Source organism: Bombyx mandarina, chromosome 01 (assembly GCF_030267445.1).
Source record: "Bombyx mandarina strain Sakado chromosome 01, ASM3026744v2".
Taxonomy (NCBI): Eukaryota; Metazoa; Arthropoda; class Insecta; order Lepidoptera; family Bombycidae; genus Bombyx; species Bombyx mandarina.
The window spans coordinates 7,215,560-7,336,707 of record NC_143208.1 but is presented as its reverse complement, the minus strand read 5'-3'; the positions used below and the strand labels follow the sequence as shown (position 1 = coordinate 7,336,707).

At 35.3% G+C, this 121,148-nt stretch overlaps 4 protein-coding genes across 4 annotated transcripts; 1 reads left to right on the top strand and 3 right to left on the bottom strand.

Annotated features, from left to right (window-relative positions):
* Window positions 1–14,904: 14,904 nt before the first annotated feature.
* Window positions 14,905–23,308, bottom strand: LOC114244540 (UDP-N-acetylglucosamine--peptide N-acetylglucosaminyltransferase 110 kDa subunit). The gene is made up of 7 exons (XM_028176394.2): window positions 22,407–23,308; window positions 18,812–19,206; window positions 17,097–18,334; window positions 16,732–17,023; window positions 16,480–16,660; window positions 16,235–16,339; window positions 14,905–15,650 (listed from the first exon to the last, which is right to left on the bottom strand). Exons 1-7 carry the CDS (start codon window positions 22,523–22,525, stop codon window positions 15,491–15,493), a joined length of 2,490 nt encoding a protein of 829 aa, XP_028032195.2. The 5' UTR covers window positions 22,526–23,308; the 3' UTR covers window positions 14,905–15,490.
* A 5,747-nt stretch (window positions 23,309–29,055) lies between these two features.
* Window positions 29,056–41,101, bottom strand: Trhn (tryptophan hydroxylase). Its single transcript, XM_028176370.2, has 10 exons — window positions 40,547–41,101; window positions 39,837–39,990; window positions 37,787–37,952; window positions 34,948–34,998; window positions 34,188–34,305; window positions 33,261–33,424; window positions 32,286–32,412; window positions 31,941–32,173; window positions 31,123–31,339; window positions 29,056–29,402 (listed from the first exon to the last, which is right to left on the bottom strand). Exons 1-10 carry the CDS (start codon window positions 40,814–40,816, stop codon window positions 29,271–29,273), a joined length of 1,632 nt encoding a protein of 543 aa, XP_028032171.2. The 5' UTR covers window positions 40,817–41,101; the 3' UTR covers window positions 29,056–29,270.
* Window positions 41,102–47,504: 6,403 nt separating this feature from the next.
* Aplip1 (JNK-interacting protein Aplip1) lies at window positions 47,505–60,375 on the top strand. Its single transcript, XM_028176415.2, has 8 exons — window positions 47,505–47,965; window positions 48,150–48,388; window positions 53,112–53,366; window positions 53,448–53,648; window positions 53,773–53,890; window positions 54,224–54,386; window positions 56,187–56,368; window positions 57,109–60,375. Exons 1-8 carry the CDS (start codon window positions 47,844–47,846, stop codon window positions 57,179–57,181), a joined length of 1,353 nt encoding a protein of 450 aa, XP_028032216.2. The 5' UTR covers window positions 47,505–47,843; the 3' UTR covers window positions 57,182–60,375.
* A 9,410-nt stretch (window positions 60,376–69,785) lies between these two features.
* RDL2 (ionotropic GABA-aminobutyric acid receptor RDL2) lies at window positions 69,786–107,533 on the bottom strand. Its single transcript, XM_028176339.2, has 10 exons — window positions 107,365–107,533; window positions 80,461–80,561; window positions 79,682–79,749; window positions 77,726–77,952; window positions 77,571–77,653; window positions 77,123–77,260; window positions 76,580–76,864; window positions 76,043–76,224; window positions 75,816–75,965; window positions 69,786–75,635 (listed from the first exon to the last, which is right to left on the bottom strand). Exons 1-10 carry the CDS (start codon window positions 107,451–107,453, stop codon window positions 75,471–75,473), a joined length of 1,488 nt encoding a protein of 495 aa, XP_028032140.1. The 5' UTR covers window positions 107,454–107,533; the 3' UTR covers window positions 69,786–75,470.
* Between the last annotated feature and the right edge of the window lie 13,615 nt (window positions 107,534–121,148).

The following is a 121,148-nucleotide window of genomic DNA, read 5'->3' as shown; positions in this document are numbered from 1 at the left end:
TTTTTATCTTGACTAATTATAGACATCACTTTAGGACTAAGTGAAATAAGAAAAGCAAATTAGACGAATGTAAATAGTTTCGAGTTTTTAAGGAATGAAAAAAGCCAATGTGAGCTGATTTTAATGTAATGATGTTCAGTTTGATGAATATTCTATGCATTTATTTATTCATTAGTAATGTAGATTTTTTTTATCTGATTAAACGGAAGTATGGCTATTTCCTTTAGTAACACCTTTTATTAAATAGTCATTCCTGTTCCAATTATCAAAACTATCATTTCGCTTTCTTCTATTTTAGTCAATAGAAAATTTCTATGCAACAAGTATGTTTTAAGCATCAATGATGAAGCTTTACCGTTGAATTGTATCTTTATGCCATTTTATTAATCCTACAATAATCATTTTAAATTATTTCGCTTTTATGGTAAAATTATTCTACGGAGCTTCAGAATTTGATTCACTATTATTCACACTAATTATTTCACTTCCTCTCTCAAATGAATGTCGATGATATTCCAATAGTTTAAACTCTTCAATTTTGTATATTTCTCAGATAAGCTTATTAAATATAATCTTTATACATTAGGGATAAATAGATCTTAGCGAGCTAGATTACATTGTAGATACGAGCAAAATTGCTACAGAATAATATGAAGAATCTCGAAATACCAATAGATATATATGTAGATAATGTTAGACTTAAAATAGTTTAATCTATATCCACTAAGTATTAGGTACTTATAAGATTTCAGATAAAGTGTGACATACACAAAATATTAGTTTAAGATTTTGAATCCAAAGTAGGTATTCGCCATCTTATAAGCGTTTTAACTTACTCAAAATTAAATAACATGATGCAATATTCATATGATTTTGATTGTATATATAAATTATCGCATAGCCTGTAATATGTACTTGTAACTTTCAGATAAAGCATTGGATTTGAAAATTTCATAATTTATCGAGACAACAATTTGTAAATTTCATTTTCAAAAACTTTGGAACGATTGAAAAAATCTGATTTCATTTTTCTACTTTGGCATTTTTATTTGATTCATTTCGTCTGAGGTTTTGTGTGATTAGGATACTAGATTTTAAATTGAATAATAATCATTCAATCATCAATTTTATAATAGAAAGTTCTATAAAAACAAAACAATAAATTGAATTTTATGAATAACTCAATAAAAATAAATACGGGTATCTAGAATTAATTAATAATAATTTAATGAAGTTTAGAAAAATTAAATATTTCGATTAAATAAACTTTAAAATAAAGTACACACAACAAAAACTACAATTTTATAATCCTATAAGGAAATTTGAATGTTTTAACTTTTTAATTAATATTGAATTGAATTAAATTTACGGAATAGGTGAAACGATTTGTGAAGGATTTATAATAATTAAACAGTAGGTATTTTTATTTTTAGGAATATTTAAAGCATTATTAGCTCGAGAAAAATACTTATATTTCTTTTAAATATCACTATTTTAATTTCACATTCTGTATGTAACCTTGTCTCCAAAGGAATTCTATGCATTTGAATGTTTTCAATTTATATTTTACTATCAATCTTATTGTGCATGTGTATGCGTTCCTTAACTTCCCTCTCATTACATTTTTGAAATGAATTCCTAAAGTTTGTGTAATTATTTGGTCAACTTGATATCAAAAATAGTTTCTATTTGCCCTAAATAACCAAAATTAGTGTCTGTTTGGTTAATCGCCATTAAGTATAGCAATTAATATCCATATTATAAAATCAAATATTTTTAACTTGAAATTGAGCGAATAAACACTAATTGAAACACTTTAACCCCTAGTTATAGCGTTAAGGAGTACAAAATGATAAAAAAAAACAAAAAGTTCATTTTTACACAAACAAAGGTACAAAGTTAAAAAAAAACAAATAAGGCATATAACTTCTTTGCACTTCAAATTTTAATATTAAATGTATATTTAATAAAATGACTATTCCTAATTAAATATTTAATGTAAAAGTGACAAATTCTTATGTGACTACGTAGCATTTACCACGCATTTTTCTAATTATTCAAATATGTTTAGTAGTAGAGTTTGAGTGCGTTGGGGTTTGCTAAGATCAAAGATCTTTAGTTTAAAATAGTGCATAGCGATATTATAGTTGGTGCACGTAAAAATACATTCAGACTAGTCTATGAAATGCGCGTAATAGTCACACATAATAATAATATAAGGAATAATACACTGCAGTATTTCACCAAAACGTGTCTTTTGGAATGAACAAAATAGTTTATGTAAGATAATGATATTAATTCCGCTCACGGAATAACAAAACGCATTTAGAAGCCACAGAGTGCCTATGATGTACAGCTGAATAGCAAATCCATTTCCAAAATTGAATCTCTAACACTAAAGTAAAAGAAAACTTAAAATTAATATATCTTTACCAGTAACACAGTAAGTAGTGTTAAAGATGCAACGCTTTCCTCCATTGATTTAATTAGATGAAGTAGCTTTCTGCTCGCTAGCATTTCCATTTAAGCTCAAGTAGTTACAGAGCCTATTTACTTATTGAGCATTAGAATGAGTCTGTGGACTTGGGAAGCCCATCACTAGTCACATCACTCATGCAGGGTGTGTCTATATGATCATGTTTCCCATTTTAACAGAAATTAACACCCTCACTTATCTGACAAGCAGGACTCCTGTCTTCAGCTACGACATTCACATCGATTATAATCTATAATTTTTAATTAATAGCTTTAAGACTATTTAACCATACTACTTTCTAGTATATAAAATAATTTAGAAACCTATTTAGCCCAATTGATCAATATTCCTTAATTTCTGAGAACTGTGTAAATCCCGCCTCGAATTTTATTGCACTCGGAGATATTTTAAAGATGTATGTATATATTTATATACATATATATCCATCTTTATCTTATTTAAAATATGTATAGTAAAAAATGTAGTATGTAATGAATATCGCAAATTTGATGTGTATGTATTTAGAAGATAATATTATTGTAATGTGAAGCTGAAGGTATATAGTAGTATCACTATTTAAAAATATATATATTACATATAAAAAAATTATTAAATATCTGTATTTAAATAATATTAAGAAAAATACAGCGTATGCTGAAATATGTATCGTGAGGTGTTGCACTAATCTTCATATAGATAATGAATTTCTTCACCACCATTTAATACTTGAATTTAGTCTAGTGTTAAGAGTCTTAAGAATTATTATAGCAGCGTGTAGATTGTTTAGAAGTAGGAAAACGATGTAGGAGCGTATCTCCGAAACGAAATTCTAAACTATTTGTCTAGTTTTTAGATAATAGCGTAAATTTAGATTTATAAGGATGTCCTTAATCTAATAAATCAAATGCGTAACTTTTTATGTATCGTATCTGCATTCGTATGTGGTTTATCCGACTGAGTAAAATTTTGTATTTTCACGGGCCCTTTGAGAAATAGCTTTCACAGTAGACGTGCAGAAACTGACACGTGAATCTTTCCAACAAATTGGTGGATTTCAAAATTAAATATTTTATAGTAATAACGTAATTTTGTTGGGATTCACCAGAAATTAATATTTGTATGCACGTTATATTGATGAACACAATATAATCAGTCATTATAGTCATAGAATAATCCATAAATAGATGAAGAATGTTCACTACTATTCAGCACTGGTAATAAAAAATACCGCGATAAGTAAGTCTGAGTTTCTGTTGCAACATTCGAAATACCTTGTTACCACTCAAATTGATAATGAATACTTTGAATACGGATTATTGTATTTAAATAAAACTGAGTATGATGATAGTTGCTGTCTATAAAATTGTTTTTACTATTAATGGACTAATCGAAATTTCACTGTCAATTTTATAATCGAGAATATTCGTCTATTTTTCGGAAAGAATGTATCACCTGTTTACTATATTTAATAAAACCACATGTTGTTATTCGTTTATTTATAAACACTATTATAATGAAATAAATTTATGTAAATTTATTATTTTAATACTCATGCTTAAAATCTTAATCTACTTTTTTTTCACAAAGCACTCAATCTATTTAATGTATGTAGATCAATAAAAATAAACTAATAAACGTCTCGTCAATTCCTTTTTGGTTTTTGTTCGTAAAGGTCAAACATTTAAAACAATTGTACTTAGATGTTATGTAGTGTCATAAATCATTTGATTTTTCATAAGTTGATAGCATAATAGCAAAGATTGAGTTGCTAATCTAACCAGGATATTTCACTGGTTGTAGAACTTGTCGCGAATGTCGCAGGCACATCAGCTTAGTAGTTCTATGTTACTATTTTTAAAATGGAAAAAGCGCTATTTCTCGAAAGTTGGGACTCAGACCTTATATCTTAAGTTGGTATCTTATTGTGATATCACTACTAGCCTACAGTTTAATTTAATAAAAGGTGAACCGTGAGCGTCAAAGTATGAAAAATTTAAGTTTCAGTAAGCTTCACGTGTTCTCGAGTGCCGTGCAAGGTCAAAAGCTTATTGTCAGTGTATAGGCGTAATCTACGATATCTTAATACTAAAAAACTATTGCGTGATTTTTCGGAATCGTTTATTGTAAAATATGTAGGCTTTATTAGTGTTTTCATTTAATTTTTATTGCTCAGATATGTGGACGAGCTCCAGACTCCTCTGATGTTAATGGCTATTGGAGTCAATAGAGAGCAACTTAAATTGAGGTATGAGTTGTAAATCTCGGTTTCATAGTACAACAGAAGCCTCACCCTTCGAACCGAAAGGCACTACTGTTACATTGCAAAAATAGCCAGTAAATTACATTTGTTTATTAAAACAATATTTAGTAACAACGCCTCCAAGAATATACTAGGTTTATTTATTGCCGTGTAGACAAACGACCATATAGCCCATTGTACGGTGAGGGTTACAAGTCGCTCATGGACATTATCAATGCCAGGGGCACAGCAAGGCCGCTGCTTACTACTGAGGATTCTCCACAAGCTTGTATTCCAGAATGAAATGTCCTAGCGCTCGGGAAACATCAGGGAGTCATCTAGGAAACATTTTGAAGTCGTCATGGTACTACGACAATTTCTTGCATCAACCTTGGGAGTCCGCACGGGTAGGTACCACCACCCCGCTTATTTCCGTCGTGAAGCAGTAACGCGTTTCGGTTCGAAGGGTGGAGTAGCCGTTGTAACTAGTAACTATACTGAGACCTTAGAACTTATATCTCGAGGTGGGGGGCGCATTTACGTTGTAACCAGTAACCACTTAACACCAGGTGGGCTGTGAGTTCGTCCATCCATCTAAGCAAAAAAATAATAATAAAAAAAAGCCGATTTGGGTATTCATGCGCGCATGTGTCTAATGTCGATACGTTCAGGGCTTCGAGTAGCCGGACCTATTTCACTTGTGGCTGCGCGTAGACATGGAGGATATACTTGAATCTGCGCCTGCCGATACAGGTCCCATAGCAGTGATGCAGGGTCAACTCTATTTGAGCATGTGCAAGAGGGGACGGACCGCGTACTTAAGCAGTGTTCGGTCTACGGAAGGAGTGGTCCTTGAAAATCTTAACGCTCATTACCAAGAGTGGTGTCGGTCCAGAACGCTTTTTGGTCGCTGCCAAGGCTACAGAAGGTAATTTTGCTGGTTTAGTCTCCCATTACTGCGTAAGTCCGATGAAAGTCTGAGCCCTAGTGCAAAAGAAAGCTGACCACCCGTCAAACTATTGCCTTAAACTTAATTTACCACGTAACATCCGGATCTGAAATATTCTTCCGTCCTCAGTTGTTCCTGAGAGCTTTGATATGTTTTTCTTTCTACGAGATTTGTATCCTCAATAATAGGCAGTGGCTTCGATGTACCTCTGACGTTACTGATGTGCATGTGCGATGACAACCTCTCAGCGTCAAATAGAACGCACGCATATCTGCCTACTCGTACAAGGTCAATAAAAAACAAATTACGTCATTCCTTTTTACTTTGGTAACGTTGTTGAGAGGTGAAATCATCTGAAAATATTCAAATCTTTAATCACCGATGAGCGCACAGGAAGGAAGCCATAAATGTCACAAATTATAGACGATTTCTTAATTTAGATTAGGGACTTCGATCGAACCGCTCGATTTTCATAGGCAAAGATTTTTAACAATTGTGAAATCTTGCTCTTGCGTCTCGCTGGGCGCATTAGCGACGAGAAATAGTCACGAGACTAGCATAAATTTAAAATTGTTTGTATTAGAGTTATTATTTTCATTATTAAAACAGCAATGTCGGTGATAAAAATTCATCGAACTTTAATTAAAGAACGGGATTTTTTAAATCACCGGATAAGACCAATGTGAATAAAAATTACATTTTTAAGCTTGAATTTCGCTATTGGATTATTTTTAACAATTGTAAAAAAACATTAGCATTACAATATTTATTAGTAGTTATTTTTTTTAACGAACGTTGCTTAATTCTCCTAGGGTAAGGGGTTAAGAGAATCGTCACGTAAGAAAAATTGCCATTCCCTTCGCCCTTGACTTTACCATAAACCAGAAGATTCCTTAAATTTAGTCACAAAATTAAAATCAAAATTTAATTCAGTGCCTTTGAATTGACAATCCAATCTTTCATCAAAATTTTTGATAGATTAGACAAGTATGAAAAGTTAACCAGAAATTAAACAGCTAAAAGCAAATTGTAATACACAAGAATTTATGAGCTAGTTATTCTTGGTAGGTCAAAAGGACGCTCATCCACTGTTAGGCACCTACAAGTGTCGACTAACTAGTTTATATAAACTAATATACAACACGAAAATTATTTTTCGAACGCGCTGGAAAACAATGTGTGTACGCTGCTCCCATCTTATTACAGTTAAAGCATTTCCTTAGCGCCAAAAAGAATATCAATAGTAAGAAACTTCATTCTTGACGGGAATCCTCCTACTGCACACGTTTTATTCTTGTATTTACGAACGCAATTAAATTGTATCGAATTTATAACCGACTAGCTGTACCCGTCCTGTTCGCTGGGCATTTAAAATTAACATTATTATTTCTCACCCCCACAAAGATTCTCATCATTAACGCCCGCGCAACTGGTGTAAGGAGTCCAACACTCATATTAATATTAGCCTATCCATTAAGTACATGTATTCTCTACATGGATACCAAGTTTCAAGTCAATCGGATGCACGGTTCAGTAGTTATAACGGAACACCCGTAAAAACCACGAATAGATAAAGAAATAGATTTATATATTAGTATAAATTCGGAATGCAATTACACCGCTCGAAAGTACATAATACCAACAAATTAGTAGCTAAGTCTTTTTTAAATTAAGAACATTCCAAGCATTATATAAAACTAATACATAATACAGAAAATTGAGAACGTATTTTGAATCATATTACTGATATTTTATCCACCATGGCCTATATAGGTCCAAGCTTCTCTTGGTGTTAATTGTTTACACAGAAACTTGAAGTCAAAGACCAGAATTCTTTTGTAACAAATCATTGTACATCAAAACACGTGAGTGTTATCCGACCATAGTCGTCTAGACTTACAATAATGGTTACGTGGAAACATCGCTGCTTTTTATGAATATAAATCGTAAATACGAGTTAGGAAAGTAGATGGTTTCCCATAAGAAATTCTACTTGCACCAAGATCTGGATCGTACTAAATCCCATCCCTCGATACGAATGAGTAGGTACATTCTAATAAAATAACTACGGATAGTAATATGTTTTCAAATAACATAAAAACAGAATATATGTACTTATGTCATGTTCCATGTTAGTCCCATAAACTGGTCCGATCAGATTAAGACAACTTTGGAATCCAGCATCAATGTCGCTATCCACTGCGCGGAGGACAGAAGTGAATGGAGAAACATTGTCCTAACAAAAGTGCTCAGTAAAGATCACGACCCTCAGAACTGAGGAATACGACACACGGAGGATGTCATGTGATCTCATGTGAACTATTTCCACGAGCTGTTTCAATGTATTCTGGTCTCACCTGAAACCATTCGCCACAACATAATTCCCACAAGGCCTTCCATCGATTCAGCTGGCAACAAATCAAATACGAGCGTATCAGGTGTAAACAGTTTCTAATGAATATGCTAATTGTTCATTTATGCATTTTACTTTTTAGCTAGCATAGCATACATTAGCAATTTTCATACTAGCACTGATTAGTGCCAGCAGCGTCGATTATTTCGAGTAATTTTCGAGGAGATTTCAGTTTTGATTTCAATATATTTTTTTTCTTTTATTGCCTTTGCAGGCAAACGGGCATACGGCCCACCTGATGGTAAGTGGTCACCGTCGCTCATGGACGTCAGCAATGCCAGGGGCAGAGCCAAGCCGCTGCCTACCATAAAGTACTCTCCGCAAGCCTCGTTTGAAGAAGGACATGTCGTAGCGCTCGGAAAACACAGTGGAGGGGAGTTCATTCCAAAGCCGGATGGTACTTTTTCTAATCTTAATACTAAGCTAGAATTTACTCCTTTCATGATAATATGGGTACCTACATATGAGACAAGAACAAGTTCAGCCAGACTTCGAATACCAAATCTGCAACAGAAAAAATCACTGCGGCTGTAAACGGTACCCAGGATTTGCATCAAATATTTACCTATTATTTATTTAATCTCCAAGCCCATCATGACTCCGGGATCGGTTAAAAAAACCATTCAGGCTTGATGAAACTTTTAAATTAGCTGGCTCAACATTTAACGATTTACTTGAGATTAAGCAGAAGGGTTCGCGTGACGTTTGAGAAAAATGTGTCTAATTTTTCAGACTTCAGTTTTTTTTTTTACTTTATCACAGTTTCGATTTCTTCAGGAAATTCTTTCAAAGTTGTATATTTCAATAAGGTGACAGTGCCACATGTCATAACCTTGAAATTTCAATTATGTAATGAAACAGTTATGTTTGAAAAAAATACGCACGAGGTACATAATATGTTTTAGTCAAAAATCAAAGAGTTTTGCAACTGTTTGGAAATTGAATTTAAAGCAGGCCGTTCTTAATACCGCATAATAATATATTAACTGGAGAATTTTTGATAAGAATGTAAAGGTTTAACAAAAAATACCTTTATCTGTGATCACACGCGAAACATCGTCCAAAAATCTTTAGCAGTATTAAATGTTAACGTATTTGTAGACAGGTGTCCTGTCTATGTCAATATTAAGCAATTTATCAAAGACATGCATGAGATAATTGAATACATATTATTATAATAGGTTAACTGTTTATAATAATAATGTTCGAGTTAGCTTTGATGTCATTGATAAATATCTTATTTGCGTGATCTCGTATTTCTGTAGTGAACTTTGCTTCGAGCGTATTGCGAACGAATTCCAATGCTCGCGTAAGCCAATATTCAATTTTGCTCGGGTGTTGCTTCTGAACCTAGAGCTAGTAAACTAAATTAAGCACACTTATGTCAGACCAGAATATCAACTAGACTTTATCACATAGTTGTTTTATTTTATACAGATACTATGTATAGACCAGATAAATTTTATCAGTAAAGCGGAAAGCCAAAATCTAATATTTCGGTTTCCGCACTGTGCACCTAGCCTAGTAGTAGTAGATGCCTATTCGATTTCTTGTCATGGATTCTCCAATTACTATTTTTATAAACCTGACGTTTCTATGGTGCCAATACTTGGTCTGTAATTATAAAGGCTCTAAATTCTCTTATAGAGAGATTGTTCTGGTTTCATATTGCAGTGCGGTTTTTTTTTATTTATTGCTTAGATGGGCGGTCGAGCTCACGGTCCACCCGGTGTTTAGTGGTTAGCGAAGCCCATAGACAGACCCAGCTTGAGATATGAGTTCTAAGTCTCAGTTTTTACAGTACAACGGCCGCCCCACCCTTCGAACCGAAATGCATTGCTGCTTCACGGTAGAAGGTAGCTAGAGCGGTAGTACCTAATAAGACGTCCTACCATCAGTAATTTTCAGTAAAATTATCTAATCATTAATTTCGTGCTCCATTTATTTTGTATTCAACGTATGTAATTGATCAAATTCAGCCATTTTTGATAAAGTTATAAACAAACAGTTTTATAGAATGTACTGGAAGAATAATACATGCGTAGAAATAAAAAAGATTCAACCACAACATATTATTTTCTTCCACGAAATAAATGAAATGTTTGAAGCGATAGGCGAATAAGGAGATGTGTGTAAAGCTTACAGTAGAAACGATGATTCTAGGTTGATGATGTCGTAATTTATCTCCACTACAATAATATGTACACAATATGTTATATTTTGGCGAAAGCCTTAAGAATAAGGTACAGCCTGTAAGTTTTTTTCTTTCTGGGTATGTGTTTCCCTTCAAAATTACATACTCTTTAGTCACAAAATTTACTGGATATAACTAGAATTGTTGAAAACATATTCTTATCTTCCATCGTGGGTAGATTTTAGTATGATGTAAATAAAGCAGCTACAAATTATACTTTTTATTACTTTTCTTGAGCATAGTAGACCTATACTAAACCAAGAAAGAAAAGAGATTTTTCAGTCGTGGCGCGTTATGAAAAATTGATGAGAGTGAAATTTTACGATGCGCGCGCACCGTGACTCAAAATTAACAGAAATGAAGTTGCCCACTGAATCGCTCATTACAATACGACCGACGTAACTTGGCGAGTCTGAATATAGCCGCAGGTGAACTTTCGCGCATGTATACTCGTAAAAAATGCTACCAACAAAACAGAAATGGAACCTCTGTTAGTGGCGCATGTTGGCACGCACGCCGCCTCTGTTCACTGAGTATTTATATTTATAATATTTATCCACATGCTTTGAGTTTCTACATTTAAAACACGTGTTTTCATTTTGTTTTCATTATACGAATGCGAATTTTATATGTGCGTCTGAATTATAATCAGAAGTCATTTAAATTGAATATTTAAATCAATACTAATTAATATTAGAAAATATTTGTGAAAAAACTGTGCTCATCAACTTTCCTAAGTGCTCCAATACAATTGAGGTTAACTATCCGTATGTATTATTTAGTAATATAAATGACAAAATTATTATTTAATATAATTCATACGAAATATTATTAAATTATTAACGTTAAATATTTATTATTAATTATTTAATATTAAAAAAAAAAGAAATAAATTGAATAAAAATAAAGTATAACTTCTTACGCGCGTACATAAGTACACGCACCCTTTTTTTCTTAATTAGCCGATTCTCTGACAAGGCTTTATGTATTATACAAAATCTTTTAGAGAGGCCGTTAAAGTATGAAAATGGAAGGCAATGGTACGGTTGATTTTCTGATATGATAACACAAACTGTCAAAACTTGTCAGCCCCAACGATTTTATGTAATCATTGAATGTAATATTAAAACAATTATAATATATACGCACGCATTGAGTATCTATATATTAATACGTGAAGCAAAAACTTTGTATCGCTTTTTACGAAAATTGCGCGGACGGAGGAGTATGAAATTTTCCACACTTATAGAGAATATAGAGAAGAAGTGCACAATGCTAATATTTTTTTGAAATAATGCATAAAAGATACATTAAATCAATAAAGAAAACATTACACACACTACATACCATGTATTTGACACACACACGCATGCATACTATTTATTGTCAAACTTTTGTTCTTGATGTCTGTTGTCAAATTGAGAATAGATTAAATATTGTTTGTGTTTGTTAATATTTTTATAGTGTAGTCTTGGCAAAGTATAAAATATACAAAATAATAGTGTACAAACTTACAAGTCCAATTAATTATAGTCGAATTTCGACTAATGCGGGACCTCTACTAATATTATTATTTCATTAGAAGTGTTATTTAATTATTGTGATAGAATTATCAATAAATTAGAACTATTTGGGATTCCGATTGATCCCTTTATTTAATGTACATACATATATACCTATAGCAATCATAATTATTGTTTCGTAACAAGTATGTCTGAATCAGTAAAATACAGAGCGTGTAAATAGCTGTTAATAAGACTATAGAAATAATAAAATATTAAAATAACAATTTAATTTATAAGTAGTACAACAAAAGCACATGCTCTTTTTTCGGCGTTTCAGTGCTTTTTTATTTATTTTTTTATTGCTTAGATGGGCGGACGAGCTTACAGCCCACCTGGTGTTAAGTTGTTACTGGAGCCCATAGACATCCACAACGTAAATGCGCCACCCACCGTGAGATATAAGTTCTAAGGTCTCACTCAAGTATAGTTACAACGGCTGCCCCACCTTTCAAACCGAAGCACATTACTGCTTCTCAGCAGAAATAGGCAGGGTGGTGGTACCCACCCGCGCGGACTCACAAGAGGTCCTACCACCAGTAATTACGCAAATTATAATTTTGCGGGTTTCATTTTTATTACACGATGTAATTCCTTCACCGTGGAAGTCAATCGAGAACATTTATTGAGTACGTATTTCATTAGAAAAATTTATTCCCGCCTGAGATTCGAACACCGGTGCATCGCTCAACACGAATACATCGGACGTCTTATCCGTTAGGCCACGACAGACGTCGAAAATGAAAAGAATTAATGTGATGGTTGGCCCTAATCCCGAATATGGGATAATGCTATAATATTATATATATTATAAGGCGAAGATGAAAAACAATGAGATCGCAATGCTCGCGAAATTAAAATATATTATTATATATTTTTTTTACGCCAGAATTTTTGATACTTAAATGATATTAAGATATTTTATTCCTTAACGAACAAACAAAACGCACGATCTATATATAGCTAAAGCCTAACAGTTTCAGCAACTGGTGCAATTACGTTCGGAAATCAATCTTGTTCAGCATATCAACGATCGGCTGGATTCAACATCAAAGGTCGCTTTAATTATTGTACAGTTGCCACATGTTGTGCCATACGTCTGGTAAATTTCGCGTACAACGTATCGATCGTAAATATAAAATAGTGATTTCGTTGCTTTTATAATATTTTTATTGCGGTTGTGATAATTGGGGAACTTCAAAATGCTACACTGTGTAAGGTCAGCGCGCCCACTACCAATATGGAAGGAGGGTCGTCGTATCCGCTTGCAGGGGCACGGAGCGGGCCTCGGGGAAACCCCTCTGCCCGGACTAAATCTCCCTGCCTAATGAGGCAGGGGTGATGCGCTGCAGGCTGGTCTAATGCAGACTTGAGGTAGTGGTAGGTAGAACTTTTCTTTTTCTTCACCTTCTCCTCTTCTTTTCTTCTTTATTCTTCTTCTCTTCTTTCTTGGGGGAGGTCGCTGCTTTCCTCCATGTTTTTTTTTTTTTTTGGAAGGCTGAATGCAGTATTTATATCTATTTTGCACGATTTCCTATCCCATGCTTTTGCTTATCCATTGAAAACATCCATGGAAAAAGGGTCTCAAGGTGTGTATTTTAAACATTTTAATGTCATCATTTTTGATATTGCTATTGGTTATCAAATTGTGATTTTTTTCAGTGCAACAGAAAGAAATACAAAGAAAACTTGTATATTTTGCATTGTTTCTCTTTATCTAAACAAATGGGCAAGAGAAGTTACTGTTATTGTGGTTACACTTCAGTCGCAAATTGATTTTAAATGTTCTAATTGTGTTGAATCCATTATACGTAAGTAAAAAGTATAGTTTTTAAAAATCATTTTGAAACGTATATAATTGAATCACGCTAGCTACGATTTCTAGTCGTAGAATAGCGAAACGATTCGATCCAAAGCGCTGTTAGCGTGTAGATAAAGACGCATCGACGTCCGTTTTGACAGTGACCCGTTAGCAGTATTCAATGTTGAGCGTGTGGTGCAAGATAGGACTCGATCGATTCAGTAACTATTTCCACAGTTCGATCGATGTGTTTCAATTCTAATGTAGGAATCAAAAAGAGATAGTGTATTTCTATTGTTTTCGATATCAGAACAGACGGTGAATGGTTATCGTCACCCGTAGAATTCAGAAATGCTTGGGTGTACTATAACTGCTTTTACGGATTAATCTCCTGTTTTTTTTTTTAATTATTATTATGTTATTTTCGATGCTATTGGTTAACTTTCAAATAGTGAGCTAACAACAACCACCGTCTATTTTTCCATAATAAATATTTCTAGAGTTTCGTTTCATTTCATACCAAAACGATCTAACAGTATCTTGAAGCGTAGCTGTTTCTTTGACTTGGTTGTTCGTGTTCGCGATAGGAGGATTCCAGCTGTTAGTTAGATAAGCGCCAACCATAATCTCAATTACAGTTAGGGTCTTGTAGTTTTAAGTGTATGTATGATTCGCGAAACCCAAAAAAAATACTATAACTAAAGAATTACTATTTAACCTCCTTTATGGAAGGATAACGAAGCGTAGCGATTAGGAAATATTGCGGAGAGAAATTAAATTCACAGCAATCTTCTTTTTCTCTACCTTATCCCACTAAGTGGGATCGGCATAGCTAATTTTTCTCTTCCATTCTATTCTATCAATCGTTGTCTCAATACTCACTCCTCTCTCTCTCTCTCTCATAACGTCATTCACACACTCTATCCGTGTCTTCTTCGGTCGACCCCTTCCCCATCTACCAGATAGCAAATAGCTGTAGCAGTGCTGATAGCAAATAGTTATAGCTCTTGAGAACCACTATCAATGTTCCCAGGCTGTAGATTAATTAAAACAACCTCGACAAATACAAAAACCTAAATAGTACATTCAACACATGGCGGTGCAGCACATGCCTCGTAAATCTGTCCAAAAACTCATTTCGTATTCTCTACTAACAGTATTTATTCAACATGAAGTACGCTCGCAATAATAACTAACATTTCACAATTGAGTGAATTCATTAAATTAAAACCACAATTAAAGTAATAGGTCAAAAATTAAAACACAAATGTCGAATACATTTAGTTTACTCTTATCAACGTCATTTTATTATCAGGAATAATAATAACACAATTTAAGTATATATTCAACTTATTTGCATGCACGGATAGACCACAGTAAGCACTATCCAGTCGGGTTGCGTGAGATTAAATAATTGAAACATCTATTAATATGAACCTAGATTACAACGCTAGCTGCTACTGGCAAAAGCCGCAGCAAATACGGACACAGCATTTAATGAAAGTGTATCCAATTCCATTTATATTTTCGCGTCAAGAATCCAAATTTACAGTGACGGTTTCATTACCGCATACAAATAATGTTGTAATAGTTTTATATTGTATTTTGTATTCTATTCTATTTTTGAACTGCAGAATAATGGGATGTCACGCGGATTGCTTAGTTATGTTTAATTTTCGATAAATAGTTATCAATCAAGGAACCCAACCTAATATCAATACTTTTGAAATAAAAACACCCCAACTCTTCGAAAATGAATGAGAAAATTCTAAAATTATTTTTAAATAAAAATAATGTTCAAATATTTTTTTTAATTACCGAATTAAATGTATCTAACAACTAATTAAAATTATAAATCACTTCGAAGAAACAGCGATGTGGTCAGGCTTGTCTCCTCTTTGATATAGTTCCCACATTTTAGAGTAAAGGCTCTCCAAGCCTCTTGCATAATGCTCGCAGTCAAACAACGTGCTTTCTAAACGAGCTTTCGAAACTTTCGCACGAATATATCGCCGGCTGTGAAAGACAAAGTTTTAAATTTAGTTTCACGAACTGGATACCCGGAGTCTATTAAATATTTTGTACTTTAAAGTAATTCGAAATGCACAATGTTAAACACTATGCATAGACAGAGTCATTTAAATAAAAGCTACAAAAAAAGCTTTACAAAAATATTATTACAATATTTTTTTTGTTTTGCTTTGATGTTTGGACGAACTCACAGCCCACCTGATGTTAAGTGGTTACTGGAGCCCATAGATATCTATGACGTAGATGCGCCACCCACTTTGAGATATAAGTTCTAAGGTCTCAAGTATAGTTACAACTGCCTCACCCTTCAAACCGAAACGCATTACTGCTTCACGGCAGAAATAGGCGGGGTGTGGTACCTACCCGTGAGGACTCACAAGATGTCACAAGAGAAGGTTATTTTGTATAGAATTAAAATATCGATCTCAAGCTCTATCAAGATCTATAATAAGAAAGTCTATAGCTTAACCGCCACTTAAATAGCAGTATGTCTTGAAAATAATAAGTAGTTAAAACAATGTTTTTGTTACTACTAGTTTCAATTTCAGTTATCCACAAAAAACGCTTACTATGCAGAATCAGTTCCTAATTTGATGGCTATATCTTCGTAATGCTTTCTATTTTTAGCAATGAGCTCCGTACAATGAAGTGCTGTTAGCTGGGATGCAGCAACTCTGAAATTATGAAACGTAAACAATAATAAACTTGAGGCTTACGTTACGCACCGCACTAAACAAATTTTGATTTATCATTTTATTTTGTGAAGTGAACTGCCTATGTTTATCTGAGTTTATGTTAAACATTTTACGAATACCTTGAAGCGAGCGTATCTCCGGGCAGAGTAACCACTGGAGTGCCAGTCCAGAGGATGTCCATCGTCGTTGTGTGGCCGTTGCAAAGTGGTGTATCTAAGCAGATGTCTGCTAACTGTCCACGTCTTACGTGTTCTTCTTTACAAGCAATTTTAGAGAAAATAATACGTCCTGGTGTTAAACCTAAATGTGAAATAGTTATGTAAGAATGTCCATTCGCTAGTTATTTTTACATTCTGTTTGGGAGTCTTTACCTAAATTTAGCCCATATTTCTGAATATTAGGTTCTCCAGCAGCAGGAAAACTTAACAACCACAGTACGCTATTAGGGACCAGTTTCAGAATAGTTACCCAAGATTCCATTATTCTTGGATCTATTTTGTATAGCTGATTGAAATTGCAAAAAACAACTGCATCTTCAGGTAAGCCGTACTGCTTTCTGGACGTAAAAACAATGTTTTCAAAAGAAACTTCACCGGATGCAACTCTCTTACTGGAATAATTTATTGATATACCATTATCAATGACAGTACCGTTGACTAAGACCTGTAATACATATAATGGATAAATTACGATTTACGGTACCTCACAAAGCTGAAAGCAAATTTTAAAAAGTTACCTTTTCTTGCTTAGGATTAATTGTTGTATCGAGTACATAATTCGGAATGTTTACTTTTCTTATCATAAATTCAATTTCTTCGAGATTTTCGAAGGATTCAATTGTCTTATCACATCTTACGTTAAAAACTTCATCAATATTAATAAATTCAGACGAATTAATCAGTGCTACATTTTCATGAGCTATCGAATTATTATCAATCAGTACCTTGTACTTCGTTTTTAAGTGAGGAAACATTTTTTTGTGATCACCAACAAAATAAGTATGCGGCATATATGCAAATTTTTCACTAAAATCTTCTGATAACGACAAAGGTGCGGAGACTTCATCAGTTATCATATAATCTATGTAGCCCGCTCCACTTGTCCCCGGATATCCCAACCACATAACCTGAATAGGCGCTGGTTTTAAAGCAAAAATTTCGTTTCTAGCTCCCTTTGTATAACCGTTCATGTTAATTAAGATATGGATACCATCTCTGTGGATTCTTGTGGCCGCTTCCATATTGCAAGGGATACAAGATAAATCGATAAAATTTTCAGATTCTTCAACTATTTTTCTACGGAATGTTGTACCATCATCAGCGTTGAGTGCATAACAAAAAATTTCCACTTTGGAACGATCATGGCTACCCGGAATGGACTGCATTAAATGTGAGGTTGGATGATTACCGAAATCACTGCTTACGTAACCAATTCGTAATCGACCTTCCATAACTTTGGGGTGTTGAAACGTGACAGTATTTTGCAAAAAATGAAGTTTGTCTATATACAAATTTGCATGTCGAGTGGCAATTTCTCGCCTGGCTTCATTCGTAAGTGGATATAAAATGGAATGGTGTGGATGCACAGAAGAAAGTTTATCCATTTTTAATTGTTTATTGACTATTTCTATAATATTATGCATTCGTTCGTAGTAGTCATCCCAGTTGCAAACAATTTGTAAACAGTGCGCTAAATTGCAATAAGCATCGGGAAAATCAGGTTTAAAATACAGAGCGTTTTTGTATGACTCAATAGCTTCTTTGATGTTGCCAGTATCTTTGTAAATGCTGGCTAAATTGCAATGTGCATCAGAAAATGTAGGATTGATTTCGATAGCTTTTTTGAAACATGCAAGTGCTCCCGTCATGTCTTGCAGCTCTCTAAGAGTGTTACCCATATTACTGTAAGCATCTGCGAACTTAGGTTGTATACCGATAGCCTGTTTATAGTGAAATAGAGCCTGATGTAGTTTACCTGTAAAGCAAATATATTATTAATGCATCAATAAAAATTATAAATAAAACCGAATAAACAGAAAAAAAACATAAGAAATAATTTATATTACTTATATTTAGCAATTAGAGCATGTTTGAAGCTTGTATGCGTGGCTACCTTTTAACCTGTCTTCTTCTACTACAAAGCATTAATATGAATGAGCTTTAAAACTCAATTCACCGTTGTATTAATGCAAAGTGACACTTCACCTTTAGATCTCAAAGTGGCATCCATATTGTCAACGAGCTATAATAACCGATTAAAATCAGGTAAGCTATGAGCTCAGTAGCCGTTTTTTACTCAAATAAAATATTATGTAATTTACCTTATATTTCATTCGTGTTTCTACAATCGAGTATGATGATAAAAATATTTGATTCATTTAATCAATATGAAACTATGTATAACACGGGCTGCCTTCTGAGTTAAACTCAAATTAGATTCTTAAGAACATACCTTGTTGCTGTAAAAGGGATGCCAAATTGCTATGAGTTGCCGCAAAATTAGGGAACACCTCCAAGGCTTTCATGTATAAATTTGTAGCTTCATCAATTTTCCCTTGTTCCCTTTTGACGTTGCCAAGATTGTTGAGTGTATCTACATGTGTGGGACATAGACTTAGTGCTTTGAAATAGCACTCCTCTGCTTCGGTCACAAGGCCCTTCTCTTTGAGTGCATTAGCTAGATTGCAGTACGCGTCCGGAAAGTCAGGCTGTAGTTCTATAGCGCGCTTGTATGTATCGATGGCTAGGTCTATGAAGCCTTGTTTGTAATAGAGACACGCTAAGTTACCGTGCACGATTCCGTTGCTTGGATTTAATTTCAGAGAATGAAGATACACTGCAAGAGCTCTGTGAATATAAAAATAAACTTATCAGCTTTTGAAAAATCCATTATTTAAAAAAAAAAATGTAATATGAGCTATTGCACGTGGTTGGTTCATCCGTATAATTTGCAAATGGTTTATTGATCTTTGGATATTTTAATATTTTCTGGTATACAAATATTACAGTACGACAGGATTAATGTTCTAGGCAAAGCCGTTTCGCGAGTTATCAAATCAAAATCACGCGATGTGTACTTTTTGTAAAAAAAATATAAACTTGTAGTACATTGTATACAGAGAAAGAGGTGTTTATTTGGTTACTTTTAGTGAATATAAACACTATGGCTTTTAAGACATAAGCAGAAAAAAAAACTATAAACGAAATCACTGACGTAGAATACTGTACATTATCCGAAATGGTCTACCATTCGTGGGTAATAGACATCGTTTAGTCTAACTGTTTCCAGAGGCAAATCAGAATGTACATATAAACAATCGTATTAAAATTTCTCGCAACTAAAAGAACTCAATTATGTACTCATTACTAATTTAAAATCCGACGATTTATTTTAATACACAAAACCGCTTAATGATGACAAAAAAATGTCAAATATACTCGTAGTAGCTCGCTGCGTTCAATTATTAGTGCTTCGCTACCCACGTGTGTACTAACAGTTATCGATAAATTCAATATTGTTCGAAATAACGTTGTTTTACGCGTTTATCGAACGAGTAGTTAATATAGACCACGAGCTCGGGTTTATAAAAAGACGAGAGCCCTTGAAACGTTCATTGTCATTAAATAAACCTATTGGATGGATAAATTACTGAACAAACTGGTTTTTGACGTTCGTGACTACGAAAACTGTAAAGTTTTTTAGTTAGTAACTATACATACTTAAAATTTTATAAGAATTACAATACCTAATGTACAATATTTACTTTGTATTAGAACGTATTGTAAGTATGTATTGTATTGTACGCGTGCTACGGTACGCGTGTGAGCTTTTAATACGTTGTTGAAAAGTGAGACCTACCAATGATTGAGAGTTATACCTCATGTCTCAAGACAAGTCGTAGCATTCTGAATGTAATTTTTAAGGGCTTCGGTATCCATCAAATAAGAACATGAGCTCGCTAACCTGTATAAGCAATAAAAAACTGTTAAAGATATTTATCGATTTTAAAGACTCATTAATTTTAGTTGAAATAATAAATTATATTTTTTAAATGTACAGAAAAACTTGTAGTCTAACGGGTCAAGTCGCGTCACACAAAATGTTTCTTTCCGTGAGATAGAACAACCGTTGTTCTACCCTTAAAATTAAAACAATTTTTTAACTAATTAAACATTATTTTTTTAATTAATTATACAACTTTAAATTTCGTGAAGCCGTCGCTGGCCCCAAAAACTATAAAACTTTTGAAACGTCAGAAATAATATAATGACAATTTGAAGAATGCGAGATTAAGCCGCTTAATTCATTTTAATTATGATAATAATATAATAACCACAACAAACCAAAGGAGAACAGGGGTGATTGAAAATCAGAGTTGTTCCATGTACCCACTTTGCTGTAGTTATGCCACCTTTTTTTTCCTTTTCCCTTTTTTTTCTCTTTTCTTTTATATTAAAATTTATATTCGTTTAACCCGTCATATTCTAAATCTGTCTGAAAGGCATTAAATGATTTTATTATTATTTATCTATCTTTTTGTGCTGTTCGTTAGTCTCACTAAAACTCGAGAACGGCTGGACCGATTTGACTAATTTTGGACTTGAAATATTTGTGGAAGTCCAGAGAAGGTTTTTAATGGTAGATAAATATGAAAATGCTCGGATTTAAATAAAAATAACAATTTTGTTTTCCGTTTGATGTATCCCCGGCCGGTTATTTTATACAAAAGTTTAGGTATTTTATTTATACTAGAGGCACTACGAAATCTGGCGGATCAGCTAGTAATTAAATATAAAATTCATCTAAATTTCAGCAGTAATGGAGTGGTCAGAAATACCGATCCATTCCAATTTACATAGTGATAAGGCACTCTTTAATTCCATTCTATATGCTCATGCATATTTAGAATACAACGCACAGCAGTTGATTTGTGTGACTTTTGTTTTTATTCAAAATTCCCTGAGGCCCACAAGTTAAAAGCTTTCGTGCAACTTATGCTATAATTACATACGGTGTAAAAGGGTATTTAATTAAAACGAGACTGTTAATGAAAACGAATAACCCTTCGTCCCGGCAGCCTTTCCCGAAAAATGTTCACGTTTTGATAAAGCTTCCTCTTACGTTGAGGTTAAATACAATTCAATTAAGTTAATAACGTTCGTGGACGTCGAATAAGATCGACGATGATTTCATTTTATAAGATCGTTACTACGCCACCCGTCTTAATATAATGACGTGGTCTGTTGACAAAATGCTTGTAATAAAACTATGAGCCATATGTTAGGTTAGTGCTTCTTTTGTCAATGAGTTTTGAGGGTCGGGGTAGCCTTCTGCTAACGATCACCGCGTGTAACTAATTGTTCTCATTGTACACAGTATTAAGAACAGGCTTCAAGCGCTGTTAAGTCTCATCCAAAGTCTTATAAGGTTTGTGATTATATAAATTAATTAAGACTTATTAATTGTAAGTTTTTTTTAAAACATTTGAGATTTTATACGTCTCCAATTATTATGTACAAGAAAACAAATATGTATATTTAAATAATCGCTGTTGGATTGTTAGGTCTTATTTTTATTTTGAATACGCACTGGCCAGAATCAGATTTCAAATACGCTTCGGCTAAATATCGTATTGATTTGATATGTTCAAGAGTTAAAAAGTTGTATTAAAAGTTTTGTTTCGTGAAAATGCAATGCAACGTAAAGGCGACAGATTGCGAATGTGCCATTTGTCAGAGGAAATTACAGAGCTGAGTAGAGCGGAAACTAAGATGTGTTTTCGTTTCAGTTTCAGTTGTTATGCCGTAAAAATATTATTTTATTTTACATCTTTATCAAATCGAGTTTTTCAATAGATTTTATAAATGTAGCCAGTAACATTGAAATTCATGCAAATTTATTAAGGTAGACATACGAGTTATTAAGAACAAAAATATTTGGTTGAATTGTAATTATAAATAAATTTCTAGCGAATTGAATAAAATAAAAAATTTCCGAGTAAATTTTATTTTAAGCTTTTAGAGAGCTAGGATTGTTTAAAACTCACTTTTTAATTTTATTCTTGAACCAGCTGACACAGCCGTTTGAGAATTCGGAGGCTTGAGCTGTAAGACGCGGTGGAGCGATATTGATGACGGTGTAGACGACGATGCATTGATAATCCATAACGCAGGCATGTCCTCAACGCGTGCAGGGTTTAACTGAACACTGACGGATAGACGCGGGAGACATGGCGAGCCGGTTGCGTGACGCCGCGCCCGCGCACCTCACCAATGTCCCCCGAACAACGATGCCGCCTCGACGTAAGACCCGGCCTTCGCAGCACCGACCGCTAAGCGCTCAAAACGCAGTCGATCTATTACCAACTCCATACAATCCCGACATTTACCTATGCGTCACCAAATCGCCGCTCATAAAATTTCGAAACACCGCTCTGGGTTTCATCAACGTAGTTTCGATTTAAAATTAAATCAAACGCGACTCTTGATTTCTCGTTTTATTCTGGAATCGTAGAATTTTATCTACGAATCCGTTTTATTATAACGTATTGTTGTGCAAAAGACCGAATGTTATTCACGAAACGATCAGCCGCTCTCGCAAAGTATCAGCTGTTACGGGAGTTTATTTTCGCGGCGATTGTTTACATTGCGACTTTACATCGCGCCGATAAGCCGTCTCGAAGTCAACAGGGATGCGGCAAAATGCAGTAGCGAAGTCAAGCGCGGAGCAATAAAACTTTTTAAGCGATCGTAAAATGTTTACTTGTAATAAAGTGTGTACGTTAGGGATCACGGTAAATACGGTAATATTGATTTGCGGCGGGAGAAGCGAGCAGCGGCGACCGCGGCGTGCCGACGCGGCGGAATCTTGACGCGACTGCCGCCGGGCTTTCCCGCTGGAAGCTGACGCGATTTCACTCCTCCTGTCGTAACACGCTCAAAAAGTGGCAAAAACTTTTTAGCTGCAACTGGCAATGCCATGTGTATGGAATTCGTATCGTAAACAAATAAATCGGTTAATCGACAACATTAAACTCATTTATGTACCGTTTGTATAAATGACCAAAAATATTAAAGTTTTATTATTATTAATATTCAATTAGTGATATAGGCACTTTTGTAATGGTAATATGAATTCACTGTCATTTCTTCATGAGTCATTGAACGAACGACAATTTGATGTATCGATTAATTATTAATCAATTCATTATTACGCAGCTACCGAAACTTTTAAATCTTATTCGGTATTATAAACTCTTTTTTTTCGATTCAATACACACTTTTTTGAATATCGTCTCATATTTATAATATAGCCGGTTTCTTAACACAAAGTTGAACCAATAGAGTAGGTAAACTTAAAAAAAAATGATCATACGAAAGTGTGACAACGAAATTTTCAATGTTATATTCTAATTTTAGCCACAACTCTCGTCGGTCACTTGCCAACTTCCATACGATTTTGACAGATACGAGACTAGTTATAATTAAATTCAAGAAGCATTGCCAAGGACCCGGCTTTTAATGCACCTATGTGACGTGGCTTACCATCCGCATACTCATAATTGGAACGATCGCTACAGCGCGTGGAAACTCAATGAAGCCGAATTCACACTATATACCTAATCGATTGCAATCAACGACACAGCATACAGCATGCATACAAAATTTAGTTCTAAATTTAATTAACTAACAAATATACTGTTCTAGTTTTGGTCTAGTTGCAACGGAAGTGACGTAATATGTTTATTAGTGTCCGCATGTTTTGTTTCAAATGCATTCCGAAGCGTGCTTTCCTATTTGGTGTTACGGTTTTCTATTTTGGCTTCTTCTGCGAGTGGATTCTAAAAAATATAACTGAGCTTAATATTTTGCAATAAATGTTATTATACATTTGATAAAACATTATACTAAAAGATTCCATGAATAATTTAGATATTTATTGATCCCTACAAAGTACCTAATATTCAGTAGTTGAGTTCATGAATACTTTAATTTCTCGAAACAAAATAGTGATTTATAGTGGTTGCTTCTGTATGTACTAACCTACTCATTTCAAGATAATCGCGTTGTGAATGGAATGATTTGACAACTTTTATACAATGCGATAATCTGATTTTTCTATCCATCCTTATAACTAAACAGATCGCAGACTCCACTTAGTAATACAAAACTTCACTCAATTAATCAATTAATAGAAAAAAGAAAACCAATTTATCATAACCTAGAAGGTCTTCTTCGTAAAAGGTATTCATCGATATTTGAATCTAAACACGTAATATAGTAGACTAGAACTTCGTATGATTTTACCGATATTCCAGTTTTGTCGCCTTGGACACCGTCCAAGTTTAGATCAATATTTTAAAAGTGATTTTTGTAGTTTTATTCTTGATTGTTTCCACTGAGATCGCGAGTAACGCGTCTCTATGATTTCGAAAGGTTTTTTTGTTATTGTCCGTGTAGGCATGCATACGGCCCGCCTGATGGTGAGTGGTTCCCGTCGCCCATGGACTTTAGCAATGCCAGGGGCAGAGCCAAGCCGCTGCCTACCGTTAAGTACTCTCCACAAGCTTCGTTTGAAGAAGGATATGTCATAGCGCTCGGGAAACACCATGGAGGGAATGTATTAGTATCTGTGTATATTTGTTCGCTTACTGTGTTAATCATCCGTGTTATTGAGATAAAATTATATACGGCACAGGGTTTCTCATTATGAATTTATTAAAAATAGTTCATCTTTATATAGGAATATTAGGTATCAATATCATTAAGAAATTAATAAGATATGTAACTATATTTATTATTAAGTACATTGTACGTGTGACGCTTCATCATCTTTCCTCTCTAGTAATAATATTGTTAAGAGGATTAATAGGCGTATACTAAACTTTGTAATTAAAAATTGTTCAAAACAAGTTTTAATCTTAACTGAAAACAAAGACGCGTAGTCTTTAATTAAATTTGTTTTTAAGAGCATTGGTAGATTATTCAATATTTTTAGTCCATAATATTTATATCATAATTTCAATTTATTCGTTTAGCTAAGTATAGCAACCCACGGTTTATTAAAAAAATATTCTAAATGTGATAAATGTTATAGTTCTTAATAAATAGAATAAATTGATACAATGAAATGTAACCCTTTACGCGAACCAATACGTCTTTAAATTAAAGAACAATGAATTTTAAAACAGTTTCTTACATACGCTATAATAACAGCGATAGTAAAACTTTTCTATTTAAGACGAATAATATTATTGATTAACGACTCTGAAAATTATTATAATAGTAGCAATTCAGTTAAATCCGCTATTTATCAAATGTTTACTATTACAATAATCCTCGATACAATTATAGGTAATATCATGAGTGTAGGTTATCTCACCAGTTTTTTCACTGGTGTTAGGACCTCTTGGGAGTCCGCACGGGTAGGTACCACCACCCCGCCTATTTCCGCCGTGAAGCAGTAATGCGTTTCGGTTCGAAGGGTGCGGTAGCCGTTGTAACTATACTGAGATCTTAGAACTTATATCTCGAGGTGGGTGGCGCCTTTACGTTGTAGATGTCTATGAGCTCCAGTAACCACTTAACACCAGGTGGGCTGTGAGCTCGTCCATCCATCTAAGCAATAAAAAAAAAATAAAAAAAAAGGTTCATAGACACTTAAAACCACTGAATTGACACGTTACTTCTATTTTAGCTACGGACAACTAATCGTTTATGGGCAAATCTTAAACTTTGAATTTCCTTTTCTATTACGATCTTATTACTTTTACGATTTTTATTATGATCTTAGGTGGTTAAGCTAGTTCAGCTAGTCATACTTAACACTACAACGGGAGCCACTTCCTTAGATTATGTGGAAAATTGTAACATTGAAACCACTGTCAACCCGCTCTGCAAGACGGGGATTGTGTAGCTTCTACGCAGAGTTTTACGGTAAATATAGGCTCAACTGAAGCTTCAACAACAACACAACCAATAATAATAAACTAGTGGTCCCGCAGTAGTCGAAATTCGACTATAATTAATTGAAATTATAAGTTTGAACATTATTATGGTTCTATTGTCAAAGACTATTTCTTATACGTCTACAGTCACAGATTTCGCCAAGACTACACTATAGACAAATATTAACAAAGACAAACAATATTTAAACTATTCTCAATTCGACCATAGACTTTATGCAATAAGAAAAGTTTGACAATAAACAAATAATATGCATGCGTGTGTGTGTCAAAATTAAATACGTGATGGTAGTGTGTGTAATGTTTTCATTATTGATTTAATGTATCTTTTAAGCATTTTTTTTTAAATTTTAGCATTGTGCATGTGTGGGAAATTTCATACTCCTCCGTCCGCACAGTTTTCGTAACAAGGGGTACAAAGTTTTTGCTTCACGTATTAATATATAGATTTATTGACTACATATTATTATATACATATTGTAGCTACTTTTATGAAATGTAAATTTTGTGGTGTTCTTTGTATGAAATGTGAAAATAATCAATTAATAAATTATATTTTTCATTCATAGCTTTGTTCTAAAAAGAAAATCATACTTATTATATCTTTAAGTATCGTGGTTACCATACGATCGAAAATTACTTATAAAAAATATTTTATTTGCGTAGTTACTAGTGGTAGAGGGTCTTTCTTGTGAATCTCCACCGGTAAGTACACTGACCATTTCTGCCGTGAAACTGTAATGCGTTTCGGTTTAAAAAGTGGGACAGCCGTTGTATTGTAAAAACTGAAGCCTTAGAATTTATATCTCAAGGTGGGTGACGCGCTGCTTGGGCTGACGTCTAAGAGCTCCGTAGCCCGTTGAAAAAATAAAAATGAAACAGATAGCCCTAACCGATAGTATGAAAACAAAAATCTTACTTTAATACTGTCTTAAAGCATACTGTGTGTGCTAATTTCGCCTAATTCTGCCGTGAACCACTCATGGGTGCTACAATGAGATTGAGACTTCAACCAAAAGTCTCAAAGTGGATTGGTGGCATTCCGATAATATCTATTGGGTATCGAGTGGACCTTGAGATTTTTATTTTGTATTTTGATCTTTCGGGAATTAACAATTTCGATTCTAGGTAAAATATACTTCAAGAAAGTTCACCATTCATCATAACATTATTCTTTTTTATTTTATTTTCCGTTCACTGAACTTAGTTCAAGGCAACGAAATATAGTTTAACGAAATGCTCGTATAACTTCTTTTCTTGATCCGCTAGGTAGGGTTGGCAATATTCCCGTTCTTTTTTTACTCTAGATGTTGTAATTGGATTTACCAGTTTATGAACGGTTGCGTTTTTTTCTTTCTTTGCCAGACTTCGGTGCCCCACTTACGTATGGCTGAAGGTTGACAAATCGGCATAGGGATAAATGGAAGGCTAAGTTTATAAATCTATACTAATATTATAACGTTGAAGAGTTTGTTTGTTTAAACGCGCTAATCTCAGGAACTACTGGTCAGATTTGAAAAAAAAATTCATTGTTAGATAGCCTATTTATTGAAGAAGGCTATAGGGTATATAACATCACGCCAAGACCAATACAAGCGGAGCACCAATAAGGAATGTTTCAAAATCAGGTTTTGAGAGTTTCCGCTGCATGCGCTGTAGAAACGGTTAAAGTTTCGCTAAAATAATGTATGACACAATTGTTCCCCTTTAAAAGATCTAAAAAAAAGTCTACGACAGCATATGTCTAAATGTTAAGGTTGGCTCACTAAAACGTTTTTATGCTAACCAAATTTGGTCTAAAATAAAGCATTATTTGTGAACTATTCCACGCGGACGAAGTCGCGGGCAAAAGCTAGTAAATTAATAAACCTCTTTCATATGTAGGGCAGTAGTAATGGGGCTACATTCCTATAACCAGACGTACGATCCTCTAAAATAGCTAGATATTTCGTGTAAATCAGAGTGACTTTTTGGCTCTTATTGTATTTTTAAAGGATACCGGGGTTCAAAGTACGTGCTTCACGTGTCTTTTCATCGGTGCCGATAGTAAGTTCCGTTGGAAGTATTATCTTCAGAGCGGAAATAGAATCGAAATGCATTCGTGTGGAATCGCGTGCACAAAACGATTTCACAGTTGACATGGACTACTGATCTTCGTTGAAGTCAGAGTTCTTTTGTATTTTTTTGTCGAAATGTACCAAATATATTCGCCTATTGTTCGGTCGTTGGTAATTTTGCAATTCATTTGTTTTACTTTCCTTTTGTTTCTGGTCAAAGTTCGTATTTCTGTGTAGTAAGAATGTCACAAAGGCCTCGTTGGAAATGAAGTGATTAGTTTGAAAACAGTTGTTTTGAAAGTAAAAAAATAAATATAATATTTATTATAAGTACCATATACATATTTATTAGGTACTGACATATCGTCCGACAACCATTTAATACCGTTGTCGATTTTTGTCCGAGAATGTTGTTATATCTGAGAGTAATAGGAACAATAAAAACAAACGAATTTCGATGCTGAAACTTTAATAACAATAAATAGTATCTAACAATAATACTGTATATGATATTTATTACAGATTCTTACTCATTTTTAAACGTATACATCGATAGTTAACTCTTATCATATTCAAGAACATACACTACATCACATAACACGATATACTAGCAATAAATAGTTTACTACACATTTAAATTTTTTCTGTAGTACATTTTATCTACTTTATTTTAACTAAATTATTGAAAACACAGCATTTTTATTTAAATACAAAGTATATAGGATATTAGCACTAATTCATTCCATAACGTCAAATCGTAACATTTTGCTGCAAACTAAAATCTACTTTAATACTAAATGCAATACGAACTAATTGATTTTGCTTCACTACTTCTGACATTCTATAGAAGCGATACTCGTCAAAACGTTTCATGAGCGTAATTTCGATATTAGTTTTTCGTTGGCTTTTCTTCGTCGGTTTTAAGAGTTTCTTCGGTTTTCTCTAGCCTTGCTGGCGAAGTACCGCGTTCAGAATTAGGAGTGCTCGCTCCAGACGTGCTCTGTGGACTCCGATCGTGAACCTAATAGAATTGTTGTTCTATGAATCACGATAGTTAAAAATAGAACGGCCGTTTCGTCGCAGTTTAGTTCATTAGAATTTTTAAACTTCTCGTGCAACCGTTTTGAAAGATAAACTGTTGTGAAATTGTGATTAAAGTATATTATGGGTATGCAGCTATACGTTCCGACCTTAATAATCGGGTAAATATTTTTCTATTTTATTTGAACCTTCGAACTCATGCCCCATGGCTACTTAAAAAGAACAGAGCAATAAGGTTACCTGCTCTTCTACGGGAATCAAGAATATTTGATACAAAAAAAACTCCATTAGAGTAATATAAAAAAACAAATTACATTTTAATGATAAAATACCAAATATTTACTATTTACTTTACGCTTTGTACTTTATGGCTTCAAAAAATAAAAATAACAAAGACCATATAAAGTTGTGGAAACAATGTGAAAAATCTCGGATTCGTTCCTAAATATCCGCCTTGGTAGAACGAATTACATGTTAACGGATGTATTATTCCTCATGTAGAAAATGTTTTCTAGCAATGTATTAACCTCCCCACATACCGCCTACGCTATGAATGTCCTTTGTATTTCTCCTAAATGTCATAGCGCAATTACTTGTCTGATAAGTTCAATGCGGTGTATAAGTTTGTTTGTAAATGTAAACAATTTCACTCCGGCCTTACTATTTGCGTTTGTATGACAACGACTATAGACTGCGAGCAAATATGTATATAGTATACAATGACATGTATAATAACACATACTTCATTATTTTTTTAATAACTCAATTCAGTTTTCAGACTATGATTTGTTTATTTATTGGCCTATTTTTTTATGCGCCATTAAATCATTTTCACACCCACTGAAACACGATTTTTGTAATCCATTTAAACGGATTCGCAGCGAAAAATACGATAAAATATGTAGATTGTTTGGTCAAATGATCAAAGACTCGCACAATGTTATAACATACACAAAAATCGTACGCGCTCATAATATAAAAAAAAATATTGATTTATGTGAATTTAAAATGTAATATGGCAAGTTCAATGCGTTTATAAAGCTTATCAAAAGAGGCTCACTTGCTTTTACTGCTGTACTAATACTAAGATTCTCATGCGTGAGTACCCAATCTAACAGCACGTATTTACGTCATCAACGAACCAATATAATTTTGTACGCAAATTAATAAGAATGAAACATACATGTTCACGCCGGTTCAGTATGTAATTCTTCTTAAATTGTAATACATAATTGAAATAGAACGGTTGCCAATTCGAATGGCGAATTATTTTAGCTTTGTGCTTCGTGTGTTATGTCGGGCTAATATTATTATTTCTCGGTCATTCCTTACACGCCGGTATATATTTTATAAATATTACATCTACAAGTCTGTAGCAAAGCCGGTACGATATTAGGTAAGTGCCAGTTTCCGACACGCTTTGTTGCTTCGTGTGACGTTCTCCTACTGAAGATTTGTATTTATTTTTAGGGATAAATTCTGAGATTCGGCTACCAACAGACACAACAACAACAAATTATATGTAGATTACGTTCCAAAACTCAATGTCAACTTTTTAATTGGAGTTCGGAGAAAGGCGGTTAATGTGTCTGGTGTATGTATTATACCACAGAATACGTTAACTCAAAGAGTAATAATTGCTGCATACGACTATAATGGATAAGATGCCGAAAAAGGTCACATTTTTTATGAAATCTTACCTGAAGACCAGTATGAAGCATGTTAGCAATGGACTCTACATCTAATGTCGAATCCTGAGCTGATATTTTCTTTATAGCCGAAGACACAATGCACAAATCTCCTCGCAACTCAGAGACCAGAGCAGTAATCTTCTGTGCATTACTCAGTACCTCGACGCTTTGAGTGTATGGATTGTATCTGACTCCAAAAGGGCGTTGTATGCTTTCAGCAAATGCTCTGGAACAATTTAAATCGACGCTTATAGTGTTATCATTCCTCTTATATTTTTGTGTTTTACGCAGAACGTCTCAAGATTAGTATTATTATAAAGTTTTTATTAAGGATTTTTTTATTGATTGTCCTTTAAGGTAGACGAGAATACGGTCCACCTGATGATGAGAGGCTGCCAATGCTAGGCATAGCTAAGCCCCTCCATACAGAAAATGTGAAATTTTCACAAATATACTACGGAATCGTGAATGTAAAAATATTACCCGACCTGAATTCCGTATTCGTTCATGTAACTCGTAATGACGCGAAATATACAGTAGTACAGTATAATCTAAGAAATCTTAGGATAAGTTTAATTATTGTTTCGATTTGGAAATGAATCAATATTCATTATTGAAAAAACGCATACATAAAACTTCAATGAAAATGAATGCAATCCATCTGTCATATTCTGCTATTCTTTGCGAATGAATGACGAAATATTATTTTCGAAATAACGAATAAATAAGTGTAATGTTTCAAGTCGCTTATGAAAATTGGTATTCTGTTTGTACAGTCTCGTATTAATAGCGAGGTGCTCAATAATAATCTTTATTATATCACTGACCTCATTTTCTCCTTCGCCTCTTCAAAGGAATCGGTATAATAATAAGCGTTTTGGTATGAAGTGATGATGCATTCTTCATGTACAGTAATATCGGGGTCGAAACGCTTTATTTTTTCCGGCGTAGTGAGGGCATGTTGGAGTTCAGCCACAGACGAAAGCAGTCCAGCTCCGTAAACGCAAAAAGAGCCATCCGGTTGACGACACAGGCCAAATTCAACCGTGAAGAAATACAACTACAAAAATACAAGACATTATTTTAATTTTCATTACGAATATAGTAAAATAATTTCGTTTAAATTTTAAACGTCATCATTGAACTTTTAAAATATGCAGGCTAATACGTACGGTAGCCAATTTATCTATGTCTGCATCTGACGCGCCGAGAGACGCCAAGCCGAGTTCTTGAGAGAATTGCGCGAAACTTGGATTAGCTAGCAGCGGCATGTGCCCGAGAAGTTCATGGCAGCAATCACTGTGAAGATTAAATTATGTCTAGAATTTATATGGACCCTTCGGTTCAGGGAGTAAGAGCTTACAAAGCTGATGGACAAACAAACATAGATAAAACTAGCGACCCGCCCTCGCTTCGCTTCGGAAACATTAAAACACACATGAAACCAAAAAAAAAAAAAAAAAAATTAAAAAAAGTAGCCTGTGTTCATCAGGGACAATGTCGGCTTCTAATGGAAAAAGAATTTTTCAAATCGGTCCAGTAGTTTCGGAGCCTTTTCGAAACAAACAAACAAACAAATCTTTCCTCTTTATAATATTAGTATAGATAATGTTTACAAAAACATGAATGTATTACATTATGGTACTTCGTTCGGTTTTCACGCGAGATTATTGGAATGAACGGCTTACTGTCGCGTTTATTATTGTCAATATACTATTTCTGACGTTCCGAATACTTTAAAGTTTTGAAAATCACGGACAACGACTATTAAATTTTAATTTTAAGGAATCTACTAATTGTCATTAACGGAACTATATCGATTGCAAATTTTTTTTATTGCTTGGATAGATGGACGAGCTCACAGCCCACCTGGTGTTAAGTGGTTACTGGAGTCCACAGACATCTACAACGTAAATGCGCCACCCACCTTGAGATATGAGTTCTAAGGTCTCAAGCATAGTTACGACGGCTGCCCCACCCTTCAAGCCGAAACGCATTACTGCTTCACGGCTGAAATAGACGGGGTGGTGGTACCTAACCGTGCGGACTCACAAGAGGTCCTACCACCAGTAAAAATTAAATGCTGTTAGTGTGGGGCTTTCGAACAGTTTTTGAATTAGAGCTAATAGAATTACTTTGAAACTCACGGTTCCGGAGTGTAGAAAGGATCGGACGAGTGACGAATGTATTGGGTGCAGTGGAAAACACGGAAAGCAAGACCCGATAAAAAGTCCCTCGGCGAGAGATAACCGGCAACAGGGCGCAATTGAAAGCCAGTTTTTCGTTTCAAGAATGAACTCACATCTTCTAGCTGAAATATTTAATATAAATTACACAATTTCACGTGCAAGCATTTCGCTACCTAAAAACATTGGCTACGAGCCAAAGGTTGGGTAAGAACTACGTATTTTTATTAGTACTGGCTATGTTACAATGTTGGTGTTCATTAAAATAGCATCTGTACCTTACTCCCACAGAGTAACAATATTTTTTTTCCGCACGAGATAATTAGGAAGATAGCTTACGGTAGAGCTGCCAGAATCGCTTTTATATTCATCGTTAATTAATTCATATGAATAGAATGCAGGAATCTATATATATAAAAATGTATTGCTGTTCGTCAGTCTCACTAAAACTCGAGAACGGCTGGACCGATTTGGCTAATTTTGGTCTTGAATTATTTGTAGAAGTCCAGAGAAGGTTTAAAAGGTAGATAAATATGAAAATTCCTTTTGTTTGTTTTAAGTTTATTTTATACAAAAGTTTAGGTCTTTTATTTATCGATTGAGGCACTACGAAGTCTGCCGGATCAGCTAGTTTAAAATAAAAAAAGACTTTAAGATTTCTCACTCTTAAGGGTATTTTAGTTTATATTTGTTACCTACTGTAAAATTCAGTTCAGTACTACAGTGAAAGTTTTGGATAGCTTTAAATATTATAGACGTTAAATATAAGCATTTGTTTGTTTTTTGTACGACAGTGTAAAATAAATACAGAGGTGAAAGATTAATGTTTTGAGTTTTCATAACAATGCGTAGAGTACAAGTTTCGAGATGATGTTACAAAGTTATCACCTGAGGCAAGTTGTCCTCCCTGTAGCCGCAGTACTTGACAAGTTGGGGCCAGTTCTCTAAGTACTCAGGACAAGCGTGTTTCTGGTAAAGTTTGTGAAGCTCACGGAACACAATTCCCCTGGAAGGTCAGTTAAGTTTACAAACTAATAATGATCTCGTACACGCGAAATGAGTTTCCGAGAGCTCTCCGACACGGGTAATTGATATTGATCGATAAACGTTTCACAACAAGTGACTTTTTACCTTGCATCTCGACTGTACTGGCATCTCACAAATATAATAAGTCAAATATTTAAAATAAAGCGTCCTTCATTTTGTATTAAATAATGTTGCGAATTCAAAGTGTATAGCAAATTGAGCTTCCTGTTGAAATTCTAAAAATGTGATGCAAAATTTCAATATGCTTGTAATGATCTGAAATTAAAGTGTCCTTTTACATACCTACTTTAGTATGATTTTATTTTTACATCCATTATCGAGGTTACAAAAACACATAATTAACATTGTATTGACAGTAACGTTACAGTCATACCTAAAAAAAATTAATTTAAGCTAACCGGTCCCTACCAACGCCCAGTAGTTACTGAATATGAATGTAATAACAGAGTCTAATACGTTTTGTCGCAGAGCAAAAGTCTTTATCGTTGGGAGAGAGCTTTTGTTCGGTAAATTCGCCGTCGGCAAATCTTTTCATGTTCAAAACGTCGCTTGTGCCAGCAAATTGTGTTAGCTGTTTTGCGCCAATTGAATATAAACTTACCATGTTTTGATTTCTGTTTCAGTATACTGCACCTTCGGGATCGGATGGCCACTGTAAGAAAAATTGTTTCAATTTAATTGCTTCAATCTAATTTTCTGATTGTCGAGTTCACATTATTTACCTTTCATCGTATACATAATTATAATACTGTGAAATATACCAAAAAGTATAATTAGATAGTAGGAGCCATAAGTTATTAAATTTAAATTCGCCTCAACTCAAAAGAAGTAAAATATATTAAAACGAATTCACTGTAACTTGAATTTTTTTTTTGTATGTTCATTATAATGAAAAATAGTAGAGTGATTTCAATTTTGGTTCCATTATATTGAGGCTTAAACGTTATTAGGTCTTGTGTTTTGTCACTTAAGGCCCATGATTTATTTATTTATTTAATAAATAAGTTACAACAAAATACATTGTTATGGAATTTAGGAACTTATCAGATTTCATTTACAAGTGGAAAAAGTCAGTCTGTAAATCGAAGGAAATTTTGTGGAGAAGCGTAACGTTTCACCGTAAGAACCACACTTCCTCACAAGTCTTTCATTGCTTATCAATTAAAAATTATCAAATAACAATAATAGCTTCAAATCATAATGAAAATTTACTAATCGATAACATGACTTATCGATAACAGAATAGGTCTAGTAATTGCCTGAAGAATTAATGATTGAAGTTGAAGTAGGTCAACTTAGACATTGAAAGCAGCTTTATCATTATTTCTTTCCTTCGAATACCAATTAATAATGTATACACTCGTGACTCTAATCGATGCACGCATCGATGCTCAATCGTTAAGTTCAGGCAAGTGAGCTATGAGGTCATTAACGCTTAATCCATTTTGAGCTGAACTATAGCTATAGCACTATGTAAAAAGGTTTTGCTTTTAATCAGGCCAAGTTTTTGTTTTAGCTAATTTCTATAGAAGGAATTCACGGTACACCTAATGTAAAGATATTTCCACCTTTGAGGCAGAAAATCGAAATCTATGTTCCATGCTGCTACGCGGTACACGTCTGGGCCAACAACTTCTGTTTTTGGGTCAACAACAAAATCAGGTTACGGCTATTGTTTTGACAATTCGTTTGAATTAAGTTTTTGCAAAATATGAAACCTTACGTTCCAAATACAATACATTTATATATACAATGATTAACAACATTTCGAACAAGCCCGTAGGGTTGTTACCTGTATGTTTATTTACAAGTAATGTATTAGAACCTTCGAGCTATTGCGAATTTTCCATTGTAGCCTCAATGGCAGTTAGGAAGCCAAATAGAGGTTGTCAATTATTCCGATATTGGGCCAAGTGACCAATATAATTGAAGCTTTGGCCTCGTTTGTTAGCAATCGATAATTATAGGTGCGTTTCCTGTTGTTCTGGTCGAGTATGCTTTTAATGACTGGTTGACACACTATTGTTTTTCAGGAGTATTAGATTACATTTCTATTGCAATATTATTTTTTCGCAAACAATCATGTTAGAATTTTGTTTTGTTAAAGGTACCTAAATATAATGAAACAAAATTAACTATTTTTACGGTTTCGATGTTCAAATGATTCAAACCAAAAGAAAACAGTTTATGGTAGCTTTATAGGACACACAATGTACGAAATGATGCCAAGTACCGATCAGCATTACAAGTCGGTAATGATTATAAAATCATTGTTACAAAAAAGCACCTACTCGATTGAAAAACTTACGGTATAAATTTGATTTTTAATATAACGTTCAGATATTCAAATAACCTATGAATTTCTATGGAAGCACCTATTACTGAGACTCCGAAAAGCTGTGGCAAATAATTCTGAAAGAACTGCGTAATTCCTATGTCAAATTTGTGTAAAATGGTCTGTTCGAATTTTCCCTCAGTGATATTTTACATCAAAAGAAACGTTTCATCATAGAAACCTTATAAACTTATTAAGCGCTGCTGGCAGGTTTTCCTCGTCAAACAAAAACAAAAATTATTGTTATTGACCAAAAAAGCTTCACTGTAATTTTGTGAAATACGTTAAACAATAAAATGAAAGTATACCAAAAAGTACTTCATCGTTTCTTTTATTAAAGCATGTAAATGAAAGAATCGAAAATGTGTGATCGAGTTGAAATTTTCTAATTCGAATAAAGAAGTGCTAAGTCGCTTTGGTAACCGTAGAGCACACTTGTGGCGAGTTCTTCATTAAATAAACCACATAGAACCAGAAACACCTATATTTCAACCTATATGCAAGCTCAAGTAGAATCACATTCTATTTTTAAAAATAATTTAATGGTCTTTCATAATATTACGTTAGCGAGCATCTACACGTGTATCTATGCTTCTTCATGAGATTTTTGTATTTGAAAAAGTAATATGACCTGTTTCAACAACTAAAAAACAGTAAATAGATGATACTTAGATCAATTCAGTCTGAGTACAATAGAAAAGACGGTTTGAATTAGAGCTGACGACTAACGTAGCGGGGAGTAAAATTTACTATGAGCAGGTTTGTAAAATCTGTATCAAAGATTGAAGAAGATGTCCTTCTTCAAACGAGGCTTGCGGAGAGTACTTTATGGTAGGCAGCGGCTTGGCTCTGCCCCTGGCATTGCTTACGTCCATGAGTGACGGTGACCACTTACCATCAGGTGGGCCGTATGCTCGTCTGCCTACAAAGGCAATAAAAAAAAAAATAGTTTAAAAACATAATACCGGCCACATTGGAACATACTACATGACATTAAAATGATACAATCCAGTCGTCACCTGAATGTACTCCTAATTTAATTTTATTTGTAGGTATTGGTCTAAATTCTATATTTTTTATACGCTATCAGAAACATCATACTCACTACTTATAGTTATTGGCGATCGCCGCAAACTGTTCACGTCGTTTCCTATATATCGGGTCTTTGAAGCCAGGGTGATCGGCGTCCAGTTCCGAACCATACATGAGGACATTTTGGGCGCGGTCCAAGTCAGATATCTTTCGTGGAAACCAGGGCATCTCACCGAAATCTAAAATTAACAAAATTGCCAATATAATACACAGATTGCATTTTTGTCTCCTTCATTCCTTTCTGGTTACATTCAAGCAACTAATAATGTCCATTATTAATTCAGATTAAAAATAGTGTTTGGTATTATGGAGCATTTATATTTGAAGGTATTAAATTTACCGAAAGTAAAAGATATAAAGTCTATTCAAACTTTACAAATAGAAGTAACAAAAAGTCTGGGTAAAATCACAAGATTAACTGACCTCGAACGAAAATTCCTTCTACTATGGAACCAGAACATCAAAAAAAATATTATTTATATACTTCCAAAAAAATTGTATACAGTATACATCCAAATCAAGTAAAATGGGAATCAAACCTAAAATTCGTGCCGCAACAGTCCCTAACGGCCTGACGTTAACTACAATTCCACCAATTCAGCTAATTTTCAATTCACAATAATTTACATTTATCTAATAATAATAAACTGTAGGTAGTGTTGTCAAAAACAAATTAAAAAAAATCTAAATCTTTATCTTAGGAACCATTCCATATTATGTGTAAATATGTAAAATCGTTGAAATATTTTAACGATGATATTGCTTATCTATATCTAAATCTATATGTACCTAACTAAAATAAAATAATTCAAAAAACAAATGAAATCATCGAACTTAAAAGAGAATCTCGGGGTTTGATTGCATTAAAGCTTCTGTAAACGTCCCGGGGCGGTCAAAGTAAAGTAAATTCTTTTATTTCACAAAGTTGTCTCGTTACAAAGTCAACGACGTTTTAAATTTGCCGAGTTTGAACAAGATATTAAAAAAGGAAAATTTTAAAAGTGAAATTAAAAGTTTTAACGATATTGTGGACTCATGGTGTCGTTTTAAAGAACGCTTTTAAGTTTTCTTCTTTACAACAAAGTGCTGAAACTTGCAGGTCATCACGAAATTTCCGTTAACAGAATCTTACACAAAGAAACTGTTATAATAATAGGATATAGGAAAGCATTTTTACGAAACTGATAGGCGATCCGCAAATAATGAACACTGCTTTTTTTTAATTTAGTATTCCAAGGTTTATCCCTGAGATCATAATTTGAAAATCGTCAATAGTAGTAATATTACTATTACCTTAAAAGACAACTTTCCTTTCAACACTTTTAATAAAAATCTAGGGAAACAGAATCATTATCACGCAGCTGTGACTATCGCAAGCTGCAGAAAAATTTTATCATGGATAGAACACAGATCTCCTCTTGACAATTACCAACATAACGAAGGAGAAGCCAGATCGATCAAGTTAAATCTCATTTGTCATATGTATGTATCTATGTGATAGCTACTAGAATTTCAAAAGCACAAATTTAAAGCAATTTTTTGCAACCTTCCATTGAATTGGTGAAATCACTGCAACAATCGAGGATGGAATGGAATAAGTATTGTATTTTACTGTATTATGGTATCCCTTAGTGTAAATAAACAAAATAAGATTACCATATTATTATATAGTTTCGTAAACCACCTTAAAAAATTTGTATTTTATAAATATTTTTGACCTAATTTTACAAAATTCTGGCGTGTTAATAGAACAAATTGGCACAAAATAGAAATAAGAACAAATCTCCAATTCTTTAGTAGATATTTTAAAAATACTTTAGCAGCATCGAAAGTAATTTATCGAATGAATAATACTGTGTAGGTACAACAATAATCTATAGAAGTACTTAAACAGTCTCCAAGAACATCCGTCTCCATCATGCCACAGACAAATATTGATTGAGAGAGCTATTCGACCAGATGTACAGATAAAATAGTCGTTATCCTCAGCCATAAACGAACGATCAAGGAGAAAGAATATAGACGTCTTAAAGCACATTCGGCTTAGATAAGCTCAGGCTCACCGAAGCTTGCAGCAGCAGACATAGGCGTTGGAGGAGGAAACTCATCACCAGTCTGCGGTGGTACAACCTCGAAGTCTTGGACTTCACGTTTTAGCATCCTCTTCAGTTGCTCCATTCTTTGGGGATCACACTCCACGTCCACGAGGATGTCGGCCTAAACGAAAAATAAATAAAAAATAAAAATGTACAATTTACAAAAATATTCGAAATTGAGTTATACGAAATCATTTGGTATCACCAGTATTTTTCTCATGAATAGTGTTAAAAGAGTGTAGCTTAGTTTTAGTTTTTTTTTTTTTTGTTTACCTATGTTTTGACTACTATAACAAAATGAATACATAATTTAATCTTACTGTAAAAGACAGATACCGTAACTAGTAAAATATAAAAAATAAATGTTGCAAAGATGATTAATATTAAAAATATCACATGTTTTGAACCTTTAAAACACTCTCCTGTAAAATTAGTAAGTTTTGAGATTATACAGTTTTAATGCGAGAAGACGATATTGTGAGTCCGCATTAGTATGTATCATCCCCTGTCTTTTCGGCAATAACGGTAACTCAATTAAGACTTCGTATACGGTGTTAGGTGAGGTGAGTTACGGTAAGTAATTAATTCAACGCAAGATGTGCCCATCTCGTCTAAGCATTTCGTGAAACTACAAAAAACATAATCAAATCGCTTTAGCAGATTACGATACAACTTACAGATGAAACTTCAGTCATAGATTTTCTGGATTCAATGTGGAGAACGTTAATACCCAAGTCTTGGAAAACGGATAAGGCCCGAACTAGTCCGCCAACTTGGTTTTTCAATGTAAACATCACCGAAATACGTTCGCTTTCTGCTTGAGCCTGGACTCTTGCTGCATGAAGCTCTCCGAGCTTAGGATGGTGTGGAGATTCATTCTTTACTTGCCAATCAGAACCGTTTCTATAGAGCCAAAGACCTAGAAGACCTTTTCCCGAACCACTCATTGCGTCCAAATTTCTAAAGTTAGTAAGTTACTCCGAAATGTTCAATTTTTTCTAAAACTGGGCTATAAACTGATTGAGACTATTAAAATTTTAAGACCTATATAGGGGCAAATACTTAGTTCAAGGGTAGTTCTGTTGCAATGCCTGGAACATACTGTGCTTTTATCCGTCGCCTGTCCGCTTTATAAAGAGAAGAGGCGCGGGAGATTGTCGGAGGGTGGGTATATTTGATTGGCTGAATCAAGTGTTCGGAGTAACTTGGAAACGTTCTCTTTTCACACCGTAAAGCCGAGACTACACTGTTTATTTTTAAACAATAAAGTTAATTCACTGAAAATCGTCTGATTTTCGATGCTGGATTGTAAATGTCAACGTGACTTAATACAATTTTCGGGCTTCATTATATTTTATAGTTACATATTTTATTAGGTCAAGAGCATGCCCAAAACAGGTGTCGATTGAAATTTGGTACAAAAGCGTTATATGTCATTATAATGTGATATAATTACATCCCATCGTTTTGTTTTCTGTCGCATAAGTTTCAGAGTAGCCAGCATTGAGCATGACCAATGTCGGTAGAAGCACTTGTGTAGTCGCAGACCTACGTGGGTGGATCCATCCTCCGACCACCGGCTGACGGGTGTTAAGCGATCTAGTCACTGTATTTATTACCATTGTTTAGCAGAAAGAGCATCCCCTATCATTCATTATCTTGAGAGCGTTATTTATGGACATACTACAACTACGTTAGCGATACTTGGAACTTTCCTTTGTTGTAAAAGTGCGTTTTAGGCAATAGGGGTCTTGTATTAATTTAAAAAAAGACATTGAGTTTTTCAGAATATTTTTTTTGTACTTTAAGGAACTGGTTAGAACTGGTTAGAACTGGTTAGACTGGTTAGAACTTTAAGGAACTGGAATTTACTGGTGGTAGGACCTCTTGTGAGTCCGCGCGGGTAGGTACCACCGCTCTGCCTATTTCTGCCGTGAAGCAGTAATGCGTTTCGGTTTGAAGGGTGGGGCAGCCGTTGTAACTAAACTGAGATCTTAGAACTTATATCTCAAGGTGGGTGGCGCATTTACGTTGTAGATGTCCATGGGCTCCAGTAACCACTTAATGCCAGGTGGGCTGTGAGCTCGTCCACCGATCTAAGCAATAAAAAATAAAAACTTTAATAATTGACATCGGCTTTAAAATGTTAGCTTCGCTTATTCAGATATAACCCTCATGCTATGAACTGGGCATGACTCTCACAAAGGTTGGCGTCCCAAACTATCTCACGCGTCATTCACGCCTCGTTACGCTGGATTTAATATGAATACAGACCACATGTATGAACATCATTAACTTCGACCTTACCCATTAAAACGGTTTCCTTTTTTACAAGATAGCAAAACTGCTTACGAGAAAAGTCACGTTCAATGTGTATTATCGTTTTAATTTAGAATTAAAAGAGACATTAAAAGCGTGCTCGATCAATCTTTTTGTAATTTATCGTCATATTGTTGGCAATAAACTGTACCGTTTAATCTACGTTTACGTAGATATTCCCCTTCGACGCTTTTAATTTGATTTCCTGTGAGACTTCCCGGCGTTTTCGTCGATATTCCAGTTTTTATCCGATGCGTCCTAATTTTAAACGTACAGATTATAAATCTCTCTGCTTTTTCTCCGCCTTATCCCACTAGGTGGGGTCGGCAGAGCAAATTTTTCTGTTCCATTCTCTTCTATCCGTCATCTCAACACTCACTCCTCTCTCTCTCATATCGTCATTCACACACTCCTTCCATGTCTTCTTCGGTCGACCTCTTTCCCCTCTACTTTCCATACATTACAGATACAGATTATAAATATAGTATTTATATTATCTTAAAGGAATTTTTGTACCGAAAATCAGTACATGCCTTTTAGGTCGTTTTACTACTACCACAAATACTTAAAAAATTAATCAAAATATGACATTGAATATTTTTTTCAATGTCATATTTTGATTAATTTACTATTTACTAATTAATTAAACTTTTCTATTGAAAAGTTTTCGAAACTTTTCATGGTTTTAATTTGATTTTATTATGTTTGGTTTTAATGATATCTGTGAGGTGTAACTGTCTGCAATTATTTTTCTGAGCCACACTGTCTTTGGTAATTTTATTCTGTTGATACAGAGAGATCATCATGTTACAGAGTTACTCATCGTGGGATTGACGGTAATCAATTTTGTTAATGTAATGTATTTTTGGTCAATTTTAATGTATGTTACCAATAATCTATGCGGAAGAAGGCCCAGAGGCAGAAATCCAATGCGCTGGTCGGACCAAATACGCCCCACGCTCAATACCTCAGTCCACGTTGCTATCCACACAGCCGAGGACAGGCAGGAATGGCGCAAGATAATGCAGGAGAAAGTTATTAGAGGAGGCCACGACCCTCAGCACTGAGGATTATCGACGCAAGGAGGAGGGAAAAACGAAGTTTGTAAGGCTAGTTACTTAAATTATGCATCAAAATTTCTTTATTGACGTGACAACGTCATATAATTCGATGGAGCCGGCTGCACGTACGAAAAAACATGACTCATGAGGCGTTCTATTTAAGGCTTGAAGTGCAAGCGAGAGCGCGCAACGAGCGACAAAGAGGCACAATCGGCCTCCGCGTTCGGCGGCGTTCGACATCTGTCTCTCTCCTACTTCAGTGAGCGATGCATCCACGTGGACAGCTGCTATACAATAATACATTTAAATGTTTTCGTCAAGTATGAAGTTCAGTGAAAAGTGAATGTGGTGTCAATTGTTTATAGCAACGATGATTGCGATAATTGAAAAATTGAACAATTCCATCCGTATTTTCTTATGACGTTGTCACGTTCAACTATCGTCAGTAAACCGGCTTTACAGACAACCGATTTTTATTTTCAGAAATTAGCGAACGACTACACCACCCTTCTTGTGGAAAACAATTGTAACTCATACCTTTCGGGACATGCTCTACACACCATTGAGGTTAAAGGTTATTATTATGAGCTTATTATTTTGCTATTTGATGGGTAGTAAAGTATCCAAAAAAAAGTAAAGTTAATCGACGCAGGCGTCCGTAGGCACCAAAGTTATAACTATAAAATTAGTTTTAATAATATTTGTGGTTCATGAAGACCGCATCCGCAGTTGTTAACCTTTAAAAAGTACGATGCACACCGCCCTTAATTCTGCCTTCGATTTATAATTACTTAAAAATAATCTGAAAATACACGAGAACAATGACGTGAATCATTTTCTTTTTGCTAAAGAGGTCTTTCATCCTTCACATCGTGACTGAAGCACGTTCTTCGAGGAGAGTCAACAAGCAAAGCCTCTCCAGCAGCTATATTGACGTTGGCGACCTCATACTACTTGAGAAATTCTTCGACTGAAAACAGTGCGGAAGTACCTACAGTTTAGATGTCAATAAAATCGGCTTTTGAAGATTTATTTGTGAAAGACGACTACAAGTACAAGAATTTTAACATCAGAATCAGATAGAGAAGAGAAAATATTGTTATGGTTTTAAAATATTGCAGAGCTGTTATTATACGGGTAAATCAGTTTTTTTTTGTATTTGCTGTTAAACATTTTATTATCTATGTTCGTTCTGTATTTTGTATTTTAATGATAAGAGATCAGCTGAAAAAATATTTAATAATTGGTCAAAATTACATAGTCAATAGCAATAGGTAGAGTCAATAGCATCCGTGCTAAGATAATTTCCAATCGAATTTAAAGTATGGATTAATTAATTTACTTTTAATTAAAATGTTTAAAAAAGTAGCAATTTATATTATATATTGAAACAAAATGAAATGAAGGTATCTTAAATCTACACCTAAACAAAATCTAAAGAAAAAGCTTTCAAAAGAACATAATATGCATAATAGATATAGAATAGGTATAGAAATCATAAAATTTCAATGATTTTTTTTGCATTTCTCTTTGATGTAAAAACATAGTCATAGTACAGCCAATCTTAAAGATTCCTGTAAGTACGCTTAGTGATGTATTATAGTATTTATTTTTTACGCTATAAAGTTTTGAAATAAATATTCCAAAAAGCATTACCTATGTTGATTCAAAAGAACTGCAAGGCCAGATCAATTGCTACATAGAAATGTTACTTGCGTGGACTAGTTGAATTTACATGACATGTTATTCCTTCACCGTGGAAGTGAATCGTGAACAATTGTTGAGTACGTATTTAATTAATAAAATTGGTACCCGCCTGAGATTCGAACACCGGTGCATCGCTGAACACGAATGCACTGGACGTCCTATCCTTTAGGCCACGACGACTTATAAATTTCTGAATGTGTCTTGTATACATGTGTATGGAATATAATGATTGGCCAATGTTAATCATGGACATCAGCAATTCCAAGGGCTAAGTCAAGCCGCTGTCTACTGATGATTAGATGACAATAAAGCACTGACTAGAAAAGTGCTCTTGACCTTATAATAATATGTAGTTATTGCCGAAGTTCGATTACTGCAAAGAGGTACAATGCTTTTTATTTCTTTCTTCTTATTTGCATACATAATTGAATATTACATATAGTACATAGTACATATTTGAATTCGTCCATAGATATCCAGGAAATTCTACTATTAAAGAAAATTTTGCGGGTTACTTAATGTTGATTGTTAATTATCATCGGACTGCGTACTAATTTTAACTTGTAATATAATTTAATATAAACGTACATTCATTCTACAACGAAGAAAGACTATATAGAAAAATTGAAATTTGTAAATATAATTTTATATGTATATGTAAGGAAAAAACCTTTTAAAAAGATTTTTCTTAGACAAGTTCACTTACATGTCATTCAATGTCGAGAATAATTTAACCTTACATAATAATATTGAATATTATTGTGTTAAATATTAATTTACATAGAGATATTAAGGGCTTTAAATGTTGTTTTCATATTTATATTACAGGTGAGTAATTATTTTTTTACATAAAATTATTATAATATTAATATACTCTCTCTGTATTTATATTACAGAAAACGCAGTTCAGTCTATTATTTTCCGGAGTATTTGATGTCATTAAATACACAATTGAATATTAAAAGTAGGAGAATACGAAAATTTACTGATCTGACGGCGACATCTATTATTGAAGTAACTCAATTCTGTTAAGTTACGCTGATTTGTTTTAAAGTACAAGTATACCGCAATAGATGGCGTTGTAATATAATCTTCAATCCTTTCAATGAATTTATTTACTACTAGCTGACCCAACAGACTTTGTAGTGCCTCAATCGATAAATAAAATACATAAACTTTTGGGGGACACATTAAAGGAAAAACAAAATTGATATTTTTATTTAATTCCGAGCATTTTCATATTTATCTACCTTTTAAACCTTCTCTGGACTTCCACAAATAATTCAAAACCAAAATTAGCCAAATCGGTCCAGCCGTTCTCGAGTTTTAGCGAAAGTCGTCGTGGCCTAAAAGATAAGACGTTCGGTGCATTCGTGTTGAAGCGATGCACCGGTGTTCGAATCCCGCAGGCGGGTACCAATTTTTCTAATGAAATACGTACTCAACAAATGTTCACGATTGACTTCCACGGTGAAAGAATTTTATTTATTTATTTATCGTATGGCATTCGTTTACACTGCGTGGTTATAATTTAAATTTACAGTTTGTGAAATAATCTATAGCTTCCTCTGTTACGTTTTTGAGATCCTCCACTTGGCCTGCGAATCTCGTTAGTGGGCATTCCATGACAATGTGGCGTATAGTTTGCTCTGGGCATCCGCATTCACAGCTTTCGTTTTCCGTCCAGCCCCATCTCTGCCGCAGTTGGTTACAGTGACCAACTCCCGTTCTCAGGTGGTTAAGCATGGAATAACATCGTGTAATAAAAGTGAAACCCGCAAAATTATAATTTGCGTAATTACTGGTGGTAGGACCTGTTGTGAGTCCGCGCGGGTAGGTACCACCGCCCTGCCTATTTCTGCCGTGTAGCAGTAATGCGTTTCGGTTTGAAGGGTGGGGCAGCCGTTGTAACTATACTGATACCTTACAACTTATATCTCAAGATGGGGGGCGCATTTACGTTGTAGATGTTTATGGGCTCCAGTAACCACTTAACATCAGGTGGGCTGTGTGGGTCCACCCATCTAAGCAATAAAAATAAAAACTATCGAACAGCAATTCATTTATATATATATATATATATATATATATATATATACCTATATATAGATTAATATTTATTGCAAGTACATAGTCAATTTTCTATCCAACTGTTTTAAAATAGTGTGATGTTATTACGCCCTGATGTACTAACGCCGTGAAACTCCACTTCAAAAGAGAAAAGAGAAACTCCAAATGAGGTGCTCCTAATTTAATTTATTTCTAAGTGCACAGTGCTGTGGTTTCAGCAGCTTGAAATAACTTATTCTATTCTATGCATCTAAAGGATACCAAATTTATTTTTAGCACGTTATTATACAATTTTTTTTCTCTAACAAATACCCATTTTCGTTACAAATCCTACATTGATCGTGTTCTGTGATCGAAATAAAAAATAGCGTTATGACTAGTCTTTGCTATTCCTTCTCGTCTTTACAATTATATATTTACTAATGTAACATCTCTTATTCGCACACGCGCATAATTCACTCATTGATTTTAGTTTTTTTTTTCTATTATAGTACCTAATCTGTAAGCATGCTTCAGTAAGTAAATAATATTTGATTAACCACCGTGAAGTTCATTGCAGCTACGAATTTGTATTTTTAGTGCAACAGTACTAAAAAAACCTGCCATGACTGACTTGCATGTGGGCTCCGCTAATATTTACTCACACGCATAAGCATAAAATTCACACTCCCAAATCCTGTTTTGTATTAGGGTGACAAAAGCACGCTTGCGCTCTGGTCCCCAGCGATGCGCGCGCATTTCTACTGTTTGAAAGCTGTGTGCTATTACTGTCTAAGAGACATGTCTGGGTCGATAGAGTTGCAGGGAGCAGTCGCGCATGCGACATTCTCTCTGCTCAACAATCAGGTGTAGCGACATGGCCGATAGCGAGTTTGAAGAATTTCGACGAGTTTTTGATAGACTACCGCAACACATTAAGGCCCCAACGCCTTTTTACTCGTGAGTACAAATTCATTGTTATCATTGACATACAACACGGGCCGCCTTTCATTTTTACGCGTATCGCAAGTGATACACTAATTCGCGTCACGTGAGCTGCTATGTTATTTGGATTCCCTCTATAATTTGTCGCGCAACGGATTGTTTTAGATACATTAGTGATACACATGCTATCGTTGTATAGATTAGTGCCAAATGTTGGATTCGAAGATGAGTCACCTTCCTCGAAAAGTGAAGGTAGTCCCGAAGAAGACAGAGGATGTGTAGGCGAAACCGATGGTCGGTCATCTATTCCGGAAAATCCGGAGTCTCCACCGCCACCGGCAGACGCAGCAGACACACAACGTAGTCCTCGTCACCAGACGTTTACAAATGGCGAAAGGCGAAGGAGAAAACTCCCTGAGATCCCGAAACATAAAAAATGTAAGATCCATTATTGATGATATTTAATACATTTTCGTGTTCAATGCAACTGCGCGTAGCGATTGTGATCACTTTATTCTTTCAGGCCTAGCGATCGTTATTATCAGTAAAAACATTTATGTCGAGTCAATAAATCATTTTTAAGCGACTAAAGAGAATATAATCACTACGTTAAACATTGAAAGTCAAATAAGAATAGTTTATTTTTATAGGAATGGTCAACATAACAATCGTCTATGAACGCAAATTCCAAATCTGATTGTCTCGTTGTAACTCATATCCGGATTCAATGACCGAATTTGGTATCTAGGTGCATTTGTACTTGCCTTACGTCTTGGTCTGCTCCTGAAATTTTAGGTTGGTCGGTTAGGCTGTTTGGTCTTAGGCTGGATGGTTTAGGTCCTTATTTTTTAATTAGTTAGTCCTTAATCTTAGTTACTGGAAGACGTAGCGTGGGTAGGCCTCCCACAAGGTGGGCCGACGACCTATTGAGATTCGCGGGGATCCGCTGGATGCAGGCAGCACAGGACCGGTCTTTGTGGCGAGGCTTGGGGGAAGCCTATGTCCAGCAGTGGACGTCCATGGGCTGATAGAATAGAATAGAATAATCTTAGTTAGAACTAGCATTTCCTATACTATGATAACAATAGACCGATATACATACTTATTATATACGTATATACATTTAGATATTGAATACATAGACAGAGCGTACAAACATGTTGATCACACAAATGCTTACCCGATGTGGGAATTGAAGCCAAGACCCTTGACCTAGCCGACAAAGGCGCTAGCTACAGCACCACCGAGCTAATCACCTACTGATTTCTAAAATAGTTTTAATTAAAATGATGAACTATTTAGCTCAATTGGTTTTAGTAAATTACTTTATTGTTGGAAAACAAAGTTAAAAACCTATTAAAAACAACTGACATTTTGCTAATTAAATATGCGATTATTAACTAACAATGAAGACTTGACCTAAATTTTCTAAATTGAATCAGAAGCTTTTTTTATTTATTGCTTAGATGGGTGGACGCGCTCACAGCCCACCTGGTGTTAAGTGGAGCCCATAGACATCTACAACGTAGATGCGCCACCCTTTTTTTTTTCCGGTCCGAGGGCCGAACCTCCTACGAGGTCCCCGCGCCTAGGGGGCGCGCGGGGTATGTGAGACTCAACGATCTGCAGGTATTGAGAGCAGACCGCGGGCCCAAGGAATTTAGGGCCCACCCACTAAACGACTCCCTTGCGCTCTTACACCGGCGTCCGATCTCCGTCCGGGGTCAAAACCCGGTCAGAGTAGGGGGGTTCCCGCGGTCAACACTACAACCAGACACGCGGCGCCACCCCGAGGACGCCCGACCGACGGGTCGTCGAGGCGATAGTCGACGACCAACGACGTCAGTCTCCGCGGTACGGCGGCCCTTCAGGCCGCCCGGGCGATGCCGCTGGTGTTCCGGGATACCCCGCTGGGCCAGAACCAGCCTGCCGGGTCGGAACGCGATACACCGCCGACCGGGTTGCTCTTCCACAGTATGTTCGGCGACGACAGCGACGACGAAAATGCGGACCGCATCGCAGTCCGCAGCCGCCGACGCGTCGTTCCGTCCTCCTGGTGCCAGCGCGCTAGAGTGACGGTAGCGTGCGGCGCAGTCTCAGCCCCCTTAGGTCGCCCCGTGACCATCACCGGGAGGAGACTGCTCACAGCCCACCTGGTGTTAAGTGGTTACTGGAGATGGGCTCCAGTAATCACACCACAGACATCTACAACGTAAATGCGCCACCCACCTTGAGATATAAGTTCTAAGGTCTCTGTATAGTTACAAAGGCTGCCCCACACAGAAGCTTAGTTAAGATATTAGTTTTTGAAATTCATCGTTAACTAGAATTACATCGTAGTTGTAAAAAAATGTTCTGAATAACAGCAGCTTTAACAATTAGTTCAGAACGCGTTCTTCCTAACTACCTAATAAAATACCTAAAACTTATAACATTTTATGAAGTTTTATACAAGATATGCAATTTTCGATTTCATTCGATGAAATTTGCCACAACACTGGTTATTTTAAATTTAAAATGATTACCGACGATGAGTTCTTGTGAGTTTCAAAACTTAAAGTTTCAAAAACACGTGTAACGGTAGGCACGACCCAATTTCGAAAGAATGATCACTCGCGAACTCCGTATTCCTTCATGTCCATCTTAAGAGCATTATGGCATTGCTAGATAAATTTTAATTCCTTGTTTGTTTCTAATTTTTATAACTGCAAAAAGTTATATAAAAAAAAACGGAATGAAACTGATGTAAACAAAAGTCGTGTTCAGAGAGTTTTTGGTTCAAGATAAGGCGTTTTGTTAATATGACCACGAGATTTGAAATCTCCTATGTGTATAAACGTAGTTTTCGAGAAAATCTAATAAAACTACCTCATGAAAAATATATTATCCGAATATTTTTTTAGCACATAGGATACTTTGATCTACAATAAAATCAATCAATCAATCAATCAATTAAATCAATCAAATCAATCAATCAAATCAATCAAATCAATCAAATCAATCAAATCAATCAAATCAATCAAATCAATCAAATCAATCAAATCAATCAAATCAATCAAATCAATCAAATCAATCAAATCAATCAAATCAATCAAATCAATCAAATCAATCAAATCAATCAAATCAATCAAATCAATCAAATCAATCAAATCAAAAAAGTTTTATTCAACATAAATGAAAGTACATACTTGTTGAACGTCAAAAGAGCTACCGCCAATTCACAAGAATTAGCCTCCGTCCTGAGAAGAATTGGCAAGAAACTCAGCGGGCATGTCTTTTTTTTTTGAAATATTAGTTTTTTTTTTTTTAATATTAGATTTTTTTAAATATTCATTTTTACAATAAGTAATTATAACATAACAATTATTACAATATTGAAATGCCCGGAGCGAGCAACTCATTCCCACTTTGTGCAATCTTCTAAATGCAAACCGACACTTAGATTTTTTTTTAAGATTGACGCGTAATAAAGTGAAATATTGAGGTATGCACATTGCTTTTACTGAGTATAGGTATTCAAAATAACATTAATAATATATGAAAACATTATTTTGGCCCAAAATGTCACATAGGAGATTTCAAATTTTACTTATAACATCGATTCTTTTGAAGAGAGTCTTCGGTAATTTGTAGGTATATATTTCCAAAATATGGGTACCTAAACTTACAAAATAAAAATAAAACTACACAGTTAAAACACTATTGGTCCGCTTACAAAAGATAAAGCTTGCTAAAAGAAAACGATAGATGTTGCATCACTCTCTACTTTCCCGCCGAAAAGGGATTTTTTATTCAGAGCAAACACACTTTGTATGCGGTTTACCTAATTCTACATTCATTGTCCCTGTCCATTGACGTTATGAATCAAAGCGATTGAGCGACTGGTGACAGAAATTAAAAATGTACAATTACCACCCCATCGAATAAGTCTATCTATTTATGAAATCAGTTTTAATTAATATTATACAACGTTTCATAGAGAATATAATCAGTATAATAATTTCTTTTTACCGAGATAAACATACACACACACACCCAGGCAAACACACGCCGGCACACACAACACACACAGACAATCAAACATACGCAGAGCTAATCTAACACAGAAAAAAAAAACATCTTATAACACGATTATTTATTATATGTTTTTTTTTAATTGCCGAAATGACTGAGTTTGATCAGACCCTATTTGGTATAAATTAGTTCTTATTACAAAGTGAATGCCGTGCCTGGTCTACTTCCCGCTACGTCATCCTAAGATACGAGGTCGAAATCTCAATTGTATTATGCTTGTCCCGTACTCCAATTTTTTGATAGCAAAGACAAGTTGTCTTTGCTATCAAAAAATGTGTCTCCCATTCATTTTCCACTTAATAGCTAATGCTGCACTAACTAACAGTAACGCAGTTTGTTTATCAAAACAATACTTTTATTTTATTTATTTATTTAAGGATTACCGACAGGGTTTACAGTAAGACATAAAATAACATTGACATGTATAGAGCAATTGATAACTGCAACTCTAATTAGAGGCAATCACAGCATGCATTACATTAATATATCAATAGAGATGTAACAATACTATTAATAATAATAAAAAATTAAAAACAAAAGAAAGACAATAAGGAGAGTAATACCCGAGTACTCAGACTCAGGCTGAGGTTCAACAACAACTCTTTATATTTTTTTATAATTTTGACTTCGAAGATACGAATTATATAATATTTTTAGACTTTTATCTTTACTTGTGCTATAAGAGCATAACCTCTTACCATATTTCATGATACTAGAGTAACAGAGAGTGCTCTATAAATTGCGTTAACTGAAAAGCTTGTGATTGAGTATGGCTTCCTTCGGTCGTAAAGCCTTTGTATTTGGAACTAAATCTAACTGGATATGTGTTCATAAGAATAACGACTTGAATTTTCGGACACACAAAAACAATGATAGACAGTCTGACGACAAAGTGATCCTTTAAAGGTTCCATTTTTTCCTTATGAAACCTGAACCCTAAAAATGCCCTGGTTTAATGCTTACATGCAACATCGACAAATATATAATTGCGTGACTTCTTGATTATCGGATTAAAAGCATATTTTTTTAAAAGTAACGAGTCTAAAGTGACGATTTAGTTCCTCATTTGGCGTTTTAACTTTTACAGCATCTATTCTAGCATGTGGCCAACCAGCATCTCTAGCTGATGAACTTGGGGCTCTAACCGGGATGCTCGTAAGACCAGGATGTCACAGCAGACCACTGCTCGTGCTAAAATGTGGCTATCTCCTCGACGAAGACTCCAGCCCAGATTCGGAGAGACTACAAAGCTTGGGAGATGTCGACAGTGGACACAGCACCGCACATTCCCCTATCGACACGGGTCCAAAGAGTTTGTCGCCAATACCCTTACAGCAAAACGGTTCGTTCAGTTACTTAACAAATAATAAATCAATCTAGTACTTTAATTAAAAATATTTATATGTTTTTTTCATTATTTTAGTGTCGCCCTCGTCCAGTTGCAGTATCAGTGGAATGAATTTTGCAGGAAATATGACCACAGTACCTCATAGTCAACTAGAAATGCTTGAAGCAACCCACAGAGGCCTACATAAATTTAACCCTAGGCATCACGATGAAATCGAGGTGGAAATAGGGGATCCTATTTATGTTCAAAAAGAAGCAGAAGATCTATGGTGCGAAGGTAGGGCGATCTTATTACACATTCATTCGAGATTATGCAACTAAAGTGACATTTCTAATGTAGCTCACCTATTTATATTATGTATAATAATTTTCATAAATAAGAATCCTGTTTTTCGTTTTAGGTGTAAATTTACGAACAGGACACCAAGGAATCTTTCCCTCCGCCTACGCAGTCGATATGGATTACAACGACTTCGACCCGGCAAATGCCAAAGTAAAAAGGGAACGATATTTATTAGGGTGAGCAATTTATCTTGGTTTAGTTTTCTTAACGTAGTTTTGTATATGGTAAATCTCTCGTAGGGTTCCAGATGTTGTTGTCCGTTAATTTCTCGACAGCTTAATAGTTAGTAGCCGCAAGTAAGTAGTACATAGCATTACGAGAGCCGACCTCGGCTCTCGGTCGGAATCAGTACAAGAAAGAAAGAAAAGGAAGTAAGATATTTCAAAATGTTCGAGATCTGGGTATATTTGTTCTTGTGTCGTGTGTATTTCTTTCCGTTACCCGTAACACTTACTTTATAACTATATGTAATCTTTATATTTATGTATTCTTGATTAATTTATTTATAGGTATATGGGCTCCGTAGAAACTTTAGCCCATAAAGGTACAGGTGTCGTTTGCCAAGCTGTAAAAAAGATTGTCGGTGAATGCAGCACTGAACCTACCATTCAGCCTTGTATTCTTGAAGTATCTGATCAGGGGCTTCGTATGGTTGACCGCTCCAAGCCAGAGGTAAGTATAAGACATACTCCTTAAAGTCTGGACGTTATATTTCATAGTGCATTCGTAATCCGTGTGTCAAACCAATAATCGTCATTACGTCCTATTTGAAACATAATAATTAAATTTAAAATCGAACTTTTACTAGTTATATAATTTTAATGAAATTTAAATACCGCTTTCAACTTCAAAATTAAAAACTAACAGCTAATACGTATAAATATGTATGAAAAATTTCTTGAGTTCAAAAGAATTTCAAAACGATATATTTTAATTACGATGAACATAGCTGCTTGCAAATAACCTTGATAAAAATGATAAATAAACGGACATCTTCAAATGGTTTCTTATTTCATATTTTCTTCGTAAAATTATCATTCGATTTCAATGTTCAACTTGTTTGAAGCGTGACTACTCTGATGATAAAACCAAATATTTACAATATTATTCAACACGTGCTAAATGTAAAATTAAAGCGTTATTTCTTTTAAACACGTCCATCAATTTTGATGTTCTACAGTTCGGTATTCGTAAACAGTCTATAATTCATTCTAACGTCTATCGTAATAAAAATTTTGAAACTATTTGTTATTACAAGAAAAGAATTATTAAGGAACAAACGCATGTGTTTTATGTGAGACAAATAATAATGCTTCATACATTACTATGCTTTTACGTCTGTAACGTTAAAAGAGAAGGTTTGGATTTCTTCAGATGAAGGTTTACTATATGATATTTTAGTATTTAATCTCTACATATTCAGCAGTTTACATAAATATGTACACTTTTCAATATCAATTTCATATTTCAGTAAATTAAACTCGACAATTTCGAAAGCAACACTTTTTCGTGATCATACAAACCGGTGATTTCATTATTACATTTTTTATGGCAAACAAGTGAAAACATTATCGTCGAGGAAACATAGATTATGAGTTAAATACAAACGAATCTATTTCTCACCTTGCCAATCATTCTGATGAGCTAAAACACATGCTCTGGGATTTATTTCACATTGCTGATAAATAGCATCTCATAATGAATAACATACCATACTATAAATTACATTAGATACTAAAGGTAAACTAAAAAATTAAACTGAAAAGTACACATTCCATTTTATGCTAGCTTCCCAAATTAAATTGCCGTTTCAAGAATTGTGAATATCGTTATTGCTTGTTATTTGTTTCATTGCATTCTCATAGTACGCTCTCACGACCCACCAGCTTAAGTGGTTATCGGAAGCCATAGATATCAATCACCTCGTGAATGCCGTCACCTACCTTCACACGTAGGTTCTAAAGTTGCATTTGTATAGTTTAACCGCTATCCCGATCATGAATCGCAAACGAGTAACTGCTTTGTGGCAAAAACGGACAGACCAGGGGCTCCTACCAGTGCAGCCTGACAATACGTTCGACCGCCAGTAATTTTTTTATTCACGTTTGTTTACAAATTTTGTAAATTTCTTTAGTAATATGTTACATTACTTTAAATCTCCTAGGGCCAAAAAAATATATAAAAAGAAATATTATGTAAAAACTACAACTGTATTTCTGTAGGCTGTGTTGATTTGAAATATCACGTTCCCATATTCAGAAAATCCATTCTGCCATTATTTTCGCTAAATATAGCTCAAGTTGGTTTTACGAAACCAGCGACGGTATAGTCTTCTTATGACTCTGCCCAGCGCACACCACAATCCTGCTTGTTTAATTTGGAATGCCAAATACGGAAATTTATATCAGGAAACCGAATGTAATCTGACTGGACTGGTTTGTTAATTGATTATTTTCTACTCTTTGTGTACAGAGAAATCGCAACGGACCCTGTATCGATTACTTTTACTCGCTGAAGAACGTATCGTTTTGCGCTTTCCATCCTCGAGATCATCGTTACCTGGGTTTCATCACAAAACACCCGACCCTTCAACGATTCGCTTGCCACGTATTTCGAGGACAGGAGTCTACTAGACCAGTCGCAGAAGCAGTCGGGTAAGACAATGTACATCTTATGTCCTGCTTTAAAAACGAATGTGAGCTAGTAACTAATAAACTCACTCTACAACGCAGCGGTTTTCATCAAGAGCAGCATTAAAACTTGAAAACTAGTACAAAGATAAAGAAGCCTTTACTAACAACCTTGATTCATATTCATTACATACTAATTAATATAATTTTTCTACACATTTGACACCGGCAAAGATTATCTTGTAGGTATAGAGTTTTTAATATAGGCTTACGAACGACTTTTGCCATTAAAGAATTACATTTTTTAATACGCTTGCAACTGACAAAATAATAAAATGGCGTTTTAATGCTAATAGAAAGAATCGGGAATTACTACTAGGAAAGGTCGTATAATAGCTCTCGAATGTACGGAGCGTAGTACGAAGTAATAAGGATTTCTTAAAGCAGTTTCAGCAGTAAGAATGCACTCTGCTACTCTGAATTGTCGGTTGGTGCGATGGTAAAAACGGTATTAGTAGCTCAAACGACTACTCAGAGGACTTCCTGTGAAACTTACTCACAGAACTCCAAGATTTTTCCTTTTTTTTTCCTACCTGTGCTGATAGACTTGAAAGGCTATTTCAGCTTCTCAGCTGACGGGGCTCAAACTGGAAGTGTTGCTAACACTGGCCTTAGCAAGAGCAGTGTTTCGCAGAATCCACCACCGGATCGGAAACGCGACCCAATTTCTCCGTTGACCAATTACAGTATTGCTTTTTTTTCAGGAGAGCTTTTCAAAGATTTTATCAGAAGTTTATCGAGACAGCGTACCCAATTGAGGACATCTACATAGAATAGGGAATGAACGATAATAATCATCAGTAATTTATTGAAGCTTTTTGTTGTAGTTATATCATGTCAGGCATGTTTAGTGAATGGTTATTTTATAAATTAACAAATGTCGCAAATTTACGCTGACCCTAATGAGTCAATTGCTTAGTGAAATGTATTGTTCACTTGTATTTAAAGGGTTTTTCCGGTGGTTATTGCATCTCTGGCTTTACTTCAAAGGCTTTAAACTTCAAAGAATGAATGTAGTATTTACATAAAATATAATTTGAAAATTAATTTATCTTCCTAATGTACCGATTTTACGAGATTAAATTGACATAAATTAACAGACCATCCACTACATGCCTGTCACAAAGTATTTAATATTTTCAAAGTCGTTGCTAAGTCGCAAGCCGCCTTCCGAAACTATTAACTTTAATATATTATATTAAGAGAGAGAGAGAGACAGAAGTACATGACTATTTACAGCAACTCATTTCAGTATTTATATACATACTGCATCGACCTTTAAATAAGTATAACGTTAGAAAGTCGCTGATATATATTTCCATTCGTAGATTCTTAACCTCCTAATCTCTGGTTTCAATTAGTAGTTGTTTTTTTTTTGTTTCAATAATCAAAATGTCCCGATTTTATTTACATATTTACTCATAGACTTGTTATTTCTGAAGGATTTAATTAATCCTGAAAATGTGTATGTAGAATCTACATAAAGTATCTCAATTTGTATTCATTTCGACTAATAATAATAATACGAAACATTAGATGAAATTAAAACTGAAAATGAACTCCACTTGGCTTAGGCCGTGGTGTTCAGTATTTACCGGAAATTCGTAAAAAATCGAGAATAAGCACTTTGTACATAATAATAATAATAAAATAATTCATAATTTTTTTTTTTATATTTGTGGCATTGTAGTCGTAAATTTTCTCGAGAAAATGGATGCCGTAAAAATATCATCTTTGAGACGAATGCAATACGTGTGTACCGCACTATCCAGTGCGTTCGAATATCATTTTGAATCTCGAACTCTGTGATATTGAATCAGTTGAGTTTTGGTATAGATATTAAATTGAATTGTGAATATTTTTTTAGATCCTAGAATATTTTTGAGTATTTACAGTGTTTCGGAAAGTACGAGCCTGATTATTACACTGTGAAATTGATGGTATTTTAGCGTGTTTTTATGATTGAATTAGATGAAATCTCAACAGGATCTCATAATATAGTTCTATAATATTTGTCTTAGATTGTTTTCGCTTGATATTACAATCGTTGCTTTTTCATTTAAACCAAAATTTCTTAAACTTAGTAATACGCTGGGAACGCTCGTGGAGTCGAATCGTAAACAATAAGTGGATACAAGGCTTTATCGATTGTAATTTAATAAAAATTTGTAGCATTTTACATTTAGATTATCTATATGAAATTTTTGAGGCACCTTAGCAATTTATTTACTTAGAGTGTATGATCTAAAACCAGTTTGACTCACTGTATGCGTTGTTATCAAATATCCGTTGGCTTAAGAATTAAGATAAGGTTTAAATAGTAATCTTTAATAAATATCATAGTGAAGAGTATTTATTACGAAGGAAAGTTAATATTTTATATACCGCCAAAAATATAGAAAGCCCATAAAGAAAATCATTGCGATCCAATCAAATAAATATTTTTAGCTAATTACTATTCATATCTGCGCAATGTTAATGTATGTACTTGCATTGTAGTGGTGACTGCATTACTTGTTTCCAAGTTAAACTTTATTGAAATGAACTCTTAATCATTTTTGTAGTAGAACTAAATCATTTTTGTAGTAGAACCAAATCATTTTTGTAGTAGAAGTCTCATAGAAAACAGATGATCTGGTTCCGTGTACGTCCGGAACCCGTACAAGCTGAGCTACCGTTTAACTTGGACCCCACGTTTCTCATACTGAGTTTTCAAGTTGTGCTAATAAAATATTAACTTTCTCTTTGGATACTCTGTAATGTACCCTAAAGTGAGCAATGAAGCAATAATAAAATGTAATATCGCGCCTTTGAAGAAAAAAAAAACGATATATCTATATTTAAATACAGTATACTTAGTCTTGTCATGTAAAAATATAAATAAAACCCTTGTTTCATATTTAGAATATGCGTATCCTACAAATGACAATATATGGAAACTATTAAACTCGATGTATTAAATATATGATGAATGTCTACATTGTTACCGGATAATTATTATACATATAGATGGTATTTATAGTTACAATGCTGAGTGATTCTATGCTTACAGCATTAACGAAGTAACGTTGATAACAATATGGTTAGAATGAATGAGCAGCAGTAACGCAATTAATGGAAAGCAATAATATGCTATGCAAATATTTTCTTAAAGTATATTGTTATTCTGTAAAAACGTGATGTCTTTTGGTTAAATTTATAAAATTGACTTTTTCCGTTATATTCTATGATCGTTGGCTGGTGTAAAATGTATTTATAATTATTATTTTTCGCTTCATTTTTTTTTTTATAATGCTCTCCTAATTGAATCCATAAACAATAGTTGCATTATTAAAGTTTCGAAATTTGTATTAAAATATAAAGTATTATTAGCAAAGTATTTAACTTTTAATTGATATTTAATTGAGAAGAAATCATTTAGTTACAGAAGCGGCATTATTGTTTATTTAACTTTTAGCGACGCAAATTTTCATTGTGATGTATATAATTTAAAAACTGTATATGGCGTGTTCTTACTGCAAATTATATTTTTTTTAGCATTTTTATAGTTTTAAGTTAACTGCATAGAGTTTTTCTTGTTCGATGAGCCATTCAATTTACCTTACGAGTGATGGCGTTAGTGTATAGCTTATAATAGTTATGGTTTTTAGATTAGTACGAAATGCTAATTTCCAATTTTCATATCGTTTAAAGAATATTTAAGATATAAAGACGAAAGATTTAGCTGTACTTTAGTTCTTTAAAAAGTGAATATTCGCAATCGTTTTAAACTACGAAAAATCTTAAGTATTGATAGGATACTGTATCCAATACACGCCTTACACTGTGTATATAAACATAAAAGAGAAGCATTATCATTATCTGTTACTATAAAAGCTATTTAAAGTAAATATAATACTATTTATTTTTTCATTTATACATCATAGCGTAATCGATATAATAACACATAAGCATTAAATAATTTGGACTGATGTGTTTATTTTATTTCACGCAACCCACCCAACATACTATAGACAACAGAATTAAAGACACAATGAAATGCCACATTAAGGCAATGAAAGTTTTTTGAGCATTATTATTATTATTTCTGATGGCTTAGATGTGTGGACGAGCTCACAGCCCAGCTGATGTTAAGTGGTTACTGGAGCCCATAGACATCTACAACTTAAATGCGCCACACACCTTGAGATATAAGTTCTAAGGTCTCAGTATAGTCACAACGGCTGCCCCCCCCTTCAAACCGAAACGCATTACTGCTTCACGGCAGAAATAGGCGGTAGTACCTACTCGTGCGGAGTCACAAGAGGTCCTACCACCAGTATAAAAACAATGACCTGACGCAAATATAAGGGTTAATGTGTGTGTATTATAATTTTTTATTTTGAATTTTTTGTTAAAGACCCGAGCGAAGCCGGAGCGGGCCGCTAGTTACTAATAAATAAAACAAATGAACCTTGCAGCGACATCTTCAAATCATTTTGAGTATTTTCACTTCCAGTATTTAAAGAAAGTACAACAGATGGCGTTACAAGCATAATGCGTTCAGAAAATTCAGGAAAATACCCGCCGGCTTTGAAACTATCTGACGTCAATTACCTACATCAACTTTTGTAACTTATTTGAGCGTTAGTGGAATTCAAATGAATAGGTCATCATAATAAAAATAATGTTATGCACACAAAAAGAACAAAAGGGTATTTTAATTTAATTCAAACGAATTAAAGTGTTTAATTTATAATGTGCTGATCGAAATTAATGATTAATGTTATCCGAAATTTTAACGAATAAAATTTTAACGAATACCATTTTTACGAATATGTTTTGTTCGATAATTTAAATATTTAACAGACTGAGGGCACCTAAATCTAGTGTTCCTATGACAGTTAGTTTAGTACGCTAGACGCTGCCGGGTCGTGTGCACGTACGACGTTCGGTAAAAAATTTACGGCAATCGTATTTCGCGACTTGCAATCCGCGTATGTACTTTAAGTGCTAAAAAGCGTACCTTGATGAACAACCCAAATTAGTTTATTGGTATAAACTTTAGATAACTAAATCTCGTTTTTAATAAAAATAATAATTATGATACTGTTGTAAAAAATATCTATCTTGTGTAATAATAAAATTTATCCTAGTTTGAGTCAAGTGAGCTTTAATTTTTAACAAAATAGAGATTTTTTTGTGCAAATTTTATATTTATTTAGTGAAGAGTTGAATAACTTTGTACAAGTTTATTAAGATTACTGTATTATTATTATATACTAACAAAAAAAAATGCATATTTAAGAATGTGATTAGTAGTTTTAAGTAATAACTGTAATATGAGTAATAACGCAATGTAAGTAATGTTAACTTTGGCCCGCGGTACTGCCTTGAGACTGCCTATAAAAAAAATCTATTTCAGAATTTTTAAAATTTTTAATAGCCGCGAAACATTGGCGGAAAATAATAATGCATTCTAAGCTACGATAATAGGATTTAAAATTTATTTCAGTCTATAAGAAATCAAGTAACTGCCACAATAATTTGCGTAATTACTGGTGGTAGGACCTCTTGTGAGTCCGCGCGGGTAGGTACCACCACCCTGCCTATTTCTACGGTGAAGCAGTAATGCGTTTCGGTTTGAAGGGTGGGGCAGCCGTTATAACTATACATGAGACCTTAGAACTTGTGTGAGCTCGTCCACCCATGTAAGCAATAAAAAAAAAAAAAAAACAGTGCCATATAAAATTTCATTCTTTTTAATTCTTTCACCAATCTAAGGGATAAAAATTAGCAAATTAGACGCCTTTTTTGATAAACAAATGCTCATCTTATGGTAATTAATTTTATATGCTCATACAATATTTGCCGTACTCGTTTATTACTGCAGGATCGAAATAAAAAATCACTAGCCCAATGACTTTCTACGTAACAAAAAGAGTCCCCTGTCCAATTTTGATGGTCTATTTCCACCATGGTGTGAAGCCATGTGCATGGATTAACTTAATGATGTTTAAAAAAATATAAAACTTAGTATTTTAAAAATAACACTTTAAATACCATTTTGGATCATTTATCTGTCATATTCTGTAAACGAAACAAATAAGTTTCAATTTAAAAAAATATTACTTATTTTCATAATGATAAATAAACATATTTAATGATCGTAATCAAAACTTAGTGCTGTTAAATTCATGATTTTTCTGAGTACCTAATTTTTTTTTTTTAGAGTAGCCTTTATGATTTTGATATGCAGTTTTAAAAGCGTGCCGATAGGAACCTTTTATTCCTAATTTTCTAATAGATGTTAATCGTTCTGGACTAGGTTAGTAAAATATATGTCAACAATATAAATTGACAAAACTCAGGGTAGACTTACGTTTAAGATCAAACAAATAATTTACATATTTTTCATTATCCTTTTTATGGGTCAGGCGGAAATCGCCGGACTTATGCCCACGTGTTAGAGGTGATTACCAGAGCGTGACGGAGACGAATTGACGAAGACCCCCTGTCACTCAACAACCCGCGACTAAGCCTCGTATCAGTCAGTGGTAACGCGTGAGAGCGGGCAACGCGTTGCATTCCCGGAGCGCATCTCGTCCCGCGACCCTATACGTTCAACCAGCGGTCGTCGGTGCCACGACCACCGGGCCTCGCGGTCGGTGGGCAATTTTCACTCAATAACCCGCGACTAAGGGTGCCTGTCCACCGGAGCGGAGCCAGGCAGTGGAGCGGAGAAACGGAGAAATATTAACCAATAAGATTGCACAAAATCAAAATCTTAAGATTGCAAAATTATTTTAAGATTGCACAAAAGATATATTAAGATTGCACAAAATCATATTTGCAAAATTATTTTGCATCATTGAATCATTTTGCAATCTTATGATTTTGATTTTGTTAATATTTCTTCGTTTCTCCGCTCCGTTGCCTGGCTCCGCTCCGATGGACAGGCGTCCTTAGCCTGTTATTAGTCAGTGGTAACTAGGAGTGGGTGATATAAATCGTATATAGATTCAATATCTATATATCGCAGCAATATCGTTGAATCCGATATCGCCCCGCACGAAATCTATATATCGATATCAGCCGATACACGATATTGCTCGATGTGATGCGCATCGCCATATCGTACCGATTCGTGAATCGAAATCTATATTTCGATATCAGCCGATACACGATATTGCTCGATGTGATGCGCATCGGCATATCGTACCGATTCGTTAATATCAGCAATATTCGTTTGGTTCGTATCGAATCGGCCAGAGTGAGTGAGCGCACGATAGGGATATCATGTGATGAATGAAACAGAAACAGGCATTATCCATACAATTGTAAACCTTATATTTAAGTCCATATGTCTGTAGATTATTCTTAGCGTATCAGCAGGATACAATTTAGGAAAGAAGTTTCAACTTTCGACCCTAACTTGAATGCAGTATAGTCTATTTGCATCGTTGAATTTAATTTCACGCGCTTTGACCTTGAACTAGAATTTTTGGACAAGTGTTTATAAATACTTTTTGTGTTTGATTTTTAAAGTACACATTTTTCTATTTTTAGTTGAATCCAAATAATTGAGTTTATTTCTTGTGTTTGTATTAAACTTTTAAATCTACACTCTTTTGGTATATTTTGTAATTTTAAATTAAGACACAAAATACTAAAAACTGAAAATAATGTAGCCAGTCCTAAGCCTGGTAAAAGCATGAAGGAAAGTTTTTTTGATATTTTTATTTTCATGTTCTTTTTATTACTTTAAGATCATATTATAAATTGATATCAGAAAACCAACCGTATAACGTTGACTTAAATCTATATCTACTACGATATTATATCAGCGTATCGTTTTAAATCTCAAATATCATGAATCGAGAAAATCTACTAGCATCCATCAATATATAGATTCAGAAAATATATAGATTCAATATCCGATATTGATCCTCGATATATAGATACGATTCGATACGCGGCAAAACCGATATCACCCACTCCTAGTGGTAACGCGTGAGAGTGGTCAATGCGTTGCATTCCATGCGGAGCGTATCTCGTCCCGCAACCCTATACGTTCAACCGGCGGTCGTCGGTGCTACGACCACCGGGCCTCTGGGTCGGCGGGCAATTTAAAGCATATCCAAATGGCGCCCCGGGGATCCCTACTGAGTCAGAATCAGTGTAAGTTGGGTGTGGGTGTAATACGATCAACAGTTATTCGGTTGTATTTTCTCATTACATAAATTTAAGTAAAACAAAATCCGAACAATACGAAGGTGGTGTTTCAAACGTTAGGCTGCTAACTAAGATGTTTACGTACGCTAATAGTCAATAAAATATAATAAAACTGTTGAAATCATTGTGTCCGTACACTGGAGGGAGGTAATAAGAATAGAAAGGCGGTAACTAAAGAATTATTAAAAAACACCTTCCAATAACTTTGTAAAATTATTTTCTGTCTGTAAATCTGTCTGTTTTTTTGTTGGCGCAATCTCCATAACTATTAAGCGGATTTTAACTAGGGAATAACTTAGGCAGCAACTTTCACTGCCCTGGTGGTTCAGTTGTTATCGCCCTAACGGTTGGGCTGAGGTTCGTTGGTTTGATTCTCACTTCGGTCATTCAAGCGACATTCATGTGACGAACATATTTGTTTATTTTTAATATCTATCTGATCTGTATGTAACTAAGCCGTTTCTGTTTCCCGTGTAACTTGTTCAAATTAGTACAGTTATATATAGGGATATAACTATAATAACTATATAGGGATTCTCTAAATCTAAGTTTAACAATAAAAAATCGTACAAAATACAAACACGGTTTATTTGTGCTTAAGAGTTCATAATTTGCCTAAATAGAAACTGAATGAATTCGTGCAAGCCACGGACTTTTAACGGCTGAGTACTTTTTTAAACTATATTAATCGAGTTGCGCCGCGGCGCCGTCAATTAAAAGTATTGTTTGAAAAAAAATTAAGTATAGGCAATTTTTTTTTATTGTTTAGATGGGTGGACGAGCTCACAGCCCACCTGATGTTAAGTGGTTACTGGAGCCCATAGACATCTACAACGTAAGTCCGCCACCCACCTTGAGATATAAGTTCTAAGGTCTCAGTATTTAATAATAATTGCGAAACACGAAATTTCAAAATAAACTTTGAGTTTCATATTGTTTAAACAAGCCTCTAATACGAAAAGTGTTTCGTTTGACGATACGATGCCACTCGTGTGTGTTTTCCGCTTATGAAATATTTAAAAATTTTGCCCGCGGCTTGAACAACATTCGATTCGTATTTTACTTTCGAATATTGCTTTTAAGTTAATTTTACCAATAATTTTACCAATACACCCAGTATTTGAATTTTTTTTGAATGCAGTAGTATTGCAATGTTTAGCCGCATTGGAAGTTAAATTTATAAAAATGAACTTATTGATGCTTGATTAGAACATTCGTTTTTAATGCCATACTAATAAATAGCCAATTTTCTTTAAAGTGAGACATTAAGTCTCAATCTAAAATCACAAAAAGTGTATACTTATAATCTACTAGCTGTACCCGTCCGCTTCGCTGGCCATTTAAAATTAACATATTATTTCTCACCCCCACAAAGATTCTCATCATTAACGCCCCCGCAACTGGTGTAGGGAATCCAATACTCATATGAATATTAGCCTATCCATTAAGTACATGTATTTACTACATGGATACCAAGTTCCAAGTAATCAGATGCACGGTTCAGTAGCTATAACGGAACATCCGTTAAAACCACTGTAGTATAGATAGATTAACGGGACTTTGACATGACGTATGTCGCATGAAATAGATAATTACTGATATATTTTAACCGACTCGGTAGTGCAGTAGTTAGCAGCACCGACAGTTCACCCAGAGTCGTGGGTTAGATTCCCGCATCAGGCAAATATTCTTGTGATAAACAGGTTTGTTTGCTCTGGGTGTTTATTATCTATATTTATATGTACATAATGTATGTCAGTCTCTGGTACCCATAGCACAGGGAATCCTAATTTGGGACTGGTTACCGTGCGTGATTTGATCCCAGATTCAATTTCTGAACGTGAAAGTGTCAACGAGTGACGTCAGCCATGACACTAAGATATTTGTCTTTCAAATCCAGCGCTACAGTCTTTAATTTGTCATATAAGGAGAAATAAATATCTCAAAAATAATAAATTTTAATACAGTCCACGCTCATTTACCAGAACGCAAAATACCAACTGTTTATTATACATATGTATGTGGTGATTCCCCCCGTGTTTGCTTAAATTATCAATCAATCAAATACTTCTTAAGAATGATTTTGATATATTAGTTCTTATATTATATTCTCAGGCCAAGTTCTTTTTTTTTTTTCCAAGTCGACATTCAAAATTGTTCTGTACCGAATTATCGTTCTGAATTAAAAGTATTAAAAACCGCTCTACGCAGATGTAATATAAAAGAGAAAAAAAAAGGATGAGCTTATAAATATCTAAGTCATAGCCAGGCATCACTAGATTTGCATCAGTATCGTGCCGTGAAATTAAACTACCGAACTGGGTCATGTTTTCGCTTCAATAAAAATTCAGTTTCATGCATATTGCCTCCAACGGTGAATATGCCGTATTTATTGTTTCAGCTTGCCAATATATTGGCGTTCAGAATCGGTATCGTAAATGTCGATTATTCAAAACTTCATAGTTCAATTTTACCTCTGCAATTTCACAGTGGCATTTATATTTTTGAGGTTATTTTGTAAGACCCGTCGCTTCGTGTTCATGTAACATCTAGTATTTGTGATTTATGTTTTTTTTTTCTTCTTTTTATTGCTTAGATGTGTGGACGAGCTCACAGCCCACCTGGTGTTAAGTGGTTACTGGAGCCCACAGACATATACAACGTAAATGCGCCACACACCTTGAGATATAAGTTCTAAGATCTCAGTATAGTTACAACGGCTTTATTTGCCATATATCTGGCCCGTCATCTAAATTTTTCTTTAATTTCTCAAGAACATTTCTATAATAACGGATTTTTTGTTGTCTTTCCATTAAATTACTGTCCTAATGGATCTATAGGTTCCGATATCTTATCCAGCTATAGCTTGGAATTTTGTTCTTTTGATCTCTTACCCTCAATGGGCTAATCAACATAGGACGCTCAACGCTGTTATGTTCATTGCCAACATTAAAAGTACTTTTACGGCTTAATATTGCAATTGTCATTTTATTATTATTTCCGAAGTTTTGAATACTTCAATATTTTCGTGGTCACGGACAGCAAAGGTGGTATCTAAAAGGAATTCTTCGACATTCTATTCTATTTCTGTATAAAAATGTTACTAGAGTTTTAAATAACATTTTATTTATTATCTTGAGGTCTGATAATTTGTTTGGCTTGGGTTTTCATCATCAAGATAAGAGGATCCCAGGTGTTGGATAAGTGCCAACCGTCTTTTCTATTAAATAACTTTAAGATAGTGTCAATAAATGCACGACATTAAATTGTGAAAGCAGTTTTAACGGTGTGTATGACTCGTTAATTCGAAGAAAATTCTTTATTGGTAACCTTGTAGAAGCTGAAGATGCAATATGTCCAAAGTAATGTAGAACTCGATTTCGGAACGCTGCAGGGAATTTTAATTTTGAACTCCTCCAAAACAGATGCGTTATCGTCTCTTATATCTTATGATATATTGGAAGTGGTCTATCTTTAGGTTGAATTCAGTCCTAAAATACACGCGTGTCGTAGCGGATCTCAGACAGGCAGAATTAAATTAGGTGGTAGATAGATCGCTTTAATAAAGACGATGGATGAAGCGGTAATTAAATTTCGCCTCTTGATAAAAACTTAGATGACTAGTTATTCCCTATGGGTTCGCTTGTAATTGAGAATTTACAGTTCTAGACTTTCTATATATAGCTCATTTTGTTAAGTATATGATCAGTACCGCCGTTTTGAAGTATTTTAAGTGGTCACTGGGGCCTAAAGAGTTGTTTTAGTATTTATGTTTATGTTTTTTCTGTTTTATTATGTGTACCCTAAAGTCAAGCACGTGTAAAGTTGTAATTTCGATAGAAATAAACTTTTGTTAAATAACTATCCCACGTCCCACAAGACCGAATGACAACTAGGTATACTGCTATCTGAAATACTAACTAAACTACTAATACTATCAAAATACTAACGAGATACAACTCATGCTATTATCTAATATTCTTATCAATGAAAGAACTAAAATTGAAACAGATTAAAAAAATATTTTGATATTAATTACGACAAGTACTATATTAGTATTACCGTCTATACTGTACAACTAAAATATTATGATCTTAAAAAGTATATATATTTCCAAAGCATAGATGAAATTAATTTGTACAGATATCAGAGATTTGGTAATGTTGATTGTTCTGTAAGCCTAGAACCGAGCATTTTTGTTATCAAGCTTTGTTTATGTGCTATTTATAAAAGTAAGTTTCGACTTAACCAAAAGGTGTCGTGTATCTATCAAATTTTTGGATAATTTAAAATCTAAGAGCTTGATTTAAAACTTATTACCTCTTGAATATCTTGTGTATATATAAATTTGTTTTCAATACTACTATATTTTGATAATAAATATCCTGTTCTTATATAACTTAATGTAATGTTTGTCGATGTAGTGATTTCTGCAAAATGTTTAATTATTCTTTGAATCTTAGATGAGAACAATTGTGCAGTATATAGGTACCATTTATTGTACCTACCCACGTTTTACTGTAGGATTAATGCTGCTGATGTTTATTGGGTTACTTGCAAGTTAAATTTATTGATATGCAAAGTTTCCCGATAATTATAATATATATATTTGTACTCAAATTTATGTCCAGAACTACAAACAAACTTAACTGAGAAAATTAGTTTTCCCAAATGAATAATTCAGAATTTTATTGAATGAATGAAGAAAATTTGTATAGAGGAAGTTCGGTATGGACATGAATATTGAGAAATATCTTCAATTTAAATTGTTAGTGAGAAAGTGTTACTTAAAAAGAGAGTGTTAATTATGAATGTGGAAGGATATAGAGGAAGAGATAGACCTAAGAAGAAATGGATGGATTGCGTGAAAGACGATATGTGTAAGAGGGGAGTGAGCGAAGAAATGGTATATGATAGAAGGAGTATGGAAGGAGAAAACTTTTGCACCGACCCCAGGTGACTGGGAGAAGGGCAGGCAAATGAATGATCTTCAATTTAAAATGTATTCCAATATCAATGTATATTTATTTTATTATCTCGATTGCACTTTTTGTAGTGAATATACAAGCCAATTTAAGAACGACAATATTTGCACAATATTTGCAAACATATGGCTTTGGTCCAAAAACGTGAGGTTTAATTGGCTGCATAAATAAAAAATCATAAGTGCAGATCATATACTTTATTGGATCACAGAACTAAATTTGGTACAATGTAACTACTTTTTTAAAGTTAATCAGTTTGAGCAATATCATTAACCACAACGACACGATTAATTTTGACTTGAGTCGAGAAAGATAAATCTGAAAAATATTAATAAGTACAGAAATATAAGTCTCTAAATTTACAGAGCACTAATTATCTAAACAAATTCTTTAAACGTTTTTTTTTAAATTACAAAACTTTATAAATTATTTTAGAATATGTTTATTGCCAAAATTATCTACATTGAAATGGAAATTAGTGAAAATAAAGCACTGCAAATAGCACATGGTAAAATGGTATTGCTTTATATTTGATCTACATCGATTGAGATTAGTACTGATTCACATGTTTCGGTACCAACGAATAAAACAACTATGGTTTCGCTCAGAATGTATGTATATATACTCTGAATTGCTTTTAAAATTTGAACACTTTCAAAAACTAGCCTCTTTGTTTTGGCATTATGATATATATATTGAGTTTATTTTAGCATATTGTAAATTACGTGATCAAAACAATCTGTGTACGTAATGTCATAAAATTCATCTGTACCGTCATGTGAATTCATATACATTTATAACAGGACTACTGATAACATTGTTTAAAAAACTAGTTCTCTATTATGTACGATGAGATGATATAAAAATAATATTTATGTGTCTTAAATTAATCCTAGTTAAAGCTACGTAGTTTTGTTTTCTCACATTGAATTGTACATACTTTTTCACACGGACGGTGTTATCCAAAGCGGCCAAACAGTGCTTCGAAATATTCATTGATATCGTTCAACAAATTTTGTAAACGATCAAACTTACCTATTGCATTAACATCTCCCAAAACGACAACTTTTAAATAAGGTAAAGCAATTGTAGACGAGGTGAAAAAGTATAGAATTTTAACGAAATGCAAATATATGTGTTCATGCTTTGATTCTATATTAATTTTGTACTATTAAGCGCAACGTGCCGGATATAAGAACTCATATTATTATTATTCTAGAAATTCACACGACGAGTCGATGTTCTATCAATTTCTTGCACGTGCGCATTTAATTTGGATATTTTATGGCCGACTTTAGAGAAGAAACATTGCGTTATTATTAAATTTATATGTCTGAATGTTTGCATGTTTTATTTAAGACTGTGACTACACTAAATATTATAATAGCTGGAAATGTAGTAAAAGTTGATGTGTTTAAGACCATGTATATTTAAAATATTTAAATTTACCAATTCCAGTGTTGAGTGCTTCGTAGATTAGAATGGAGTTAGTTATTTACTTTCATGAAAAAAAAAGATCCTATTCGTTTTAACGGTTGATTTTAAAAAAAACATTTCACCATTAACCACGAAAACAATATATTATCTCACAGTCTCAGATTTTGGCACATACCACTTCAGTTTTAAGTTATGAGCAAAACGAATATACTAATCTTTGGAAGTAATTAATAGATTTTTTCATATAGCTTTATTTAATACAATGATAGTGCTTATTGCAGGCTACATAAAAATGTAATACTAATTACTATTCAAATCGGGTACGACATATTAGCAAAAAACCTCAAAGGCAATTTACATTTAACTTTCTTGACACAGCAAGTGACAAAGATTTAAATTTAAATTTAAATTTTAAATTAAAACTTTCGTGACTTCTTCATAGTGATGTAAAGACTGTTTAATTTTTGGTCAAACATAAATAAATATTGCACAATAGTCACTTGCGTTTCAAAAACATTTTAATGTTTTTTTTATGTTTTTATTTTAATTTCATTACAATTAATGCAATTAAGGTTTACGTTGTCTATACTAAAGGAGCGACTAGTTTGGTTATACATTTTTTATTGATTAACTTCATAGAATTATATGATATTATACTATTATAACAAATTATCTTAGTTTATCTAATTTGATTTTTATTTTCACAATACATTTTGTTTATTACGCTAATGTTTATTAAATGTGATTTAGAATTTGGTTTCGCGTTAAAGGTATACGGGCGATGCGTACACGCACGTATAGTAAGTAACATATTATATTATATAATTAATTAATTATTAGCTCTGAATTAATCAAAATCAGCGAACTAATTATAAAGGAGCTGTCTAATCGAGATACGAAATTTTGCACCAACTTACGCGCCAAAATCTCCTCACGTCATATTATGCTCGTGCGTCTGAGACGACTTTAATTTTGAGGGTTTTTATGAATTGAATCAAAATCTACATAGCGATGAAAAATTACTGTATTCAATCATAAAACAATATTCAGTGAATTGGCATTAGAAAATTAGACTTTGCTTTTCGAAATATTCTTTCAGGACCCTATCATATTTTTTTTCTCTACCTACTGTATTTCCATTTGAATATCAATAATAGCGGTGGTGATTCTGTTTTGCGATTTTGAACTTAAAAACGTAGTCTCAATTAACTTTACGATTAAGCGGTAGCTGTCAATATACATTTACGAAGGAAATACGTGTTTCTCTAACTGATCCGCCGGCACAAGCCAAACTGAACCTTATGACCTCGCCAAGCAGTAAATAAAAAATTATATGTTCTGTTTATTAAGGTGATTGTGCATCTCCTCAATTTATACACAGCTAGACGTACATATGTATATTCTTTTAGTATCCATCACGTCAAATAAAACACACGGTGACATCGATATTATTATTTAATGAAATTCGTATATACTGCTGACGTTTCCATTAAATGTGAATATTTGATGAAACGCTTTATGCAGGTCTTGTGTTGATGACAAGAGTACGGTGCCGGTCGTCCCAGGTTACCTCCGGCTGCCGTCATCAAGTCGTGCGATTCATTCTCAGCATCGATGTCGATTGAATTATGTATACGCGATAATACACATCAATAAAACGACAGCGAATTATCTACTATTCAATTATTGGTAACTATTAATGGATTGATTACATTTATACGTAAAAGGTAAAGCAGAATATCGGATTTCACCTAAACTATTATCTATTGTATATTCAATCGAACTAACATATTTGTATTAATATGTTTAAACCTTAAATTGAACTTTTCAATTTTAACGATTATAAAATAAACTGAATAAATTTTTTTTTTTTTTTAATTATAAATTTAGATGTAGATGTACACGCAAAACCACAGACACAAAATACATATTATTATATAGATTATATAAGCAGATTAAATAAACATCGCACTTGATTCTTCAATACTAATATCGGTTTTCGATAGTATTCTACTTTTTATAAATGAGTATACTATTTAAAAAAAGGTACATACGCGCATCGCCCGCGCCCCCCTTCGCTTAACTACTCTACTTTCTTACTACCTAGGTGCAATATAATGCCAACTTTTTGTCTTATATTTATTTCATATTATATATTATATACATATATGTATGTATTATATTAAACAATAAATCGCAACCGTATATATTATATATTTTTTGAACCTATAGTATTTTTGGCTTTCAATTACTATATCTGATTTATAATCTCAAAGTATTGCAGAAAATGAGGTTTTACATTTATTTAATGTACTTATTGATTTTATTAAATCGTTGAGAATTATTTAATTGAAAAACAAAAAAAAATTAATAAGTACTGACATATTATTTGTCTTCTTAATTTAAATACAACAAGATAATGCATAATAATAATACTGTACATTAATAATAATGAGAAATTCAATTACATTTGAGCAAATTCAGAAAAAAAAAACATGTAAGAATATTATTCTAACATAATTATTATATCATATATAATCTGTAACAAGTCTACGTAAAATATTAATAAAAATGAAAAGAAAATACTGATGTTTTCAATTGTTACAGTAATCCAATGCTATAAATCTATCTATAGCTTCAAAAATACTTATAATTGTTTTGCTTAATACTGTTAAGACATTTTTAATAAAATTTATCAAGAAAAAGAACATTAAATATTAATTTAATAACAACACTGAGTTATTAACAGGAATAAAGTGCAGAATTTTCTAACGAACTCATATTGTTTCACAGCACTAGTCTCGATTTTCATTAATCATTATCATTTAAAACATACTTTACATTATAGATATATTCGCTTACATAATCAATACAATACACACATTACTAAATGCGTATCTAACTAAACATGTATCGTGGTTTAGAATAAGATAGACACGCGCCATTTTGCTTTAAGAATCATTCCTAATTGATGCACCACTTTAAAATCGACAAAGTACAATAAGTACACCGAGTTTTAAGGACGATAGTTTAAATAATAATAATAATAAAGCAATCGAACGATGGTCAACATCAAAATCATTCTTTTCTATTCGTTGCTTGACGCGGTAAGCCTCATCATCTTTCGTTCTTTTTACACTAAAAAACTGTTCAGAGAGGCGTTAAAACAATTTTCACTTCTTAAATATATAATATAATTTATTTTTATTTACCTGTGCTATGGTGCGACTAAGCAACAATTTATTGACAATACCTAATCGAATAAAATTATTGAGCTTTAAATTTCAATCTTACATTGTAAATTATCGAGTTTTATGACTCAGATACGAACATACTCGTTTGATATTATATTAGGTAGTATAATTCTACGTAGAAAAAGTGTCTCGTGCACTATAAATTATATAAGTGTAATAATTACCGGTGTATATTTGCTTACAATCAACGAAATACTTTCAAATTCCTAGATTATAATATTTTGTATTAGTATATCATATTACTTGCATATATGAATGTAGATTTTACTTCTAATTATTATTTGTATTACACTTTGACATTAAAAGAAAATTACATGCTTAACGAATTCATTGACTTTACTTTGAGACTAAACTTTAGATTTATTTAATAATCAATCAGGGAAAGAATTTATGCGGTGCTCTTTACTAGTCGAAAACCTTATCGTGAATGGACAAAATAATCCTTCACTATGCCTGAATTCATTTTCAAACTAAGTTTATTATACTACGACGATATTTAGGATGATTTTACATAAGCTAATTTACGAATTACATAAAATGAATACTAGGTTTACTGAATTTGTGTCCTGAGGGTAGTTTCACTTGATTATGTACTTCATATTATGAAAAAGAATTAAAATCTGCACACAGTAACACAGCCTGCTCTATTAACATGTATAATATTTATAAAGAAAAAAATATTTAAATTATTTAGGATTGACAAAACAGGCTTCTAGAAATGCTCTTGACGATGCTCAATTAGATGTATATATTTAATATTCATTACTGAGAATAAATAGAAGTAAAATAGAATAATTTCTAGTCTTTTCAAGAGAGGAAACTAATTTATTCTTACACATTCAAAATACGTGCTAAGGGAAATCAAAGTTTCGATAATAACTACTTCAAAGATTTTCTTTTTCCTTTTACAGTACTGCATTCTTATCACCAAAAAGACTTCATTCTCTGGTGCCGTTTACATAAAATCCAAAATCCATATTGTTTTAATATAGTTTTCTATTTCTCATCAGTAATTAACTGGAATAAGCTTATGTGGAATAACTTTATGTAGCTAATAAAGATTATGTTAATCTTATGGAATATAAGTGATGGATGGTTGACAACGAGCACCCTAGATTGTGTAAGTGCTAAAGTGCATTGACGAAATATATGTAGTAGTCTTTTCATTTTTCCAGTTCAATTCTCTTCGCCAAGGAGTACCAAGTCATCAGCAACAACATCGGAGACGTGCAAGTAAATTATCCAGTACATCAAATTGAAGCAGACGAAGCAGACCGGGAACACGATGCGAGAGTATTTGTCAATATCCGAAGGAGTTGTGCCCAGTAGTTTGTTAATACCCTGAAAATTATACTCAGCTGCACTTTGATCATTGATAGGGAAAATGAAAAGTAATCGCAATTAGCAAATGTTTTCGCTATTGCCTTACACATATATACACGCACTCACACAAACGATATCGCTTAAGCGGACAATTTAACTGATACATTTTTCATACGTGTTTTGTGTTGGTCAAAGTACCTTAGATGGAATCAATTGGGGTTGTCCTCCTGCTTCTTCGTCGGGCTGCGGTGCGGGTCCAGGTACGGCTGCTCGTGCTCCATTAATAGTATTCTCCAGGGTGCTACCCTTAGAATAAGATTTTGAGTCATGTGCCTTAAATCTTCCTTCCTGTATACACAATTTCTTTTTGTATATCTATTTATTAATTTATCTCTAGGATTATTTTTAGCTTTTATTTTTCTCACCGAAGATCGGCTAGGTGGTAGAGGTCGTGACAGCGTGCTAGTACGTGGTGGAGGTAAGGGCTCTGATGGCCCGGGGGGGCCATCGATTTGAATCTTCTTTTCGACAGCCATCTTTTGCACAGCAGTGAATCGCTGTTTACGCATCTGGATTCGTTTAGCCATGTATCCGACGGTAGCATATTCTGTAATTATATTTTTATATCAATCATAGACACCAGATGGATCGACGACCTGAAAATCGCTGGGTCACGTTGGATGCAGGTCTCTACAGACCGGCTGTGCTGGAGATAGATTGGTTGGGCATGTTCAGCAGTGGATGAGGCTGAGATAAGTTGATAGCGATTATGATGATGATTAATCATAGAAGTTTATGGTATTGACCACAAAGTAAAAACTTTCTTCAAAGAAATCAAATAATTAGTAATTGGCAATGACACTCCAGTTTTATTGATTTTATAATTCAGTTAATAATGTGGAAAAAGTTGTAATCTGGATAGGTGTTACCTGTTTAGGATACTACCGTTCCATATTTGTTACCTAGTAAACTTGCGAAGACCATCACGAAGCAGGTACCCAGGTACACATCAATAGACTTGACGTAAGATATTTTCGGCAAAGCAGCATTCGTCGAAGACATAAGCGTGGTCATCGTCAGCACAGTTGTTACACCCAACGAAACTCTAGCTGGTGTAGCGTTTCGATTTAACCAAAAGGATACCCACGATATTATAACGATAAGCCCAGACGGAATGTAAATTTGGATCAAATAGTATCCCATTGAGCGCACGAATTGGATTTCGCAGGCAAGCCGCGAATAGTTTCCTGAAAGAATGTTACCCAGTTTAACATTAAGCATTTTGAGTTATCATGCTATAAAAGTATTTTATTAGTTTAGAAAATCAGTGTTTATCACAAGAAGCGATTTCCAGATGCATGTTATGCAAAAAAATATATTTTATTACAATGTCCACGATTAAGAAAATCGCATGCCGGGTTTGAAAAGCTTTAATAGAGAAGAAGGCAGGAAACCAATTAGTAATGGTCCCTAAAAAGTGCTCTAGTGGTTCTGGTGCTCGATACCTGTCGTGAGAGAAATCTCCATTGCTCGCTGACGGTGGCCCAACACCTTGAATTGTGGCAGTGATACTTCGCTTGAAACACCCACTGAATTGGGTCCCTCGTTCCACTTGTAACGGATGTCCCGCATGGTGTACCCAACTGTACCATGCAGATATATGGAACGATAAAATAAGCGCCCATTGCACTGGGTTTTTTATTTTTACACATGTTGATGGTTAGATAATTTCATAACTACTTACGGTGACGTAAACCAGTATGAGTTAGATTGGAATTAATGTTAGTCTACTGCTTTCCAAAGCTTTTTTATATTACAAATGTATTGAACACGTTAAAAATTAGTATTTATATGATTATATCGTGAAGCGAATAGGAGAAAGGAGAACAGTATATTTTATTAGTAAAGTACTATTACAATTGTCTAGTGCTATGTAAGAAAAACCGAACTTACAGCTTTCGATTTCAATGTTGCATAATTGACGATCCATTGGAAAGTACTGAAGATCCATAGGACAAGATGCAGTAATGGTCAGTCTGCAAGTAAAAACAAAATTATGCATGTTGTAGATGCAGTATATACCTAAGCTAATTCGATCCCTAAATTACCTTATGCTTCGAGTAATAGACCCAGAATGATGAATACGAATAAATTCGTTACTTGTAGTCGCAATATGGAAATACGATTGTTTTTCATTCACAAAGAACGTGTCAGGTACCCATATGTTCCTAATAAATTCAGATCCGACAGATAGGGTCTCAACTCCGGTCCGTTTTTTGTAAGCAAGCCTCGGATCTGTCCAAAACTGTCTAAAGTAGAAATCCAGTGTGAAATCCTGAAACATTCATGGATAGTGTACGAAACAGTCCATTCAATTTAAATATTAAACTTTAACACAATAGGTGTCGTTCAGAATGTAGTCTCGTATGCTTGAAACGCAGCTATTGCAATACTGAACACCGTAGCATGAATAGTATGAGAACATTATGTGCATGGTCGAACAGCATTCATTGTTGGCACAGTTCTTCAAACAAGAGGGTACCGGGTTATTGTACATCATTGTACGTGAAACAATGTTTTAATTTAATTTGTTCAGTACGTTTGATGTCAAACGTGGAGATTAAAGTTAAATATTTCGAAACATTATCCTTTCGGTAGTATGATTTCAGAAGTAAAGGATACATTATTCTCAGTTCTACTGTCTCTTAAAAAACTCAAATACCGCTTGGCGTCAAATTGAAGACTTTAATACGTACTGAAGAATGCAATAGTATTTTCACTTCACCTTTTACTGTTGCGTATGTCAAAGAAACAGTCTTTGTCTTAAGTAAATACATAGATACCAAATATTACAAGCGTTTGTAGTCACAGTAATCTGAATTTGTGAAGAAATATTGATCTCTGGTAAGTTTACGCTTGGAATATGACTATAACTATATTCTATCTCTTAAAACCGATTTGGGTCACGTTCTAAAGTGACGTTTGTCTCCTTGATTTGGTTTCCACTAGGGGTCATCTACCCTGGTCTAATTGTGACACTTTTAATTCGGAACCGATATCAAGGTTTCATTGGAACAGGTTCGCCAATTCCTCACGTCATCCATTGTTTTTCAGAAAAGGATATGAAAAAGCAAAAAAAATCGACATAAAATACAATTTTTTTAATTAATATTTTCAATGAATAGTTGAATACTACAAGTAGTATGTACCTAATAAAATTTCCGGTAGATGTATTCATGAAATTGCTTTAAAGCTATATTAAGTTAAATGACGAATCACAATATCATTAAAACAAAATCAATGGTTGAACCGAAACTCACTTAACAATAATACAAAAAAATAAAATTCACAAGACAACATAGTAAAGAATAGACAAGTACCGAATTGTTACTTTCAGACACAATTATAGAAGAAAAATAAAAATCCCACAAACACAATAAATACCTACTCAAAAACATAGAAAGCACATAACAAAAAAAAAAAGAGCTAACTAAATTCAGGCTTTATTATGGGTGGATGGATGTAAGTCATGACATTTTTCGTCTTGCTTGTCTTTCGAAGACGCGCCCAGAAGAGCGCACCACTGCGTTAAATGCCAATCGTCAAAAAAAAAGGTGTTTTAAATTTAGGAGAACAAAGAAAGTGGTGCGTCGGCATCCGAGCGTTTCGCTCCATAGGGCCGGCATGCTCGCAGCCTCGTGTCTGGGGCTGCTCGGTCGCAGCGGCGCGTACGCAGCCGTCACGACCGAGACAAGCGTGAGCTGACAGTGGCGAGTACCATGAGCACTTCGGAGACGGAGCTGATAGAGAGCACATACATGGTGACGCCCACCTCCACTGGCGGACCTGCAATCAAGCCCAATTGTAAGCGTCACGCGCACTGTGCGCTGTGAAAACCAAACCATAGGACGGTGATCGAAACTCAGAACCCTCGGTAGAACGAAAACTTACACACGCCATATAAAGCTTTCAAGTTGTTCGTTCAATCGAGGGTGACCCTAATCGGTATTGTGGTCAATTCTCGATTGAACGCTCGAAGGCATATAAGTAATCTCGTTATATACCATTTTCACTTCAGACAGAGAGCTGATGGAGAGCACGTACATGGTAACTCCCACATCCACGGGTGGTCCTGCAATATTACAACGGTTACAAAGCTTATTAAATATAAATCCTAAAGTGGCAGAAAACGGCCAATTTAACATTTAGGTCACGGAAATAACCTTTGTTTGTTTCTGTATTATAATTAAAAAAAAAAACAGATATTAAGTTAAATTTATTAGACTGTTAATTCGAAGAATAATATTCTATTAGCCAGAGTTCTAATAGATGTATTGAATAACTTAAATACCTAAGCTATTATAAATCTTTGCATGATTAATTAATTAAGCGATCCTGTAGAGGTAGAATACCTATTTGTCGTCGACATCCGTAACAGTGCATTGTGTTAGTAGTACAAAAGGTTCAGTGCTACACCCGAACACCAACTTTACGGTATGGTTGCACAACTACAAACTTCTAATTGCTTTAAAATGGAAATATAGCACGCCTCCTTTAGTTTTAATTCCGCGCTGAATTTGGTGGAGTCTATCTGTATGCGGTGAAAAATATGTTGTTACTGAGACGTAAATTTTAAGACTGTTTTTTGTACAGTCTGCTTACTTAATAAGCAAATGAGCGTAAAAAAATTTAAAGCCAACGTAATTAATATTGTGTATTTGTATTTCAATAAAATTCGTTTTGGTATTTCTTGGTAATTGGAGCTCGTTTTAGAAACTGTGCTCTTTTTGGAATATGCTAAAGCTGTAAAAAACATTTTATAGTATTATACATTGGTACTTACCTCCGTAGTTTGGTCGAACTCTCTTGTCGTAGCTAACGCTCAGGGAATCCAGAATGGCCGAGATATTGACATCGCCAAACATCCCGCCTCCTCCCGTTCCCCTAAAATTCAAGGATACGTTAATAATAAAAAAATAACCTTATGATTTTTATAAAAGTACTATCCACGGTTTTGTATCTTATATGAGAATTTAGTGACAGCATAACATAGATGCAATATTGGTTTTCCTTCGTAACGCACGAAAAGTATCGTGCGATTCTAACATGTAAGATTATTTAATTACACGAAAAAAATGATCCTATGATGATACATGATAGGGATTCACCAGTATCAAAACTAGTTAATTGTATTTGTTTTTTATTGGGTAGTTCAATCTTCCATTACAAACCCATATAATTTTCTAGAAATATCTAAATATATTAAACAAAGCATATCAAATGTGAAAAATAAGCTCCCAAAAGAAAATATATTTCATAATTCAATTCACCATCTAGTACTGTTTGTTCGTTACATTCTATTCCAAAAGTTGGAGATTATATTCCCTTTGACGCAAACAACAACAAGAAACATTTCTCGTTGACAATTTTTACGTAAAGTCAATTACCATAGTGTCAGTTTTCAGTGAGCCAGGAGAATATCTTCCATGCATTAGCTAAATGAATGTTTTTACTCAGCTAGGCTAGTCCTAGACAAAATGACAGGGACAAAACAGAAACGAACTAAAAAACAAATTGCAGGGAACGCATTTGTTAATTGAAAAAATACATATAATATTTTCGTTCTGTTAAAAATGGCATTGTGATTTCAACTTAGTCTTTTTCAATAGTTGTCGACAGTGGGCAAATACTTTACTTATGGTAAATACCTAAATAGTTCTTTAATTAAACCCAGTGATAAGTAATTTTTTTTTGTAGGCCAATAACGTTTCATATATCAAATTCTTGGTGCATCGAAAAGAACAATTTACTAATGGTGGTATCGCATCTTGTGAGTCTTCACGGGTAGATACCACCGCTCTGCCTATTGCTGCTGTGAGTGAAGCAGTAATTCGCTTCGTTTTTAAAGATCTAGCAGCAGTTGTACTATAAAACATTATAATTAGAGCTTATGTTTCAAGGTGGGTGGCAGCATTAGCGTTGTTGATATCTATGGGCTACTGGTAACTACTTAACGTAGGTTACACTATTAATATTGGCCGTCTTACCAAGTAAAGAATAATAAGAACGGATCCAAAATGTTGCGTTTAGAGGGAGCAGTAAAATCATTGGCGCTATCGTTGGCATAGAATAATCAGTAAAAAGATGTGATAAAATAACAAACTGCGGTTGTGAAGCCAACCTCTTGAGCAAAGAAGAAGACCAACCCTGTTACAAGTTTCTGAACATTCTCAAACGCTTCAACGGTAGAGATGTAATGTCTCCCACGTGGTAGTTAAATGTAGGAAAATATTCCAACAAGATTACTCTAACAACACCAGAACCATTTGCTCAAAAATACGAGGAAACCGGCCCCAAATGCAATGGGATGTGAAATAGAAAAGGAAATAAAGGATAGTCAGTGAAACTCAGAGCATCATGCGGGTATGCAAAAAATAAGTGAAATATATCCCGATCTGGTTCACAGTAAGTCCTGACAGTAGTAATAGTACATATATATTAATTAAATCGGTTAAAATAGTGCATACTAAAGTTAAAGCTGTTGAAAACAAAAACTGATTTATACTATGTGTTATGCAGTATGTTTGAGTAATAGCATTACGCTTGGATGCGACACGAGGTCTCGCGGTGCTAATACGATACGGTAACATTAATTTGTCACTCGTTCGACTTCATATTAAATTATTTAATAAACTCGAGCGCGGCTTTCCTGTGGTATAAATATTTTACGGTAATGGAGTTATTAATAGTTTTATAGGATTTATACGGTTATGGAATATCACAGCCAGTCAACACATTTGTTTTAAAAACTGAGACCTTTATTGGGGTGGTATGTATTCCTCCATCAGGACCTATGTGAGCTACAATGATATACTGTTGTATTATTGACCGTCTAATTCTTTACGCGGCCTTCCAAAGTGCCTATTAAGATGTAAGGTATGTATACGTATAAATATTCACGAATGAGATTGATACACGGAATATTTTTGGATTATTTAACTTTCGAGGTCTGTGGTTAGTTATGTTAATGTCAAATCTCAACTGGTTTTAATTGAAACAGCTAATTTACAATCCTATCAAAACGATTCCCTTGATGCTATTCTCTTCGAAAAGATAATGTATAGTTAAAACAAAATTACTTTTGAACAATGATGCTATGATTACTCTTAAAGATATTTTAAGCTGAAAATAGAATTGCATTAAACATATTAATTGCCATAATTGGATCATGTATTTCAAAGCCAATATCTACAGGTATACAAATTTATCTGTATATATATTCTCTATATATTTTTTTATCTGGTAACCTAAATTGATAATGGAAATGGCCATAGCCTAATTCAATCAAAGAGTAATTTCGCCTCCTTAATCGACTACAACTAAATTTTCAGCTTCGAACATCTACGTAAAAGTCATTAATATTTTTCACCCCCACCACCTTATAGTTTAAAATGAAGAATATTTGAATCAATAATAGTGCACACAACAGACCTTCTAACATAATAGGACTTCTTTTTGTTTGTTAGCCTTCTATCAATACTTATAACATAGTTGCATGCGTATATCATAATTTTTTTTATTGCTTAGATGGTTGGACGAGCTCACAGAGCCCACTTGGGGTTAAGTGGTAACTGGAGCCCATAGACATCTACAACGTAAATGCACCACCCACCTTGAGATATAAGTTCTAAGGTCTCAAGTATAGTTACAACGGCTGCCCCACCCTTCAAACCGAAACGCATTATTGCTTCACGGTAGAAATAGGCAGGTTGGTGGTACCTACCCGTGCGGACTCACAAGAGGTCCTACCACCAGTTAATTACATTTTGTCCCCAATATGTCGGAAAATCCCACGTTCTCCATATATAGCCAGATGATCGCTACAATTCGTTAAGCTTTCATTACCGTACTATGTAGTTGTATGATAAATCAATGTAGTAGTTTCATGTTCTGGCTAGTTTTCCCGACGATTTAACGGACTATGAATTAGGACTTCGAACTGTTTAAGATTAATTACTGTATTGACACACTCCGTGTTTGTTTGTAATGTGTTCATGTGTAACGGTTTCATAATTATAATTAGACTAAAAACAGGGTTGTATTTACTCAAAGCCCTTTAAGGCTCGCTCTTAATTAACAGCTCTTCTCATTAACTCTCGGTCCCAGCTGGGCAGCGCGTTGCTCCGTGAACTATGACGTCACTTTTTTAAACAGCTCGAGAAATCTTTTACATTCGCTGAGAAATAAGACGATGATGAATGCACGTCTGAGAAAAATAAAATAAACATAAAACTTCTTTAACTTATCGCGATTTTACAGAAGCGTTATTATTTTTATATTATTTATATAATTAATATGAAAATTAAATAGTTATATCGAATTGAGATTGAGCCCAGTTGCAGATCAAGCAAAAGTGCTCCCTAATTAGATTATAAGCCTATTTGTATTAAATCATACAAATACAATGTAGTGTGATTCGTATTGATACAAAAAAATGGATATTAAAAATTTGTTCCAATAAAAGTATAAATGTGAAGACATTTGATGTACGTTTTTTTGTAAAAGTGGATACATTTGACGTACTTTGGTTTTTTTTTTGTACCTATATTCCCTAAATGGCATGTAAACTATATTTTTAATACCCAACAAACACAAATTTTACCTGTCTTTCATTAGTAGATTTGGAACTCTTCGGTATTATGGAATTGTATACTCGTGGGATGTAAGTAATGGAAACAACATCTTTCAGTTCTCGTAGAATTGATTGAGTTATCCGAATTCTCCCAACGTTGATTACGTCCACAATTATAAAAGCATTTCTGCAGAGTATGCATTGAATCAGTCCACTTTAATTTTTGAAATATACAAAAGACTGCGCTTTATAACTCGGCGCGAAGACACAATCTCTAGGGATGTCTTTACATTTGCAACTATCGCTGTGAGATTTTCTGCTTCTTAACGCCTGCATAATTAACGACTCTCTTTGACATGTTTCAGGGCTAAAAACTTTTAAATGTATTAAACGAAAATCGTACTTTTTTAGTTTACTTAGCATTTATTTTAAAAAAATCCTCTACGGTGATGTGTAAAATGAACTTAAATGTGTCATAATCCCATAATATTGCATAAAAAATCCCATGAAACGATGCTCTATTAAAACAAAAGGAAATATTCACGTTGTTGTTTCAAATAAACATATTGTTTTAAAAAATAATTAGAAGTTCAAATTGGTATAGGTACTATTTATAGTCGAGTCAAACAATCTATATATTAATACGTGAAGTAAAAACTTTTTATCCCTTTTTACGAAAATTGCGCGGACGGAGGAGTATGAAATTTTCCACACTTATAGAGAATATAGAGAAGAAGTGCACAATGCTAATTTTTTTTTTAAATAATGCATAAAAGATACTTTAAATCAATAAAGAAAACATTACTACATGTATTTGACGCACACACGCATGCATACTATTTATTGTCAAACTTTTGTTCTTGACGTCTGTGGTCAAATTGAGATTAAATATTGTTTGTCTTTGTTAATATTTTTTATAATGTAGTCTTGGCGAAATTTGTGATAATAGAAGTATAAAATACAATCATAATAGTGTACAAACCTACAATACCAATTAATTATAGTCGAATTTCGACTACTGCGGGACCTCTAGTTCAATAAAAGACAACGAATATGTAATTCACGTCGGCTACCTACACACGAGAACTATTTTCAAGGCCCATGTTTAAAAGTTTTCAGCCATCCTAAAATGTTTGCTAATTAATAATGAAAATTTCTAAACTAACCTAGACATCCTTATTAGTTAAATATGCGTATAACTTCTTATACTATTTCGGGATAAGCAAACTTACTCCACTAACTTTCTGATCTGATATTCATAGTATCAGAAGACGACATAATTATCATTTTGTTATGCGTCCAGATATTGGTGGTATTTACTGGTGGTAGGACCTGTTGTGAGTCCGCGCGGGTAGGTACCACCGCCCTGCCTATTTCTGCCGTGAAGCAGTAATGCGTTTCGGTTTGAAGGATGGGGCAGCAGCCGTTGTAACTATACTGAGATCTTAGAACTTATATCTTAAGGTGGGTGGCGCATTTACTTTGTAGATGTCTATGGGCTCCAGTAACCATTTAACAGCAGGTGGGCTGTGAGCTCACCAACCAACTGAAGCAATAAAAAAAATATTGGAATATTAATAAATACTCCTTTAAGCAGTTTCATCAAATTGGCTTTTGATATGCATATTCTGGCATTGTACAAAATAATTGATGAAAATTTGTACTTACTTACGGAATTTTCACAAATATTTATTACATTTCACTTAACAAGCCCTCGTGGCCTAAAGGATAAGATGTCCGATGCATTTATATCTAGCGATGCACCGGTGTTCGAATCCCGCTGGCAAGTATCAATTTTTGCAATAAAATACGAACTTAACAAATCTTCACGATTATGATTGACTTTCACGGTGAATGAATAACATCGTGTAATAAAAATCACTATTTCTGCCGTGAAGCAGTAATGCGTTTCGGTTTGAAGATCTTAGCCGTTGGAGATCTTAGAACTCATATCTCAAGGTAGGTGGCGGCATTTACGTTGTAGATGTCTTTGGGCTCCGATAACTACTTAACACCTGGTGGACAGTGAGCTCATCCACTAAACTAAACAATAAAAATAAATAGAAAAATATGCTTCGAGTCGTGGTCGAGGCGATTTGTCAACCCCACGTGGGGTCTACGGACCGTCGAGGTGGTTTACCCGGTCTTTGATGACTGGGTGAATCGTGGCGGAGGACGCGTCACCTTCCGTCTGGTGCAGGTGCTGACTGGGCACGGATGCTTCGGAAAGTACCTGCACTGGATAGGAGCTGAGTCAAAGACGAGGTGTCACCATTGTAGTGCAGAGCCGGGTCTTGGTCGCAAAGATAGGACCGGAATTGTCACTGACTAGCGTCGTGGCGTCGATGCTTGGCGGCGATGAGTCCTGGAAGGCTATACTCGACTTCTGCGAGTGTATCATCTCGCAGAAGAAAGCGGCGGGGCGAGTGAGGCAAAGCTCTCCTCACTACACAGAAATCCAACGCCGCCGAGCAGGGGATCGGGACCGGGGTCGCATCCGTGATCCGGCCCCCTAAGAGCTTTAGGCTCCACCTGGGCGGGGAGAGATCCAGGCATGGGGCGGCGTGCTTTGCACACTCGCCTATGATAGGAAGCCGGGTGATGGCAGACCGCGTTCCCCCGGACGCTGCGGAGGAAGGTGCAGTGCGTTGGCATCAAGGCGAGCTTTCGGCCTGCCGACCGAGGGAACCGGCGGCCATGTCCGTCTGTGGTACGGCGGGATGGATGTAGTATGTTCGGTGTCAACCCTGTCCCGCCGTCTCAACTGGCCCGACCTGACCTCAACCCGACTGGACATGGTTTCATACGAATTCAAATTTGACGTAATTATTTTTTATTATTATTCACGAACGAAGCAGCGTTTTTATACAGATCTCAGAAATTTTTAATATTATATTGTGTGACTTAATAATCGTGATTCCAAAATTCTCGTTCAGGCAGTTATACCATACCAGTAAGCCTGTAACTCGTTTAATTTCAATGGCACTCTTTGATGTGAATAAATTTTGTGAAAAAATTGGCCTTAAGAATATCAAGGGTTAATCACGACGAGACAAAAGGAAGTGGCTCTCAATGCGCCCTTACCAAAGTGCTTTAGGCTCTCGAAAGGCACACTTGTGACTTTGATCTGCTTCTCGAATCGATGGCTCACTTTCTTAAGAATATTTGTGAAATTCCGACGATAAACATACTTTTATTAAACCCGTTGTTATAGCGCTATTGTCTATTACTTAAATGGAAATTTTTAGTATAGTTTTAAATTAAATTAAAATCGCACATCATACATTACATCATATTTTTATATAACAAATAATCAACTTACCTATCATAGAAGCAACCACGTAACTTAGACAACAATAACTGTACATAATGTAGAAATAAATAAAACAATTGAGATATTGATTTAAAAAATTCGTAACCGACCATGTAAGCTTCCGTGAAACTTTCACGTTATGAAATTAAAATATCCCAAGAAGTTTATCGATAACGTCAAGTCAAGATATCAACTGAAAGTTACAGGAAAAACTTTTAAATGAAAAGATTACAGTGTCGCCAGGCCCCGATGAAAATACCGGACAAGCTCCAAAAATAGTTGTTCTCTATTTCAGAACATTTCATTCAAAGTTGCTCGATGTAAAGCTAAGATTAGCCTAGCCTAAGGCGCCTTGACATTTCTGAGATTAAACTGGAAAATGTAGCTACCAATCAAGGAAATGCATCATACCGCATAAACGCTGGCAGAGCTTAAACTTATCTTTAGTACGTTCCGTCCATTGGTCCCGGGAGCTTTCGCCGCTCTAAATTCATGATTAGGCGGACCCGTCCCAGATGCTATCCATATTGCATCGCAGCGACGTCGCTATCAATTTACATGAAGCTTTGTATACGGGTTTTCCGTTCACAAAACTTGATTTAATGTGGTATCATCAAATTTGTATTATAGTAATAAATGTGAAGAATAATGAATTTTATTTCATATTAGTTTTACACGCTTTGGAAAAGAAGATTTTCCTGTTTCTGTGTTCCAAATTTTTTTTAAATCTTTTTTTTTTGTGATTTCAGAAAAAAAAACGATTTGTATTATAGTTTGATTAGGAAATCAATAGAAGAGTTCATATTAATAACATCCTTTTTTTTAAATAAGCTTATCAGCTTCGGAAGAGAAAATTCAAATACAAAAATAATATTTCGTATTAGTTTTTTCACATAGTTTTGTTTTCATTCGAAGCTACAGTTTCCATTTTTAGTTTTGGGGGCTTCTTAAATATATTAATAATAATAATAATGTTTTTATTGCAAGTAACCATGACTCATATAAATTGTTAATAAGACTTAGACATATGTTAGTAGTTATATTTACATCACAATGAATTACTGTCGTAACATCCCATGGGAGATGGCACTACAGCGACCCATGTATACACAGTCCAGCCTGCTTGCGATCATGCTCAGGATACTGTTGGAGCTGAGATGCACACCTCTTACGCATGGTAGCGTAAAAACAATAATTAATAATTAATTTATAATTTATTAGACATAAATATGTACATATTTGCTTGTAACGGACAACTGACGATGCCCTATGTTGTAAATAAATATGTCATACTCCTCGAGTCCTCCTGTTTCAACAGAAGCGGTGCCTAGTCAACACAAAGCGTACATTGTAATTACGTTATACTCGACAGCGCGTCGTGCTGGTAACTTAATATTCAAATCATTCGTATGAACAGTAAAACTAGGTGCAGTAATAGTATTATCAAATCTCCTCAGCTTTGCATTTCATTATGAAAACGGAATACACGTTGTACGAATGTTGCACATTTCATTAAGATTCTCTATTGGAGGTGCTGCGTTTAAGTCGAACTTTGCATACACCAGATAATCGAGTTTGAATTTATTTATTAAATGTAATCTTTTAAATTATTCTACTGTCGCTATCAGTTGGAGAGTCTATTAACGGCCGTCTGGTGTAGTGATAAGTGACATGGTCACTACACAAGGGTGCCGCGGGTTCGAATCCTGCCAAGGGAATATATTTGTATGATAAATATAAATGTATTTTCCAGGGTTATGGATGTATATTAAATATATGTATGTGTATAATAAAAATCTTATATTTATATCCGTTATCTGGTACCTGTAACACAAGCTCTTTACGAACTTATCACGGGACCAGTTAACGTGGCGTGATTGTTAGTAAATATTTATTTATTTATTTATTAGTTGGAAGAAAAATAATAATATATTATGAATAAAATAATATTATACAGTATTTAAAACTAGTGACAGTTTCCGTGAGGTGATACAATATGTGTTAGAAATAAAGAAAAATACGCAAATTGTTAAGTACCTACTCTTCTCAAATTAACGATCGGGATAAAAAAAAAGAATTATTAGTTATCTGCTTTTCATTTTAAATTTTTAGTGATTTATAAGTACAGCAGATTCTGGATGCAGAATACGTATTCTGACGTATAGATACTAAGGACAGGTGAAATTATTCCGTCACCTCAGAACGAAAATATCAAATGAGTTACAAACAAGACAGACAAGGCAATATTTTCAGACACTTAATTAATTACGGTGTGCAGTAGAACAAACGAAAAACCTTACCAGTGATTCGACTAAGGAGATTTTACAGGTAATTTCATTATCTTCATCTGAATTTGCCTAGCAGAAGATTTGACAAAAAAAATGACGATTTCGGTTTTCAGATTAATCCTGTTAATATAGAATACTAGCGACCCGCCCTCGCTTCGCTTCGGAAACATTAAAACACACATGAAACCAAAAAAATAAAATAAAAAAAAATGAAAAAAAAAGTAGCCTATGTTCATCAGGGACAATGTCGGCTTCTAATGGAAAAATATTTTTTCAAATCGGTCCAGTAGTTTCGGAGCCTATTCGAAACAAACAAACAAACAAATCTTTCCTCTTTATAATATTAGTATAGATTTATAGCTTAAAGATTTCGTACAAAACCATAATAGTAATTTCTTTGTTTTTACTGTTTAACACAAAATCACTTAAAAATAATAAGAACTTACTTTCAACGAATAAGGTCTTTTCACTACGTTATATACAAGCAGAAAATAAAACAGTCAGGAAGCTATTGCTCCTTCAATAGATAGTTTAAATAAAATGCTATATATTTAATGTACTATTTTATGTTTGGTTCTATATTCATAACGATACTTAAGTATTATTTTTCGAATTCCAACTGAGATCCTCTATTTTAATAAGTTTAGAAATGAATTATATTTTTATTGCATAAATGGAAACGAGGTTACTACTGTCTATCTCATTATATAATGTGGTCAGACAATATTTCAGTAATTTGTTTCAATTAGCAGTGATCTAGACCAATCGAGACCAAATTAACAGGCGTCTGTTTAATTAGCATAACTATTTATAATTATCACGCGGTATCGATTTAATATTGTTTGGTTTGGGTCACATTTTAATAAAAGTATTTATTTTTGGTTTGTTGTATATACTTGTAGTTAAATGTTTAATCAAATCAATACTTCATCTTTTTATGGAACTGAGTTTTGTTTTTCCGCTTAGCCCCCCCTATCTGAGTTGATCTTGAAAGATATTCACAAAGCAATTATTTTATTTCTTTTCAATGTCATTTACGTAAAGTGGAATTATTGTAACTTGTTCACACAAAGTTGATCGCGTAACAGATTTTATAAGCGGCGGCTTGGTTGTGCCTTTAATTTTGCTGACATCCATGAGCCACATCCTAAGCCTGGATGAGAAAAGAGGAGGGTTGAGTACGTCTTTTCCAACGTAAAACAGACAACGGCGAATGTCTGGTGGCGGTTAATTAGCTGGACCTAAATAAGGCTTCTGCGACCTCGAAAAATTAAATCTCTTCCAAAAGCACTGCTGTGAAAGGACGTGGGACCGCACGATGTGTATTTTCCCAAAAAATCCTCACGAGGCCACGATCCTCGGCATTGAGGATTATCAGCGCAAGGAGAAGGCTGAGCCAAAGTAACTACTTAACTTAATATCCCGTGGGCCATTTACTCTTCTGCCCTTGTTTCGACATTAGAGACTATTAAAATTTAATTTCCAGCACATTAATCCCAAGCATCGATTAATTAGTCAGTCACGATACATAGTATCCACAAAGATTCGCTAATGCTTCGCGTGACCAACTCGGATTACGATTCGGAGTTTTCGTTTGAGTCATAAATATCGACGCTTAACGAACCAAAACCAAAATCGATTTAACTCGAATACAACACTAAGGGGAAGTTTGTCGACGATTAACGTTTACAAAAGTAGCTGCAGCAATGAAATGATTTATAAGTTCCAGGAACAATTGTCCTCTGAAAGTTCTCGGACTGTTGCAATGAAAACACAATAACACAAGTAAATGAAGCTCGAATCGATTGTGTTTTCTTGTTCTTAAAGCTTTTTAAATTAGTGCTACATGCATGATAATATGATGTAGGTATGAATGTAATGAAATCAATTGTGAAAGTGTGAAAACCACATCATCATCATCATCAGCCTTTATCTGCCCACTTCTGAACATAGGCCTTGAATAATTGCTCATTTTGTTTTACTGTCTCACAATAAAACCGACAATTAACAAAGCCAAATGAAAATTAAAAGCTGTTGAAATAAATAAGTTTTAATTTAATATTAGATATGGAATACATTATTTTGTATAATAACGTCAACATTCTAAGGCACAATACAAATTCCTTACTAATTTTTATATGGTGGAAGATAAACACTAAGGGTGTCCAAAAACATATTAATATTGATAAAAGATTAACAATTAACCATTTTTTAAATTTTTTTTTTATTGCTTAGATGGGTGGACGAGCTCACAGCCCACCTGGTGTAAGGTGGTTACTGGAGCCCATAGACATCCACATCGTAAATGCACCACCCACCTTGAGATATAAGTTCTAAGGTCTCAAGTATAGTTACAACGGCTGCCCCGCCCTTCAAACCGAAACGCATTACTGCTTCACGGCAGAAATAGGCAGGGTGGTGGTACCCACCCGCGCGGACTCACAAGAGGTCCTACCACCAGTATATACCACCATATTGGCTATCCGGGGTCTGAATATACTTATTCTTACTTACTTATACTTCATATGCATATTCTAAGTCCCATACGGAACATTCATTAGTTTAATTAATTTTAGATGGCTCATAACGTCATCTTTTTTTCTTCCTACCTAAGCCTTGAGAGGCTATTTCAGTGGAACCTTAACTAGTAGGTGAGCTCACGGGGCTCAAACCTGACGACGTTACTAACACGAACCGTGCTTTGCAGAATCTACCACCGGATCGGAAACGCGACCCACTGATAAGATCCGGCGAGAAACTCAGTGGGCTGTGTGTCTGAGGGTTAATTTACTCGTCGAGGCCTTCGTCGCAAGCAACGGGTTCGACGAGAACGGTGACCGGTGCTTGAGGTACCTAAAAGCACCGTTAGCGGATCGGGAGGATCCGAAATGACGTGTTTGGGGCGACGTCGACTGCTTTCCATTCTTTCCGCAGGATCGGGAATTAACGTCATCCTGTTTCGTACGACGATGAAAATATATGTATTAGCGATGATAAGTAAAATATTATCAAGGTTTTATAACAATTATGGTTTGAATTACAGAACTATTACATTAAATCTGAATAGAAATCTAAAACTGGTATTCTTGAAGGGAGGGAGCAATATTAAAAGTTTCCTCAATTTAACTTCTTGAGATTCCCCGATGCATACGAAGCGCTGACGATTCTCATATTCATAACTCAAAAGCCATTGCAAACTTTGTCAGAATATACGAAGTTTCATTGTTTGCGAAGATTTAGTTCTCCCGTGTAAAGGAAACGTAAAATTGGAATAGTGCATAGATATAAATTTTATAGCTGAAATGGTTTCCTTTTCGAATGCACGTTGAGAAAAATATGATCTAGGTATGGATGTCGACCCTTTGTTTGTTTATTCGACACAGCAAATCTTAGCAATGAAAAAATGTTAACCGATTTTCTCATTAATATTATTTTGTTTGTAAATATCAAAAATGATTAAACTAGCACTTTTTAAGGCATTATCAAAACTCACTTTTGTTGTACTCGCAGACAGTTGTACTAGTCACAACTGTTCTATTGATTAAGAATATTAAAATGTCTGCGTTAAATTCGGTAGGCAGCGGCTTGGCTCTGCCCCTGACATTGCTGAAGCCCATGGGGGACGGTGACCACTCACTATCAGGTGGGTCGTATGCTCGTCGGCCAAAACAAGCGCAATAAAAAAAAAGTTAAAGCTTCATACTGATAGCTTGATGATTGAGTATCAACAATAACGATGGATGACGTACGAGGTGAAGTAAGTACAAATCTTTTTGTTTTATTAAAACAATTCACTGTGCCGATTGTCGTTAAAAACTGAACATTTGTTCCACTTTGTAATGCAAAAGTTAAAGTCTGTCATAAACGAAAATAAAACAACATTTTTTTAATTATTTTCAATGGACAGACTTCAATGGAAATCGTTTACGAACATCTATCAAGGACGCGGTATCTTGAAAAATCTGTGAGCGTTTCTAAAAATTAAAACCAAATTGGTGCGCACCTTCTTCAACAAACACACCGGAAGAATTTCCCATTTTTGGCCACATCCGCTTCTGATTGAACCACAAGAACAAAACCTGTTGTAATATTTTACCCTCCAACCAAAGAACCTGACATGTATCGGCGAATGTACATTCAAACTTTTTGCGGGTAAACTTCAACACGCTGAACTTTTCTACATTTGCAGTTATAGAAACAATATTTTCAGTAGCTTCGTGTTTGTGTTTCTTCTTCGACGTTTAAATGTGAACATGACCTTTGATCGGAAACCAGGCTTTCTTTTAAATATTTTACAATCTCCAACATTTGGAATACATTACGTAATCCGATAAAGATAAAGATAAAAAAGCCTTTATGAACAACCTTAATTCATATTTAGGTACATACTAAACATTTTTTAAGCTATTGCATAGCTTCTATCGCGTGCCTTGAGCGCGGCGACTGAATCAAGAAATTCCGTAACGAAAATAGCCTGACACTCCCACTACGCCTACTATGTAGCTCTCGTTCAACACATTCACACGTTGTGCTTGTGTAGTGTTTGTGAATAAGCGCGCGGCGTGACGTCGCACTGCCGCATGCACATCATGAAAAGTCTGCCCATCTCTCCCTCGCGCGGTCTAGGTTATGAGTGTGAAGGGGACAATTAATGTTTTGCTTTTGTTAATGTTTATAAATCTAGCGTGGTCTTATTTTATTGTTGTTTTAATATTAAATTATTATTGTCGATTTATAATTGCATAAGTTGATAAAAAATGCTATGCAATAGCTTTACCGCGCCAGTTCCCGAGTGCCACACGTTTTTTTTTTCTTTGCATTTGACATCGTCTTATATTGTTTTGCTCTCGCATAGACCTCCCCCAAATCCTACCATGGTGGAAAAAAAAGGTGGGTAGACGACATAAAAGCCGTTGCAGGCTCTACGTGGAAGAGGAAATGCCACGACCGGAACTTACGTAGTCAGAATGTACATTAAATAAAATATTTCAAAACAAATGCGAGGCTATTTAATTTTACTACCTATTTAAATGTACTTGATTTATTAAAATATTTAAAAATTTTCAATATTAATTACCTACTGTTTCTTCTAGGAAAATAGAATGCGATATTTGGTGCCGATTTTTAACTTTGTACACATATTTCGCGTATTATTCAACGAAAAAAAAACTGAACTGAAATTTGAAAATCATAGTGACAATGACATCCGGTTTTTTTTTTTTATCGCCTTTGTAGGCAGACGAGCATACGGTCCACCTGATGGTGAGTGATTACCGTCGCCCATGGACTTCAGCAATGCCAGGGGCAGAGCCAAGCCGCTGCCTACCACTTAATACTCTCCACAAGCCTCGTTTGAAGAAGGACATGTCATAGCGCTCGGGAAACACCGTGGAGGGGAGCTCATTCCATAGCCGGATGGTACGTGGCAAAAAAGACCTCTGGAAACGCACTGTGGATGACCGCAGTGGCTCCAGGTAGTATGGATGAACTCTACTCCTGTGGCGGGCGGTGCGATGGTAAAAACGAGATGCCGGTATCATCTCAAACAATTCCTCAGAGCACTCCCCATGGAACATACGGTACAAAATACAGAGTGAACCGAAGTCCCTCCGCAGACCCAGAGGCTCCAAACGATCCGTGAGAATGGGATTATGGACAATCCGAACGGCCCTCCTCTGTATGGAGTCAAATGGAAGAAGCTGGTATTTGGGAGCCCCGGCCCAGAGATGGGAGCAGTACTCCACGCGAGGCCGGACTTGTGCTTTATAAAGCAAAAGCCTTTGTCCAGGCGTGAAGTACCGCTTCGCTCTGTTGAGGACTCCCAGCATTTTGGACGCCAACTTGGCATTGCCTTCCAAATGACTCCGAAACTGGACATCGCTCGAAATGTCGACCCCAAGTATCCCAATACTCTCGGAATCTGTGCTAGCATTGTGGTATTTAATTAGCTAGTTCAAATAACTTGAACTACCAAATTTAGATGTTGTAGTATTACTTTGTATTATATTATTGCATTATATTGTTTTAGTATTTAGTAGGTTATAATTAGATTTGGCTTATATTTTGATGTTAAACTTGCACGTGAAGACGAGAGATAAGTAGGCAAGAATACTTTATGTTGAGAATTGTGTTGTAGAAGAACACAAAGATAGTATACCACTTTTTAATATTCAAATATTATAGAATATTTTGAAATTGAAATAGAAATATTATAGAATAGAATACATGGATTTATGCGGCCGTCAGAGAGAAGTGGCGGCGTGCTGTGAAGCTTGCCACCGACGCTTAAAATGATGAACACGATCACTCTATCAAGAGTCATACCGACTTGGAAGAAGATGATAATGCAAATTAAAATCTAGCATGTACAGTTTTAAAACTCATTTGAATATATATTTTCGTGTAATAATTTTTACGAGTTTATTTTTGCGTGTCAATTTTAAAAGCTGAAAATTGTTTTCATTTCATTGCTCGCAATTAATTCTGATAGCACTGACTTCAAAACTGACAGAAATATTCATAATTTTCTAATACCTAATTTAGTTTGGTAGTAGGTAAGTAATTAGGTTATTACAAAAATCAAAATCTAGTTATCTACACATTTAAAATTTAAGGGTAGCTAATTTGCTTTGCTTTCACTTTTGAAATAAGACTGTAGGGTACTCTTAACAAAGATACAATGAGTGGTTCTTTTAACAAGATTAATTTCAAGCTAAAATATACTTTTTTATATTCATATTATATAAATATAAAAATGAGTATTATATAAAGGATAAAGAGATTTTTTAATAAGCCTTTTGCGGCTTTGATGCCAATTTGCGGTAATTGCGAACATTTTTTGAGTCATATTTACCTAAGAGTTTCCAAAAATGAGTTAAGAATTATATTACTTAACTTAAGCAGTAGTGTAGATCCTAAACTAGGTAACAGAAACTATTCATGCGCATATTTGTTAAATAAGATAAACGTATTATATTGTATTTGTAAATAATATTAATTCAAGATTAATCGTAGCCCATCATGAGACTCACTGTGACATACTAAGCTTCAAGTGAACCATAAGCGATAAGCGACAATCTCAATATACACGACATTCCCTTCAGCTATTTGAGCCCACTCACCGAGAATATCTCTGAGAATCCGCTATGACGTGTGTAATACGAGCGATCGCTCATATGCAGGGAGCTTTACCTCCGTACAATTGGAAACTCGAGAGGGAATGTTGCTTTTACGTCACAGTCAGTTAAGCCTTTTCAACTCTGGTATTTAAAACCGTAGTTTAAAAGCCTCCGGGGCATATGAGCTTCGAGTATAGGGAACAAAGCTAAATTTGAGATCATTTAATTACAACTTTAACGTAAAATGTTCAGAACTTGCACTAGTGGGAAATTCACAGAAAAATGTTTTTTTTTTCATCTATACTAATATACATATAAATCTACAGTGGTTTTTACGGATGTTCCGTTATAACTAGTGAACCATGCGTCCGATTGACTTGAAACTTGGTATCCATGTAGATAATACATGTACTTAATGGATAAGCTAATATTTATATCAATGTTGGACTCTCTACACCAGTTGCGGGGGCGTTAATGATGAGAATCTTTGTGGTGGTGAGAAATAATAGTGTTAATTTTAAATGCCCAGCGAAGCGGACACGATAGCGATACAGCTAGTCATATTATAAAGTTCGATTGGAAAAGCAATATTTAATGGTATTTAATATTGATACAATATTATTATTTTTTTTACAAAGCTGTCGTAGTTGGAAGAATAATAATTCCATTAAGGGTAATTTCGCGAAGAATATCAATAAAACTAAAAGGACATTAACGTTTCATGACCGATGATGAAAATCGATGAGAAATTTATCATCATCAAAATACGTAAATTGGCATCCAATTATACGGCATCTTCGAGCACGAAATTGATATACATACAATGTATCAATTCGATAAACCAGCTGACTCGTTCAGGACCTTACCATAAATATTAACGTAAATAACACACAGGGTGTTTAAATTGACATTTGAGTGTTTCGCGGAAATCATTACAATTCGTTCATTGTTGTCGAATGTGGCTCCCGTTATTTTATTTTTATTTATTTTTTATTGCTTAGATGGGTAGACGAGCTCACAGCCCACCTGGTGTTAAGTGGTTACTGGAGCCCATAGACATCTACAACGTAAATGCGCCACCCACCTTGAGATATAAGTTCTAAGGTCTCACTCAAGTATAGTTACAACGGCTGCCCCACCTTTCAAACCGAAGCACATTACTGCTTCACAGCAGAAATAGGCAGGGTGGTGGTACCCACCCGCGCGGACTCACAAGAGGTCCTACCACCAGTAATTACGAAAACCATAATTTTGCGGGTTTCATTTTTATTACAGGATGTTATTCCTTCACCGTGGAAATCGATCGTGAACATTTCTTGAGTACGTATTTCATTCGAAAAATTGGTACCCGCCTGAGATTCGAACACCGGTGCATCGCTCAACTTATCCGTTAGGCCACGACGACTTCAAATTTTTTTTTTATCTTTTCATTTAATGAAACCGAATGTTTTAAGCCAAAACAGCTTATTTATATCCAGTGAATTGAAGAAATATTATCTGCATCTTTTTTTAAAAATATAATTAGATCAAGACAAAACAACGCACATTTTTATTTGTATGTATTATAAGGTTGTAGTCTCAGGAATAAAGAACATTCTAGAACCGGATTTTTTATTTTAGGTATAATCTTGAGGTTCCATAGTGGTCCAATTCCGTAATACGACTAATATACAATTTCAACAACAAATATTTTTCTCGTAATAAAGCATTTTTCAAGCAAACAACCTGATAATTTTGATATATATATATATATATATATATTTTAATTATTCAACACAATTTGTAACACAAACAGGACTATTAAAGAAATATTTTAACTACAATTTTTTTTTCATACTTACAAGAAAATTTATAAAAAAAATCTTTTATCTTTTCCTTTTTAATTACAAAATTTTTTTTCAGATCTAAATGTAACTATAATTGAGACCTTAGAACTTATATCTCAAGGTGGGTGGCGCATTTACGTTGTAGATGTCTATGGGCTCCAGTAACCACTTAACACCAGGTGGGCTGTGAGCTCGTCCACTCATCTAAGCAATAAAAAAAAAAAAATAAAAAAAAAATAAGTAATAACGAAATGAACAAATACTTTTTTGTTACATTGATTATTTTTCATAACTGGCAATGAAAAAGGAGCTTCGAGATTAAAACAAAGTTTTCTCCTAAATAGCGATCGTATTAAAGGAAGATAATTGCTTACCTTAAGGCCATTTACTTAATTTACCATTAAAAATTAATGCCCACGCTTATCATTTTGTTACTTTATTGTTTTTCTTCAAAACAAATTTAAAAAAGTATTCCGAGTCATTACCGTAACGCAGTTATCTGCTTTAGTCAATTTGGGGTATTTTTGTTTTATGAAGGTTCGCCATAACGTCCAATCCTGTGCTGCGGTTTCCGGCGATCTTCACCAGGTCGTCGGTTCACTTCATGGGAGACCCCGTGCTCCGTCTTCTGGTGCGCAGTAGATTCTCGAGAACTTTTCAGCTCCAGACCACAAACTTTCGGACCATCATTCAGAATCTCCCCATTCGTGATTAGATCTTGCAGGGAAGCTCCGACTATAGTCCTCGCCATTGCTGGATGACTTTAAGCCTTCTTATAAGACCATTGTGAGTGACCACGTCTCACTGTCGTATGTCATCACTGGCAACACACACTGATTAAAGACTTTCATTTTGAGACAATGCGGTATTTTGAATGAGAAGATGATGTGCAGATTCTCAGACATGCATAACCAACTTGAATTCGACGAATGACCTCTTTCTCGAAGTTAGAACCATCTAGCACGTAATTTAGCATAATTTATTATTTTACTTTTTTTATGTCCTATTTATTTCTAATTATTGAATTATTGAAAGGATCAATGAGATATAATTAAAATTGTCTGTGCCGGTCCAGTTTCGTGAGATGCTTGCGCTAAACTTCAGTATAATAAATCTTCTTTTTCATAGATTTTTTAATAGAAGTAATAGAGGACTGTATTCTACTAGTTGGTCAGAAAAAAACCGTGTAAAATTAAAATGAGAACATAAGTATGATCCAAAGTAAATATAGCCTATATTAATGATAAAAACAATTCACGATCCCTCGTAGTAGGTGGTTCGGGAGCTCAGAAACACCATGGAACTTTGTTGTTGTCCCACATTTTGTTAAGGACTGAATCAACATCCAATCTTAAACTGGTGTCCACGCATGGTTCCTATCTATCAGGACGCAAAATATCATCCAACTCCAGTATCAACACAAGTTTATAAATTCTCGTGGTTTTATGTTTTTACACAGTCGTGCTGTGGCACCCTCCACTAATAGAAACCAACCAACAGACCTGCCACGGTGTAACAAAGAACACAAAGAGAATGACTTGACAGATAGCGTAACAACAGAGGTACGGGAAAAAGAGAAAAGAGTAGATTTGGACTACCAAACTTTAACAGTACCAACACGTTCTTGTGATGTTCCTTTATCTTGAAAAATATTCTTGAGAATTTCATTGGTAATGAATAAAAAATTTAAAACTTAGGATAAAATCCCATCATAGTCGCATCACCCTATCACAATAGCGTGACGAATGCATCCAAAAAGAGAATATACGTCAATAAAATCATAAGGGGCACACAATATACAAATGAAATATTCAACTTCTTGAATCCAAGATGAAACTGAGCTCGATAAGCACTAACTTCCTTAGAGAGTTTGTATCTAAGACGAAATATTCATAAACAACAGGATGTAATATAATACATGCACAAGGTAATTTTACAGTTTAATTCTATTCGACATGAAATAATAATTCTGCGATCCCTAATACTTAGCAATAAAGTATTTGTATGGTTTTTTTTTTTTGTTGGTTTTATTAGATAATTTTGTAATTCAATTTATTGTGGTTTAGTAGGTACATATTATATTATCATTAAACATCAAACAGAAGTGTTTTTAAATAACGCCATCTAAACTGCGGCATTTTCATATTAATAATTCCACAGTTTTGCTTGTAAAAAAGACACAGAGCAGCTTAACCAACAATCCGCTATACAAAGTAGAAAAGGGCCGGTACTCTGTTGGTTTTTGACGGGAACGATCGCCCAAACTGACCTGGATTGACCAATCAAACAGGAAAAGATTCAACAAAAACTGAGCGCGTGAAAATACTCTGCAAACGTTCACACGTAAATGTTCGACGGGTATGGAATAATCTGAAATGTCTGACGTGTTCCTCTGTACGAAATTTTCAAGTTTCACGTTTGAAATATTGTAATAAAACGACGGTAGCATTTAATTTGAACGTAGCGAAAGGACCACTCCGGTGTTCCTTTTACATTTGTGATGAAAATGGTGAGAAGTGTACAACAGCTTCGAGTTACTATGTAATTGGTAGCTTTGATTTTGGATGATTTTTTGGGTATATGAATAATTTCACTTTCACTCTGACATTCAAATTTAATCTCGGGTTTATTTAAAATACTTTACGGTTTTAATCATCACAACACTAAGGTATCATATGTCTAAATTTCAATACTGTTCGCCTTCTTCCACTTCCCTGAAACGGTCGTGTCATATATGACACGGCTGTTCAATTCCATTCTGTCCACAGGACACTTCCCGGGAATTTGGAAATTGGCCAAGGCTATTGCCTTGCCCAAGCCTGGCAAGGACAGGAGATATCCCTTCAGTTACCGTCCGATCACGTTGCTGTCGCACATGGGCAAGTTGTTCGAACGGCTGCTGCTGAGAAGGGTGTCGCCGCACATCCTTCTCAGACCCGAGCAATTCGGGTTTCGTAGCGGTCACTCGACAACGCTGCAATTGATCCGCGTTATGCATCACTTGGCGGATCGGTTCAACGCGCGCCAGTACACGGCCGCAGCCTTTCTCGATATCGAGAAGGCCTTCGACCGTGTCTGGCATGCGGGACTGATCTACAAGCTGGTGCAGAACACGGACCTCCAGCACGCCTACGTGCGACTGCTGGGGTCGTACCTGGAGGGAAGATCCTTCCTTGTCGCGGTCGAGGGCGCCAAGTCGTCGGTGCGCCCAGTCACGGCCGGAGTTCCTCAGGGGAGTGTCCTGGCACCATTCCTCTACGCTCTCTATATCAATGACATTGCCCTCAAGCGTGGGAAGCCGACGTGAAGTTGGCGCTGTTTGCCGACGACAGCGCCTACTTCGCGTCATCCAACTTCCCCTCTGCGGCCATTTCGAGGATGCAGAGGTCATTGGACTTACTGCCCCAGTGGCTGGACCGATGGAGGGTCGCGGTCAACGTGGGGAAGACTGCGGCTATTCTCTTCGGTCCGGTCCGCACAACAGTCGTCCCGAGACAGCTCAGTCTCCGTGACGCTAATGTCGAGTTTAGATCCAGCGTCCGGTACTTGGGGGTCAATATCGACCGGAGTTTGAGGATGACCGCCCACGCCATGTCGGCGTTGGCGGCCGCTCGCTATGCGAGATTCCTCCTCCGGCCGGTGTTGGCCTCCAGGTTGCTGGTCAGAACTAAGCTCGGCATTTATAAGACGTATGTCCGTTCCCGTATCACGTACGCAGCTGCGGCCTGGTATCACCTCATCCCGCAGGATATGCGGGTGAGGTTACAGGTCCAGCAAAATCTGGCTCTTCGCACGATAGTAGGAGCAGGGCGTTACCTCAGAAATGCCGTAATCGCCCGGGATCTGGATGTGGAGTCGCTCGAGGAGTTCATCCGGAGGCTAGCTCGTAATCTTTACGAGCGGGCTGACGGTGGACCCCACGAGCACCTCCGCAACATAGCTCCCTTGCACGCCAGACCACCTGATGGTCGGGCGCTACCAAGGGAGCTATTGGAACCCCCTACTATGGTAAGATAGTCGGCTTAATCGGAGTGATATGGGAGTGCTCATAATGAGTGCCCCCATGGGACTGAGCTGTCCTCACTCGTCACTTCCCCCCACATCGTTGGGGTGCCCCCCTATGGGGACCCATTTCCCACCCCCGTTGGGACTGCCCCTTCTGGGGAGCCCTGAGCGGGTGAGCGCTTAACTAGTGTCGCGGCCCCCCCTTCGGTTTGTAGAGGTGGGGCCGTGGCATGGGGCCGGTGGCGGGCCCTACGGTTGCTGACTGTTGTCCCTGTTTGTAAATAGTAGTTTAGTTTAGTTACCTTTCGTTAGTTGTAGTTAATTTCAAGGAAAAAAAAAAAGAAATTTTTTGAATAGAATAGGACACAGAGGACAGCAGCCGGCGCCAGGGTGACACCGCCGCGGGCATCACTCCACGCAGACCATCAGCCCATCGTATTATATATAGGTATATGTATATAATAATATAGATGTAAATTGCCGTCGAACACGCAGCGAACAGCTCCCTCCTCTCTCAATGTCGTCCCAGCACTATATCCACCCCTGCCCTATGTGGCAGGGAGTTTCAGCCCGGGTAGTGGGGTTTGCCCCGAGGCCCGTTCCGTGCCCCCGTCAGGGGGTACAGTGGGTATGACGACCCCTCTTGCTTGCTTGCACTGCTGATAGAGGTTATAGTAAGCCCGCAGGGCAAACTAAATCCTTCTAAATTCTGCGAAGCGGTCTTGCTTTCGAGTTCGAAGAGTGAATAAGCATTGTACAATGTAATTGGGAATTCGACCTCATGTCTCAAAGCGGGCGGTAGATTCTTTCACCCGTATAATCAATAAAACGGCATTGAGTTCGTTCTGATCTGAACTAAAATAATAAAAAAGGCGTTGTGAACCTCATCGTTTTTAATCGATCGGTGATTTTGGTCGAATCGATCGGTGATCATCTCGTTTTTATCATCGCACCGCCTGCCACCGAAGTTTCTTTTTTATTGTCCTTGTAGGCAGACGAGCATACGGCCCAACTGGTGGTGAGGGGTTACTGTCGCCCATAGAGTTCAGCTACGTCAGGGGCAGAAATATGCCACTGCCTACCGTTAAGTACTTACATCGGTGTGGTCAGACTTCTGTACGTAGTTCTTCTTCTCCTTTCTAGCGTTTTCCCGGTCTATTGTCAGGGTCCGCTTTCCAACTTAAGCTCCTTTGCAAACCTCTCCTCCTCTGCAACTTCCCGATTTTCGTCATTCTTCTGGGTAAGATTAATCTCCTCCATTTCCGCCTTTACCACAGTACGTACAGTATGTAGTTACATACTGTATTTTTCAGCAGCTGAGTTGATATGTAGCCAAATGATCAGTGGTCTCGCCGAAGCGTATTTCGCCCTAACCATTGTATGAAGTTTCTAGTGATTAGGTAGGCGACTTTGGCATCGTATCGTAATCTATAATGACCTGTTACTGATTTATACAGTGAATATACCAGTTGGCAATCGTTCGAAGCTTGACGATAATTTTCACATTTTTTTATATGTAATATTGACTTTTCATTGTACCCTTACATTTCCAATGTGCCGAAAAAGATAGTAGTAGATAAAAATATAGTGCTGCAACCGATCGTGTTGATTTTGATTCAAAACTTTATTATGACAACTCTCGGCTAATGGCATGCAAAGTGTATTAGATTTTTATTCTTTTTTTTGTAGTTCTTCAATCCAATAATGATGGGTTCGATGTTTGATGTACCCATTTTTCGATCATAAGGCAGTTATTTATTTTAGGTCGTGCTTATCTATGAAGTTAGATATGACTACGCTGAAATTATAAACTTTGATAGCCATCGAAAACAGACCAACTGACAACTCACCTGATCTCAGGTGGTCATCATAATACAGTTAAATGCCGAAGCTGTTTTCAAGCCTTGCTTGAATGATAGCTAACTCTGCGGAAATACCAAATAGAGGGCATTCGAAAATCCGTAGGGACGGACTTCGATTCCCTCTGTTTTTGGTACCATATGTTCCATAAGGAGTGCTGCGATGAATTAGTTGAGATTATCCGATCATCTCGTTTTTACCATCGCACTACCCGCCACCAAAACAAAGTTTACCTAGAAAAACTGCGTTCACCCCCCGTGCGCTTCCAGCTATATAGTTGCTGCAGCCCGCTTTTGAATCCCTGAGCGACGGTAGCCACTCACCATCAAGTGGACAATTTAGTCGTCCGCCTACATGAAAGAAAAAACACAAAATCGCATCTACCTAAATTACCAGGGACGTATGAGCATACAGGTATCCACTATTGCTTCTGTGAAGCTATTATAAATTATTTAATTCGTTTTGAGGAACACAGAATGCAATGCAACCAAAATCTCCAATGCAATTACATTTTGCTCTCGTATTTCAAACGATCGCTGACAGCGGCATTCGGATGGCGCTGCTCCATTGCAGCCGATAGGTATTGACGTCAATCAAAATGATTGTACATTTATGATGATATTTATGATGATGGAACTGTTTCTAATCTGAGTATAGAGTATTTACCATAGAAAGCACTTTAGAATTGTAGATTTACTTCAGAGCTCGTCTCATAGAATGACATTCAAAAAAGCGTTAATGCTTATACCAAAACCACTGGAATGTTCTTATAATGGCCGTCACTAGAGGTGTAGAATAAATCGGACGCCAATCTATTTTACAACCATATGGTGGACCATAATAATATGGTCTATCCAGCCATCTGCTTGATAAAAACAAAAATGCTAAAAATACTGTTACTCTAGACAGATATCTTATGCGTGGATATTTAATAAAATTTATTTGCTATACATACCAGGAACATGCCCTATGACTTCCATGCAACCGATTACTGCGCAAAAGTACAGAAAAATCTTTAAGTTGATAACATTTCTAAAATACAAGTTCAGAACTCACTATAAACGCAGCACCAGGGGGAGTGGTATACTCAAAAGCAGGCAAAATGATCGGTAGGACCATAGCCATTTAAATGGTTATACCAATACAGTTTTGTGAATAAAAACCTTGTCATTAGACAGTCTTATGTCTTAGATCTGATGACAATTTGTCTATTATCGACATTCCTGGTTGAAATAGTTCATCGAAGTAGACATTAATCATGATAACCTATTTTATGCACCCATGCATATAAGGAGATACATACACTTTTTAAGGAAATTCTTGGTTGACCCGATTTTAAAATTTGTACTACTATCGATCATCGATTTGATTATGTCAGTTATTATATTTTATAGTGCAACTTGAGAAATATTATTTAATAATTAAAGGTATTTTAGTAATCTATTTTATCTCCGTCACAGATTGATATATAATTTTTAAGGTTATACGTCACATCCTATGTGCAATTTTCTGATGGATGAAAACATATTTAATTCAGTACGCAGTAAACGGTTTACGAAAAGTTCAAATCCTCGTTAATCTTTAAACGCTAAAGTTATTGACGTCATGAATCTAGGCTACATAAAGAAAGATGAAAACCAGTCACCATTGTCGAAATGAAAAGTTTAAAGACGTAATTAGCGAGACAAATTCGCAACTAGACCCGTTTATTTCAGACATTACGGCTGAACCGAGTTTTGGAATTCGTCTACCAAAAGAAAACTTTTACAAGTTACGCCGCGGGATTGCCGCATCATAATTACGTCGCGGTGGAAATCTCAAAAAGAATAATACTATTCAAAACATAATTGTTGTTTACCTAATTCCTAGAGATCACAAATATTGAATGCTCTCTAGAAGCATTTATAATAGCAATAATGGATGTTCAGTTTAAAAAAAAACGTGGTTTTGTGGATAGCCGGGGCAATTCAAAGGTATGAGCGCTTTCTCCAAACGTTAAAGGTCTTTTCGTCGACTATTTGGTTCGTTTTCGTTGTCAGCTGCTTCCATTATATACATCGAGATTTTTTTTTATCACGGATATACCTCTCTCTCTTTCTATCTTCCTGTTAATAAATGTAACCAAATACTGAAAGATAAGTCTAGCACCATTTTGCAGGGATGTCACGAAGATAAATCAGCGCTAAAACGAAAAGTTGCTCCCTGGAGAGCTTATGGCGTTCTCAATTTCGTCGATATTATTCCCTTGATTTGTGCCATAATATCAACGACAGTTAGTTCACAGAATTTGCTTTAAAAATGTGTGTGCTCGGACTGTAAGATAAATACTGTCTCGTATATTTTGCAGCTGAAGACAATATTATATGTATTATTTCGTATAAAAAACTGTTTTTTATTCTTCTTTCAGTTTATTCATATTTTTGTTATAAGCTGATTGTGATAAATTTTTTGAGGCAAATAGCAGTTTATTCGATATTAACAAAAAGTTTTGAGCGTCATTTGCGTTCTGTTTGTATTTGTTAAAAATATATGACCGAGGTTGTGCTATAAACAAATCAGACGCGCGTCGAACTGTGTGATGGTGCGGCTTTGAGAGATTTACACGCACGCTGTAGGCTTCAGATATGCGTGAGAGGCACGAGCGGATCTAGCTACTGTCATGCAAGGTGATCAATTGAAATAGTGGTGGGAAAAATAATACTCACGCCGCATGATCTGCATGTGGCAACCAGGCGATTGCTAGACCGAGAACCACAGCAATATGCACACCGCGAGTACGGCTCGTGTTATGCATGTTTTGCGCGTCCGCGTGCGTCCTATTGGACGCTGGCTGCGGGCAGCCGCGTGTCAGGCTGCCGGCGGACTGGCGTGTTCTCGCAGCCTCTCCGGCGGCAAGGGCCCGCGCAGGCGCCTAGCTGCCTATCGACCGAGGCCCGGCCGTCTCCTTCCGCTCGTCGCGGCCACGCTCAGATCCTCACCGTGAGCCTTATTGAGCGACAAACGCTTTCTACTGCACTGAAACTCAGAACTTCTCGCTATCGCTTATCAGTTACGAACCTTAGCGGCCCTAGTTCGAATTCAACTTTTTAAATTAAAAATCCTCGGATGCATTTGATGCCTGACGAATTCGTATTGCTTACGAAATAATATTTTTATGTTTAGTATTTGGAATGCTATACTTTAGACCTTAGAACTTATATCTCAGGGTGGGTGGCGCATTTACGTTGTAGATGTCTATGGGCTCCAGTAACCACTTAACACGAGGTGGGCTGTGAGCTCGTCCATCCAACTTAGCAATAAAAAAAAACAAAAAAACCTCGAATTTGAATTTAAAACAAGATATCTTGTACTACTCGCATTCTTCTTTTTCCAAGTAATAAAATCGATAGGTCTCAAGAAGTGCGATTATACGTACATGCATTATACAATTACATTACAACAATTGTCTAATTATGTTTCTAATAAAATAGTCAACAGTAAAAAAAATTAACGAGATCAGTTACAATAACAACAATTTTGTTTTGTATTCTAAATTAAAACGTAAACAATGACAAAAACGTTGCCTTACCCGAAGCAGGCACAATCATATATTAAACATATAAGCAACGAAGTCTTTTGTATGACATACTTCTTTATCTAGTTCTATTTTCACCGCAATGTGGCTTCATTCAAGAGTGCAGGTAATTTACGGAATTCATTGTGGTTGATTATTTCTACTGTACCCGAGAATATTCATTCGAGTCAAGGACGGCCTCTCCGCTGCGCTCCGTCGTCACTCTTATGCAGAATAACTTTTCGCTTAATGGCTTAAAATCGCTTAAAATATTTTATCAACGTTAAACGACTTCGAGCCCGAAGATCATTTGGTATGCTAATTTAATGATGCTTCTTTATTGGTGCTCGCTCGTTAGTAAGTATTACTGGTGGTAGGACCTCTGGTGAGTCCGCGCGGGTGGGTACCATCACGTTACCTATTTCTGCGGTGAAGCAGTAATGCGTTTCGGTTTGAAGGGTAGAGCAGCCATTGTAACTATACTGAGACCTTGGAACTTATATCTCAAGGTGGGTGGCGGCGTTTACGTTGTAGATGTCTATGGGCTCCGGTAACCACTCAACACCAGATGGGCCGTGAGCTCGTCCATCCATCCAAGCAAAAAATAAATAAATAAAAAACCATAATATATTTTAACAATACAATAGCGCAGTGAATGCATAAAATATATCCTCAACCCTAATAGTTACTGTTGTTTTACTTTCGGAGGCTCATTCAGTCGTGCTGTGATGACCATGGGCTTCAGTGATGACGTGATACCTCTATGATCTCGTGACAAACAGGGTAAATTTAGCATCAAATAATTTTCCTTGTATTATGATTAGAAACCATTGTAACACTTCAGTTTTAAAACCGAAATGTTTGAGTACTGGAACTTGCCACATTCAAATATGATGTAGATGTCAATTGCGTACATATTCTCAATAAATCAGTATAGTACATCTGTTGTCACTTGAGACACAGGCTCTAAGTATGAATTATGTAGTATAACGGCTGCTTCGCTGCAGAAAAGGTCAGTGGTCATACCACACGGGCGCTTATGACGCTCTACCATCAGCGATTAGACGTCGTTGAACTCATGAGCATTTGTTGGGTACGAATTTCATCAGAATATTTGATGCATCTATAAGTATTTGTAAGGTTTGAATACCGGCATAATCGTAACGCTTGGCACGAATAGACTGGGCGTCTCATCTTTTTGACAACGATGCCTTCCTGGTACCGAAATACGAATTCCTCTAACATGAGACATAAGCTGAATGTCTCAACTCTAGTATATTGAAGAGAAAGTACCTACCTCTCGAACCAGAAAGCAGATATATACATGCACTAATATCTATGTATTTTTTTAGAATGAAGGAGTACTTGAAGCCCTTGCTTTACTGGTGGTAGGACCTTTTGTGGGTCCGCACCGGTAGGTACACCACCCTGCCTATTTTTGCCGTGAAGCAGTAATGCGTTTCGGTTTGAAGGGTAGAGCAGCCGTTGTAACTATACTGAGACCTTAGAACTTATATCTCAGGGTGTGTGGCGCATTTACGTTGTGGATGTCTAAGGGCTCCAGTAACCACTTAACACCAGGTGGGCTGTGAAATCGTCCACCCATTTAAGCAATAAATAAAAAAAGGCCGAAGGTCTTTCCAGTTTCAACAGAACACGCGGGCGAGCACGGGCTCATCCAAGGGCTATCAATATATTTCACTGTCCTAACAAACGAAATATGAAATCTCACAGCATGTTATCTAGTTTATCGTTATCATACGTATTGAAAAGTCGTTGAAAGTTTACCTATTACACCAAGCCACGTGGCCCTGAAGTTTGTGAAGAATGAAATGGAGTTTTAAAATATTATGTTTGTGAAAGAATTCACATTTTAAGCAGGTTTCTATTTTATACACACTATTGTATAACAGGTTAATTATTTTTGACCGGGTTAAGTAGTAGTGTTTTTTTTCCGAACCGGAATCGTTTTCGGATCGAAATGGCAAGCCACTCAGAAGATCCGGCGAGAAACTCAGTAGGCTGAATAGTAGTGTCTGTATTGTGGATAGCCGCGAATGAACGATTTCTATTAACTTAAATTCTAAGTGTTGTTTCATCATGACACTTAAGAATAATTATGTTGACACCGCGCTGAAGCGATAGAATAATCTAGCCGGTCTGAACAAAGTGGACGACGAGTAACGGAACTGAATAACGGCTATATGCGAGCTCATTGAGTTTCGACTCATTCAATTTGTCTTAATCAACACCTCTAAACTTGTTTTTTTTATCAAACTTTGAGACAAAAACTCATATTCAAATACTCCTCTTGTGAGTCCGCGCGGGTAGATACCACCGCCCTGCCTATTTCTGCCGTGAAGCTGTAATGCGTTCCGGTTTGAAGGGCGGGGCAGCAATTGTAACTATACTGAGATCTTAGAACTTATATCTCAAGGTGGTTGGTGCATTTAAGTTGTAGATGTCTATAGGTTCCAGTAACCACTTAACACCAGGTGGGTTGTGAGCTCGTCCACCCAACTAAGCAATAAAAAAAAAAGTGTGTGTGTCCGCTCCGACGCACGACTGGAGTTTACTGGATATAAAAAATTAAACGAAACAATACGAGAAATAGTTCTATATTACGACAACACGATACACAACAGATTATTAACAAATTAACGAGACACAAAACAAACGACTAACAAATATATGAAAATACAATAATGAGAGAAACGCGCGATCAGTACGAGGCTTTGTGGCGGACTGCCGGCGCAGCAGCCCGGCGTCACCTGCGATAACGCGGCCGCGCGTTGGCTCCTGATTGGCGCGCGCACGCATCACGCAATCAGGAGCCAATCAGGCGCATAAAGCATTTCGTGTGACATGCTAGGCGCATAACGCATTTCGTGTGACATGCTAGTACGATTTTGGTCCCCATAATTTTCATACCCCGGGCCTATATATGTAAATCGATTCTAAAGGAGTAAACTCCAAAAACAAAAAAGGCGTAATTACTATGTTTAAAGTGTATTCATTATCTTTCTTTCTGTTCTAACGCTTTGGTTTGTTTTAAAATAACATGCCTATGCATTCTTATTGACATCGAAACAATGATAAACATACTGGTACGCATAAGTATCCGCTGCTCATTGGATGATCAACGCTGAAGTAAAATTGTGTAGGTCCGTGTTCCGTAATTCGGGTGACATATTTTGCTCTCAAAATGTATTACAGCCTAGTCCTCTCTCGACTTTGATATCCAAAAAGACCTGTCCCGTGCGTGTTATAATAAAAAAAAAGTAAATCCGATACAAAGTATTAGATAAAACTCGAGAATAACTAATGAATAAAAAAAAAAGGAAATCGATTGATAATAGAGGACAGAAAATGTGAAAATGATTTCTATTAGCCTATTTATTATATTTATATACATATATATAGATCTACATGTTATGTATATGTTCATACTATTATTATTTTTTATTACGTGGAGGCTCACGGGTCAACTAGTGTGGAATTGAGCCTATAGAAATCAACAACGTAGATGCCGCCTTCGACTTGGAAACTTGTGCTCTAAAGCCACAGTATAACGGCTACCCTAAACTTCGAACCGGAACGCATCACGGATTCGCGGCAAAAATAGGCGGAGTGGATGTATCTGACCGGTCAGTTACTCTAACAGGTCACTAACAGTTATTACGCAATTTATAATTTTTGTGGGTTTTAGTTTTATTGCACGATTTTATTCCTTCATTGTGGAAGTCATTCGTGTGGGAAGTCATTCGCCTGCGGGATTTGAACACTAGCAGCGTCGCATCACTCAATACGAATGCACCGGGCATCTTATCCGTTAAGCCACGACAGCGAGCAGGTACTTACTTCCACGAAAAAAATAATGTATTCGCATGATAAAATCTGACAAGTAAAATTTATAAACTTTCGTAATAACGCAAGTTTTTTTATAAGGCTCAAGCGGCCATGAGCTCGAATTAAAAGGGCGAGGGAAATAATATATAATTGTTACTTCAATCTCATATCTCCAGTTTTTAATCTAATTGTAAATTAACAGTTGCAGTTGCAAAGGTCTTACTTTTGAAATCGATTTAGGATAGTATTTGCATTTGAGATTGAGAGATTTAGTGATGGGGAGATTGTACTGAGACCAACCACCAAAAAAAAAGATGTGTGGTGTCGCGGGACACCGGATAGGAACGAAGTTCCTTATTATAAGAATATTAATTTTAAGTTCTATTCGAGGTATAAAGAAAATAATTATTCGGTTATACATTGTTAATTATGATTTTTTTATTGATAAAAATAAAAACAAAAACTACTTTACCAAGTTATCAACTTTATTTTATTCACAATGATTTTGTGGTCGTCGTGGCCTAACGGATAAGACGTCCGGTGCATTCGTGTTGAAGCGATGCACCGGTGTTCGAATCCCGCAGGCGGGTACCAATTTTTCTAATGAAATACGTACTCAACAAATGTTCACGATTGACTTCCACGGTGAAGGAATAACATCGTGTAATAAAAATGAAACCCGCAAAATTATAATTTGCGTAATTACTGGTGGTAGGACCTCTTGTGAGTCCGCACGGGTAGGTACCACCGCCCCGCCTATTTCTGCCGTGAAGCAGTAATGCGTTTCGGTTTGAAGGGTGGGGCAGCCGTTGTGACTATACTGAGACCTTAAAACTATATCTCAAGGTGTGTGGCGCATTTACGTTGTAGATGTCTATGGGCTCCAGTAACCACTTAACATCAGGTGGGCTGTGAGCTCGTCCACACAGCTAAGCAATAAAAAAAAAACAAAAAAAAAGTTTTTTTTTTTTTTTTATTGCTACGTAGATTTATAAAAAATATATAATAATAATATATACAAAGAAACAGCTATTTATATGAATAATAATAATAACCGTAATCACGTAGACTATACATTAGACACTGTATAGCCATCATACTAAGACTATACATAAATAATAAAAATCTTACGTTACGGACGTTTTTTCCCGGTTAGGGTACTCCTTCGCATTGTCCCTTATGGAAATTCGGTCCAAAAGAAGCTTTTAAAAAATATTATCTTTGGATTAATTTGATAAACTATCAAAAGATAATCTAGCGGTATACTTATAAGAAGCAAGGTTTTATTATCCAATAACCGTCTGTATTTTGCATAGCTTCGTTCATCCATCTTCTTGTCGAGAAATTTCTCGCTGCATTTCTTTAGTAAAATTTCCTGGTGCACCTTTATCAAGTTTCTTCAAGACTTATTATAAAAAATAAAAAACGGAAATGTACGATATTAAAGTCTGAAGAAGGAAAATATTAAATGGCAAGATATTAAGGGTAAACAAAATTAAATTAAAACGTCCGTTGCTCTTTACGTAGAAGCCGTAATGATTTGAAATTTATCTATTTATGTTTTAAGGCAAATCCACCGCAGAACTGACACTAAATTAAGATACATAGACAAACTGATGTTTGATTTATTTCTACATTATAAACGTTAAATTTCAATTCCAACTATGTATCGTTTTACTAACGTTTACAAATAAAACTTGAAATTTTCTCATCAAGTCATGAGAAACCGAAAATTTGGTCATCAATATTATTTCATTACCTGCGAGACTTAATTGAATATGCAATTTCGAAAAGGGCACATGTCGCATATTTTGTCAAATACGTTTTTTCATATACATGTAGGTTTGAGACTTACTTACACCTATTTTATAATAATTCCAGTAATTTTCAATTGCTAATTAACACCAAAATATATCTCAAAAGTTAATATTTTAAATTTTACACTGCTTTAGAAGATAATCAGTTTTTTTCATTTCCTGAACATTGTACATTTTCAGAGATGTGCCCTTTTCGAAATTGCATATTCAATTTTAACTAAGATAAAACTACACAGAGATAGCTTTAAGATATCGTAACCGATGTGCGAATGAAGATATTACATTACAATCTAATACAGCACTAATAATCACTACGGCGTTCAGATGGAAGTTATCAAGAAGTGCAACAAAAACAAATTGAATTTGTTCAAATGAGTATTTCGTTTTACTTCCTTATTTCCATTTTAAGGGTATCTTTATCGCTTTATGACTGAAGTTTAAATATACGATTCGTTGCATCGTATTGTGTTTGACTCGAACTGAGAGAATTTTTGAATTTTTGTAACTATTGATACTTGAGACCTTAGAACGTATATCTCAAGGTGGGTGGCGCATTTACGTTGTAGATGTCTATGTGGGCTCCAATAACCACTCAACACCAGGTGGGCGGTGAGCTCGTCCACCCATCTAAGCAAATCCACTAAAAAAAATATAAAAAAAATAAAAAAAACCTCAATCGCTGTACACCACTACCCTGCCTATTTCTATTGACATAAAAATACGCTCAGTTTCGAACGCTAGGCCAGGCAAGCTTTTAGTGCAATTGGGACTTCGACATCGTCCATTTCTCAAAATGAGTGGCGGCATTCACTTTGTGATGTCTGTGAGGTTCTGTAACCGCTTGATATCGGATACGCTGTGAAGTGGTCTACCAAATATAAAAAGAAAATAAAAATGGTGACAGTAAGTTATCTTCGTGGAGGACGCGAGCAACGCCTGGCGTATAGCCAAGCTGCAGCCAGCTACTATATTCGAAGACGTTATTTCGATGAAACAAGGACGAATATCATCGATATACTTATTAAAACAATAGGTTTCGATATTTGTGCATTGAAGAAAAGTATTAGAAATGAAAAGGCAATAACTAAAATAGAATATCTGCACCAGTGATTTTAGAATGATTTTCGCGAAATGTTATAAAACGGATTTCATGTAGTTTTTACATATAGACCGAAACTAATTTTTAGTAGAATAATATTGAGATATCTACCATGCGTGTTACGGCGGACAGTTTTTTTTTTTTTTGGTCAGGAGGAAATCGCTGGACTTCCGCCCTACACTGAGCACTAAACAACGCACGTCCGAACCTCGCATGAGACAGCCTTCATCCTGGCAATTGTTGCCCCCCTCAGAGTACGTGGGGCAGCGTGGAGGATTCTCCGCCCGACTCGCGGGTGGTACCCTCCTGGGGTACTATCTTTTCGCAATTGGCCATTGTCATGTAGGTGTTCCTTTTTCATTAAGCAGGGGTTTGGTCCCCTGGGATCTATGACACCCTCGGGACTGGAAACCCTCCAGCCACACAACCCATCGCCGGGTGTCGAGCTTGAGATTGGGGCATTTTTGAAGAGGTTTGCATCCTCGCGGCTCCGAACAGTAAAGGTAGGAGCCCCCGTTCCCCATCACTGGGGTTTACGGTTTGGCCGACGGTGGCCGAAGCCTGTCCGCCGCCCGCAACGCGATGCGAAGCCACGCCGGCGAGCCAGTACCTCCCATATCTGGAAGGAAGCCGAAGCCGAGGATATGGCAACCCGCAGCCGGAAGACACAAAAGCGCCGCCGGCTCATCAGACTCCCAAGAGCCAACCCCTCATCCCCAAAACGGCACCCTTTGCCAGTGCAAAGGGCGTGGGGAGAAAGTCCCTCGCTCTCTCTCAAGGTAACCCTCGTAGAACGCGGAGGCGACCGAGGAGAGCTGGGTGCAGTTCGCTTGGTCGCGGCGTCCTACACAGATTCCTCTGCACGCGATTTTAGGGACGCACGCTTAAGCCCCACCGCCACGACAAGGCGAAACTATATTCGGTGGGGACGGTGGACAGTAGCAGTAACATCACCTAACACCAGTAAAACAGTAATCTCATTACCTATTCAATACAAAAATCTTGAAAAAGCTATAACCCTGTTCATTCACTATACCTCATACTCTTATAATCGAAGGACACATCTTATGTTGCTAATATCTTTTGTTGACAATACCACTCCTGTATTGCGACGGGTTTATAAAGTCCCGCAATCTGAAATGCATGTCACACGTTTAAAATTCACTAGGAATTCTGATAGAAGTTAGTCAACACTGGTCTTTCTCGAAACTGTGTACAATGTTACATTACAATACACATATACGCCTGAACCGGACTACGATTGATCCATTTCATCTACTCTCGGTGTAGTTTAATGCTTCTAGTTCTAATATTATCAGCAACCAGAGCCGGGTCAGTGTACTCGCCGAACTCGCCGAAGAATTCAACGTGACGTCATTGAATTTCCCGGCTGATGTAGTCAGTGAAACACGATTTTGTACGGTGCGGAAGAGGAGCCCCCTTCGAAGTGCTTAGATATTTATAGCAAATACCAACCGTCCTGGCTGAGCACTGGCTCGCCCGTCTGCTTTGACGAAGCCGAAAAGGCACCAAAGAAAAACAAAAAAGAATGAAAATGCATTACTACATTTAACAGTTGAATGGAAAACACTGCACTGAACTTTTTTTTTATTGCTTAGATGGGTGGACGAGCTCACAGCCCACCTGGTGTTAAGTGTTTACTGCAGCTCATAGACATCTACAACGTCAATGCGCCACCCATCTTGAAATATAAGTTCTAAGGTCTCAAGTATAGTTACAACGGCTGCCCCACCCTTCAAACCGAAACGCATTACTGCTTCACGGCAGCAATAGGCAGGGCGGCGCTACCTACTCGTGTGGACCCAAAAGAGGTCCTACCATCAGTAATTACGCAAATTAAAATTTGAACTTGAACTTGACGCCTACCACTAGAAATATCAAACTACGTAATTCTGTAAAACAGAAAAATGTAGATACGTAAATACTGCCACAATAAATAAATAAAACAGAAAAATCACATTTGAATTTAGAATGATACTTTCGTATAAATATACATACTTTTTAAAGTTTCGCACCATTCTTTGCTAAAGTTTGCATGTGATATTTAAAAACAGTAGGATGACAATTAAAACAAAACTATTGTTATAACAGTGATGGAAACAATCTGAAGAAATGTTGTCCAAAATCAAAATATTTCGTTAGGGGAAACGAATGTAACACTCAAATTGGTGTTGTCTATTTTAAAATATTATCAACTAGCGACCCACCCTCGATTCGTTTCGGAAACTGTAATTTATTACTGATTTTTCCACTATTTAATGGATGTTATTATACATATAAACCTTTCTCTTTAGTCACTCTATCTATTAAAAAAAACCGCATCAAAATCCGTTGCGTAGTTTTAAAGATTTAAGCATATATAGGGATATAGGGACAGAGAAAGCGACTTTGTTTTATACAATGTAGTGATGACTAGCAGTTGAAGTAAGAGCACTTATCATAATTTAATCGAAATTTAAAAAATAAATAAAGTGAGAAAGATAACTTCGTAGGTCGAACGCTAACAGAAAGAAGAAAAAAAACTGTCGCGAAAGTTTCCAATGTTGAGCTACATTAAATAAACAGACAGACCAAGTTTATGCTTCAAGCTCTACAGAAGCTTCTCTAATAATTATTAGAGTACAAAGTGGGCATTATAATGACAGTTATGTGTTAGATTTTTTAAGTTACTAACATAGATTATAAGTAATTCTTACTAATAAAATGTTTAAAAAAAAAACTGAAATAAAGTATTAATAATAATAATAATAATAATAATATTATTTGGTTTCGATGGAGTTTTAGTAGGGTGTTAGTTGTAAAGGAGTGGCTGAGGCAGATATTTTTAAAAGAGTTATCAAAACACCAGCCTGTGTGTAGATATCGGAGGTAAAAGGCTGTTCTAAGCGACATTTCGCTAAATACGCAACGCAATTTAAATAATTAAACGACGTTGATTACAAAGATAGAAATATTAAAATAAAAAATATTAAATAATTAAAAATGATTATGATGATGTTAAAAAGATAAAAAATTGCTATCACAGATTTCACTAAACATTACATTTAGTGCTCGTAGGGTCAACCAAAACAATTTGTTTGCATTGCTAATTTACAAAAACAATATATCATATTGTAATTGAATTGCCCGAATGTGTCGCACCTATAACGAACTGGCAAGGTCGTCAACTGACTTGGATATTTTTACTTGTAAGTTAGTGACGTTTATAAAAATGTTAAAGGGCATCCTCCTCATGAGTAATAGGTTAGTAGTGTAATTGTTTAATTATTTATTTGTGCATTGTGAATAAAATTATTTCCTTACATTATAAGTTAGATTAGTTTTCGTTATCGTGTTGTTTTATTGTATAGTTGTAAGGAACATTGTGTACAAATTCAGCACTGTCATGTTTCGTCGTGCGGACATGGCTTATGTTGCAAACCAGATTTTGTTTCTTTTTACTTGTGATGTGTATAGTGTGCCTAATAAATAAAAAATAAATAAATAAATAATAATAATAATTGAACTTCAATTAGGTTTACTGCATAGTAATAGCTGAAGCTTAATAGCTGAAGAAGTTTTTTTGTTATGAATTTTTTCAAAATTTCCTCTCTCTTGTAAATTTGCAAAAATGTCGAAACCTGCCCAGTTGCCGTGTTTCAAGATAGACGCATGAAAAGGGAACACATACATAGTATATGTGGTCTTGCGCCTTAATCATCGATCCCCAAACTGACATTTAAAAGGTGTGGCACTTAACTTAATTCCTTTGTACAACAGTTATGTAATTTAAATAATAAAATAATAATAAAATGTAATAGTACAGTATGTTTATGATACATGTTGGAGAGGGGGGACTCCCTAACAAAACCTTATATTTTGTAGGACAAATATTTTTTCACGTTATTTAGATAATGATCTCGATAATTAACAAAGAAAAATTCGGTTAGTAATAAATTTTTTAAATTCGTGAAATCAACATATTTTATCGTTGCTACCCCTAGTAAGCTACCACTTACCAACGTTACTGTAAGGAAAAAAGTTGGGCGTCTAGTCAAAAGGAAGCTACTTACGAAAAATGAGCTTGTTAGTAATAAATAATGAAAATTGTTCCAGGGATCCTGTACTATAATTTAAATAAAAACATAGTATATTTAACTAGCGACCCGCCCTCGCTTCGCTTCGGAAACATGAAATTTCATTATTGATTTTTTACGACATCACATTAGAAACCTCAAAAATAACAGTATTTCTCTACTATTTAATGGATGTTATTATACACATAAACCTTCCTCTTCAATCACTCTATCTATAAAAAAAAACGCATCAAAATCCGTTGCGTAGTTTTAAAGATTTAAGCATACATAGGGACAGACAGATATAGGGACAGAAAAAGCGACTTCGTTTTATACTATGTAGTGATATATGAGTTTCTTTTATATATGTAATTGTCATATCCACACTTTTCATTAAAGTATTACGAATAGCACAGATTGTGAAAACGTAAAGCGCAGATTATAATTTGTTCTTATTCGTTGTCCGCGTCCCGAAAGAAATCGCTTTCGGCTATACGACCGCTTCCTGTGATTTCAAATCCAGCGTGTTTGCTTTTCAAAGCAAACTACTCTACTGTAATTGGGTCCGTCACTGAAATACATTTTCCACGACATTATTGGTTGAGAGTCTGCCGTTGCCACACAAGTCCCGGAGTGCACTCTACGCCGGGACCGTGTTCCCCGCAACGCCAATTTTTCAATGACCGTACATTTCCAACTGGATGCACCCTCAAATACAATTACCGGGCAGGAGGATGCCGTAATGGCGTTGTTGTGTCTCCATTGTACGGCACGTGCGCTATTACAATTGTCTTAGTGGAACCTAAGCATTAACGTAACCAGATATACGGTCGCGGAAGAATACTCTTTGGCCCGGTATTTATTTACGTAAGTAAGACTTTGTTGTTATCCAATAAAATATTTTTACATTGTTCCCGAAAAAATAGAGACACATACATACATACATAATAATATGCGGTAATATTATATTATTTTTAAGATTTTTTCTTTAATAACAACAAAGATCCAAGACCACAGCCCACCGTATATTATTTTTAAGCATATATTACGTATTACGCTAGAAATCGCCTCAATTAAGTTTTTTTATTGCCTATATTGGTGGACGAGGTGGTTTGATTATTTATTACACGATGTTATTCCTTCACCGTGGAAGTCAATCGTGAACATTTGTGAAGTACGTATTTCATTAGAAAGATTGGTACCTGCATGCGGAATTCGAACATCGGTGCATCGCTAGATACGAATACATCCTTTAGGCCACGACGACTTTGATAGTGATACGCGATCGGGTGAAATACAGCTACTTGTATTATTACATTTAAATTTGGTGAATTTACTTAACATCCTTATTAAAATTAAACTAATTCAAGTTGGACTAGCTTGGAGACTATGTCGATCTAACGAAGAATCAGCCGGCTCTCTTTATTTCAGCCGGAAATTCGTAATACAAACACTGATTCTTTATTATTTGGTGCTGGTAGAAAAGACGCGCACACAACAAAAATATTTGAACAGATATGCCTAGTGACGTGACTACATGAAATGATTTACATAAACACATTCGTGGCTCAGTAGCAAGGCGCTCGAAATATAATGGGATCACGCGCGCGCAACGTATTCAAAGCTGCACGCTTGCGTATGGATGCATTCAAAGTATCACCTATCGCTTAATCTGTGTACGCCGCGAGGTACAAATATTCACAATTAATTATCGTCCACAGGTGTCGGTATGTTGGAGCAGTTAATATTAATCACGGCTGATCGTTGATCATGAAGCAATAAAATTAGAAATAATAAATAACAGTTTAAAAGAAATAAAAAAATAAGCTTTTATAGAAAATCCAACAAAAAAATAGAAAATAAATTTTAATAAATTTAAATTAAAAATAGTGTAAGAAAAAATGATTTTATTGTAAAAAAGCGTGGGGTGCATGGTATCAGTAGTTATAAATTTTGATATTTTATGAAACAGATATGAGTAGAAGGGTTATTTTGATAATATCCTGAAAAGAGTCCCACGCTTTTTTACAATAAAATCATTTTTATTACACTATTTTTAATTCAAATTTATTTAAATTTATTTTCCATTTAATTA

Bases quoted from the DNA above. Each gene is read 5' to 3' on its own strand.
- Aplip1 (XM_028176415.2), top strand. From the start codon at position 47,844: ATGCGACATTCTCTCTGCTCAACAATCAGGTGTAGCGACATGGCCGAT. The intron at 48,389-53,111 runs GTAAGATCCATT...TAACTTTTACAG, and splicing joins GATCCCGAAACATAAAAAAT to CATCTATTCTAGCATGTGGC. The intron at 53,891-54,223 runs GTGAGCAATTTA...ATTTATTTATAG, and splicing joins AGGGAACGATATTTATTAGG to GTATATGGGCTCCGTAGAAA.
- LOC114244540 (XM_028176394.2), bottom strand. From the start codon at position 22,525: ATGGATTATCAATGCATCGTCGTCTACACCGTCATCAATATCGCTCCA. The intron at 18,335-18,811 runs GTATGTTCTTAA...TTTGCTTTACAG, and splicing joins ATCCCTTTTACAGCAACAAG to GTAAACTACATCAGGCTCTA. The intron at 16,661-16,731 runs GTAAAGACTCCC...TTTCACATTTAG, and splicing joins GAAATATGGGCTAAATTTAG to GTTTAACACCAGGACGTATT.
- RDL2 (XM_028176339.2), bottom strand. From the start codon at position 107,453: ATGCATAACACGAGCCGTACTCGCGGTGTGCATATTGCTGTGGTTCTC. The intron at 79,750-80,460 runs GTAAGTACCAAT...GTAATATTGCAG, and splicing joins AGTTCGACCAAACTACGGAG to GACCACCCGTGGATGTGGGA. The intron at 77,953-79,681 runs GTATATAACGAG...TGAATGTTTCAG, and splicing joins CTCTGTCTGAAGTGAAAATG to GATTTCACACTGGATTTCTA.
- Trhn (XM_028176370.2), bottom strand. From the start codon at position 40,816: ATGAGTGGTTCGGGAAAAGGTCTTCTAGGTCTTTGGCTCTATAGAAAC. The intron at 31,340-31,940 runs GTCAGTGATATA...AAATTGTTCCAG, and splicing joins GAGGCGAAGGAGAAAATGAG to AGCATTTGCTGAAAGCATAC. The intron at 29,403-31,122 runs GTAAGATTTCAT...CAATTCTATTAG, and splicing joins TGCTTCATACTGGTCTTCAG to GTTCACGATCGGAGTCCACA.